General features: G+C 41.5%; 2 protein-coding genes across 2 annotated transcripts; one reads left to right on the forward strand and one right to left on the reverse strand.

Annotated features, from left to right (window-relative positions):
- Window positions 1-19441: 19441 nt before the first annotated feature.
- On the forward strand, window positions 19442-28419 carry ATP6AP2 (ATPase H+ transporting accessory protein 2). The gene is made up of 9 exons (XM_042868458.1): window positions 19442-19585; window positions 21466-21596; window positions 23600-23728; window positions 24254-24349; window positions 24641-24778; window positions 25067-25120; window positions 25958-26107; window positions 26910-27026; window positions 27367-28419. The coding sequence occupies exons 1-9, from the start codon at window positions 19531-19533 to the stop codon at window positions 27559-27561; spliced, it is 1065 nt and encodes a 354-aa protein (XP_042724392.1). The 5' UTR covers window positions 19442-19530; the 3' UTR covers window positions 27562-28419.
- An 11679-nt stretch (window positions 28420-40098) lies between these two features.
- Window positions 40099-74326, reverse strand: MED14 (mediator complex subunit 14). The gene is made up of 31 exons (XM_042867423.1): window positions 74145-74326; window positions 72104-72130; window positions 66283-66388; window positions 65470-65643; window positions 64719-64848; window positions 62851-62979; window positions 62383-62490; window positions 61414-61546; window positions 60723-60873; window positions 58558-58669; window positions 57762-57887; window positions 57084-57162; window positions 55380-55539; window positions 54838-55032; window positions 54101-54235; window positions 53574-53650; window positions 51531-51691; window positions 51113-51259; window positions 50935-51026; window positions 49652-49804; window positions 49142-49411; window positions 48672-48821; window positions 48017-48128; window positions 47278-47409; window positions 46406-46588; window positions 45505-45740; window positions 44677-44856; window positions 44376-44483; window positions 43817-43942; window positions 43067-43256; window positions 40099-40236 (listed from the first exon to the last, which is right to left on the reverse strand). The coding sequence occupies exons 1-31, from the start codon at window positions 74324-74326 to the stop codon at window positions 40163-40165; spliced, it is 4338 nt and encodes a 1445-aa protein (XP_042723357.1). The 3' UTR covers window positions 40099-40162.
- Window positions 74327-118295: the final 43969 nt, after the last annotated feature.

The raw sequence follows: 118295 nt of genomic DNA on the forward strand, positions 1-118295 counted from the left end.
GACATGCCTGTGTGATGTGTTGTATGCTAACACAGAGAACCAGTGCAGTTGTATATTTGTGGCACTGAGCCCAAGAAAATACTCACCTTTCAGCAAGCCAGTGAGGCTTCTGGACACAAGCTGACAGATACAGCTGGCTCGTGTATTTTTACCTGGTATTCCTCTGCTATAAAGGATATGAGCGGAAATAGATTAAAAATGTCTGCACTGCCACATAACCACAGCTTGCCTCTTCCTTGCTGGAAAGAGCAACTGCTTTAGCCCTCTTTTCTTTTACTGCCTTTCCCTACATTACTTTTATAGTCTTCTGAAGTTATTTCTGCCACCTTTTCCACTTTGGTGGAAAAGGCAAAGAGAAAAGAGGTTCTCAAGAAGAAAGGCATGGCTACCCTCAACAGTACTTTTCAGGACAGCTGTGTTGTGAACATAGCAGCCAGTGGCACAATGTGGAAAGAGCTTTGGTTGTAAATCAGTCTTCTTTTTAATGTCACTGCCACAGTTTCCAGAATTTCCATAGCAAATTTCTAGCTGAAGAAGTGATGTTCCTGCCACTGGGGGCTAACAGAGCTTTTCAGACAGGTTTGAAGGCTATTAGCCACCATCACATGCTTCTGGAACCAAGGGCCTTCGCTATTCTTCAGTTTGCAGATGTGGTCAGGATGAAGGCCAGTGCCTAGCTGAGGTGTGAGCGGTAAAATAAGCACCCCAGTCACAGAAAAGCAGTTCTCCCATGCATACGTTAGGCTGGCAGCGTTTAACTGGCACGTAGATAATAGGGACATCTATTTCACTGCACAACAGTCGAGACTCACAGCCACAAAATGGACTTGATAGCCTTTAAACGCTATTTTATGGCGCTGGCTTACAGAGATGGCTTGGAGCCGATGTGGCAGCTCATTAACACTCAGTTAACACTTCTCTATATAGCACAGCATTGACTTTTACATTTTCTTATTTTCAAGGGAGCAGTGTATGTGGAATTAAAGGGAAGCATAACAGTTTAAGACGCATACAATATTATGAAAAAAAAAATCAGTTTTAAAAATATTGAAATGAAAAAGATACAATGTCTTGAAACTACTACTCGTGAATGTAGAGTCCAGGAGAAGCATTACTTTTACCTTGCCAAGTTCCCCAATGCGAATAAAGCAGTAAAAGAGGAAATGAAAATGTCAAGCCGCATCCAATTGCCAGAAAACTGAATGTTTCCCATAATAAAGAAAGCAATCCCTGGGTGGAATGGGGATCTTTCTGTTTTCTGGCCATCTCGGAACTGAGACATCATGTGAGAGCATGCAGCAGGTGAAGGCCACCAAGAGCCCAACAAACAATCAGCCAACAACAGTGCAAAGCCAAGGAGGAAGAGGCCATGTTGAAGGTGGCCTGACCCTGCTGAACCCATGCTGGAGGCCTCTGTGGGGTATTGCATTGTGCTGAGTAAACAAACACACCAGTACCTCTGCAAAGGCAGCCTATATACCAGGAGCACTGCGTGCACAGATTGAGTCACTAAGCAGATTTCAGCTAGATGTCTATGGCTGAGTTCTGGCTTCCAGCATACAAAAGAAGGGCAGGCAGTAAGCAAAGAAGTGGCTTCTGGCCTTCTTCTCCTGAAGAAGATTCAGCCCTAGAAGTGGAACTACAAGGCACAGAGCTTTCTGAAATGGGATTGTCACAGAAAGGCAGCAGCAGAAGCGGTGGGAGATAACGTATTCAGGCAGAATCCTTTTTTGCCTAAAATGCCCAGGAGGATTGTCTCCATGCAGTGCACCAAATTCTCCAGTGAGTGGACAGTGGGATAAAGGGAAGCCTGATACCATCTAGGTTTTTGCTCATTTTTGCAAATGAGGCAATTATTGCGTAAGAAGGCTTGTAAGGACCTCTGCTATTCCTTTTCCCTTTCTCCCCAAACAGCCCTAAACACACTCAACTGCAGTCATCTTTTTTTTTTTTATCTATTCTTTATCTTTTTTTTTATTCTTTATCTTTTTTCTTTATCTGGGTACCTGTACAACATCTTCCTTGGTATTAGCTTAACTCTAATTCACCGCAATACTGCTGCTGGTTTTACTTTTTCAGATGAACTACTAATCCACTACGGTGCATCCCATCCTTGAAAAACAGTAAAATCTTTCATTTTTAAATCAATAAACATCCAATGACAACCTATTTTCAAGTATTAAATTACCTGCATATTAGAACATGGATATCAACTACTGGTCCTATTGTAAGTTAAAAATTTCACAAAAAAATTATAATCAACATAGGGTACGCAGACTGCAAAACTGTGACCCTAGCAGTTGCAGTTTAGCAAAGGGACTGAAAAAACAGTAATAGAGGGAAGTGTCAGGTGAATTCAAGCGAAAGTTACTACCTGCTTCACCCATAATGTCTTTGTTATCGGTACCTTGGATACTGTGGTGATGGCTGCTGCTTAACACTTCAGACTAATATCCTTATATTAATCTCTTTTGGTGATACTAGGAAAATGCCTGCAAGCAATTAAGTGCTCAGTTCATGGGAGGATCAGATTTCATATAAGTGAACTAATTTTTCTGGCACTTTGGCACTTAGCTATAAACATCAGCAGTAGAAAATAGGACAAAACCAGCAAAGTAATACGACAACACGTGACGGTGGTTTATTAAAAGACTTACAGCTGAAGAATATGAATGCCACCTTTTTGTCCCCACACGTGATGCAGCAGCCTCTCCTACAGCTCTTTGAAGGCAGAGAATCCAGAAGTAACAGCTGAATTCTCAAATCAAAAAGCCAATGAACTGGATTATTCCCCTCAAAAGAGATGACGGTGGCTTTATTGAAATGGCTCTCCAAGACATGGCTGGCTCCCAGGATGCGGTAGGGGAGCCAGCCATCTCTTGGAACAGAGCTGGCATAAATGATTAGCAATGAGTAGCAATGTCTATGCCAGGCCTCTTGTCATTGGCTGACCGTGTTGCTGGGATGCTCAATCTCAGGACCCTTGAATTGAGGAATCCAGTTGTCCCTGAGCCAGTGGCTTCATTCTGTCTCGTTCAGAATAAGGAATCAGCAGGAGCATAACCAGGATTTTCAAAAAAGTACTTGGAGGGACACAATGAAAGGGAGGCAGCACTGCCAACCACTGTTGCTTGAAACAAAGCTCTTGTGATAGCATCTCCTCTGCTGGGAATGAGCATGAGCACCAGCCAAGCTTGCATTCCAATAGACTGTAGGGGTATTAGAGCAAAAAAGACATCAGATATGCTGAGCAGAAGATCATCGTGCTCTTGCCAGTCTGCCTGATGTAGGTGAGCTGCTGTGTTTACAGATTCCTTGGTCTATGGAAAAATGAAATGAATAACTGCGAAGGCACCACCACACTTGTCTAGTAAAATAAACTTCTAACTAGCACACTGTGTACACAGACTGTTGGGTTTCTCTAGCAAGTAGTCCTGTGATCATAAACCTTGCAGAACAAAACAGAGCACTAGAAGAAACTGATGCTTGTTTCACTATACAAACTTTGAATCCAAATCTAGCAATAAATCTTTATTGCAAATTACCAAGTTGCACATCATCAATAGCTTTAGTTTCGAAGAAAATTGCATATGCAAGATGGAATTAGTTTCAAAGTCAGATGAAGTGTCAGTGACCGTATCCTTATCATATGATAAAAGGGTATTTCACTGAGCCTCGGGACACAGAGTAACAGCATGGTCCCTCCTGTGCTCTCGCACAGGGAAATGTCAGCTAGCTAGAGACATATTTACTTTTGGAGCATTCAACTACATAATATGCCAGCTGGGAAAAAAACACTGAGTGACTCAAAGGGAAAAGCATTTACAGCTCCAACACGAACTGAATGGTCAATAATGAGAAATGGTGGAAGACAGTTCAACTAGCTGATCTGTGCCATGGAAAGCCTCAAAGTAACAGAATTTGTGTGAAGAGAGACAAGAATGTGATGCTTTCCAGCATTCAAAGATAGATTCCAAGCCATATTGCATAGGTTAGGTCTAACCCACAACCAAATTCATTTGGCAATGCTTTTTTTCCTAATTGAGATATATAGTCCAGCATGAATGAAATAATTCTGTAGTTAAAGAGGACGCTAAAAAGGTTTTATTTTTTTTTTCCAACAGATGTCTCAAATTCATTTTATAGTAGTAAAAATCTGATTAGAGGATGATGTCATTGTTTGGAGTAACTTCATTCCATCGTCAGATGAACAAAGCTAATAGAGAAGAGTAGCAGTGTTCTCAGCTGAAGTTAATACTTCTAGCACTGAGTGTTAAAACAGGTAATATTCTCCTAATATTTACTTTGATATGTGCTTTCTGTCCATACGCACATTAGTGCCAGGACATCAATCAATTAGTAAATTAAAAGAGAGACCTCTAAGGATATATTAATATTTTAACATTGAAAATAATTGTTTGTTACATTGTTTTCTTTAATCTTAAGTTTTGTTGTTGGAAACTGAGCCTAACGTCTCCAACAAACATTGCTCAAGACGTTGTGAAACTAATCAGACTGCTATTCTGGGGGGGTTTCACAAAAATGAGAAAGTATTAGTCCAATACAGAAAAGACACTAAAAAATGGTACCTCCTCGCTCTTTATGCATCAAAACAACAGTGTAAGTGAGCTTCAGAGCTGAAGCATTCACTGTGATTTCCCAAATGCTTCAAAAGCACGCCATGATGAGCAGGCCATGAACACGCCCTGCCCCACCAACCATGAAACCCAGGGCTCATGTAGGACTTGGGGAGGGAGGTGAGCTTCCATATATCCCCTGTGCACGTAGTCAGGACGTTGCCAGGGTGCTCATCCAGAGCCAGAATCTAGGACTCATTCTTGGATCCCATGGTTTAGATGCAGTCTGTCTTTCTCCGCTTCATAGACAAGAACAGCTGCTCACTCCTAGCCCATAGAGAAAACTCTGATCCGAGAAAATGAGCTAAATTCTATTCCGAGTATTGCTTTATCAATAAAATTTTCTGTTAATAACAGAACAGATCTCATGGGTCACTGAATGTGATTTCCTTTATCAGGGAAACAACATCACAAAATCTCTTTCATAGAATTATCGAGCATGGTCTTATAATAAGCTAAATTGTTTGTTGCCACCACTCTTCCTGGGACACTTTTCCAGAATCCGTTTCTATTTTCTAGCTTTAATTTATACAGCCCTGGAGATATTTATTACAAACAGTGATAAGCAAGCCAAAAAGAGCTTAGTTTAATTCTTGAAACCAGCATGAGTGAAGAAGGAAAGTCATTAGCAGAATATATCTCTTGGGAAGTATGCAAGTAAGAATTCAAAGGTACAAGAGAAAACAAGCATCAGCTGTTCTCATATTGATCACTGACAGGTGTTAATTGAATTTTCTGGACCTGTGTAAACTTTGATCTGGTTTGGTTTATTACCAGAGATACGGTCCTACTATTGAGGATGGGGGAACTTAAACTTCCAGTTCCCTTCTCTGTACCCAGTCAAGAAAGTGCACTTCAGATTTATAGGGAACAAATAACTTAGTAATGTTTATGAGGGCCATTATATACATTTTTAGATGAAATCCAGTCTAGAAAATGTTTTGAATACAAAAGTTGTTTTTTTATTTACAGTGGAAGGGAGCACACGTTTTCCCAGATGAGAACTGTTCTTTGGTTAGCACCAATTCTATCTGCACACCAGTAAGAATATAAAATCTCAAATTTAGCTTTAATTTCTGACTATACAAGCGACTCAATCTGTATTCTCACACCAGATCCTTATCCTCTTTCTGTCTCCACTTCCTCATCTTTAAAATATGGGTAATACTTCTGCATCCCTCGAGTGTTTCTTAAGCTTAATTAAGTCAACACTTACGAAGTGCTTTCGGATCCAGAGATGAAAGCACTACACGTATCCCAAAGACACAGTTTCAGAACATTTGCAAGTAAATAAAGCTCTTATTTTGAATACAGAATTGGAATGACTTGGCCTCAAGTGATCTTCTCTCATGGAAAAGGCACTGGGAGGCAGGTCCATGGCCAGCATTTTCTCCCAGGTCAGTAGTTTTCCCTTGCTTGGGAAATGTGAGAGCGTGGCAGCAGGCCAGCCCTCTGCTGCACAAGGGGAGGGAGTTGAAGCACCAGGCCTCTGGCCAGTGCTTGCCAACCAAAGCTGTGCTTTTCTCATGGAAAGTGAACGGGAAAATGCACCCATAAGCCAAGGGGTTTTGCTCAGCTGAGAGCTCTGCAGCTGTCCTGCTAGGAAATGAACACGACACAGGGCAGAAAGCTGTACAAGAGCTCAGGGGCCCCGTGTATCTTGAAGGAAGGGGAAACGGAGGTCAACAGCTCTGGCCAGTCTTGCACTTTCCCAGGACTACAGCTCTGCAAATCAGATTGCTGCAGGGGAACAGTTTTTGGAGATGACACTTCACTACAAGGCCAAAAATGGGAAGCCCAGTACCCAGACCAAGGTTTTTCAGCTAGGTTAGTGTCTGCTATTTTCAGCTGCATACACATGTGGAGTAGGAAATGAATAAGAACTATCACTTCTTAGTCAGGAAGGGTCTATTACCCACTAAGCTGAAAGTAACCAGGGTAACTAGGACTATCATCCTGCAATACATTTGTTAACGTTGGCTTCCTATACATTATGGTGAAAATTAACTGGAAGGCAGTTTTTGTCTAGCCACAAGTTTATGAAAAATGGAAGAAGGCTTTCTCATGGAAAAAGGGAGGTCAAGCAGTCTTGGGAAGCCCCAAGTCCATTCCTTACCTTACCAGCAGCATAGGTACTGTGTCTCCATAGAATGACTCACAGAAGCACAAAGCAGCTTGCATGGCATTGAGTCACTCCATCTCCGCATCTCAGTCCCTGATGTGCAAAATAGGAGACAATAGCAAAGTGTCAGAGCGACTGTGAGATAATCCCATGCTGGAGGAAAGGGATCCATATGTGTTACTAAAATAAGTGACAGCTTGGAGTAGGACTATTCTGGGACAACAGAGCTGTGCCAGCTTTGCATGCAACTGCCTCCATCACAGAAGAAATCTATAAATTTAAAAAATGTGTACGCACATGCATACTCATCTGTATGTTATGTTTCTCAGGCAGATTATTTTGGTTTATCTTAGATCGCTGGGGTGATAACATTCAGAAATTCTGGCAACTACTGAACTGTACTTTTTAACAGCGCACATAGCGCTGTGAGACAGCATTGGATAGATCAAAAGTTACGGCATTATGGGCTGGTAGTCTTTGGGGTGATATACAAAGAATGGGACATTGTTTTGGTGAGTGCCTGGGGTGCCTGGTGTACCCTTGCTGTTCATACAGCCAAGGGGAGTGAGTGGAGCCAGACACAGGATCAGAGTGGCGTGGTGAAGAGCTGGTGATGATGACAACACTGTGTCACTTCAGTCAGCTTCTAGTTGATGCTCTGAATGCTGGACTTCACTACCACATGTACCTTTTGTTGGCTTAAGCCCTTCTGCAGGTCTAACGTTTTATGCCTACCTATGAACGATAAGCTTTGAAATATATGGCTATGAAAGAAAGAGCATTTGGGGCATGTAAATACTGATGGCTGTGTGCCATAATTAAGGTCTGCACGATCTCATGTAATGTATATCTATGCCCCAGCCCATGCAATAATCCAAGTAGTATGGAGAAAGAAGCCACCAGATGGGATCACTTGAACTTGTAAACAGACTTTCATCAACTGGAGATGAGAGCGGGACACAAGGGTTGCTAAATGTACGTGTCTGGCACTCGGTATCTAGGAGTGATTGAGATGTTTATTGAGATACAAACCTGGCAATTGGGCTTGTGTTCTGACAATAGGGATCCAGGTCTGATTTGGTCAAGCAACCCAGAGTTTCACCTTATAAACTGGTCTTACTATCTACCAATATTCATGTACCCATACTCATACACCTATGCACCTTTCTTATTGCTGTTTGAATTAGAGAAATGTCACAGTGATGTTCACTGCCCCCTAAATCCATGAACAGATGCAGAAATTAGAGAATGCTGACAAATCAACATACTTTTCAAAATATCAAAAGCATGAACGTGTGTTAAACTGCTTTACATCTTCCAAATTATTTGCTCTTATTTATGGATAATTCCTATACTTCCACACCACTAAATACAATATATATGTACATGAAAGGTGATTTATTAGACTGAAATACTACAGTCACCATGATTTTCATCCAGGGCTTAACTCCAACAGGTGCTGAGCACCACAGTCTGGTGTAACAAGACACTGAAATAAACACTTGAAGAGAATGAATGTGCTCCCATATGCCAGTGCAATATAGATTCAAATCAGGGACGGCTCGGATGGATCACTGTACTGGGCATAAATTGCAGGGTTTTGATCGTGGGGGACTGCAGAGGTGACTTCTGCAAGAGTGGTGAGGTGTTGCAACGGGCTGCCCAGGGAGGTGGGAGTCACTGTTCCTGGCTGTATTCAAGAACTCTGTAGATGTGGCACTGAGGGATGTGGTCAGTTGGAATGGTGGAGATGGGTTGGATTAGGTGAACTTAGTGGTCTTTTCTAACCTGAATGATTCTATCATTCCATGATATGTGTGGGTGGAGATGCAGGGCTGCATTAGGCTAGTCATGGCCACATCTGCAATGGCTCTGAAACAGACAGCCCTGATCCACCATGTTTCAAAAGAGAGCCAACAAGAGGATTTCCTATCACCAAACAAGGAGGAATGCCAGAGAAGGAGGGATGTCAAAGCAGGAGCAGAGCAAGAAGAGATGTAGATGGCAAGAGTGACAACAGAGCAGGGAAGATGAGTAGAATGCAATCAAGGCCAATTGAGGAGATGCTCAAGCAGGGATGAGAGGAGGCTTTAGAACAGGTTTGACTCAGAGGCGACAGTGACCCATGGAGGATATTCATCAGAGCAGCTGAGTAACAAACAAGGAGCAGGAAAAGCAGTAACCATGCATTGACCCTGTCTCCTGCAGTGTCTATGTCCCACCAAAGGAATGGGATACAAAATGTGGTAAGGGGACTGGAGGCTGGGAGAAGGGAGGAGAGGGTTCACAGAGGCATGTGGTGCTTTTCCTGCTTGTTTGTGGTTTGTATTTATAAATACCGTAACAAAGAACCAAATGTTCACATTATTATGAAATAAATTCTGTGAAATTCTCTAGCCCAAGAGTTTGCAACACTAGGATAACTAAAGAATCAACTCAGACTTTCACTCTCAAACTGAAACTATCTCCAGCTCAGTGAAAAGAAGAAACTTTCCCTTCTGCTTCCACCATGCTTACTGCAGATCCAAGCAGACCTGCACTTTATGGATTGGACAATGCCCAACAACTATGAGAATTAAAAGATAATAACATGCTAAAACACAGATTGCCAGAGCTAGACACAGGGGACATGAAATGTTTTTTCCTGACTCTCCAGCTGCTTTGAATTCAGCTGAAACACAGTGTCTTTCAGAGAAACCCAGCAAAAATGGCTCGCAGCAAAAAAGGTTGGCCCACCTGCTGCTTGCTCAAGACTTGGCCAGATGAGGACAAGGATAAGGGATGATGGCACTTTCTGAAGAGGGGGCCATGTTGCTTCTCATGACAAGAAATGGAAGAAAGGGTGGGATGTGGGGGCCTGTGCTGATTCTCAGATGCTGCTGGCCCTCCCCCAGGCTCTCATTGCTGGGCGCTTGAGCTTGCAAGAGCTAGAGCCAGACAAGCATGGAAAGCATAGAGTTTCTCCTCTTCTTCAACTTCATTTCCCTTAGCACAACAGGAGCTCCCCACGACCAGACTGAGCAGCCCAAAAGCAATGAGAAGTCTGAGAACAGCTCTGTTTGTTGTCAAGCACTCAGAACAGTTGGATAGGCCTTGGAGCCTTCCATTTTTTCCATCCTAAGCACCAATGTATTGCAAGTACTAATGGCAGAAAACTCCTGTGGTTGGCTTACAGGCAAACTATTGCTAATTCACAAAGTGTGTCCAATGTTTAACTCTGATTGCCTTGCCAGTTGATCCACACAGCTCCATACAGAACAAATACTGGGACACACATTATGTGTGCATAATTAAAAATCAGCAAGGCTGAGATGTGCAGATCCTCTTTATCTCAGTAACTCCCCTTTCACATCACAGTGACCTGAATATATTTATATCAGCTGCATATACCAGCTGATGTGCAGTCTCCAGGTAGACTGCCTCGCAGAGCACTGATAATAGAGCATAATTAAGAAGACTTCAGATTTTAACTCATCTTCTCCAACGCATGGAAACACACAAGCTCATTTATATAATAAAATCTTCTCCTTTTTAATACGGTCTCCTTGTTAGGCGTGTTGAATCTAGTATACCCATATCCTCTTTAACTTTACTGGCTTATTTGTTCAGTGCAAATTAGCACAGCACAGCTGTTCTTTATGGACTGAAACTTCTACCTGGCACTGAAATGATCCTTGGATTTGTTTTATAAAGCTGTGGAAAAGCTCGACCTGTGATTATTTTTTTTAGCTTTAAAAATGACTTTTGTTTTTACATGCTTTTAGTGCTCTTTAATTGTGCTAGGGATTTAGCTGCATAATTTCCCTGTGTTGATCTGGAAACTACTCTTTCTGCCCTAAGATCCATGTGTGCACTTGCAGCATGGAAAGTTCCAGTTTGTGATTCAAAATCTGCCATTCAATTAGATATGGACATTTTGACTTCAGTCTGGCAAAAACACTGCAGTGATTTCCCAACATCACAGATGTTTTATCTGCACACAAACCCTCCAGATGCTCATGTTGTCACATACATACTTTTGAAGGCTGTCCAGCAATGCTCCAAGATCCTAAAAGCATTTACAAAATCAAGCTCAACTGCATTCATCAGCAGAGAAATCACACTGAAATACGATGAGAGTGAGGACACTGCAGTGAAAGCAATGACCACGATGGGCAGGCATCAGCAGAAGCTGAGAACCTCTGGACAGTTAGCTCACAGTGAAAAGGGACCTTCATTGGTCTCAACTCTTTTGTTCTTCACTCCAACAACCATCATTTGATTTTAAAGAAAGACAAGAGTAGGTTCAAAGCATTCAGGGCCTGACTCAAAGTTCTCCGCAATCATAAAGAAAATGCCACTGCTGTAAATGGTGCTGGTGTAGACCAGTGATGTTAGTGTCTTTGACAAGACATCACATAAAAGGACATAATAAAACTCAATATATTGTCAAATTTCAATTGGAAAACTGTGTTTTCTAATGCTTTATTTTTCACACCATTTAATACAATTTTTAATTTTGCTCGTAGCCCTTTCTGTTTGTTTCAAATCTTGCTGCTTAGGTCCATAACCAAGATCTTACAGAACAGAGCATTACTATGCTCAGCTGAGAGAAATATTCATCACACGCACTCCCACAGCCTTGCCCAAATTTCACTATGTTTCTTTGGACCCCCTGAGAAAGACCACAGCCTCATTTCTCTTAAGTAAGGAGGAAAAAAGTGTTTGCTTACCACAATGAGCATGACTCAAGAACAAAAACGTTGCCTGCTCTTCCACATGGGAAATAGGCAGTCTCTACTGGGCCTTCTCTGCAAGGAAAGACCAAACCAAGTGGATTTTCCCCTGCAGCAACAGAAATGACTGCCAAACTGTCCCCACTGAGACTGCCCCTCCATTTAAGTCATCTTCCAGTAGAGGAATGGAGCAGCCCATTGCCCTACTCAGTGCCAGCTAGACTGAGATGGATTTTCTTTTTCCACTCATCATTTTCTAAGTTCTGTTTCTGTCAGTGGAAAGGACTCAGGAGCATTCTCCAGGCTGTCAGTAAAGGAGGGTGGGGTTTCTGTGAAGAAGAAGTGATGAGCAATCAGAATCAGCCAAATCGCTTAAGAGCAGCATTTGGAGGAGTTCAGGGAATTATGAGAGGTTTGTTGCAAAATTTCTTTCAATGCAATATGTTGAGAGAAAAATAATATCTGGTGGAAATACCAATTCAGCAAAGCATTAAGTGGGTACTTAATGTAAAGTTAAATATAACATTAAAATTAATTGAAGACAAATATAATTCACAAAATTCCCAGGAGTCTTTCCCCCTATTTCTTTGCATAGATTTATTGCTTACCTGACACAAGAAACCACCACACTGAATCTAGTCTTATTTTTTCCCTTCCAGGAATCAGTCAGAATCTATTTTTTTCACTCCAGAAAAAAATGCTTTAGGAAAAAAAAAAAATCTTCCCCAGCCTCCTGCTTACGTACAAGATGTAGAAAGTAGTATGTACAAGGGGTTATACCATGGATTTAACAGATACTCATAATTACATAAGTGTTTCCCAAATCAGAATTTGGAAGAGAAATTGGAACAAGCAGTAGAATGCTAATTATAGCCTACTGAAGTCACTGAAGTTGGCCTGGCACTACCACAGCTGAATTTGATCTGGCATGAGCACACATTGAGTGTTTGTTTTAAAAGCAGACGGGTACAGAGCATCAAAAGGAGAAAACCAGTATACTTTGATATATTCTTGTCTCAGAACACTGCTCAGGTTCTGAAGTAATAAGTTTGATACAATCTCTCAAATTCATCTATGCCACCCTGTATTCTTTAGAGGCTCAGGGAGAAAAAATATGTTCCAAAGCAAGAATAATAAATTTTGGATCTGAAAAATTTTAGATCCCAGGAGAGTAGCTATGCATGCAGATATAAAGTAGAACTGAGATGAATGGTAACCTCATCAACCTCAAGTGAGTCCAAAGGTGGGAAATCTTTTCTTTGCTGAGTCTCGGAAACCCTTCTGGCCCAGTAGCACTCATCTAGAAGTAAAGCAAAAACAAATCCATAACATGAAATTATGACACGGGTCACAGCCAGCCAACAGCCATTCCCTGCCCTAAACTAAACTTGAACATGAATCTTATCACAGAATCATAGAACTGTTTGAGTTGGAAGGGATCCTTAAAGGTCACCTAGTCCAACCCCCCTGCAATGAACAGGGACACCCACAGCACTATCAGGTTGCTCAGAGCCCCTCCTGTCTGACTTTGAGTGTCTCCGTGGATGGGGCACCCACCGCCTCTCTGGGTAAACCTGTGGGCAACCTGTGCCAGTATCTCACCACCCTTATCATAAGAAACTTCTTCCCCTATGTCCAGTCTATATCTCCCCTCTTTAAGCCTGAAACCATTTCCCCATATCCTATCACAACTGGCCCTGCTGAAGAGTCTGTCCCCCTCTTTCTTATAGCCCCACTTTAAACACCAAACTGTAACTGTGCAAAGCTTAATGCACACATACTGCACACAGTGTGAAAACCAACTTCCATAGAGGAGCACTGCAGGCTACGAAATGGCCCACTCTTTTATAAGTACTGTTCACAGCCTTGTTTATGGAATGCATTGTGTAAAGACTTTTGGCAGAGTTTAAAAAAAAAGAAAGCATGATTTAACTAACATAAGGACTTCAGAATGATAGGCAGGATTTGTTCCATTCTTCTGATGTAATTCCTTTATTTGCCCTACTTACAAAGTTGGAAAAATAATGCTCATTCTTTCCTTCTACTTCAGTAGGCTGCTATGTACCATACATACAGTACACTGAATATGCAAAGCAGCATTCAACTGTGATATTTGGTATCATATTCAGTAATCGGAAGATTATGCTCCTTTAAATTCCAACTAGCTTTATTGGAAAATTATTTGCTTCAGAAAAATTGTGCCTGGCACTTTCAAAAACTGTATCATGTGATAACTTTGTTTTAGTCTTTTATTGGTTTGTTAAGCCATTTCATGTAGTGCTAATGATGCAAAACATCTTGTTTAATGCTTTGACGCTGCCTAACATGTTATTGCCCTGGTCTGCAAAATAAAGCACTTTCAATACCTCTCCTTCAAAAAACATTATCACTATTTAATTTTTATTACATAAGTTTCAAAAAAATGCTGTCTCAGAACAAGTAATTTATAGATTAACTAATACTGCAACAGCTTCTAAACATCTCCACATTGTTCCAGAGCATTGGCCCAAGACATCACAGCACGAATTTTACAAGCTCTCATGTTTGGGACAAGTACTGTGATTTATCCACACCACAATGTCTCTCTTCAACAGCCAAACAGAGTACAGTACAACACAGTGTCACCACAGCATCAGCACACTGGAATGCTGAATTTATTTACAGAAGAATGTTCTAGGCAGAAGTTTTCCAATGAAAGAGACAGCGTAGTTTTGGGGGGTAACCCTTACTGGAACAAAGCTCCTTGTTCAGTGTCGAGAGAAAGTGACATTTCTGATTCTGACAGGACTCTTGACTGTAAAAACAGGGGCTGGAGCAAGTGGCAGAGGCAAGCTGAGCTGCTTTGGGAGAAAATACTGCAATGCTTTCTTACAATGGCAAATGACCAGCTGGTGGGACACCATCGCACCAGTGGGACCACCCTGAGATCTCAGCAACATTTTTCCAACCAGAGCTGCCAATGAATGTAGCCCTGTATTTCTCACTTGAGGTCAGAGAAAGAATGGGAACAAATTAAACACTCAGAATTCCTGCATGGTGGCACAGAACCATACCATAGGTACTGCACTTGATGTATGTGGAGCTCCCAAACCACCTCTCAGGCACCTCACTAATACACTTACTTCAACTAGAAATTTCCTCTTCCTTGAGTTGTTCTTCAATTCCAGCAGGTAATTACAAAACGTCTTTGGCATCAGAACTGCTGTGATACATTGCAGATTCATCTATTCCTTTTGGGCAGATGTCTATGGCATCACAGTCCCAGCTCAGCTTTAACATTGCTGCTGATGCTTCTATATTGTTCCTAGTGAACGAAGCAGCATTTTGGGCTTCATTTAGATTTTGAATGCAGGGAGGTAAATATTTTTACATGCTCCAAGATCCATGAGAAAAACAAACAAACAAACAAACAAACCAACACTGAATTCTGCAAATGCACACTCAACATGGTTACATGATTAATATACATTAAAATAGTACATAGGACCTGTATAATACGGTCTTTAGAAGGTAACTGTCTATCAGAAAGACCTTTCTTCTCATAGGTTTCACTATGTTTATTTTTTCCAAGAAAAAAAGCAAAATTAAATTAATCAATCTAAAGTATTTTTTGCACATCTCCAAAATAGTAGGTTTTTTTTTTTTAATCAATTTTCTCCACTATTTCAGATTATTCAGATTATTTTCCAGATTGTGAGAACTGTTTCACCAGTTCTTAGCAGAATTGTTCACTTTAAGGCTGTTTCTTTCTGCGTGAACTATAGCTTGTGTTAGGATACTATATGAAAGACATTTTTATTTGACATTTCATAGCGGCTTATCTTTATATTTCATTTCAAGTCCCTTCATTCAAACCAGTTGAGATTATCCATCTCACCCCAAGTCCACAATGGCTAGGAATGCTTCTTCACAGAGCTGGTCAAGCAAAGCCCTCCATTTTCTATTTTTAAGACTGCTTCCTTGTTTACATCTGAGAGCCTCTTTGACCAGTTTGTTTCTTTCACCTTTTCATAAACTTTTTCTCTTCCCAGAGGAAGGAAAGCTCCCTTGGCTTGAGCTCCAGTGTAATGGAGACAGCACAAAGAAGGGCAGGAATGCAGAATGCTTCTGGCAACAGCAGCAGCTGTATTAAAATGAGTGTTTAATCATGGCCTCTGAGCTTAGATGTAAGGCAAAGAGATGCAGTACAGCCTGAGCTCACCAAATACTATCAGGTCACCGAAATGGGAAGACTTCTGTTGCCCTGTGCCCACCTATGCATTCTTGCCTCTTCCTGTGCCCTAGCTTTGGTGTTCATCTCACTTCTCAACAAGTCAGTTCAGCTTTCTGAAGTTCAGGAAAACAAGCTCTGCAAAAAATAGCTTTCTGCAGAGCTAAGAGATGGGTTAAAGTAACAACACAGTGACTGCCATCCACATCAATGATGCTTTTAGCCACTGTTCACCAGAAAGGCTTGCTAGTGGGGCAGAACTGGGCCCTGCAGGACGGACACCAAACAAAGCACCCTTGAGAGGCTGTGTTTTATTTAACTTTTGGTTTGAGAACAAATCCATAGAGAGTGCAGCAGTATTTTCGACCACAAGATGGTGCCAAAAGTGTTCACTACGAAGTGATGCTTATTGAAACCATTCACCGAAGTCTGCTGGCAAATCTGCTTTGCTTAAATCCTTTCTGCTAAAATTAAGAAAGTATGAATGAAAATTTAATGACCAAACCAACTATAATTCACATGCATCATGAACACATGCATCACATTCTTTCCACATTCTCAGGAAAATCCTGTTTGTTTTTTTTTTTTTTTTTCTCCCAGGCTTCCTTCCTCTTTAGTGCAATAGCCTCAATCTATAGAAGCTGTGTACATTTAATTAAAACATGTCTCTTTAAAACCATACTCTCTGCCTACCCTCAATGCCATTATAGCACATTCAAGAGTGTTTTGATTATGCCGACTTCATCAAAATATAGTGAGTAATGAGACCCTGAAACTACTGAAATGAGTATCTCTTTGGTGGGCATTACAGATGACCATTTTCCTCAGACCTGTCAAGTGAAAAAGATATGCTTGCCAGACTGCAGCGCTGTGTACAGGAACAACATGTTTGTAAAATACATCTCTTAAAATCGCCCACGGTCACTGAATGCAGACAGATCACTCACGGGCTGAGAAGGCTGCATAGGCCAAAGTACAGGGGGAGAAAGGCAAGGTCCTTATCCATGTCAGCTGCCTCACTGATACCTTATTCCAGTCGTTAACACTGTTCAGGCTGCAAACACCGCAGCATGAGGACTGCCCTCTATGGCATGCTGACCTCCAGTGAGCCCTAAGGTCCCGGCGAAGCAATAAACAAAGTTGTGGAGAGAACTGCTATGAAAACATGGCAGAGTATGTTGTTTTATGAAGAACATACAGGATCTAGCAAAAAAGACAATAAAACAGGCTTCTTGTGCATATTTTGTGTCTCAGTCCCACATGTGAGAAAGCCAGTAATCACTTTTAAAGCAACAAAGTCAGCTATCGACTGACAGAAGACAAAGGCACTTTTCTTTCATAAACAGGTTTGGAAAACACCTCCACTTTTTAGAGAGGGCAGCATTTACACTTTTCATATGATTTCAGTCTTCAGGAAATCAGCTCTGATGCAGCCTAGGTCTTAGCTCATTAACAAAGGGTGTTTTGTTTTTCCCGAGCCCTTTAGAAATGGAGATGCCATTGATTAATTTAGTCTTGGTGACCATTGTGGCAGGAATGCAGTTTCTGCTCACATAGATAGAATCGGCAAACAGGGACAGGAGAGCTGAAACCACAAAGTAGTTCAGTGGCAGGGGCTAACAGTTCTTCATTTGAGACTCATTGCTTGCAAGCAGTGTAAACAGACGGCCAAGATAGGCACATGTGCTTCTAATCAATCATCTCACCTCCTGGCCTACCAGCAGTCCCAAAACTGCCTGTCAGGCTCTTGGACCTGTTCTGTTCCCTAAACACACAGGCCAGGGGATGTCCAACCATCCTGTGTTAAGCACATGTTCTGTTGGCATGCCAAGATGAGAAAGTGCCACAGAAGACAGTGTTTTATGTTCTCAATTTTAGTTTAAAAGTTTATGCTTCATTTCTGTGCATAAATTTTCTGTGACAGTGTAATGCCTGGTACCAAAGGGAATGATTCTGGACCTGGTAGCTCTAAATCACAGAATCATAGAATGGCCTTGTAGCTCTAAATTACAGAATCACAGAATGGCCTGGGTTGAAAAGGACCACAGTGATCATCTAGTTTCAACCCCCCTGCTATGTGCAGGGTCACCAACCACCAGACCAGGCTGCCCAGAGCCACATCCAGCCTGGCCTTGAATGACTACAGGGAATGGTTACCTGGCGCCAGGAACTAATTCTCTCCTGCAGAGTATGACTGGCCTGGTGTCTGCAATAGTTATGCAAATATTCCTCAGTTACAGCAGGATTTGAGAAATGATGGTTGAGAGGATTACTTCTGCTAGCAACCACAGCAGCGATACAAAGAACCCAATTGATGAGGCAACAGTCCAGTACAGACAAATGACTGGCTCTTTGACTTAGTCCTTTTCTCATACTCCCTCTTCTACCATCATTTCATCTTCAATGCTGTTAGTATAGACAGAGCTGGAGGCAAAGGCAGCATCTAAACACCACATGAGCAATTGCCGCCGCAGACGTTTCTGCACAGCACAGTGCTAACCCAGGCAGTCAATTCTGCTATTTTGCCTACAGCTGGCACTTTGATTCTGTGACTGCTACTACCAGTATATGGCTTAATAAATATTATTTCTGACCTAATGTGCATGTTGTCTCATTTTATTACTTTTTTTGTTTTGTTTTGTTTTAACTTGCCGTGAGCTCAAAAAGAAATCAGTTCAATAGAGTAATGTTACTGCGCGTAGACCTGGTCACAAATACTGCTCGCATGGCTACAAAACCCACTCTGCATAGCACAGCTGGGATCTCAATGAAGCCTGGAGAAAAAACAGCGAGAGCTCTGGCAGCCTGTAAAGAGGCGGTGTGACATGCTGATACCAGCGGGCACCCGAGAGCAGTGAGCAGAGTTACAGGGACCTCATGGCTTCATAATGAAACACACTGCTCCTACTTCCTCACAGGAAAAAGAACAACCAAAGCACACAAAAAAACAGGAACTGGAAAACACGAGAAAAGAAAGATTTGGTCATAAGCTGCGTTTCTAGAGCGATTTCAGAAAGCAATTCAAAGTAGAAGAAAAGGAATGAAAGAAACACTCAAATGAAGCCCTTTAATTTAAATTATTTCACAGAATCACAGAATGGTTTGGGTTGGAAGGGACATCAAGGTTCATGAATCCCCAACCCCCCTGCCACATGCAGGGCCACCAACCTACCCATTTAATACTAGACTAGGCTGCCCAGGGCCCCGTCCAACCTGGCCTTGAACACATAACTTCATTAAAGCAGCCTTATTCGCCCTGCGCCCTGCTTTTACCCCTCACGCTTGCAACCAATGCTCTCTACTTGGCTGTCTCGACCTACCCCACACCAGCCTACGCCCACAGCCGCGCAGCTCTGACACGGAGCCCTCGCTCCTCGACTGGCTTGTTCAGCTGTCAATCAGAGCTTCTTCCCACCCCCCGCTCAGAGCCCGCCCGCGCGGTCCGCAGCTCCTCCCAACTCAGTGGGTGGGGAAAGGCTTCGATTGGACAACTCAGTTGTCCATTCGTTCCTGTGAGGTTCGGCCTCCGATTATACGGCGAGTGGGGGAAATGGTGCAGAGCTCTCCCGCGATCTGATTGGCAGAACGGAAACGCCATTCAAACCAAGGCTCCTCCCCCTTCGCGGCAGCACCCAGCTGACCGCTCGGTGCCGTGAGAAGGCGGGGGTGGTTTCGCTGCCGAATGGTCAGATCCGCCGTCACTCCCCTGGAGTCCCGCCCCGCCGCCCGAACCTCGCCTGCGGATTGGTCGCGGCGCCTGTCCTCTGCAGGCGGGTTCTAGGGGTTTTCGGTGCGGCGCTGCAGCGCGGCGTTTTTTCGGCGGGGTCTGGCGGCACAGCGGGCGGTATGGCTGTCTGCGGTCTGGGGGTGGCCCTACTGCTGGCTTCGGCCTGTCTCGCTGGTGAGCTGACGGGGCCGGGGCGTGAGGGAGCCGGGCCGCGGCTGTGGGGCCGGGGCGGGGGCTGCAGTCTTGTGAGCCTTGGGCCTCGGGCCCGTCAATCTGACCGGTGCGGCTATCACCGGGCCTCGGTGGTGTCGGGCGAGGGAAGCTCGATGTGAAATGCTGCAGGCTGAGCCGATGGTGAGGCCGCACCTCCGATGTTGGGCCTCTCGCTGCAGGAAAGACATTGAAGCGCTGGAGATTGTCTGGGGAAGGGCAGTGAAGCTGTGAGGGGTCTGGAGCACAAGTCTGATGGGGAGCGGCTGAGGGAGCTGGGGTTGTTCAGTCTGGAAAAGAGGAGGCTCAGGGAAGTCCTTATTGCTCTCTACAGCCACCTGAAAGGAGGTTGTGGCGAGTTGGGGGTTGGCTTCTTCTCCCATGTAACAGCGATAGGATGAGAGGGAATAGCCTCTCCCTCCAGGAGAGGTTCAAATTGGATATTAGAAACAATTTCTTCTTAGAAAGGGTGGTGAGGCAGTGGCACAGGCTGCACAGGGAGGTGGGGCAGTCACTGTCCCTGCAGGTGTTCAAGATCCATGTGGATGTGGCACTGAGGGTTGTGGGCAGTGGGCATAGTGTGATGGGCTGCTGGTTGGACTGGGGGATCTTAGGGGTCATTTCCAACATTAGTGATTCTATGAAAAACGCATATAGCAATTTTGTGAATTCCTTCTTAAGCAAATGGGCTTGGAAGTGTTGCTGCCACACAGAGCATGGGGGTATGAACTGCTATGCCAATAACATTGACAGCAGGCCATCCAGTGAACAGGTACCAACGTAAAACTAAGCCATATTTGGATCTACACTCTATGCATGTCAGTCCAGCCCATTTTCCTCCTGCTCTCCTTTTACTTATGCACAGTACTTTGGTCCTGTGGTGTTTGTTGTAACGTGGCTCAGTTTACTGTCAACACTGTATGCAGAGTCACAACAGGCTTTGAAGCAACATCCTCAAGGTCAGATTGGTTGTCATTTTTCTTAGCATTCGTTTAACCTCAGTGTACCACTTTTTTTTTTTTTTTTTCCCTTTTGCATTTGCCTGTTGATAGACGCATTTGCACCAAGTATGTTTTAAAATGAGTTCAGCTGGGTGCTTGCATGCACACAGCATTGCCATCATATGTGTTAAATTGAACTATCCCATCTCTCATTTTTATGGAGTCTGCTCTAACTTTATTACAGAATAAATATCAACCCACTGTACTGACTTCAGTACTGACTTTCAGTCTGCTTTGTTACTGAGGGTAATGTGGAATAGAGTGAAGGGGGATCCCAATGTGAGAGGTCCTTTGGGTTGTGGCTGTGCACTGCCAGCCTTGGTCCAGTACTGCTTGATGGAAAATAAATGTCTTGTGGCCTTCTGTGCCCGAGAGGGCAACTGGAGCTGTTCTGCAGGAGCTAGATCGCTACTGGCAGCTCTCTGCTTCAGCCAGCACAGGTGGACTTAGCTGGTCTTGTCTGCTCTGGGTTCAGTATCTCAGGCTGTTGTCTGCACAGAAAGAGTTTCTATGCCAAGCAGTTCAGGAAAAAATCAGCTGTGCTGATGTGTAGCAGGGTGTTTTGAGCCTTCCTGACTTTGCTGAGGGCTGGCTTCACTGGGTCTGTATTGTAGCACTTAAACCACTGGTGAGTGTGCATATATGTACTGTACTGTTGCTTTAATCCAAATGTGGATTTGTCCATTCTTAGTCTTAGCTATATAGAAACCTTATCCTGTGCTCCAGAGAACAAAAACAAACGTTACTCATTACTTAACTCTGCCTAGGTGGATAGCTGTGGGAAGGACAAGAATGAATGAAGAAGACTGTGAGAAATTGACAGCACTTTTTGCTTGGTTTTAGGTGTGTGCGGGGATGAGTTCAGTATCTTACGATCACCTCAGTCAGTTGTTTTTCGAGATGGAGGCTGGCCAATCCCTGGCGATCGGATCCCAGATGTAGCTTCATTATTCATGGGCTTCTCTATTGAAGAGGTAAGTTTGAGGTCTTGGCTGCAAAATGACTCTAGAATTACAGAGCTGCTCGGTTAACGTGCTTCCTGTCATGTGTTGGAATATATAAGATATTGTCCTGTTTGTTGTGAGGCGTGTATGACTTAATAGAGTGTGGTTTCCAAGCACAGAGTTGTATTGGTCATATGAGCAGAAAAAAGGGCTGTGCTTGCTGGCTAGTTTGAGTCATCAGCTACAGAAGGAAGCAAGCCTGCAGAGCCTTTAGCAGTGTTCTGCAGTTGTTCTGTGACCCATCTGCATGCATTCCTGCCCCTGTGCACTTAGCAGACAAACAGTTTCACTTAGGATGCTTAGGAAATAATCCAAAGACTTGAAAACCTAATTTGTTTGCCAAATTAGACCTTTGAGTGTAGCTTTAACGATATTTGATTTATGGCAGGTGAGTAGTTGCCCATGGCTTTATTCCACATTGCCCAGTGAATCTTCCCCTTGGCTTCAGAAGGGGTGAGTGGCTACTGAAGTAGCACATGAAAGTTTTTAGTGGCAAGGTGTCTCCAGCAGTGTCCATGAAAGCAGATACTCAAAGCAGCAAGTTGGGATATTCTTGCAGTGCTAGCAAGGGAAGCTGTTTCCTGTTTCTTCCATATTGCAGCTGGTCAAGAGGCCTGGTAACTCTGTTTTGAGTACAGGCCTGTTTAAAATGTATTTAGGAACTTGTCTGAAAGTACTGTGCTGTCAGTTATGCTTGTAATTGTGATATTAGTGACAAAGAATACTTAAGCTTAGTAATCACAGTACGTATACATGTAATATTTTATCAGGAAAAAGAGCACTACTGCATACGTTGCATGTGAAGAAGCTCACCAGAATAGTGGGTTTTGGCTCATTTAGAGAACTTGACTTTCAGCATACTGGTCATCCTCGTGTAGAACATGCTTATGAAGAGAAAGAGGTGATTTGGTACTCACTCTGTTCCATTAGCGAAACTAGGAATTGATTTGCTTTTATGGATCCACAGAACCACTTAGAAATAGTTCTCTTTTATTCTTATTCTTTCAATCCTAGAAGAAGGAAGGAAGCTCTTCAAATTGCTTTGGGTAGTTAAACCCTGAAATTGAAAGCTGCTATCAGCGTTGTCGCTAAGGCAGAGGTTACAATGTAGGCAGCTTCCCACATTGGTATTGAGAGTGCCAAGAGTCCATAAAGCTCATTTTGCAGTTTACATCAAGGCTGTAGTCTAGGAAAAGAACCTGATGGTGCAGCAGGTTGGGATTTTAGAATACTTTCTGCATCACACTGGAAATTCTCAATACAGTCACGAGGTGTTCTTTTCTTGTTATGGGAAGGTCAAACTGAACCTTGTTTTTGTCTCTATCGATGCTGTAAAAGGTTTCTCTTTTATTGGAGGTGATACAGTTCATAATATCAATGGTATTTCAAATCCAAACCCCAAATAATTTGGTTTCATGAAGCTTAGGCGTTTATATTTTTTAGACAAATGGAGAATCTTGTTTGAATTCAGTGCCTGAAAATTTGTAAGTGGTGAATTGTCTAACTAACATTCCTCCCTCTATTTCTTTCTCATATTGAAGTATCAAGATGTCAGTGTTTTAATGTGCCCAAATACGTTTTGGTGCTATTTTATGAGGGTGTTGGTTTTTTGTTTGTTTGTTTTAGAATCAAAGCTTCACTTTCTAAATAAAGCCTGTTCTTCTGCTTTAGTTATGGTATTTATCTCTTGAAATGTTTGTACAGTGCTCTCAGTGCATGCTTTCTTATGAACTTGCTGATAGCTTTTAAACTAACAGTTTCTTCATGATTAACTTGAGAAGTGTTTTGTAAGGTGGAAGTGTTATTGTGGTACATACTTCCCCATGAATTTCCAGCAGGCTGTCCTGTACAGAGATATCTACAAGACACCAATTAATTCTGCTGTAGTGATCAGGATGGGTTCTTTTGTCTTTCTTCCTCTCAAATACAAGTGATGGTGGTGGTTGTAGTTTGTTTTCACTGTTCTCTAATAGGACCTTCCCTGGCCTGGGCTTGCAGCAGGCGATCTGTTTCACAGGCCCCGAGCTGCTGTGTTAGTGACTGTGAAAGGAGTGGACAAGCTGACATTGCCTGCAAAAGGAATCTCTTACCCTATTGAGAATGTGAGTATGCACATCTGGAGCAGTCATGCAACTCTTACATTCTGGTTACAAGACTTCCTACCGTAGTGCTTGATGTTCTCATCATTTTGACTTTGCTTGAAGTTCACGTATCCCCCCTTTGAATGATGGTCAGGCTGTAGCCATGAATAACCCAGCCTGACTCTGAGCTAGGCTTTCCTTTTTGGGTTCAATAAAACTGGTTGAAGATTGCCAGAACCAGACCATGTAGCATACCTAACGTGCAGAGCCCTTAAATATGAAGAAATCTTCAGTCATATTCACACTTGTAACTTCATGAAAGTTCTGAAGTGTACTTTGTCCATATTTTCTGTATATCCCATTAATAAAAAAAGGTTTCTAGTCTTTATTTGTTTCAGAAATTGCTGCTGTGGCTTCAGATGAGCTGCCCCAAAGTTGCTCTGGCAAACTACTAGATCTCCAGTATTCATGAATAATTCCAAATGATCATCACTGAGTCACTAGTTTCTGTCTTACCCAAAAATCTAACTAGACTTTGTGTTTCAGGCTGTTCCTTTCAGTCTGGACAGTGTTGCGAATGCTATTCATAATTTGTTCTCTGAAGAAACTCCTGTAGTCTTGCAGCTGGCCCCCAGTGAGGAAGTAAGTATTGCTTCGCCTCTGATAGCAGATGCTCCAGTTGGTAAAACAAACTTGTATGAGTGGAGCAAAAACAGTTACTATATGAAAATATTTTGCTTTGGAGGGTGATTTGCAAGTATGGCTGATGATTATTGTGTGGTTGGAGGAGGTGAAGAGCTAGCGGGGGGTTGGTAGAGTTAGAGTAGTTTGGTTAGGTTGTGGTTGGACTTGATTATCTTGAAGGTCTTTTCCAACCTGAGCGATTCTATGATTCTAACTTCTGTTCTTGTTGTACAATGGCTGTTCCTGCAGCGAGTGTACATGGTGGGCAAGGCAAACTCTGTATTTGAAGATCTTTCTGTCACGCTGCGCCAGCTGCGGAACCGCTTGTTCCAGGACAACTCCATTCTCAGCTCCCTTCCTCTCAACTCACTCAGCAGGAATAATGAGGTAAAAAAGCCATAAGGAGTACTTATAGAGTTAGTGTTTTTTCCTAAGATGCTTTTCTATTTTCCCATTTTTTCCCTGTGCTGAGAACTCCCCCTTCTTTTCCTAATCGACTTGTAAGAACTAAGGTTTAAGTTCTTGTGTAAGCTTTATTCAAAGAATAATTTCCTTGTAGCAAGTTTTGATGCTGCAACAGATACAGTCTGTTCTAGAATATGTAGAGTTAAAACATAAGGATTCTCAAACTCTGGTGCCATCAAAGCAATTATCCATCTTTGACTTTGTCCCCAGGTTGACTTACTTTTTCTCTCAGAACTGCAAGTTCTACGTGATATCGTAACCCTGGTAAGACTTACTTTTTATTTTTATTTTTAAACACTTCCGTTACATTTGAGGTCTCAGACTTCACACACATTATTTAAAGGTAGTGAATCCATGGCCAGGGTACTTGCAACCAGTGTTATACACTCAGATGTGTCATTTTACTGGCTTGCATCAGTTTAAATAATGCATTCTCAAAGTATTTGTTACTGATGGAAGAAAGTGAGAACTTTGGTCACTTGTAGCTTCTTTTGTGTTCTGTTTACTGAGAGCAGAGGACATCCTAAATTACTGTTTCTCCATACCCACAAGAAGTATTCCATGAGAAACTTGCAGAGTTTCCCTTATTTTCTTACTTGAGAAGCATAATGGTAGTTAAAAACATGCTCTGTGCCCTGTCATCTACTTCAAAATGTCGCTAACGTTTGCTCGAAAAGGATGCAGTGACTTATGTGGCATGAACAGTGGTAGTGATAGAAATGTTACAACAGAGAGATGAGCTTTTAATTATGATCTTTTAAAGCAAGAAGCTTCTCTCTCTTGCACTATGGAGCTCCTGTCTTGTTGCTGGTTTTTTTTTTTTTTTTTTTGTTCTATAAATTCATGTTAGGTGAAGGACTGGTTGAAAGAAACGAGGTAAAATAACTTGTTTTGGTCTTGCTGATCAGAAATGCCACAGTTGAAGTCTATGGAAGATAGGAACAGATTTGCATTGCTTGTTCTTGGAGGCTGTTCCCATCTGCAGTCAAATGTCAGTGCTGCAGCTGGGCTGAGTCCCAGCAAACTGATGTTGTGACAGTGTGTTCCTAAAGTGACTTGTTTATGAATGGAATTCTTTCTGCCCTCCACGGTGTGCCAAAGCTGTCCCGACACAAGCACTTGGCCAAAGATCATTCTCCAGACCTGTATTCCCTGGAACTGTCCGGTTTGGAAGAAATTGGAAAACATTATGGGGAAGACTCTCAGCAATTCAAGGATGCTTCTCAGATTCTTGTGGACACTTTGCAAAAGGTATACTTCCTGTCTAACCAACAAAACTCACACCAATACCATGGAAGTCATTTTTTTGTGTTAACTACAAGGGAGTTAGCTTACTGACGCGTGCTCTGTTGTGAGCTATCACTTCATTAGTAATGGCTTGACTTGTGCTTGGGTTCTGGTTTTGCTTCTTTTTTTCCCCCTTGTTTTGTTTTTTTTTTTTTTTTTTTTTTTAATGCAGTTGTTACAAACTTCTCACCCCATAGAATCACATCAATGATTTTCACTGTGGTAGCTGTTTTGGATAAAGGAGTGGGAATCTATTAGAACTCGTACAAACATGAGCTCAATAGGTCTGTTTTCCCCAAACAAACATCTTTCACTTAAAAACACCGCTAAGTCTCACTGAGTCTGGCCTAGTGAAATGTGAAACTCTTTTTACCCCAGGGTGCAGTGTTTTGTTTCCCCTTGCCACAAAGTTGTATAAATCTAAACATCCAGGGCTCTAAGAAATTAACTCTTTAGCTATGGTCTTCCATAGTGATGAACTAAAACTCTTTATTAAGACCTGATGCCAGTATGTTTTGAGTGTCAAAAGTGTGATGGAGAAGTGTAAAAGCATGAATTTAACAAATTGAATAACTGTTTAATGTAGGAGATGTAAGCCAGTTGAAACTTAGTTGGTGGAACTGTAAGACAGTGGTGTATCAGGTTTGTTTTCTTTTTTAACCCAGTCTTGATAATCCTGAAGCTGACATGTTGTGGTTTATCTTGCTAACAAAGCCCTCTTTGGTTCCAGTTGAAGTTTTAAATTAAATCTCTTTGTCTCTTTCAGTTTGCAGATGAGATGTATAACTTGTATGGTGGGAATGCAGTAGTAGAAATGGTGGCTGTAAAGGCATTTAATTCTCCCCTCACAAGAAAAACTCGCTCCATTCTCCAGTCTTCACAGGTAGGATCTGTACTTGGTTCTCTGTCTTGCCTATTGAAAGCATGAATGCATCCAAACTGCATCACTTCCTTACTTGAGCAAAGCTTTGTTTTTTAAGGACTAGGATGCTGACTGATGTAGGCAAGTCTTCATTGACTTTCATGAGGCTCCTGTCAGCTCATTCCTTTGGATTCCATTAATGTCAGTCACGGAATCACTTCAGCATTTTGTGCCCTGGTGTCAGAATCACTGGACAAAAATGCATCTCTTTTCTTTAGACTGTTTGGATTTTTGATGTAATCAGCACCTGTTTTGTATACAGGCAGACTTTAAAATAATGCACTTATTTTCTTTGTTACAGGCTGATACAGATAATCCATATAACCTTGCCTATCCGTATAACTACAACTACTCTGTAATCTTCAACATTATTCTGTGGATGATGATAGGCCTTGCTTTAGCTGTGATAGTCATCTCCTACAACCTCTGGAACATGGATCCTGGGTATGACAGCATTATTTATAGGATGACGAATCAGAAGATAAGAATGGATTGAACTAAACTGTATTCCAGCACAGGGAAATGATGAGTAAGATCTCCTTTAAGTTGAGTGAAAACAAATATGTGGTTAATCGTGGAATTTTAAAAGGTGTATTTATTTCTAAATATCTTGTTTTTCCTCCTCTTAAGCCTATTTTAATAGTTAGTAAGTAGCACTAGATTGGATTTAGAAGTTCAAATCTACTTGTTTAAGAAAGTAAAAATCCCCCAAAGTAACTGTTATTAAGGTAACATCATTCCATTTTTTTTTTATCATGTTTTGGAAATGCCCTGCACTGCCTGTGACTGTGTGCAAAACAGATAAACTGAAATGATGACAGCAGAGTTGTTTGAAACTTCTCCACAGGGAGGTGATGAGTTATAGCTAAACTGTTGTGTTGTATATTATGAACCAGTTGTAAATGTTTGATGTAAATATTTATGATGTAACTTTGGAGAGGATAGTCATTATTCTTTAGTAATATATGAAATGCAGAAATATTTCTATGGGATTAGGAAACTAGTGGCAGAAATGGCATTTGGATCACATGATGATGGCTTAAATGTGAATTGCAGCCAGAATGGCTGGGCTTACCTTGAGCTTTAATAATTTGGAGATAGTGTGGCTGGGCTGTACAGTAGAGTCTAGAAATATCAAAATAGCACCAGTCTGGTCATGGTATAACATTGCATACAGCTAAAAGTTCCTGTTAGGATGCTTCATATTCCTTCCATTTGTGTTGATATTATTTAAAAAAAAAAAAAAAAAAAAGGCAGACTTTTTGATGATAAGACTGGACCAACACCTGATTTAAATATACCTGGATTGTAGTCCTGCTTCCATCGTTCAATAAAACAAAGAATAGTTCCTGAATGTGTGTGCTGTTTGTTGGTTTGTAGGAATGGCTGCTTCTCTTCAGTACTGCTGCCCAGCTGAGTGGAGCAGGTGCAGCCAGCTGTCTTTGCCTGACAGTGGGCCCAATTGAGACAGAGTAAGCTTTGAATTTTCCCACTACTGATTGCTGGTTCTTATGTCCTGTTGTATTATTTCCTGTGTTCCTTAAGCTCAAGCTCCATTTCTGAGATCTCTGCATGAACTTCCTGGTCAGTTACACCTTTGCCACAGCGTGCAGTTGTGCTGGGATGAGCTCATGTACCAAAAGAAATGAGGAGCTCATCTCTCCCACAAGAATAAGTGTATCTCGGGGGTAAAAGATATTATGTTGTGATTCTGGTAGGCCAAGTACTGTTGTGTCACACATTTTCTTAGATAAAACAAGCTCTACAGCTGCTGTCTGATACCAGGGCTAGCAATAGTTTTGCAAGCTGAGGTTAGCAGCCCTCATAGTGCCTTATTTTAAGCAAGGTGGATTATTGGTTGCCTGAAAATCAGCTGTGGTAAAGCCTTTTTGGTGAGAATTTACTTCAGCTTGAGTTTCGTGCTGTTCTCCATCCAGTTAATTGCTAGTTCACTTGATTCAGAGTTCGTCATCAGATTAGTAGTGCACTTCAGATACTGGCAAAGAGTTTTACAGGAGTCTACTGTTTAAGGTGACTGCATAACTAATTGTGTTTTAACGTCTGCATTCCAGATATACCTGCATAGCTACAATGCATTCAGTCGGAAGTTTGCAATACTGAATTTGTGTAAATGAAGGACTTGCCATTGCATTGATAATCCCTCAGAGCTCTTTTCCACCTTCTTGATGTTGCTGCAGGCTCTGATTTTACTTTTTACTGCTGCTTTCCACCATCTGTTTGAAGGGCACTTTCAAATTCCCACTTCCTGTGTTAGCAGTTGCATTTGTTCATATCATGGCTGTGGGCCCCCAGTGGGTCCTGAAGGTGTTTTTGAGCACTCCAATGTGCTTCTTAAATAACACTTGCATTGTACAGGACAGACTACTTGTAGAATCACTGTAAAGCCATTGTGCTTTAGTTGGAGCAAGATGTTATGTTATACAGTAATACTGATCCTTCACTAATCTAATCTGTGGTTACAACACAGGTTCCTGAGCCAGGAATAGCCTTTTTGCACTTAGAACTCAGTTAACTGGAATGAAAGCGCTGTCTCCACCACTAGACCTGCTATTGATCATTCCCTTTAGGTTTAATCTTCCTAAGAATGTAAACTGCCATATCACAAATCTTCTCACAGAAATTGCAGGCTTTGCAAACCCTTCCTCAGGGAAAGCAATGAAACTGGTACGTGAAGCTCTGAGGAGGACAGCAGTGAGAGCAAAAGCCCACAGTTGTGTTTCCTAAGGAGAAATTAGCACAGTTTCTTCAGAGCACTCTCACAAAGCCAAGAAGGGTGAGGAATCAAAGGATTCAGGGTGTTCCTGGTGGAGAGCTGGCTGCCAAAGAGCACTCCATCCCCAGGTGGCTGATCTAAGGGGAGCCTGGGTCAGATGTCTAGGTTCAGGCTTATTTTATACCTTATCCAGTTTTGCAATGGGAGAGGATGAGAGTTTGGGTATCTGTCCTCATAGTGTGCCAGCATTCATGAAAAAGGAGAGAAGTCTGAGGTGGTTGAAGCCTGAGTGTTGCTTTTGATAATTAGAAAAGAGAAAGTGAACCATAAAATAAAGGGTTCTTTAAGGAATCAACGTGCTGCTTTTTCTAGATGATCCTCCAAAGCCCAAACTCGGCAGAAAGGAATTAATTTTGGCTCTGTGTATGCCACAACACTCCAGGCTTCTTTGTGGCAACATGGCAACCCAACTCAGCCCATATACTGCTGTTGTGGCACACAGGCAGAGGAAGCCCAAATTGGATCTGAAATATGCAAATGTTACATTAATTAAAAAAAAAAAAAGAAAAGTACAAGTCAGGAAACCACATTGAAATGCAAATGTTGAGCAATTCTGCTGCTGCCTGCTGGGCTTTATAGGACAGTCTGAGTGGAGGCAACAAGGACACTGCTGGTGTGCAGGGAGATGAGCTTCTGTCTCAGAAAGCATCTCAAACCAAAATAACCACACACAGTAACAACGATCATTTGTATCCTATTGCTGATGCTGTTTTATGGCTGTGGTGAAGTGGATGGTTGGAGCTGAAACTCATGGTCGATCTCTTGGGGAAAAAAATGGAAACAAGATTTCTTGATTGAGCAAGAAGTGGTGATTGGCACTTTTGATTTTTGTGGAGGGAGAGGTGAGGGAGCAGCGTGTGTATGGCGAGACAGAGAAGGAGGCAGATAAGGGTGACTGAAGTGGAAGTGGAGGCTTTCGCATCTCACAGAAGAAAAGACTAAAATAAATCAGGAGCTCAGCATTTGTTGCCTGTCCTGTTCTGCCAGTAATGCGGGGTGGTTCCATGGAGGAACTACACTTGCTTGCAAGGCACTCAAAGCGCAGCACTTCTGCAATTCACGGCTGAAGGAGAGAGAAGCAACGAATGACAGCCAGCCAGTGTCTGCAGAAGCCAAATCCCTGCAAGAACAGCTACTGGTGCCACTGCTGCCAAAAGCCCACCCAGGTGACTACAATCCTCTTAAATAAGACCAAGTGATGGTGTTGCACATCCCAGTAACCTTTGGCAGATCCAATCCCTCCGTGTCAGAGTCTGTTGCCAGCTGTACCAACTGGCTTTCAGCAGTTCGGGTAGGAGAAAGCACTGAAGCAAGCCAAGGACAAACAGGCAGTGCTCTGGAAGCGCAGCAATTCAGGTAAGTGTCTGTAATAAAATTATTAGGAATTCTACTCTCAAACAGGTCCATGAGGAATGCAGCTCTACTCACAGTTCCTGGGGACAGCTTTTAGAATAGAAGTCTCATCGTTAAATAGGGGCTGCACCACCAGTGTGCTTTGAGACTTAAAAACTATTCTTACCTTTTGAAGATAAGTTTCACAGTAAAGGCCTCTGAAACTCAAATTTCATAATGCTATTGATGTCATCCAACATTGTCAAAAATACACAGCTAACTCCTTGGCATGAATATACATCATAAAATTCTTTAGAATGTTTCATAGGGGAAACAAAATTAATGGTTACACCAAACGTTTTTATAAAGGTAGTTAAACCCTGCTTTCATTATGCTCCAGTGCATGAATTTATGATGACAAATGTACATGCCTTTAATTTGGTGAGCATATGCTTTACATTAGGCTGTGGGGATAAAAGCAGTACGGCCAGCTGAATTCACAGTAATTTAACTGGTACCGTACAGCCACTGCTGTGAGCTCACTGGCTGCTGGAGGACCTCAGTGCTGCCTATCTGCTCGCCTGATCACCCCCTCTATTTAACACAGTTCCAAAAAATGCTATGGTCAGAGTGCCCAAGGAATTGATACAGTCTATAGCAATACCCATATACTCAATTACAGCATTTGAGCACAGCAGCACTAAAAGGGAGCTCTAACTACATCCTGCAGCAGGTCATCAATCAAACTCTTGACTAATGTGCAGTAGCAGCTTGGAAATAAAAATCCACTTAAGTGATCAGACAGCTCTCAACTCTTAAGAATCGGTTTCTGTCACCAAGTGCCTCAGCAGCAGGGGAAAAAAAAAAAAAAAGGAAAAAAATACATAAAAATGGAGACCGTTGTCTAAGAGAAGCACTTCTCTAAGTTTGCAGCTAATCCTGAGGAAAATCACTGGATGTTTTAAACTGATGTAGTGTTACAATCTAAGCTATGCGAGGCAGTGTGCAGCTCAGCCCCTGTGTGACCTTCTGGGAGGTGAGTGTGTCCTTGGGAGCAGGGAGGCTCTGCTCGATGGCTGGGGGGACTGATGTGGTCTCCCCTGAGCCTCCTCCAGACTGAACAATCCCAGTTCCCTCAGCTGCTCCCCATAAGACCTGTGCTACAGACCCCTCACCCTGTGCTGCAGGGGGAATGCCAGCCTCAGCTGCCACCGTTCCCAGCAGCGTAGGAGCCATTAGTCACTGTAGCCTTCATCTGCCATTGGGCAAAGAAAAAAGAATCTAAAAGCTCAAGTCTTTTAATCATACCTCCTGCCACGTTCCTTTATGATTTTTCCTGTAATGTACAGCCTAACCAGCTAGAAAAAAAAAAAATTCCCACCTTTGTTTTCTTTGCTGCTCAATCTTCTTTTCCAGACCCTGATAATTATTTTTTTCTTGTTGTTTCTCTTTTTCAAAGCCTTCCAACCTCTGCCTTTCTTTCCTTGAAGAAGATCCTTGTAATCTCTTATAAGAGCCAGAGCAATAGAAATAAATAGAGAAAAACATTCTGATAGAATGAAGGATTCCCACATCAAGCGCCTCGCTTTCTTGGCATCTGAAATTTGTCATTCTCCAGTCAGAAATAAACTCTTTTGTTCTGGGCTTCTGTGAACTGCAAAATATAGTGCTTAAATGATATTAAATGAGATGAAATCACACAGAATCGCACACAGAATGGCCTGGGTTAGAAGGGACCTCAAGGATCATGAAGCTCCAATCCCCTGCCACAGGCAGGGTCACATTTAATACTAGATGAAAGGCGAGGCAATGACAGGGTGGAGGAAGGCTGCAAAGAGCAGGCAAGATTCCTGAGCATGTACAAAGAAGAAATAGGTGGAAAATCCCTCCAAAACTAAGCCTTGGTTTGGAAATACAGTGCTGTTGGCATGTGCATTCAACTGAGTCCATCCATATCTACTGAATGTACAGCAGAGCCAGGGAAAAAGCAACTGCAATATGTTTCTCTCTACAATGATGATAAAGTGATGTGGGGGTTGGTCTCTTCTCCCAGGTAACAGTGATAGGACAAGAGGTACTGGCCTTAAGTTGTGCCAGGGGAAGTTCAGGTTGGATGTTAGGAACCATTTCTCAGGAAGAGCAGGGAGGCAGTGGCACCGGCTGCCCATTGAGGTGGTGGAGTTGCCATCCCTGGAGAAGTTCAGGAGCCGTGTGGATGTGGCACTGAGGGACATGGGCAGTGGGCATGGTGTGATGGGCTGCTGGTTGGACTTGGTGATCTTAGAGGTCTTTTCCAACCTCAATAATTTTATGATTACGTAGTTAAAGGAAGTGTTTACTTCATTTTCTTTCTGATATACTTAATGTCCTAAGTAAATATGAGGTTAAGAATACTCACATAAATTGAAGACCTACTCCAATTTTTAGGAAAACGTGGACTTCCAAGAAAGCCAGGCACAAAGATATTTTTCTCCAGAGAAATGAACACTTGATGTAAAGGAACATTTTCACTATCATTAGAAGAATTGCTGTTCAAAACAAACTCCAGCAAAGCTTGCTGAAGGTAAAATTAGATTTGTTCTATAAAATCAGCTGTGACAACAGCAGAGCGGAGGAGGAGGAAATGCCACTTCTGCTAAAAGCTTTTATAACTCCTGAGCTATGGAGGAAAGCGGCACAGAGCCATGCACGGAGGAGGGCTGGAAGAGACTGCAATCCAGACAATAGCAAAGAGTGTCAGAAACAGCCTTTCACTTGGAGCAGGAAAATGGGATTCTGACAGCTTCATTTTGTAAGCGCATGTCCAAAATGAAAGGTCAGAAATTACAACAGTGAACGCTGCATTGCTACAGAACCATGGCTATTTGCTTTTCATTCCTAAGGCTTCGACATCAGATTCTGCTCAATACTTCAAGGTGCCTCCAGTCAATGCATAGAGGAGTTCCTGGAGGCAAAAAATCATCACCTAATTTCGTTGTGCAAAAATATGATGGAAACAGCCAAACTTGGGTCCTAGAGACCAGTATGTGGGCTCACCTGAAATAAGAACAGTGTGTGCCTGTGTGTATTTTAGGCATCCTTCTATGGCTGGGAATTAAAGTGAAAGAAAATACCTTTTCCCTTCAATGTGGGTTCAGAGCTGCATTTTGTATTAAAGAATAAAAGAGAAAGGAAGTCTTTGCCATAGCAGAAGTGATGCTGGAGTTCAGGCAGGCTCTGTGCAGTGGTCTTGTGTCAGGCGAATCCTGAACAGTTCTGCAACCATTATGGGATGGGAAGGGGGGCTGTGTGTACTTACCTTTACTTCGGTGCCTATGTAACTCAAAGGGGGATTAAAAACTGGAAAAAAAATCAAAGACAACCAGAGTAACATTTCTGTGTCTTTCCTTCAGGACGAAGGTGTGAGAAGCTGAAATGAAGCAGTGATGCAGGTTACTCAGCCCCCCCTTCTGGTTGGTTGGTTGTGCTGGTTAGCAGAATGCAAAATTCAGATTTGCAAAACCATGGCAGTGATCATCTTACAAAAAAAGGCCTTAAGTAACAACAGCAGCAATCCAAAGCCCACTGCTCCCTGTCTCAGCCATCTCCATGGGAATTGGGCACTAGAATTTGCATGGAAGAATAATTATGTAATAACTCAATTGTAAATAAATATCTTCAGATGTCCTCTCAGCACTAAATCAAACCATGCAGACAACAGGCATTCCGGGCATTCAAATCATTACATTTCCTTCAAAATCTGAAAATGACAGGTTGGCTTTATTACTGTTTTAAACCATTTACCTTTTGATAACTCACGCTCTTCAGGGGTATGGTGTGATGCGTGGGGAATCTTAGCTGTGGGGGCAGAGGGGAACTAAAATAAAAAATAAATCTGGGCAAAATCAATTCTTTTCATGCTGACGGAGCAGCAGTGCAGCTGGCACCAGCAGGCAGGGCCCGAGGTGCTGCATAACTGCACCATGGAGCTGCTCATGAGAAGCACAACAGATTGTGTATTAGCAACAATTCCTCCTCAGAAGAGCAGTGGCACAGGTTGCCCAGGGAGGAGGTGGAATCACTGTCCCTGGAGGTGTTCAAAACCCATGTGGACGTGGCACCTTCTTCAAACTAGTCTCTCCAAGATGATAACTTGATCTCACTGGGGAGGGCTGAAGTACTTTCTCGCACAGCGTCTTCCACTTCCAGGCCCCTCTTCCAGCTCCCTCCACTGCTTTCTATCCATGAGTCAAGTCTTTAAAGAGCTGTTGCCAGGTGAATTTTTGGTAGGGTCTGGCAAGAGAAGGCATGAAGAGGCTCCTCAAACCAGTCTCAGAGCCAGCCTGTTGTCCTAGTGTTGCCTGGAGGGACCTGAGCTCCAAAGCAAGGCAGAAGAGGTGCAGGTCACTGACAAGCCAATACTCTCAATAAATGCAACACAAAGCCTGAGCATTTTATTTTTTTCATAGCTATACAAGCACTCAACCTCTAGACAACTTCTGCAACTCGCACAGCAAGCGCTGGACCTTCATTGCAGGCTCTGCAACAGAGAAGGAGCAGCTGTGCTACCTGAAGGAGGCACTACGCAGCCCCTGCAGCCTTTCGCCCCAAGGAGAACAGCAGTGTCACCACAGGGCCCACCAAATTGGACCAGCAGCCCTTGGTGTCCTGCCTGGGGTCAGTTGCTGCTGCTGCATCTGAAATCTGCCCACCAGCCGCAGGAGTCATCCTAGGAAAGTACACATTCCTCCTGGGTCACCTTGAGCCTCAGATGTGTGCGTTAACGTCACTACCAGGCCACCAATGCTACTAACATTTCAAGGCCATATCAGCTAAAGTAAATGAAACAAACCTAATAATCCTCTTTCGGGATGCCCAGAAGCCCACATGTTGTGTTTGCTCACCAACTCCATGTTTGGATAAAAGGTTGTTTCCTTCAGACTTAAATCTTTCTCTGTTTGAGCAGCTGATTTCTCCAGCAAGGCCACACTGTGACCAATCTATGGCCAGCAAGGAGGTGGCGATGGCAGTGCAGCTTTTGTTTTAGCACCCATCTACAGCAGGAGATAAATACAGAAGTAGAGGAAAAAAAAAAACAACTTCACAAATCTACTTTTAGGCCGAAGGAACGTGCTTTCAATTCTTAAATGTATTCACACTGATTATCACCAACTCAGTATAGACATTTGGAGCTTGGAAAGAAGTGATCTCTAAAGCTTGCCCTTCCAGTGTGAAAGATTTAACAAAAGGCAACACTGGTCCATAGATATCAAAAGGAGCTTGATGTTTCTGAGCACAAAGTGCTCCCCTGAGCTCAGCATGGAGCTGTATCCACACTGCTACATGAGAGGGGCAGGACCCTGCCTCTCCAGAGCATCCCCAACTGACCCACATCCCTGTAACCCCTCCAGGGCACACTCAGTTTACAGGAGACAGCTGGAGCAGTGCCATGCAGAGCCAGGACTGGGCTGTGCTAATAGAGAAAACATCTCTGCAGTATTTCAGGTTATGTTCCAGCTCTTGCATGATAATGTCACTGAAACACTTTTTTAACATAGCTAAATCTTTTGGAAATGGTCAACTTTGCAAGCTGGCCAAATAATTAATGCTTACATACATTTTACTTTAGGATTTATTTTTTTATAGCTTGCTGATGCTGTGCATATGCCAACACTTCTTTTTTCTTGCAGATTTTGGTGCAAGAAGAGCAGGGGATAGATGTAATTAAACAAAATCCAGCCAGTACTACTAGCTGATGCTTTAAAAGCTAGGCAAAGTATTAGCCCTTATTAATATTAATCCTTATTAATTCTGTGGTAATTCTAACCTTGCTCAATCCCATGGAATTGCTTCTGTGGAGGTACACAATAAAACGGCTTCTCAGCTCCGCGTGAAGATCAGGACATATTCCTATCACCTTAGTGCTGTGTGAGCACAGGACGCACAGCCTGAGAGCAGTAACCTTGACGAACAACACAGGAACCCCCACTGAGCTGCACCAGAGCAGCAGCAACTATAGTATGCCAGTTGCTTTGCAAGCTTGCCAGATTATTACCTGGACATATTTAACAATAAGGAAGCAACCTCAGGCAGGCCCTTCAACACACAATTTTTTTGTCAGGTGTCTGGCTGTTTCTGATAGAAGTCCTCTGCTCTCTCAGAGAAAGCCTCTGGTGAAGCTGCTACTCCCCCACTCAACAGGATATTCACGCTCTGCTATCCACAACCTTCAAACTGTCCTTTTCAAAGCAGCCACACTGCTCTGCACAGCCCCCATCACAACCCTTCTAGCTCAGCATCTCTTATCTCTCCCAGCAGCAGCTGGACATTTCCTCTAAAATCTATTACATAGGGGTCACTTACCGAAGACTAATTATTGCTCTGGAGGAACGTGCAGGGCTGGGAGTGCACACACTCTCGCACCGCAGCACTGCTTCCTCAGTTTGTGGTGCTGCTGGAGACGTGTTTGGAGCCTCAAAAAGCATTTCCCCTCCAATTGCCATACTGCTTGTGATTCACCCAGCTTAGGAATTATCAGCTGCTGGAGGAATTTCTACAGGAAAGACCCACAGACTGTAAGGCCGTGTGATATAACTTCAACATACATTTCTCAATTACAGCCAGCATGCCATTTAAACTTTATTTCTAACACAACTCTCACCTCACTTCAGCTCTGTCCGAGTGCTTGCAGGGCTCAGGAAAGCCTCCGTCTTCCTTTTTTTTTTTTTTAGTGGAAACCTTCAACACAACTTGAGATGGAACAACTTGTTCCATTTATGATATGGGAAACCACAAAGCTACTGCTGTCATCTGCATTATTGTTTGGATAGCCAGATCACTTAGTGTTCCCGTTCGGCACTGGCTGACATTGCCACTCCAAGCCTGGCTGGTACAGAACTGTTATTTTTCCCCATATTCTTTGGTTTTTCTCACCCCAAGGGCAGGTTTATGGAAAACAACCTACAGGTAATGCAGGATGTGGAGACACTGCAGATTTTTTTTTAGTGAAATAAATGCACAAACAAATCTCCTCTGGCAATGAAAAATCTCAGGTTGGGAAAATCGTTCCGTAACCACAAGTCATTGCTTCACCGTCTTTTCTCTTTTATCCTGACCTCACCCCACAATTCATTTTCAAGTGCCTGACGTTCAGTGGAGCCTTTTTTCCCCAGGAACACTCTTGTGCCAGCGTGGGCAAAGAAAAGCAGAATTTCCCTGGGTCAGAAAGCTGCTTTTTGGCACAGGAATGCTCAGACCTCCAATCCAGACTAGTAGGCAGCAGAATATCCACTCCTTTTTTCTGACATCATTCTACTGCCTCTCTATTTTATATCATTAGTTTAGTTGAGACAGACAGAAATACAACAACTCTTCAATTGAGTAACTGCAGCAGTTTAGTATTGCAGAAAAGCTGTGTAACCAGAGGATAGATACAAGTTAGAATACTGAGTACCAACACTCAAAACCCATTTCAAGGCTGAAATCTGAAGTCAACACTAATGAAAAGATGATTTATAATGATGCACTTTATAATATTTATACATTTATAATTTACAATATAAAGAGCTTTGACACAGACACATTCAAGACTAGAGAACAAAACCTTGTGATGGATGTGGGGGCAACAGGAGCCTCAAAGACAACAAGGTAAGCTGGAAGATACCCACAAAAACATTAGAATCACTCAGGTTGGAAAAGACCTTAAAGATCATCAAGTCCAACCACAACCTGACCATACTGCCCTAACAACCCTCCACTAAATCACTGCTAAAATTAGTTTTATGCACCCATCAGCTAAGTGGGGAGCTGTGCAAGTGCAGTAAGGCAGGGCTGAAGAATGCTACACTTTCAAGACAGGAAACCAAGCTGAACTCATTAAAAACTGGAGAATATGAATCCCTGTGGACAAATGATTAAATGACAGGCTAATTCTTAAAGACAGAATTTTTCTTTCATTATAAGAGCTCTCTGTCATTGCTGACAAACTTATCTAAATCCAATTCAAATATTAAATGTGAGCTAGCTTCTGTGTTCTTTTGGTTTTGTTTTGGTTTTTTTTTGGTCATCTTCAGCTTTTTTTGGATCATCCTCTCCAACTTCAGGGCATACGCTTCAAGCTTCTATCTTTCTTACCTGCTTTTACAATAAGATCACAGAATCACAGAATGGTTTGGGTCGGAAGGGACCTCAAGGATCATGAATCTCCAACCCCCCTGCCACATGCAGGGCCACCAACCTCCATATCTAATACTAGACCAGGCTGCCCAGGGCCCCACCCTGGCCTTGAGCACCTCCAAGGACCATCCACAACCTCTCTGGGCAGCCTGTGTGTGTTAGCAGCATGCAGGGGAAAGATGATAATAGATAGCCAAGTAAATGTGAATACAAGATATCTGTCCAGTGACTAGAGCAGCGAGGAATAACGTTTAGGATTATACAACATTCAGATTAAGATTTTTTTTTAATCCAGTTTATTAAATATTGCTTCTTGGGGACATGTTTACAACAAGCCCAAATAAATTGTTTAAGGATTCAAAGCAGTCATATTAAAATACAGCTTCAATATAAAGTTTGTCACAGTTTTACAGTATTCAAAAATGACAGACCTGCCTTAAAAAAAGACTATTACACCAAAACATAAGAAAAACAAAAAACAAACAAGTTTGGCATCTTCATACTCTGTATAGTATAAAACAGAATAGTAAATCTATTACCAGCAAGCTGATACTTCAATCTATTTCCTAGTCTGAAGTGTCTCCCATCAAAACACACTATACAACAGCACTATACAAAAGTCGTGGTGATACTCATTTGATGAAAGTGCATCCCTGAAAGTTTGCCATTTTTTATAGTTAGCTCTTAAAAAAAGTAAAATTAAACGTCCTCTTTTAATTGAAGGCTTAATTTCAGAGAGATTTTTTTTTTTTATTTTTGTATTTTTTTTTTATTTTTTTGCTGTTTTGTCTCATTTTCAGCCTTCTTTTAAAAGTGTCTATGGACGCCCACCAGGGGGCAGCGTAAGATTAAGCATCAAATCCCGAACGGCTGCAAATATTGTGCATTCACCTGGAACAGGGAAAAGAGACATGTTAGCATCACACGCAACGGCAGAGCAACAGGCAGGGCTTAACTCTATCGGGCAGGTGAGGAAGCACGCTACTCGTGCCCCCTCTGAGCTGGGCCAACGCTCTGCCTGCTGGCGTGCTTCAAGCGTGGCCACTACTGCCCTTGTAGCCCAGCACGAGGAGCATCCTGCTAAGAGAATACAATTAATAGCCTCTACTGTACCCTGTCACAATTTTTTCCTGCATATTGGGAGAAACGTCCATTAAAAGAGTCTGAATTTTGCTGCTGAAGAAGCAGCAGCGTGAACAAGGAGATAAGAGCAGAGCCTGCGAGGATGCATTAATCCTAACTGCCAAACTAAAGATTCCCAAGACTGTTTAGGGCAAGTCATTATCATAGCAAAGATACAAATCGGGGCTAAGTGCCATCCACTGCATCGCTATCAACCAGACTTCAGCAAACTTAGTGGTGAAGCATTTTAAGAGACACCACACAAGTCCCTGGAGCTCCTCTGCAGGGGTCATCTCCTGCAGCTGCAGGGACTTTCCTACCAGACGGAAGCCCGCTGCAGGACACAGGTTGGAGGCACACAGCTCAAGCTTAACTCTATTACTCCAGGACACAGATTCCATCTCAGTTCACGTGTAACTACAACCCAAAAATAAAATAGCTTTTTTCTTCCCCCGGGGAGGTACTGGCAGAGTACGTCAGAAGGACAGTGCACTGGCAATGAGTCAGCGTTCTGCTGTTAAACGCAGCATCATGTGCTTGCCCACAGATCTGAAAATAAAACTCTTCCAAAAGAACTTACTTTTCAGTTACTGCCATTTTATTAGGAGGAAAATTATGCTGAATACAAAATGCTTTCTCACAAAGAGAGAAAGGTAAAAAAGATACAGCCAAAATGAGGCAACACTGATTACGGGTTACAATGACAGTGTCAATAATATCATATGTGCTCGGTGGGAAGCCCTCACCTTTTCTGACTGAGTGAAAAATTCACTTAACCATGCAAATTGCAAATAGGGCAGCAGAAGACCTAACACAGGTAGGAAAATCCTGAGCACAGCACAGTAGTGTCCCAACAGAAAGGATATCTGGGATCTCTCATGTACTGCTGTAAAAGTCTCCCAACTATCTGCTATCATCTGTTGGCTCTCCCATTTCATTCAGTGTTAAAGAACAGAAGGCATCTTGTTCTCTTTTGTCAGATACAGTGATGTGAGTTTTGACAGCAAGAACATATGAAATTGCAATTTAAGTGTCCTCAGGAAACACCCTACTTTGGGTGAGAGAGATCAATAGAGACTCATCCTTTCTTTCAGAAATTAGAGGAAAGCCTATCAGGATTGTCCTCTGCTTAGCTTGCTACAATCTTTTTTCCCTGGATAAGGTCCTGCTTGAGGCCACAAGCTCTATCTGTAGTTTTTCCTATCTGTACTCTGCTGCCTGCACTCCCCATTTACTTCAGCTGGCGTGACAAACAAAAACTGTCTCTCCTCATCTACCTAACCATTGCCAGGAGACATGCACCTGGGATACTCAAGAGCTGCTTTGACTCCCTAAGCTGTAGGATTCTATGGAGGGTTTACCTTAAACACAATTGACTGCAATAATAAACAGCAAAACAAGCATCTGCTCCTTCCCTCCCTAGAGGAACTCAGTGGGGAAGCACCTTCCAAAAGGAACACCTGCTATTTAGACAAAGTATCTTGAAATAAAAGAGCTATTTAACCAACTGTTCTATCCTATCCTACACAGAACTCTTAACAAGCAAGCTTGAAGCTACCCTCCCTATTTACCTACACTATTACTACATGTCAAACAGGAAATGCTTGTTAATTAAATTTCATCACAGTTCTCCAAAACGTATGCATATCCACACCAATTTAAGATAAACATTACTCATGTTCTAGCAATCAAAACAAACCATCAGGCACAGTTAAAATCACCACGTAATGAGATGAATAATTACACAGAGTAGAAGTAGAATTCAACCTCTGGATTCACAACTTCAAACTATTCAGTGGGTTACTGAAAAAAATGCTTTGTTCTTCAGTGTGCAACTACAGCAGAACTGAAAGTTTTTGTTCTTGTAAGCCATTTGAGTATTAGCTTTTCAAACCATGCTCACAGACAACATACTGCCCAAAGAACCTGCTACTGCTCTTCAGTGTTGCCATATATTAAAAAAGATAAAAAGTGTAACAAGGGAAAGCAAAGTTGCTCCCAGTGCACTACCTACCTACGGGCCAATGAACACTCAGAGCAAGCTATTGAGCTCAAACACTTCACAGTATGTTTGGTGAGCAGAACTGTAGACACCTTTGCTAGTGGACCCACCGACAAAGATGTATACAGCCACACCAATTACTTCTTCACCATTCACAGCACATGGACGAGTTATGATAACTATTTTAACATTCCCTTATATTCTACTGTTAAGCTTAATAATTTTATAGTTAAGCATGAAAACTGACACTTGACCACAGAATATTTATCGTGATTCATTCTGGGCACATTTGTTAAGAACTCCTACTGTGCAGGAAGATTTGGGCCAACAAGAGGTGCATTCTATTACTTTGGAGTGATACTTTGACAGTGATATTCAGCCTGAATCACCAGTGTAACCTTCTGGCATAGAAGTCTGCTGCACTGCCAGTGCTTGCTAATAAGTTACGTATTGCCTGTCATATCAGGAGTTTGTGATCACTAAAGAAGTATGACAGGAACCAAGAAGAATTCAGACTTAGAGAGATTTAGTTTTACACTGGAGATTTGTCACAGATGTCTGGGTGGAGAGAATATATCTACTGGACATGTACAGTACCTGGTCGTGGTGAATTCAGTTCAGCAAACCTCTTTAGAATATTGCTAACCATCATTGGAGCAGCAACAGAAGAATTCTGTTGCCTGGGAATGTCAGCCTGTTGAGTTGTACCCGAAGCCATATCATAAATAATTGGGACAATAATACTAACAGCTTCCTGTGAGACTGTTGTTTTCTGTGTTAGCTGGAGCTGTAGGGAAAAAAAAAACAAAGCGTGTTCAATTAACAACATACTTCATCACAACTTCTCATTTTGTTAAACAATCTGGACCTACAGATAGTTTACACCTGAATAATAACTTCTCTGTTACAGAAGTGTCTGAAAACTGAGAGGGTGGAATGGTACACTCTCTCATTCTCAAAATCACCTTACACTGAGCACTGCTTCAGAGAAGACACCTACATATTTGTTCTAATAATCTCATTTGTGCTCTCCTTCCCCACAACCACTACTGTGTATCACTCTATCTAGGCAGTAAGTGTCTCAAAGAGCAAAATAATCAAAAGTTGAGCACACAAAGATATCTGCAGCCCAGCTTTAGGATAAATTGCCAGTGTTTCTTCAAAAGCACAAAACATGAGAAGGTGTTGTGCTTTTACAGGAGTGAGGCATTACTAAAGACAGATATGCAAGTCCATGCTTGACGTTTTTAGCTACTGTGATTATTAGACACAGTCTATGTTTCGTCCCTAACCAGTGGTGATTTCAAAGATATGCAGTCCTCAAAATTTTAAAACAGCCCTACTTACAAAAAACAACATTTTGGATTTCAGCACAACAGCGGGTGTTCCTGGAGGTGCAATTGGTGGTGCACTGGGAGGAATTGTTAAACAAAACTGCACGTTCCATTTCAGCTGACTTGCCTGATCAGGGAACTGTTTAGAAAGAGCATCACAGAGAAAAAACAGCAAAGACTCACATTAGTGACATATATGTCTACAGACTAGGGAAGAGTTAGAAAATAGACTCTTCCTCTAAATAACAGATGTTTCCAAGTTCAGCACAAGTCAAAATAACTCTGAAAGAACTGAGAAGATAGCTGACAACAAGAACACAGTGATAAAGATTCCAGCCAGGCTACGTATGTGTCCAGTGTGCACTAACACACCTGCACTTTCTTGAAATCATTAGTTAAAGGGAGAAATTTGGGGAGTTTCCAGAAGAGCTAATAGTAAAACACAACCTTCTTCATTAACACTAGGTAACATATACAGAAAGTAATTTGTGTTCTCACAGATAAGGCTTTTTTTTTTTTCCTTCCCAAATATAGTAACCAAAGTTGATTGAACTAAATAGAGGCTAACTTACCAGCTCAAGTTTCATGATGTGAACACAGTCCCTGAGGATATGCGTTGGAGCCCCTAATAATTTTGTGAAGGCTATTAGGGTGTTTGCTTTAAAAGGAGGTCCTGCAACCTAAAGAAAGACACCCATTAGTACTGCCTATTTAGATAACAGCTGTATCATTTAATATGGTAACCAGCATACACAGCTGTTAAATTTTTGTATTTTGCAGCCCTTACGCAACCCAAAGAAACTCAGCAGAACCAATGCTGAGAAACTGAAAGGAATACACAAAAATGTCAACATTAGTGATCTGAGTACATACTCTTGTTTCAAAGAACTTCTCCAAAACTTGTAATTCCTCCGATTTCCACTGTCCTGTATTTTCAGGTGTTACTTTGAGTTGCAAGGTCTGGTTGGTTTTGGGATTGAGTGCAACCCTGCACTTCAGTGCCTCCGTCTTAAACATGATTACACCTGGTTCATTGGAGTTTATTAACTGTAGCTGTACAAAGAGAAGCATCACATTCAATGACTTGTTCATTAAATAGCATGAAAACACACATTCACTCCCAAGACTGTAGAGGTCAACTTATGCTGTTTCCAGAAAGAAATGTGATTCTTACATACAGGTAAATCTGCCTTGAGAATGAACCCTCTGCAGGGTTTGGCTTTTTCTTCATCACTTAAAGAATGCCAATGAAGCAAAGAGGTGACACTGTTTGTCTCCAACCCTAAAGCAACATTCAGGACTGAGTCGTCGTCGATTGCTAACTACTTCCTCAGACATTCCTGCCAAGGATAGACATCCACAGTAAACCTCCAGCTGTTCTACTTAACTCATAGTTGACATACTAAACTCACAGTAACCAAAGCATCAGTTATTATGTCAGTTATTGTATTTGACTTGACCAAATAGGTTTCCCAGTTCTTGCTTGCATGGAAAGGAAACTGAACTAAATACTTTCTCTAAATTTTGATACTTGAGATGGGAATATTCGGAAGTACAGCAGAACAAATCTAATAGCAAACACCTGTGATATCTGAAGTGCTTCAGTTTGTATCTAATTGGAGATGTGGAGTACAGAAGCACTAAGATGAACACCTCCAAACTGATATTTGCAAATCAATGTTAAAACATCCTAAAACATACCGTTTCCTGTTGTATGATCCTCTGAAGATGTCTCCTCATAATAACTGATCCAAGGAATCGTTCAAGAGGGGAGCAAAGATAGCTGCCAGCTAGTCCTGGCACGAGCCCAGGGGTAGGAGAGGGCAACAGCAGAACATTCAAGGCACTGTGGGTGAGGATTGTAGGTATGGATGCAGCCCAAGAACGCTGAGGTAGTTTACGAGGTGGAGGCATGCTTGTTGGCATTGCTTGGGAACCTATTAGTAAGAAAAAGTAGTTGCAGTACAGAAGAATTTAAGTTGAAACCTCAGATGTGCATTCACTTTATTTGCTATCAGTACTCAAGCAATGACCAGCCTGGGCCAAAGCTTAATCTTTCTTATTTGAGCATCTAGCTGCCTAGTAATAGGCAACAGAGCAAAGTCAAAGCATCAGAGCTTCAACCCTTGATTGGTGCAAAGACTCAGTAACATTCACTCATGTTCTCTTTTCCTCTTTCTTCAGTGTGCTACCAGATATCGCAGATACAACAAACTGAATGAGATCTAAAGACAGCTAGATCAAACTTGCAAGAGAAGCATTACAGCTCCATAATACGAGAAGTTATTTTGGTAGGCAAATATCACTGTTTTCATTCCAAAGATTTTTCTCTCAGTCACGTAGCCCAATAGTTTAAGACTAACTTTTGTATTTCAAGAGGCATCAATCCTGCTGACATTAATGCTGTATGATTCAACTCATTTTCTAGTTTGCTATAGAATACTTGAACTGGTCCAGAATAAAGGCTTCATTTCTTTACCTATTTTACTACACAAAGAAAGAAAGCACTGTTAGGTTGAGACACAAACCTACCAAAAATGCCCAGAACTAGAAATGCTAAACATGAATGTTTCACAATTGTAATGCTAATAATGCAACCTACTTGTTCCAGCTCGAGGAGAATGAGAGGCATCTGGGATAGGTGAATGAAGGGAAGGGTTGGCTGGTGACATTCCAGGCATCCGTGCTGCTGGTGATGGACCAGAAACCTGGGGAGATCCTGGCCAGTTCCCTGCACGCTGACTGGGTGACATCATGGTGTATGGTGAGCTTGGATCTATGGTACCTGCAGATATTACAAGACCATCATCTTAAAAAAAAATTCAAGGCTTACTAAACTAGAAAATACTTGCAAAATCTACACAATTTTAAGATGCCTTCAGTCTTTCAGAATTTATTTTACATCTGTACTAAGTGGGCAGATGAAAAAAAAATAAGATAGAAATTTAAGGGTTTTCTGCTTGTGTTTTTCAAAATAAAATAAAATAGAACATTAAGGCAAATCAATGCCCTTAACACAACTGGGATGAAACTAAAGAGAGCTCTTGCATATAGATGTTTCTATTGCTCCTCAGCAAATGAAAGCCTCAGCTGGGGATGAAGCCTCCAGCTGAAGATGTTCTTAATCTAAGCTCTATCTTGGAATTATCTCCGCAAAAGTACCTTTGGTGTAATACTCCGTTACAAAAGCTGATCAGAGCAAGCTTCTTACATTGTCTACTGTGTATCTATTTCACTTAGTTCATCCCCACTGTTTTATTGGGGTGCTAAAATAACCACCTGAACCTTCACTGATTGCAATCTGTGCCATGCAGCGAATTTTGACTGCTGTTAACAGTTACACACATGTATAAAAACAGCTACTTAAGTCAATTACGAAATTTTTTTCCCCCCCCCATTTAATTATGCCCAGGAAGAGTTAATTTTGAGCAGCAAATGCGTTCTCCCTGTCCCTGCATACAGTAAGGAACTCACCGTGTGGGCTGGCAAAGTTTGCTGTTTGACCCATTGTAATTCCAAGGGAAGAAGGTGAAGGAGTTGGACCAAAGGATGCTGGTGATGGTGCTCTTAAAGCTCCACTAGGTGAGCTCGCAGCATGCAAGTTTCCTGATCAAAGATATCACATCATGACATACACATTTCCCATTTTTTTTCTACCAATTGCTACAGCTCCCTCATTTTAGGGAGTCAGGAAACAAATTTCACGAGGATTTTCTAATTGCACTAAAAGGCTGTATTTTGTACATGCATGAAGATTATATTTTCCAGAGGAATTCAGCACACACACGAAGCTTTACAAGATACCTGACTTGAAGAATGGCATTTTCCCCTCCCTTAAATTCAAATAGATTCAACTGTTGCACTGTAACAGTTGGAAACAGAAAGCTAAGCTTTAGTGATTAAAAGCTTTTCTGAAGGAGGAGGCATTTAAAATGATCAGGTTTTAACTGAGCAAGCTATAAACCTTAAGAATAAAACAGTCTCAAAGATTATATAGCCACACTTCTGCCATTTTTTTTTTAATGCTTTGAAATACACCTTTCAAAACATGCACAGCAGGACTTTGCTTTGTTGTTCTTCCAAATTATAAAGTATATTAACTTGACTAACTTGGAGCTAAACACAGCTTGAATATCAGAAAGCAGGAGGCACGCACAAAAAGCTGCATGTGTATTTTCAGTATGATTAGCTCACAAATTCTCAGCCATCTCACCTGGTGACTGTGTGTGCATCATAGATGGAGAAGGTGTCACTGTGTTGTGATAGGAGGTGGGTGGCGAAGTAAGAGGATATGCTCCTGATGCTCCTGCCTGCTTTGCAAACGGCTGAAAGTGTTAACACAAAACAACAGAAGTCTTTCATCATTTCGAACAAAAACTGAGTGCAAGAGAATACTAGTGAGAGTTTGATCTTTATCTACGCTTTATTCAATTCCCTATACCACCTTGTTCACAGCACACTATTTTTTTAAAATTATTTTATAGTTTTTCAAGACAAAAATGTCTCTGTATCTCATCCTTCCTTATCCATCACTCTGTACAGAGAAGCCTCCTGACTCTTCCTCCCTCCCTTCCCTGCCCCTCATCTTTCATCCTCAACAGCCATTTTCCCACCCTCCATCAAAGCTTTGCTTCTAAAATGGCAAGTCTCATGTGACACTTCAAAGCTGCTGGTCATCTGCTACGGGCTGTTTACACTGGAATAAAAAATGACAAATTAATGTTTTGCCCCAAGGGAAATTCCATCACGTAACACTTTTATAGTCTCCCATTCAATTCTTCACTGCCAATTATTCCAGAAAGTAATCTTAAAAACCTGCATTTGTGGAAGACTAAGCTAAACGTTTTTAACTTTTGTCTGTAGGCTACCTGCTGTGGTTGCTGTGGTTGCTGAGGCTGCAGCTGAGATATCAAAGAATCCATCATGTCACCTCCGATAGGAGAGGGCGGGTTATCGTCTTCATTTACAGACCGTCTTCGTGCATCCTGGTTGCTGTCAACAAACATGTTCAGGAATGTCTGCAGATAAAAAGGTTTTGTTAGTAAACAGTCATTTTCCATTTGCAGTGTATTACATGAATGACCACAGGTCATTAGCAGAAGCAGAACTAACCACTAGTAAGCATTCATTACACATAGTATATAAAGTTTATAAAATATATGAATTCATAAACAGAATTTTTCTGTGGAAAGTGGATCTTCAAGTTCAATTCACAGCCATCCTCCTTTCTTTCAAAAAGGGGTCTTCTATCATCTCCAAACAATAAGCCTTGCTTAGTAATATGAAATATCTCTAGTTACCCGAAACACCAACTTAAAAACAACTTGGAAACAGTCACCTTTAATCCAGGTGCAGGGTAAAAACCTTCAACTATTTTGCTGTTGTCAAAAAGACTGTATGCTCCATCACGTATCGCTACAACGCCACGGCTCCGGCAGTAGATGTCAATGCAGTACATGTTCCTGAAAGCCAGCCTGATATGCGTAGGTGACTGTGGCAAAATTGAGAAACACTGATAGGCAGTGTTAGTGCGTTGAGTCAGACCCAGCATGGGCACAGTTGGAAGTTTGTTGATGGCATTTAATGGAGCCTGAGTGTCAAACAAAACCTGAAAAAGAACAGATATTGAGAGACCAGACAGCTTACCATTAAGTAAAAGTCTGCAAAAATCTGGGCTGGGTGGGGACAGATGTAACAGGGGCAGGAAAGGTACTATCTTTCCCAAGTCACCTTCTGCCAAGGAGATTCATAATCAATACACACATGTAATTTTGAAGATAACAGTTTAATCAGCAATCACCTCTTAGTCACCTTGGACTTTTCTTGAGGGAAGCGTTTAAAACATTACCTGTAACAGCAGCACCACATTTGGTGTTTTATTAAACATCTCCTGGAGCTGGTGCAGAATTGTGTTGTGGCAGTTACTGCAACCTGAGTTTGGGCCAACAGTTCCCAGTGAAATGTGGAACTTTTGGAGTATGGAGTTCCACTGAATGCTGATCTGCAACATTAAGAACAAAATGACCTTGGAAACTAGAACCAAGAGGTTATTACAAGAAAGCTGGTCTGATCTCACTTTTATCCTTTTTCACAAAACCTCAGATTCCTAACTCACGGTTCAGGTTCTGGAAAGACTTCTGTTAGCTTTTGTATAACTTATTTAGTTAGCTGGATTGTTGACAACCATCAAACCAGAGTTACTTCAGCAAGTCAATCAACTTGAACAAGTGCCTTTTCTGACAGAGTTGAGACTGAAGAAATTAAACATGAGAGACTCATACCACAAAGAACTGATCAAGAGTTGCTGGAAGTGGACTGATTATCTCCACCATGTCACAAAAAAAAAAGAACTGGACAAGATAATATGTAAGGAAGTGACACACAAAACCTACAATGCTACTCTCATTGCTTACTAAGTCTAACAGTCACAATAAAATGCACATAGAAATACTTGTAAAAAATGTTTACACAAAGACTTTCCAGGATGCAAATTTTGAGCGCATCAACTACTTTGCATCAGTGCACACTCAACTATATTATTAGTCTGTAATAAATGTGGTTATTTCATTCCTTGCCCTGCATGTAGTGCAAGGGAGTGAGCAAGCACAGTAGACAAAGTCATTAATATGCTGTAAATTCAAATACTACAGAGTAAGCTAGACTTCTGATCAAGAGAACAGTACTGCTACAAAATAATTAGGGATTGTCCCATTTAAAAGCACAATACTACATTTAAAAAATCTGAGTCATTTCTCTAAAGCAACATTAAGCTTAGAAGATCCATACATCCCAGTATAACAGCAGTAGCAACACATCATAAGTTTGAATACAGCTGCTACACCAGCCCTCACCAACCTTAAGCTATGCTGACAGATCAATGATGCCAGGAGAAGGATCAACTCTCCTTCCCACAGTTTGAAGTACATTGAACAGATTGTCAAAAATTCTAGACAAGAAAGAATCTAGCAAATTACTAATCCAGCGCCCTTTATTTCTGTCTTTTTTACATTGAATAATATTAATTCCACAATAACACAATACCAGGATATATTCTGTTGCAATTCTAAGAACTCCAGGCCCGCCCAATGTGTTCTCAAATATACATTTTAAGTGGACTTAGGAATTACTTACTGAGCTCCCCTTGGTAGTTCCATAACAAAGGATAAGCTTTCGGTAATTGTAGATACGAACTTCTGAAAAAATGTTTAAGTGGTTGGGTATGTCTTTGAAGAGAGCAGAGAAAAGAGCATGAGAAAACCATAGTAATCTGTAAATATAATTTTTAAAGAAAAGGAGGCTATTTCTGTACCTGGTAAGGACCGTGCAAACTCCAGGACACATTCGTACAGCCGAGCAATGCTGTTCCAGTCATTGAGGAACATCTCAACAACTTTGCGACCTCCAACTGGTTCAGATAACTGGTTTTCATATGTAAGGTAAACATGACGGGTTGGTCCTACAGGGTTAGAACAGTAAATACTAATTAAACAAGTGGTTCCTAAACTGAGGTTTACAGACTATGATTTAACTGTGGAGAGAGTCCAGGAAGCATACTTAAATAATAAAAAAGAATCAACTCAACAGTCAAGAGTGTTTGATAAAGGTGCACTGTGGCTCCTTAGAAATTTTAAGAGTAGATAGTTGTCCCTTAACGCAAAAAGATCATAATGATACTGGAGCAGACAACACGTAGGACAAAGACACAAGGTTTACCTGACCTCTCTTACCTTGCTCCCTGGATGAGGTGCTATTAAGTGGACAATTTGCAAACACCAGCTCAGCGACCCACGTGCGATTATTTCTACCTTGTAATCGGAAAGTGCAATCAAGAAGAGATCGGTCCAGAGCCTTCTGTGTTTCCTCGTTTACACCTTTACAGGGAGGAATTCTATTTGTGAAGAAAAGAGGACCTCAGTTGCACACAGTGTAGTCCCCAAACTGAAAAATAACACCTTTTAACATTTCCTGAAGGACTTATGTGTCTGGACATGAAAAAAATGAATAATCAACAGTAAGACAGACAGCTGGACCACACAGTTGGAGATCTTACTCCTCTTCAAGGATTATAAGTGTGTTATAAAAGCAGAGCAAGTTAAGACCAATTTTTATACGGATTCAACACTTGCAAATTACAGACTTTTGATGGAACCGCTGAACTGCCCTGATCTCCAGATAAAAGTAGGAGCACACTAATATAGAGCTTTTATACAGAGAAACAAGCTAAAAAAGATGAAAATAAAATTCTGTGGCAACCTGAATTTGTGTATCAGGTCTCCTTCTGAACAAGTTCACTTTAAATGCAATGAGTAACCTAGCAATTATCTTAATGCCCACTAATTTACTCATATACCAATGCGAGAATTGAATTTAGAGGACACAGTAAACAAAGCTAAAGTAAAAATATGCCTAACTTCTCTACAAATTGAGTTTATTTCAGAAATGTCATATACCATCCCTAAATCCAGCTTCCTTGTCTGCAGTTAAAAAGATAGAGACTGATGCATTTAAAGACTGATGCCTTTATACCACAACATATCTCAGCAGAGTAGAAAAAGTTAAGCAGTTTATTTTACACTTTAGAAAACTGTGGGTTTGGTGGCATTTGTTGTTGTTTCTTTGCTGTAAAATTGATATAATTTATTTTACTTCATAACACAACCTGAAGTTGAACCGGTGAGGCTTGAGGTAAGCCCCAAGGAATGTCAAAAACTGGCTGGACTGATGATAGAAAGCACTGTGGCCAAAAGTTCCAGGTCAAATTGGTGGCTGCATACGGTTGGCACTCCTTGGGGTTAATACAGAGGCCAATAATATTTAACTTCAGCAACCTACATGATGCCAAGGAATACACAGGTGATGTCAAACAGAAGGGAGCAGCACTCAGCATGTTGGAGGACAGGGCTGTCATTTAGACAGACCTCAGCTGGCTGAAGGCATGAGTTAACAGAAACCTCATGAAGTTCAGCAAAAAGAAATGCAGTCCTGCACTGGGCAAAAGATAACCTTGTGCAGCAGCACAGGGTGAGAGCTGACTGGCTGCATAGTAGCTCTGCAGAATTAGAACTTGGGGGCCCGAGCGAGAAGCTGAACAGGAGTCAGCAGCATGGCATTGCAGCAGTGCCAGACCACTGCATCCCGGGCTGTATTAGCATTAGCTGAGACAGTCAAACCAAATGACTACTCCCCTCTGGTCAGCATTGGAGGTCTCTGTGCCATAAATCCTTGGCGACTGGAAAATTCAGCTTTGAGCAGACAGCTAGACCAGGTGACCTCCAGAGGTCCATGTCACTCTTTATCGTAAGGGCCCCAGATGTTTCCTTCACAAGTTCTTAAGCATGCAATTGCCATTTCTGGGCTCCCTTGCATTTTCCTCTGCAGTCTCACATACTGGTCATTGTTAATAACATATGGAATAAGCAGGTCTCTGACCTGATCTAAAATTGCAATTACAAGTTCATCAGTCACCACAATGCTGTAGATTCCTTAGCAGTGCCTGGATGTTAGAACTGAGGACTGCCAGAGACTGTTGTCAGAGCACCCCGCTTTAGGCTAACGAGAAAAACAAACAATAGCTGGCTTTGAGCGTATTCTTACTTTCTTCTTTGTACAGCACTGCTTCAAACAAGAATGCAAAACACACAACAGTGAAACAAATCAACTCCCTCCAAATCCCAGCCCCCACACCATTTTTAGTGTCAATCTCTGAACAATCCTTTTTTCTCACAAGCATATGTACAGTAATTAAATCAAACAGGAGTATATCCCCTTACTTTAATAAACGTATGGCATGGCTAAAGCCATCTCCTTCTACTTGTACTCCTTGGTGAGGAATGTCCATATTGGATAACTACGAATGAACAAGAAAAAGGTTATCTCATGCAAAAAAAGTCAAGCAAAGTAAGTGCAGCTTTCTCAAGGGTTTTTATTATTATTATTATTATTATTTTCTTTTGCTAAGGATGACAGATATTTCATATCCTCTAGCACTGGAAAGCCAAAAACCAGGTTGTGTAAATGTGGTAAAAAGTTCTTTCTCATGCTCTCCCACAAGCCTCTCTTTCATCCTCTCATTTTTCCTTTTCCCTCAGCTTCTGAAGTCTTCTGCAGTTAGTGCTTGATATTAGAGAACCAGCTACAAGACTAGAGCAACCCAAAGTAGAACATCAGCTACCCAGACTCATCTAGAAAGGGACTACAAAGTGAACATGTCTAGATGTAACTGTTTAGAGAACGTGTGGACAAGAGAGTCAGGAGCAGCAGAAGAGAAGAAGCAAACAAAATATTTCTTAATACATACCTCCAAACGAAGCCCTATAAATGGCATGTTTGTATCACACATGGCTACAATATGAGCTAGGACTTTATTGAAGGCACACATTTCTCCCGTCCGTTTTGGTTTCTTAGGTTCTATGGAACATGGATCACCAGACAACTAGAATTAAAATAAAGACAAATAAATATTCTTGCACATTTTGGAGTAAACATTTTGTGCAGATGTCAGACAACAACCGAATTCATCCAAATTTTAAATGAAACACACGCTGAGAAAAATTCCTAAAGGGTCAACTTCAGGACTACAGCAATTAATTTGAAGTAATTTTATAATCACCTCCTTCCTCCAAACAGTATTTACACACCAGTAAGCCAGGTCAACCTGGCCCCAAGAAGCAACTCCTATCGGTCCCCATAGTCTCCCCGGAGTCTTTCAAAGACTACACTTCTATGGCACAAAGCATATCATGCTGACAGCAGTGCTTTGCTAATACAAGCTATGCTAACTACCTCTGTACAGTGCTCTCCCTTGGCTTTCTTTTAGACCAACTAAGAAGGCTTGGCATGAATTCAAAGACGATAACTGTTGGAAAATAGTTTCCCCGTAACTCCCTGGGGAAGCAGCCCTGAGTACTAAGCCTCAGTGTAAGCTGTCAGCCACACAAACTTTGAAACAGCTGCACTAAAGCTGGTAATGATGCTAAGAACGTGTGTTTGGCTTCCACTCTTTAGAACGAGCCTGAAGGCTTTTGAAATGCATACCTTGCGCTTGACACCACTTTTCATTTGTTTCCCACTTTTTGTGTCTAGTACCAACTCTTCAATGTTTGGCTTGAACTGCTGTAACAGAAGTGCAGTAGCAGGGTTGTCATCTCCTTCAGCATAGCTCACTGAGAGGAAGTAGTACTTGTACTCTAGTTCTGTGGGGTTGCCAGGAACATCGAACATCTCTACAACCTGCATTAAAACAAAATAACAAAATCAACAAGACCATCAATTGAGGTTATGCCTACATCAGTTTCTATTCTTCCCCCAGTTTCTGCAGGAAAACACAGCCCTCTTTTTTAAGATACTAATATGGTGGCTACGAAAGGGATCCAAGAAGAGAAAGACTAGAATTTCAGGAATATAAAGAGAACATGAGGGCTGCTGAGTAGCAAATGTTTATGTCCCCCTCCTCTTTATGAGCCTGACTGCCTAACAAACCCACAAGGATTACAGCAATTAACTTTCTTCCTAATCTTAGAGTTCCCATTACAAATTGCCTGAGGAGAGAAGATAAGAAGTATTTTTCAGATACTTACAATGTAGTACTGTGGAAGACGAGTGAGTTTGATAAACAATTTGTGTTTGGAAAGGTTTCCCACTGGATGGCTAGCATGATTAGCTAGCTGAAGTGTTTCACTGCTCACTGTAGGCAGATGCTTTATTGACTGTTTGCAACGTTGCTGTCCAAGCCAGAACCTTGCATTGAAATAAAGGCATTAGTACTTTGAGACTGTTTTAAATTATTTTAGTGTCACACTAGGAGCCATCCATAATCTAAAACAACATCTAATACTGCTGCACAAGCTACACACAGTTAAACAGATTTTTTTTTTTCCTGCTGAGTTTGTATTTCCTTATTGCTATATTTACGTACTTCTTTCAGCTTGGGACACAGATAGCTGCTAGTTTACGAAGAAAAGCCTTGAAATTACTTATTGAATGAATATAAATATATATTTATATTCCAATATAAAATTGCAATATAAAAAGAATAAACAAGATATAAAACAAGCACATTATATGATTTAGAATCTCCAGTTATTTTGGATATAGAAAAAAGAAATCTTTGCTCCCGCGTGCTGATGAACAAGACAGTAAGAAGGTCACCTAAAATGGATTTATATCACTCTTGATCACATTATAAACAACCTAATTCCACGGAATAAGTTTGGAAGTAAAGAACCCCAGCAAGACAAACAAACTTATTCTGATGCATGGAATTAAACTTGAGTCTACTCAGATTGATTTCAGCTATGGTGGCAAGACCAGAAAGCCAACCTAGGCTTGAAGGAGGGAAGCAATGCATGGCGTGGTTTCTCAGTCAAACTTCAACTGAGAGCAGCAGTGAAAAGCGTGGCTGTTCAATGTCTGTCCAACAGGATGCACCATCTTTATTCTCACAGAAACATCTGAGATTAATTGTCCAAAAAGACACTTTAAAGGACTGTCTAGCTTACTCTGAAACAACAGCACTACCCAAACCATTATCTTGAGCACATTATTTATGACAAAGGGAGGTTGATTAGTTTCTCCAGGGTGCCAGTGCTTCATGCGTCATCATGCCTCTTTTAGAAACAAAATCCCCCAAATGGAGGCTTCACTCTGCAATTAGCTCAGAGTACTGGGAATTTCCAAAAAGAAAGAGCAGGTGGAATTTGGTTTTTCTGTGGGTGTAAGTTGTATTTGTATTATTTGCTACAACCTCTTATGGGAGAGCAAAACGTATCTTGCGCCTAAATCTCAGGGCTCTAAAGAGCAAAGATATGAAGTTCAATACTTCTGCCAGGGCAGAAATATTAGAAGATAAACATATTATTTAAATCATTCTAGGTCACTTCCTGGCTTTCCCTTTGTGTTGTGAAAAGGGAAATTGCTCTTCCTGAGAAACAAGAAGAATTCAGCCGTAGAAACAAAATGGAATAAAGGAGAAGGAAAATGAGCATGGACACAAAATGAGATCCTCAGGAAGCAAGTGGTTTGCTCCTGATGAAGTGAGAAGACTTTACGCAGAGTGTGCAAGCAAGCAACACCTGAGGCTATGTGCAAGAAGGCAAACTAAAGGCAGACTGTGCAATCATCACCCTGCAAAAATTTTCTCCACTCATTTAAAGGAGGCAACAAATACTCAAAGTTGCTTAGGACACAGAAAAAGTACACAAAGCCAAGCAAGTACAAACATCCAAAATGCAAACATGGTAACTCCTTCTATAGTAACTAAATGAATTACTCAAGTCTCTCACTTAAGCTGCTGGAGCCAAGGAATGATCCGCTTCATATCATCATTAACACACTTCTCTATGTCATCCAGTGTCACTTGATCTGTAAGAATATCAAGTGAATAAATACTCTTAACAACTGCTCTTAAAACAGTAAGCTTTTGATCTTCTAATGAAAGTGTTTTGTTTAATTTAACAACTACAATTAAGACACAAAACAAATGATCCATAATGCTTGTGGAACCAAAGTAGTATGTTCTTAGGCAAAAAAGCCAAAAGAATTAACTTTACCTAAAAACAAAAACAAAACAAGCACAGAAAGAGAGAAATCTGAAACGCTAAGTTAGACTTGAAAAATATCTCAAAATATTTAAGGTCAATCACATCCACATGAAATGACTTGAATCATTACCAGCTCTGCCTAGGGAACATAAGCCCTAAAGAAAATGAATTGCAAATGATATCTAACAATATATAGTCATTTCTTCTCATAAGATATGCTGAACTGTGTATCATAAACACGAAGATCCGCTTATCTAATCACATTCAAGTAAAATATCTAGATCACTCAACACACAGCTTCATCAACTTAACCCACACTTCCAGAATTTCAAAGACTTGACAGAACTGTTCACACAGAATAACCTCATAATACAGGCTGTATTTGATATCTTGTAACCCTACTTTGTTTTACCTACTTACCAACGCCATAGAGCATCAATTGAAACATTCCAGAATGGAGATCAACAAAAACATGCAGACACTCTGATCGACCACATGGCTCCAAAATTGGAATTACAAGAGTTGGAAGAGCTGTCTCAATGAATGCTACGTTAAAAAAAAAAAAAAAAAAAGTTAATAATTAGCCACAGAATTCAAGTTCATCATGTTAAAGTTCAGCCCATTATGATCTCCAAACATGTTTGTTTTTAACAGGAAAATTTTTTAACTTGCAGTAGTTCTGAATTCAGTATAAGCATTTGCACATTATTAAGCTCGAGATGAAAAGGAAACTGAATACAGTAATTTCTTCATGAAAACTGCTTATAATAAGCCAAGCAGAAAAGCCAAACTAAATAAAAAAACCAACATGAATACTTTTTATCTCACTGCTTCAAGACTGTAAGCTCGATTTGAATCTCAGTTTCACCAGCAGCTGAAGCCTCACCCAAAGTCAGTTTAATACACTGGAAGATTTGCTTTCAGCTCCAAGCTAGTTTTATAGTAGACAACTTCTAACCCTTCCACAGCATAATACTCTAGCAACTTCAGCTATTACATCACATTTACAGATAGATATCACTGAGTATTTTAATTAGCCATGCAGAATAATTTAAAGCTAGACCTTTTTAATATTGAACATACTGCCCTACATTTTTTTAATTCATATTTTTTTTGTTCAAATTAATGAGAGACAAGAAACAACGAGAAAAACAGAAAGCATTCCTAGGGATAAAAGGAGAAAGATTTCAAGCACGTTTTGGTAGAAAACACGTACAATTGTCATTAACATTGTAACTCTTCAGAATGGCTTTCAGCTCCTGGAGTTTTTGATGAGATCTCGCATGGACACTGTCTATTAGGAGTTTTTCTATTGATAGATGGTCAATCTGGAAAGAAGTTCCAAGCAATGTCAAATCTGACACATGGGCTTTATGCCCTAGCACACAAAATCAAAGCTTAATAAAATAATGATCACTTTGGAATTCATCTGCTGAGAACTTTGGTGAACCAAAAGCGTTATTAACCTGAGTATTTGTTTCACTACAAAATACAACAAACACAGAGTCATCAGTCCCTATGCAGATCTACTTGTTCTAGATCAAGGCTGGAGTATTTTCCAGCTCAGCGTGCACCTGTTCATAACAAGCTTAAGCTACGGAAAAATAAACAAAACAATTAGCATATGAATACTTCTACACAAATCATAGAATGGTTTGGGCTTAAAGGACCTTAAAGACCATCTCCTTACAACCACTCTGCCATGGGCAGGGACAATTTTCTCTAGATCAGGCTGCCCAGGGCCCCACCTGGCCTCGAATGCCTCCAGGGACGGGTCATCCATAGCTTCTCCAGGTAACCTGGTCCAGGTCACCACCCTCACTGTGAGGAATTTCTTCCCAATACTTAATCTAAATCTACCCTCTTTACATTTAATATCATTAGCCCTTGTCCTGTTACTATACTTCCTGGTAAAAAGCCCCTCTCCATCTTCCCTTCAGGTTCTCTTTAGGTACTGGAAGGCTGCTCTAAGGTCTCCCTGAAGCCTTCTCTTCTGCAGGCTGAACAATCCCAGACCTCTTAGCCTCTCTTTGTGGGAGAGGTGCTCCAGCGCTTGGACCACATTTCATGGCCCAAATGCACACGCAGCTGTAGAATGAAACATAACATACTCATTTTAGTCTTGCTAGAAGGAGTGACAATATAGTGAGGTGAAGAGGCAGATTGTGAACATGAGCAACCCTACTGAACCCAAGAGTACCTGTCTATTGGCAGCGCTGAAGTTTACATCTCCAACTCATATTTGCTTTAAATGACTTGTGCAACCTAAATTGAAGCATTTACACTTACATCTATTCACTTTACAGTTATTTTACCTACATATTTTGCCTAAGCAAAGCCACAGTTTACCACAAAACCTTCTTCTTAATATTACGTTGCTCTGAAAACTGCTCAAGGTAAATTGAACCCAAATTCTACTCTTGCATAAGAGATAAATGCAGAATAGATTTATTCCAGCACAGAAGCATATAAAATATCAGTACCTACCTTCATGTATACCAGAACAACTTTGTCCTGTAAGATTAGCTTTCCAAGACAAGGCCTTAAAATCAAGCATTTAAACATTCACAGGAGTATCTCAGTTCAGCAGCTGCTATCAGTTACACAGACTTCACAAACAATTTACTGTGACTTCCACAACTACATCAAATTTTCAGTACACTAATGTATAACAATCCTCTCAGACAAATCTACCTGTTTGTGCCAGTATTGTATAGTATCTTAAACACAAAAAGACAGCCAGAACAACGTTAGCTGTAATTATAAAACAGCAGAACAGCAAAGCCAGTAAAATCTCTAAGCACAGAGAATGAAAGGGGGCGAGCATTAACTTCGATAGATCTCAAATTTACAATGGCCTCATTGGTCATCATGTAAAATCAAGTTTTGCATAACCCTTGTAACAAGCAAACTACATTGACTCTTTTGTACAGCATTTTCCAATCATAATGCAATATTTTCCAAACTGAATAATGCTGCTGGGTGGTCAGCTCAAGTCACGTGTGGAAGCTGATTTTTATAGGGAGGTTGCACAGCATCTTCAAGATGGAAAAGGGAAGCTCCTTGTAACAGCTCTTTGTAAAATATTTCAAGCCAAGCACTAAATAAAACTGAAGCTTCACTGGTGCCCTCCATAGCCCCGACATTCTGTCATCATAAGTGGTATATAAAGCACTGAAAAGTAGGTGTAATGCTAAAGACAAAAGTCAAGACCACTAATTTGTAACAACAATTTATGGTCTCAACATTAACACCCTGTGATCTACAGTGACAGGTTAGCATAAGTCATAGTACTGCTCTTTGAACAGAATCAAAGCAAAACAAATATTTTTAAGTTGCTGATTTACAGAAGTAGATGCTTCTTACAAAGCAAACTTTTACCTTCATGGCTCTTTCCATCAATTTGGAATCACAGGCTGGCAGTGGAGGTTCATGGGATATTTGCAAGGGTTTTGAGACATCAGTCTCGTCAATCTTAATAGTGACTTTATGAACAGAAGCAGTCCCTGTTTTCCTGCCAAGCACCTGTTGGCTTAAAACAAAGGGAAAAATTAAAACACTATTCTGCTATTAATTGAAATAGCAGAAAAAAATGCTTTTCAGCAGCTAATTCTTAATTCTGAGAGCTCTGTATAAAAGTTATATTGTGTAAGCTGAACTGAATAAAACATTTAGTTTAATCTTTAAATGAAGAAACATTAGTAAACTATGTCCACACAAGGAGTTTTAGATGGCTGCAAACTCAACATGGGAGTCAGAAGAGCATTTGGATCAGTTTTTTTTTTTTTTAATTCTATCTAGTTTAAGTCAAGCAATAGGCATGGTGAAAGACTGACAAATTGTCTGTTTATTTAGATATTCAGGAAAATGAGCTGATTTTATGATTACATCCACTGCTTTTATGTACATGAATGTACATCACTCACTTCTTCACAAGAGATGCGTTCAGGAATCTTGGAATTCCAGCTCAAAAAGAAAATACAGTTCTGAAAATTCCGGCTCAAATTTAGGAAATGAAAAAGCTCCTACTGTTTCATTTATGAAGTTTAACAGCTTTTTAAAATCAACTTACTTCCACACAGAGAGCGAAAGGCACTTCCCTGCATGATATCGCTCCACTTGCACTAGGTCACCCCAGCGCTCCCGAATCAGCATTAGTGTTTGTGAATGCAGGACTTCCAACTGAAGTGCTAGGCAGAAGGAGTCTGAGGAAGAGAGTTAAGGAAAGAGAAGACATCCAAAGACTGCGTTCACTATGCAAGTCCACTGCCATGAAAGTCAGGCACGATGCTGTCTGAGAACAAGCTCATGTACTAATCTAGAGATAAATGTATGTAATCAGCATCAACTATTTCCACAAGTTTGTTGGTTTTTTTTTTTATAACCTAGGACAGGTTGTTAGGCAAGAGCATCACAGTAGCTGTAGTTCAGAGATTTCAACTCCAATCATGTTTTTTTTTTCAAAAAGAAGATTATTAAAAGAAATTCAGTTCACCCTACGATTACAATTAAGCCCATCTTTCACGATCACCCATTAGTAACATAAATGTGTTTGGTCCTGCAGAAACTATTTCATTGAAAATTATTTCATAGTGTCAAGTAATTTGTCCCTTGCACATACAAAGTCACTGCACTGGTTTTCTGTACAAGCTATATCCCATTTCATTATTGATACAGGTGCAACACAGTTAACATACTGTACAGTTAACACCATCATTTTACTATGGTTCTACAGTAATAATTGTAAGCTCCTGTATCTTTCAAGTCAGCATCCTATTCTATTTCCACAATCAGTATGCTGCTTCACTGCCTTACCATACAGCCTGCTGTCTCAAGTACTTCATCTTTACGTTTGTTGATCAAGTATGTAAAATGAAATTTTACAGCTAGCAAATGAGCTTAACCGTCTCCATCGTTTTTACTCTTCTTCCAGGCATTTTCCCTTAGCTTAATAGGGAAGTCACATTTTTTGGTCTCCACCTACTAAAAAGAGCAAGATTAAATTACACGGCTTATTCAGAAGGAACTTTCAGAAGGATACGCAGACAGTTGTACATGTCCTGAAGTGGCTTCTCATCAGCAAACAGCCGTGACTGGACTAACTGATGGATGAAGTTGATCTGCATACTGTGAACCAAGGCTCGACCATCTTTCATAAATTAAAAACCATTCACATTAGATACCATGAAAATGGGCATTTGAATAAATAATGAAATAAATAAATATTAAAAGATAACCGTACCAAGAAACTTCAACACTTGAATTTCTAACAACATAACACAATTCTTCATTTACCATGGAAATTTCAGTAAGTCTATTATACTGCCATAGACTACCACAGATAAGGTATCTGAAGTATACAGAGTAAGGTAAAAATTGGATGTGTATATGTAGCTTTGTTATCTCAGGTTGTGATATGCAAAAGACTCTGCATAAACAAGACTTACGCAACACCACAGAAAAATAATGTTAAAATGAATGTGTAAACTTTGTTTTCTGTATTTATTACCTCCAGTTTCCTTGTCTTCAACCAAAATTTCCAGTTTGAGAAGGCGCCAGGGGATGTCAGGGTCATCACCCATCACTGTCAAGGTGGCCTCAAACTCCCCCTCAACTCGGAACTTCACACGACCATTGGCTAAGGAAGAAAAAATATTTTATTTCACTCAGTCTCATATGATGCCTGATATTACCAGTGCAGTAGTTCCTGGCGGTCTCAATGAATTACTTCCCTACAGACTCTGTTCTGCTGCATGTGTTTATGTTCAATTCTGAAGTTTCAAGAGCTGCTTATGCATCAACACTAGTGCCAATAAGCAGCATGGACAGAAGTCCCCAACTGACTTGCATAGCAGTAATTTTGTCACAATAATTTGTCAGCATTTGTATTGCTTTAACACAAAGTTGCACTGAGCTGACTTCTAATATCTGAGATTACACAAACAATATGTCTGGCTTAAATTTTCCAATCTGTTGCTATATTCAAGGAAGAATCCAGAAGAGGTTTGCAGACAGGAAGCCTAGGCTAAAATCTAGCACTGGAAACATATTTCACAGCAAACCATTTGTTTAACATTAAAATATTTTAACTCCATTTTCATGCGGAAGTAACGCGCTTTCGCATCCTTCACATTTATTCTCATAAGCAAAGATTCTGTACATTGTTTATGTAATTGACATATACATCCTTACATTTTTGTGAGTATAGCTATCATGGGAACAGAGGCAGCCAAAACTATATAAGAAAGGTCCTAAACGAAGCGAAAAACAAAGCAGACAATAAAGTACAAGTTCTTACTAAGAAGTGTGGGTCAATCTTCTCAATCAACTACCAACTACGCCATATAGACATCTTTACAATTCTTGATATTTAGAAATATTCCTATAGAAATTCTAATGATTTTAACTTAAACTTGCATATTAAAAAGCATCCCAGATACGCTCTTAAAAGAAATCAAATTCAAACCAGAAATTAATATTGAAATGTTTAGTTAACTGAAAAACCTCGTGACTCAGATAAAAATTCATTTACACATCATTAAGATAAAAAATGGCTCTAGTAGTGACATTGAAGTGTTTGGAAAGGGATCAGTGAAAACTACTTCTACCAATTTTCAGAAGTATCTTCACTATAGATCTAGGGGATATAATTTATACAAGGCTAACTTTGTCTCAGTCAGAAGCACAGACTAGGCCCATTTCAGGTCCATTTTTTGCAATTCTGCCATAATCTAGTTTATAACCACCCTTTCTGTAGAAACAACAAAAAAAACATCACAGCATCAACCTGTACTTGGACTAAATGAAAAGAGATCTCTATAATTTAGAGATCTGGTATTGCAATCAGCCACAGAATACAATGTGTGCACAAACATCAACAGATTTAATTCACGAAGATGAACATTAATACAGACAAAAAAAAAAAGCAACATTAATGTGCTTAAGTTAAAATTCAAAGAGTTTCTAGGAGAAATACCAAATAGTTTAATTAAATTGAATTTTTAAATTAATGTAAGAAAAAGCAGTTGAATTGCATGGCCTAACATGGACCAGGCATTGAGCACTTCCATCTCGAAAGAAGGGCAGAACTTTTCATAGTACACTTGCTGAAAGATCAAGACAGTCTCTACACCATTTTACCACTACCTGCACAGGATTTCTATCTGAAAGTTATTCCAGCAAGATTATTACTATCTTCATTTTTCAAAAGAGAAAAAGATAATTCGATGTCTAAGAGAAACAGAACTCCAATCTTACCAGATTAAGCCTATCTAATGATCTCGCTTAAGTTATCTTTTGGCTTTGTTTTTAAGCACTAAGGTAACGACTAAGTCAGTCTCAATAAACTGTTCTTCAAAAAGTGACTCAAGTTCTTACCAACTGTAAGATTTGCCAGCTGGGGAGGGAGATCTGTAGTCACTAAACGATGTCGAAGAATCTGGTTCAGCTGATGAAGGGTGGTTTGCTTTTCACTTTTTGTAATCGGGTCAGGAGGGATTATTTTATCCTGTTAAAATAAATATTAAAAAAAAAATAATCTATACATCTCAAACACATCTCATACATTGCCAGTAGCAATGACAAAAACGAACCAGACCAGAAGTCTGCAAATACAATTACACAGACCACCGCAATATTTGATTGTTTTAATCTGGCATTCAATTTTTCTTTTCTAGTTACTTACAACTTGCCTGAGCCTGATCAGTAAATAAAACTGCTCAACTTGGACAAATTAAAACAGCCATACATAGCCATACGTAGCTCACTACATCTCAAAATACAGTATGCTGTAGTCAAAATCTCTGAGAAAACAGGTGTTTGATTCTTATTTTTGTACTCTATTTTTCTAGTATGACGGCTTACCATGTAGAAACAAAAAGTATCAAACAAAGATTCACTATTATATTCATTCCAGAGATGAGCTAGTTGAAACTGAGAGAATGCTTCACTAGGAAAGGATAACTTGCTCAAATAGGAAGTGCCTCCTGTCAGAAATTGACACTTCACAGCCTTGGCACTATGTCTGTAGCAAACTACACTTCCATTTGCATGCATCAGGCAATTAGTTTCTTTATCGTGCATTTGATGGGGATCCCCCCACAACAAGTAATACTGTAATATTATTTACCCTAATGCAGGTAGGCAGGCGTGGGTACGATCCAGTTGTCAGAACATCAATTGCATACGGGATAGCAAAACTAGGTAGACGAGCATGAACCAAAGCATCTCTGGCTAGAGATGCCAGACGATCAGCAGTATCCACAAACAGAATGGCTTGCTGATCTAAAAAACTTGATATCATCTGTAGAGAACAATGGGGGATGGGGAGAGGAAAAAAGAAAAAACGTGTCAAAAATGCACAAACCACTGGTTCTTTATATCCAGCTCATCTAATATGTGACAGAGATGATTCTGTCACTTCCCTCCAGTTCTAGGACTCACATCTATAAAACAAAGAATGAGTGCTCTGCCATAACGTTCACATGCAAGGATACTTTCAATCTATGCACTTCTGGTGCTGTGGAGGATGTGTATCCTCACAGCTCTGTATCTGGTGACTGCTACTGGAATCCAACCTAACTTGTTTACAGTCACTCAAATCTTGGTGTTTGCAACACTGTGCTTTGTTCTTACTTAACTAAGAACAGAACTAAAATTACAGCAAGAACTAACACACTGAGATCACCATCTTCTCTGTCCTGTTCAAGAACTCTTGAAAGGATGCATAATTTTTTATTTTTTAAATAACTGAGGAGTTTTAGGGAACTGTTAAGAACTGTTTAACTTCTCAATAGGAAGAAACTGGTTATCATTTAACATCCATTTGCTGTGAAATACAGGTCTGGTTTTTTAAAACTTCTATATTAATGAAAAATTAGATGGTACCAAAATCCCATGCTAATAAAAGATTGTTTTATACTTGACTCTGTTGCCAACTTACCGCACATTTTTCCACCTTTCCAGCATTGTTGGCCCATTTGACTAAGGCTAATAAACGAACAAACAGCTGACGAGTACGGCTTGCAAACTGCACTATTTCTATTTTTCTGTAAAAACAAAAAAACAATAGAATACACATAAAGCTGGTGCTCAGACACATAATAAACCTGCAATTCAACTGTGTGCCATTAAAGAAAATAAGTAGTTATCAGAACTTTTAATTGTGCTAACGTAGGCAATCACTAATGGATTGCTTGTTTAAACAGAGCACAGGAAAAAAAAAAGACCGTGCTCACTATTTTAAGCACCTGAATGCCAACAACGCACAGGGATTTTTAACCAAGAATGTCTGGAGAAACAGAAAAGCACACTCACATGAATTAACTACTAATTTTAAGAGAAACAACTCACTAGTGAACTCAATTGAACTACCAAGATTTCCCCAGGGTTTATGTTTAAGTTGAAAGCAACAAGCGTAGCTGAACAAAACACATATTCATCACCACAACAGATACTAGCTACCAGCAAGTAGAATTTGCACCTCCTTCTGAGCCTAATCTGTAACATACACACTCATAACACAGATAGAGCCTATTTCTGCTGAAAGTCTTGGTGTAATGAGGTAAACCCTGCCATGCAATCCATAAAGCATAATCTGATTGTACCAGGTGAGTATTTGGGCCAGAAGCACCACTAACACCATCTGGCTCAGTCTCCTGCCTTACATACTACAAATCTCATCCAAGAGCTTGGGCATCAAGCCAATAATTTCCCCCCATTACACAGCATATATTCCAGAATAATCTACAGTCTGATGTTAGAACTTCAAGTGGCAGACAAGCTGTTATAGGTACTATACAGCCTATAGACAGCTCTACTAGGATAGTTACTACACTGTCAAAGTAAGATGTGGAAAATCTTTTAAAGGTTTACAAAAACACAACGGAGTTTGGAAGACATTTATAGTGAGACTTGAGAATGTCAGTAATGTTTCAAACAAATTCCCTATAGAAGTAGCTAAAATATAGAAGTAGTTATAGCAACCAAAATTTCGTGGAGACAAAAAACATGATAGCAAGAAAATTTCAGAGTGCTTTTCCATAGCTGGAAATCAAAGATAGACAAAAAATAGGAAAAAAAACCCCACAGCAATTTAATAATGAAAATTACTGAAAGGAGTATTCCAGGAATTACTTCATTAATACTACTTTATGCAGTTACAGGCAGTCTGTTAGTTCTAATTGACAAAATCCTGCTTCAATAACCATGACTGTCACCTTCAATCACAACTGCACTGGGAATTCACATCCATCTACTCTTCTCTGAAGAACCCAAGAGTCTTTCAGTGTTGCTGTGTTCCTCTGCTCTTTGTTATAGACACTGAACTTAACATTGGGCTGCACAAAAAAAGTCTTCAGTGAAGATGAAACTTACTGAAACAGTACATTTACAAGGCCTATAAAAGCAAAGCACAGCACATTAAAAAGCTTTTGAATTACCACACTTAAGAAACAACCCTTCAAAATAATTCAGCTTTATTATAAATAAGAATCATTCAAGCTTTGCTTCTAACAAAGACTGTTCCGATGAGCAGAAAGCTTGACTGAACAGGAAACCCATGAACAAACTGAATACAAAAAGGAAATACAAAGACGGTTGGAGAGGGCAATACATAGAAATTGCTCAAGCATGCAGAGACTAGCATAGAAAATTAGAACTCAGAAGAAAAACTAGCAAAGGATGAAGTTCAACAAGAAGAACTTCTGTACTACAGGTCTATAAACAGCAAAAGACCAAGGAAACATGAGTCCAGTGCTCAGCAGTGCAAGAGAAAACTGGCATAGACAAAGCTGTGGGACTGAGTAGATACTCTATTGTTAAGTTCTGGTCTCAGGTATTTCAGATCCTTCAGCCTAGTGGTAGAGCTTAGGGGAGTGAACCCTCAGCTACAGTTGGAGAACATCAAATTAGGGACTATTTCAGTAAACCTGACATACAAAAAGCCATCAGAGCAGATGGGATGCATCCAAGGGTGCTGAGGAAGTTGATCTCTGAAAACACAAAGTAACTCAAACCATTTCCAAAAGGCCAAAGCAATAAGAGGTCTTAATGACTGGAAACAAGGCAAACAACATGCCCATCTTCAAGACAAACCTACATGCCAGAGAGCCAAAGCTCAGTTAACAAGAAGTAAGCAGAAAATCTTTCCAGAAGCTACATCCAGGAAAACAAAAAAACATGAAAGTGGCCTGGGAAAAGCCTGCACAGATCTGCCAAGAACAAATCATCCCTGATCAACACAACTGCCTTCTATATGCTGTCCAGCTCCATAACCAAGGGGAGAACAGAAGATGCCTTTTGAGCATCTTTTGACAAGACATCCCACTGTATCTTTGCAGTCAGGTTGGTAACATATAGAAGGGACCAGTGGACTACAAACTAGATGAAAAACAGGCTGCAGTGCCAAACATGAAAGGCTGACTGGCTACCAGTTGAACTTCCTTAAAAGAGATTACTGCTCACATTCCCTACTGGTCAGTACTGGGGCAACTCATACAATTAAACACCTCTATATACAACTGACATGAGGTGAAGGACTGCAGTCTTTGGAAGCTTGCAGGTGATGTCAAACTGGACAAAACAAAGGAACCTCAGCTGGCTGGAGAGACTAGTTGACAGAAACCCAATGAAGCAAAACGACATGCAAAGTCCTGCACCTGGACCCAAACAGCCTTACATAAAAGCACAGCCTGAGGATTAAGTAGCAGTAGTATGCATAACTGGATTTGAGGGTCCTGGTGGACAAATGAAGAGACATCAGCAATGTGTCATTACAGCAAATCGTATTAGCATGACCACTGCCTAAGTCAAGGAAAACACTTCTTCACGTGGAGTCAGCATCTGTCTGAATGCATATGAAGCACTATGTCCAGTTTTTAAACTCTCTAGCCAAGAAAGATATTTGCCACACAGAAGTAAGTTAGCGGTTGGAACATATGAGATACAAAGAACAACTGAAGCAGTTGTTTGCCTACCCCTAAGAGGAGGCGGCCATGGGTGATACTACTGCTGTCTTGAAATATCAAAAGGAGAAATACAAAGACAGGAAGAGACTCCTATTGGAAGTGCAAAAGGATGAAGGACAACAGCCACAAACTGAACCAGTGAAACACACCAGTTTGACAATAGAAAAGCAAACAGAAGAAATACACAAGTTGTTTGAAGACTGAAGTAGGTAGCCCACAAAGACTGCAAGAGATGTATCATGAAGGTATGCTTAAAACTCAACAGAGTATGACCTTGCACAACCAACAACTTTTATTTTAGTCTATGTCTTTCATTTGAGGCAGAGGTTTGGACCAGGTATCTGCAAAGTGCCCTGCAAACCAAAATTATGTGTATCAATGAAATTAATGAACTAGCAGCCATTTTGTCATAAACAAGAAATGGAAATGAATATTTCACAAGAAAGATGTGTAATAATTGCTGTTCAAATAACTGCTGTTGAAGTTATGAATAACCTATTTTTACATCACTTCTGAATTTCTGTTTAGATGGTAGTCCTTGCTGCAGATTTAAGAAGTAACAGACTGCTTCACAAACAAAAACAGGAGAAACTGCTTTCCTTTAGGAAAACAATGCATTCACATAGTTGTTGGAAGAGTAAGAACAAGGACTGTTTTTTAAGGAAGACATGTATAAAGTTTTACCATTCATTTCCCCACAGCAGAAGATATAACCTTGCAAAGTCATTGTAATCCATTGTGGAGGATAACAGAAAAGATACCAAACATTATCAGTGAGAAAGCCCCTGGAATTCCCCCAACATTCAGCTTTACTTTTACATCAGAACTAACACTACATTTTTTAATCCAACTGCTTATCTTTCTCGTTGCAAAAGTACATTGGAAGTGGTTTATTCCTATCAGTGACAATGATGTGAATAAATAAGACTTCTCTTTGCAAAGCAACATCATATTAAGATTCATCATTTCCTATCAGTTTTTTCCCTACAGCATCCTTTAGCTTGTCGCCATTAAAAAAAAAGTAGATGCTATATGATTTTTATTTATTTTATTTAGAAGATAACACCATCACATCCTCATCCCAAATACATATACCATGTCGCTAGGCTAATTTCAGGAAACAGTGCTTCAAGCACAACTACTGTTGCCGCAGCAGCTCTTGAACTTGGTAAAACAACAAACCAAAACATAAAAACCCAACACAACAGAATAATCTGGATAAGCTACACTTCTTAACAGGAGTCCTCGGGAGCTATAAAGCCACTTCATTAAGAAGAACTAAATAAGTCAAATTCAACATGGATGTGAACATTTAACATCAAGATGCTTTCAGTTACAGGACACAGTGACACACTGCAACAGGTTGCCTGAAGTGGCTGTGAATGCCCCTGTCTGTGGACACATTCAAGGCCAGGCTGGATGTGGCTCTGGGCAGCCTGGTCTAGTGACTGGTGACCCTGCACGTAGCAGGGGGGTTGAAACTACATGATCATTGTGGTCCTTTTCAACCCAGGCCCTCCTATGATTCTAGGTAAGCACTGAAGACTGTGTTATTTTCCTTTACCTGTATTCCATTAGAATTTAACACGTTGCTTCAAACAGGTGTGCCCTGCAAAGCAGTTTTCAGCTTGACACAAAATGCTCAATGTGTAGATGGGAGAAGCCCTCACACCAGTAAGAGGGAGCTCAGGACCCAAGCTGAATGTCATTGTTTCAGCAAATATAGTGATAATAAATTGGTCTGGTGGTTGGCAACCCTGCATACAGCAGGGGATTGAAACTAGATCATTGCAGTCCTTCTCAACCCAGGCCATTCCACAATTCTATGGTGATTCCATGACAATTTAACAAGCAAATAGACTGCTCTTCTATATAAAATATTATATGCAAGGAAAAAGATGTGCAAGGAACCATTCCAGGTTATGAATTCCTGAAATTCTGATTATTTCAGAGCAGGTTATGAGAATTTTAGAAGATGTGAGATGACTGAACTAACGACCATCCTGTTACACGGAATTCTTTATTAACATTCTTCACATCCTTAGGAATAACAGAGCTGTTACATGTCTTCAGAGAAAATTAGGTCAATAAGGGTGTTAACACAAATAGCAAAAGAAATGAAGCTTATTCAAAATAACAAAGAACAACATCTCAGAGTTCACTCAAAGAAACAAAAAAAAACAAATCAAATTCTTTCATCCAGGGGAGAAGGAAAGGGGATTGAACAAATGAACCAAAAAGCCTGTTCTGGTTACTTGTTTTCAATTAACCTTCATACTTCAAAACCACACCAAACAGGTAAAAAATACAGGTATCAAATGGTGCTGTACGATTAGAAAGATGGGTAATACAAAAAGGTAGATAAAAAGTCTTTACCTTGTTGAACCACTACTTTTGAACAAGATTCAACAAGCTAACTAGAATCTAGGTCCTCTAGCTCCCTTTCCTATTAGACGTACTGTCACTTCATTGCTTCAAGTTCCATTGTAATTAAGAGAAAAATGCCCTTAACAGATTTCACCTGATATAACAGCAACATCATGTTACTGAACTGTACAAAAAAAAAAAAAAGCCCAAACAACAACTATATAAAACAACAAAAAAACATATTGTTGTCTATGCTGAAGAAAATCTTGAAACTACGTAGTGACAGTAAGACAAATAAGGCTTATTTTCTTGCAGAAAATCTAAAATTAGGAGAAAAATATTCCTTTCAAACAGTTTTATATTAATCTTAACACCCTAAACAAGGTTTTGTATTTAGCATGTATTACAGACTGTCTTATTTTAACTCACCTTTCCATATCAGTCTTTCTTGGCAATCTATAATAAAAAGGAAAAAGACAGCATGTTATCCATTGTTCCATTATGCTGCGTACCACTATAAAGAAAAGTCTTATTAGTAATCTTCAGGCCACTACAAGAATTTCCACATACTTATAAAAAGCATTTCAAAAATCCTGATTGTAAATGTCTCCTAAATATAATGAAGTTGCATGTTTGATAAAGGAAGTAGTTTGACAGCTCTACAGAGCAGCCCAGTTAAAGCTGCAGGGGTGGCAGAGTACTGTATGGGAAGTAGGAAGAATCAGGTGTATAACAGGACCACAGGACAACAGCCAGAACCTGACAGTTAAGCTGGAACTGGTCAAGTTAATTGAAAAGCTTGGAGGACGAAAGACTGGGCACGAGCCAGCACTGTGCACTTGCAGCCCTGAATGCCTTCAGTATCCTGACAGGTTGGATGAGGTCCTGGGCAGCCTGATCCAGTGGGAAACATCCACAGCAGGGAGTGGAACTGGTTGTTCTTTAAGGGCCCTTCAAATATAAGGCATTTTATCATTATTCTATGAAGAATGTTCAAATCTCAAGATTTCTGCTAAGTCAGCCATGGTATATAATATCACCACCTGTTCCCATCAAATATTTATGAAAAGGGTTAGTTAATACATAATAGCAATCATGGAACACCTACTGCAAGATTAACTTTGGTGTTTCTGATTTGCTTGAAACGAGTTTATCTTTCAATAATCTAGAAGTGAAGAACTGTCATACTCCAGAGCTTTATTAACTACCTGCACAACAGATACTACTGCAGAAAAAAAGGGGGCTGTCAACCCTAATGTCCTAGAGTTATTAATGGCACTTCATTTCCAAGTTATTTTTCATTCATGATGCTGGTAAAGGAGCGAGAGCTCTCTGTTGAAGGGAAGGAGAAGAATACTTTCCAGTTGGGCTTTTTAATAGCCAAATCCATCCTTTATGGAGAAATACAGTGGAAAAATCTAGTCACTCCACTTTTAGACGAGACACCACAGAGCTTAAAATCTTACTTGATGAATCAGAGTACCTAAAGCATCCTCCATTTCTTCTTCACACCACTTATCTTAGTTTATACTCAACTATACACTCAAATCTAAAGAACCAGTTCTACACCATAAAACAAACATCGAAGACATCACCGGCAAATGCTCCTAGAAGAACATCTACAAAATCAGTTACTGCCTATAGATATCATAAACATACAGCAAAGACTTTTCACTGGCATTTTGGAAGTTTTCTCAAGACAAAGTAAAATTTCTTATCCTTTCTAGAGTTTGAGTGCTTTTAACCTCAAGTCAAGCAAAACTCTGCTTGCATATTTTCCAGATGCGGTGCTTTACAGGAAAATATGTTTGCCTTTCCCCTGCCATTTTCTCCATATGTGACTTCATAAAAAATACACGATCCCTCCAAGAACCTTTGTTTAAACAAATAAAAAGGTGTACATTTATTCAGAGACAGAATGCTTTCTGGAAAGCTTTTCTTGGCCTTCTTTTTTCCCTTGCAATTTCAAGCAAAAACTTAGCACAACAGATTGTGAAATAATGGTCTTTTATTTTTCCCTCGGAAGCACTCAAGTGGTAATTTAAGGACCAGGTAGGTAACTTCAGGAGTTGCAACCCTTGAAAACACCAGAGTTTTCCACTTTTCATTGTCATGTATTTTGACACCACTACAAGCACTACAGGTGGGCTTTCTACCAGGCATTGAACTTGAGCACTGACTACAACAACTTTCACCCATCTGCTTTCCATTCCCCAGCCTTTTCCTCTTTTTATGACAGGGGACTCACTAGCTTTCACCGAGCCCCGGAACACAACCCGAGGAGAGGCAAAGCCACACGAACGAGGCTTTTTGTTGGGACAGGAGCTAAGGAAAGTGCAACCACCTCCCCACGCTCCAACTCGGCCCTGGGTCAGGCCCCAGCGAAGCCTCCTCAACGCCGGGCTGCGGCACAGGCGGGGAGAAGACACTCGGGAACAGCCAGGGCGGGTAGGGGGCCGGGGGCACTCACAGATCTGCCAGCACGGTCAGCTCGGCGTAAGTCCGGTGCAGTAGAAAGTCGATCAGAGTGCTGAGCCGGTAGCCGGGGCTGGCGGCGGCTGTCACCGCGCCGGGCGCCGGCGGGGCTGGGACTGACGCCGGGCCCCCGCCGGCCGGCACCAGCTGGTTGCTCTCCAGCTGCACTGGCGCCATGGCGGCGGCGGCTCCTCAACCCCAGGCGGGAGCGGTTCAGCGGCCCGGGGCTGCCGGCACTCCGCCGGCGGCGCCGGGACACGGCCCGGCTCGGCCCGCAAGGAGAACGCCGGGCAGCGGCGGGCGGCGGCAGGGAACGGGCCGAGCGGCGCTCAGAACTCACTGGGCGCAGGGGCTGCCGCCATGTTGGGGGCACGGGACCGGAAGCGAACAGCTGCGGCGGACCGGAAAGAGAACCTTTCCGGCAGAGCCGAAGGTAGCGCGGAGCAGGGGGGTAGAGTCGAGCGCGGGGGGAGGGGATGCGTGGTGGCCGTGGCCGTCGCGGGCGCTGCGGTTGCAAGGCGGTTGCGAGGACTGAGCTGCATGGGAGGGGAGGTGGCACTGCGCGGGGAAGGGGCGAGGGGAAAGACCTGAAGCCGGCTGCCCACCCCCGAGGAGCGGGGATGGCTCAATCCGTCGTGTCTAGGTCGTGCTGGTGAGGCTTGGCGCCTGACAGAACCGTGCTGTGGGCTGTCAGGGCAGTGAGAAGCAGCAGCCTGCCTTAGGGTCGGGGCTGGTTCATCCCTCGCTGATAACCTGGGATATGCGAGGCGTTCCTAAAGAGCAAAGGGAAAGGGAAGTTGGAGGCGAATTTTTGCATATTTCTCTCATCCGAAATAACTGACGTTCCTAGACGGGGGCGGGGAAAGTCTGGAAACAATCGAGGTGGGGTTTTTGTGTACTGGTTACCAAAGGACACGGCATAAGGAAAGGAAGTGTAAATCCCCTGCGTTCTGTGCTACAGCTCACGCCACTATTAAATCATACATTCCTTCCTACAAGCAAATCCCTGAAACAGATACAGTACAAGTTCACAAAGTTTAAAAAAATAAGTGACGCTAGTTTTGTAAAACTTAAAAATCTCTTATCTCATTCCAGGAGGAAAGAAAGCAACAAAAGGAAACGCTTTTTCAGTGTGAGAAATGTGTACTCAACCATCAAAAAATGAATAGGTATGCTGGTGGCAGGAAGAGTCCATTCTGTTCCTACAGGGAGCGTTTATTGCACCGGGTTGTGAGCCAGCTGAAGGGAGCAGCTTCACTCCTTGTAATCTCTCTGTCGAGCTCGGAGCAATGTACGGACTCCTGCTGCTAGAGCTTGCACCGGCTGTGTCACCGCTGCAGCAGAGGGCTGGTTGCGAGGCGACTGCATTGCTCCAGTGGGGAGTTGTGCCAGCCCCACTAGCTCGGCGCTCTGCTCTGCCAAAGAGAAGTTTGCCGGCTGTTTGAGTGGCAGTGAGATGAAACCTGCAGGTAGACGCTGCTGGTTGGATGGGAATTTTTTACTCACAAAAATCTGAAAAATGTGTTCAGAACTAAGTTTTACTCTTTCCTTCCTCCCCCTGTAATGCGAGAGAAACATCTAGTATGTGCTGTTAAAAAAAGTGAATTTTTCAAATTAAATTATGAAGGATGGAATAATTAATACTATCTGGACCGTATTGTGAACCTACTGTAGGGAACCTGCTTTATTAGAGGGTTGGACTAGATGGTCTCCAGAGATCCCTTGCAACTCCTACAGTTCTGTGATGCAGATAATTGTTGCTCGCTCAGTGTAAGGTCTTGCATATATGCATTTTTCTAAAAGTGTGAAAGCCTTTTTTTCCCCTCCTATATGCATGGGTAAATGCGTACCCATTTTATGGCCATCTAGTTGCACTGCTGAAGATAATCCCAGTATAGATGAACTGGAATGCAATTCAGCTACATATTATGAGAACTGTATCTTAGAAATACAGGCTTTTTGTTGTTGTTGTTGTTGTTTTTCCCCTTTCCATCTTTTCTCTTGCAGTTTAGTCCAGAATAAAATTCCTGTTGATTTTGAGACTTTGCTTTTGAAAAGGCAGGTGGAAATTGCTGGGATGCAATTTTGTTGTGATACAATTTGACTTTGCCCCTTCGAGGGCGGTTCCTGCAGTACTTTGCTCTAGTCTTGGTGAATTCTTCAGCGTGGAGAGGGGCTGAAGGAAGCTGCCTTTGCCTATTTTGCTTGGAGAAATTAATCAGATCTGCTGCAAGGATCACGCTGAGCTGTCCTCACAAGGCTGCTTAAGAAACAAGGAAGCTCTTGATACTGCTTTCAAGGAAAGGAAGAGCAGCCACACAGAATGTTGAGAAGGTCAAGGCTTATGCATTGTGTGCAGATAATTCTGATGTTGGGAGACTGCAAGATTTGTTGTTTCAACAGTAAGCTGGAGATGAGTATAAGGAGTTTGATAATCAAGAGACTGGCCTAAGTATTACTTACGAAAAAAGAAGTACGTGTATATGTGGTTTTGCTTCTTGTTGCCTTTCTGAGGCTGGCAGCGCTGTCTCTTTTTGTAAAAGCACTTCTAAGATGGATAAGCATTATATCTAAATTCAAAAGCCTGGCTTAAAGAAATTGGAAACAGGTTTCAGCTTATTGTATTGGCAAAGGCACACCACCTGGGAGGAAAAAAGAAAAGCCTGTGAAGATTACTGGGAAGACTAGCAGGACATTTGAGGGAGAGAACACAGCACAGTGCTCTGATGTAGACCTGGTGAATTATATAGCTGCTATGGAGACAATAGATAAACTGTATAATTTACAGTTCTCCATCAGCTTGACAGACTGAGGTTGGATTTATCAAGTTGAAAAAAAGAACAATAAAGCTTCAGTTCAGACTGGGGCTATTGGCTGCTGCAATCTTACAGGTACTCAGCTTCTTAACATTTAAGAGTGTGAGTGAAAAATGGTATACTGAGTTGGGGGCTGTGGCTGTGGACTCTGAGTTGGACCTGCAGTCATTATATAGGTGAGTTTGTTGCATGTAGATAAGAAAATGTTTTAAATTAATGTTTCAAGATAAGCAGCATTCTAGATACAATTCTCCAAATAACAAAATGGACTCCTGATACAAGATAATGGTGCGTTTAAGCAGAACAGTAAAGCAAAAGCAATGAAAATGGCTAAAAATTAATCCAAATTGTATTCTTTGGTACAGTTGTATGTATTTTGGGAGACATTGATTGGGAATTACAGAATTTTCACTTTGCTACAGTAAGAGGATAATTCAGCGTAAAATATAACCTGATTTTATCTGTCAGGTGTGGCTTATTTTTTTGTTTGCAGTTGATCAAGAATAGTTGATCTCTTTCTATGGTGCCTTGTTACTGTGATTGCGGTCGTTTACTGAAGCTTCTGAATCTGCTGTTGAACACTTTTTAACATCAGTGAAATTTTAACAATCCCAGATTGTGATTGCTCTTTCCTATTGAAGAAAGTGCCCATGCCCATTTATGGGGAGGAAAAGATTGGCTGCGTTCATGTGGGTTTTTCAATTAAAGACAGATTTCTGTATTGTTGTTCGTATTCATTCACGTAATTGAGCAGTTTTCAATCTTTCTCCATGTAAAGCCAACAACACATTTTCTAGTAGTAATGGTACAAAATCAGACCTTGAAGTTCTTATGTACGCAGCTGTCTCCCACCTTTCTTGCAGACCAGACAAACCTCACACACTCAGCTATGTACCTTTGGAACCTGTGTCCAGCACAGCCACCTGGCATGCAGGGCACAGCCTGCCGCTGCGCTGAGCTTGTTGCTCAGCCTTGCTTGGCTCTCCTGGCCATGGAGCACAGGAAAGGTCTTAGAGGTGCAGGGGAGCCAAGGGGAGTACCTGGCAGGAAAGCTTGCTGGGGCACACAGGGAAAGTGAAGCTATGCTCTGCAGAGCATTGCAGCCTGTTCCCTCGTGGAGCAGAACAGGCCAGAAACAACCACTGTGATCTCATACCCCACAGAGAAAGTGCCTGAAAGACGTGAGGAAGCATTTTCCAGTGGAGGGAAAGTCCTGCTTGGCTAGGCACATTTGTCCTCCTACTACCCCCAACATAGCTGCTGTAAGTCACTGATTAGTCTGACTTAAAGGAGGTTTCTGCTTCTGGGACAGAAATACCCAATCCTCTCTTAAGTACTGACTTTTTTTTTTCCAGTGCAGACAACAACAAGGAATCAGAATGTCACATTCTCCTTCCAACATTATTATTAATATTCTTTGTGACTCCAGGCAAATGATTTTCTGTTTCTCAGCTTCCTCATTTATGACACAATGGCAATAATGATTGCAAATAATATTTACTCAAGCATACAGGTAAACATTCTCCATTGGCTCCTTACTATTGCCATCATGGTGAGCCTAGAAGCCCAGTTTCAGATGGGGATTTGTTGGTCACACAAAGCTTGTTGTTATTTAGTCATGGAGCTAACTGTGATAGAGCCAGAGGGAAGGACTGCTGGTGAGTTTGGATTTCTAGGGAAGTTAGATATTTACTGTTCTTTGTAGCTGTATAATAAATACTGAATGGGAGATAGGCAGACCATCTTGCACTCTACCAGACAGTCTCCCAGCCATTCTGTTTGTATGTTTTGGAGTTGGATGTTCTGTTTCTCTGTCAATCTTTTTAATCAGAGAATTATCACACAGGCATCTCCTGGACTTCATAGAATCACAGAATCCTTATATATGGAAGGGACTTCTGAAGGCCATCTAGCCCAGCTCCCCTACAACAAACAGGGACACCACAGCTAAATCAGGTTGCCCAGGGCCTGATCCAGCCTTGCCTTGAAAGTCTCCAGGGACTTGACATTTAAGCATTCTTTTAATAGTAAAAAAATAATTGCACACAAATATCATGTAGTGCAAAAACTTCTTGTTAATTTCTAAAATACTGCCTGACATTTAGCAATATTGTATCAAAATGCCTATATAAATTATGAAGGCTGGATAAGGCTTTGTGCAACCCGGTCTAGTGGGAGGTGTCCCTGCCTATCACAGAGAGTTGGAACTATATGATCTTACAAGTGCCTTCCATAAGCCGTTCTATGAATAATAAAATTTTCATCACTTCTATCCTTTTCAGAAGACTTTTCAGAAAGCATTCTTTTCAGAAGACATCAATGAATCAGATATGGTGTAGATGAGTTTCCAAATATAACATTGGTTGTTGTAGTGCTGCATATTGTGAACTTACAGTGCCTCTGCTTTGTGTTCAATACAAGTTGAGGTATGTATTTAAATTCAAATAAGAAAACATGCATCACTGTACATTAAGCACATTCCAGTAGCCGAAAAAGTTTAGTCTTTTCAGTTACAGCATTTGCATGAACATATGGTTTCTTTTATTATGATAAAAATCTAGTTGAAAAATACTGATGACCTTGTAATCACAAAATAGGGAAGAACAAATGAATGTTTTTATGGCTTATATTTGTATCAGTGATTATGTTATTTTTTGATAATTCAGTACTCCATGACGCAAATCACTGGTTTGTGACTGCGCAGGGCTGTTGGACTTACAGTAAAACATTCTTTGCAAAAGTATATTTGTGTGTGTGAGAGGAAGAGGCTCATGGCTGGTTACTGCACAAGTACTTTTTTCACTTAATTAAAACAGGTACAGAGGGAACAAATATTTGAAAAAAAAAGTTTTTAGATAAGTTATTTCTCTTTTCTGATGTATTTTGCTCATATAATTTAGGTTGTCAACTGTTTTTGGAACAGTAGAAAATATATAGTAGCAGACTGAAAGTTTTCTGGCAGTCGCTTAGGCTTTGTGAAACAGTGTGCCACTGTGAGATAGAGCATCTCTTGTACAGGGTGTAGTGAAGTACCCTACAGTTCTAATTATATGTTGTGAACAACCCAAGAAAAGAAACATTCTCCAAGTCAAAAAATAGAAGCATTGATTTGATTTGAATTTACAAAAGTCCCTTTTCTTATCATAACCCAAACATGGGTTGTTTTTTAAATGCTGAACATAGCCGTATTAGTTTGAGATTTCTGGGCTTCTTTATTAACAATATTGATATTCACTGTAAATTTTAAATTGGTTTGTCTCTGTCAGGCTGGAACTAAATGTAGCTAAAGGACTCATTCTCTCTAAAAGAGTGTATTTTCATTATTATTGTTACTCAATTACAACACAGTTTACTACTTCAGCTACACAAACTGCATTTTTCTGTGGGTAAAAAATGCTTTGTTCACAAGTAACTCTGAAACAGGAGCAAAACTGTAACATCCATTCTAGACCCCACGTCTCTGAAAAGCTAACAAAGGAGAAAGAACCCCTGATCTAGCTCGTGACAGAGAGGTGATAAATTGCACTGCTCAGTCATTGCCTTGAAAAAGTTGACGATGTCACCCATAACCTGTGATTTCTCCCTCTTTAACACTTCCTGAGTGTTATTCACAGATTTTGAAAAAAGTACACATACGCAGAAAAAATGCAAAAGCAAAAAAAAAAGCGCTTATTTCAATGTGAAACTTTGGGCAAAAAGGATTTGTTTGCACAGACACCTAAGGAGATGGAGACACGAGCAGGGAAGTTGATCTGATTAGTCATACCCAGTGGGAGAAGGACTGCAGCTGTGAGGTATTCTGTCCTAAACTTAGAAATCTCTCGATTGTATTTAACTGCTGCTGGCTTCTGCATTCAGACAGTGCAAACACTCATGCTTTTCTGAGACAAGGATGAGTATCAGAACATGCTTAATTGCTATGTAGATCTGCAGCTGTGGTCGAATAGTGTTTAAATGCTGGCCCTTACACTCACTCAGAAGTAAAGACATACATAGAGAATATGTCCGAGCCATTCTCCACTCAGAGTTTGGAATGTGAAGGGATGGGCTGTCCAGAGAGGTTGTGGATTCTCCTTCTCTTGAGACGTTGAAGACCTGCCTGGACGCCTACCTGTGCAGCCTGCTGTAGAGAGCCTGCTTTGGCAGAGGGGTTGGACTCAATGGTCTCTAGAGGTCCTTTCCAAACCCCTACAGTTCTATGATTCTGTGGTTTCTAGGGTAAGATGGTGCACAAGAAAAATAGAATCATACAATGGCCTGGGTTGAAAAGGACCACAAAGATCATCTAGTTTCAACCCCCCTGCTATGTGCAGGGTCACCAACCGCCAGACCAGGCTGCCCAGAGCCACATCCAGCCTGGCCTTGAATGCCTCCAGGGATGGGGCATCCACAGCCTCCTGGGCAACCTGTTCCAGGGTGTCACCACCCTCTGGGTGAAAAACTTCCTCCTAAAATCTAACCTAAACCTCCCCTGTCTCAGTTTAAAGCCATTCCCTTCCATCACTTAGACTCCAGCTCAGTGCTTTATGGGGGATGTTAAAGACAACCCTGGACCCTCTCTGCAGGGAGGATGCTGTAGCACAGGGTCCAGACTTCAAGGCAGGACAGCTTCTAGAATTGTCTCTTTCTATTTTTTTCTTCTTCCTGAAAGCATAAATTAACACTTTTACAGAAGTTAGCAGAAAGTTATCTGAACTTCTGAACTCTTATCTCTGTCCAAGATGTCAGCTTTGACAAAAGGAATGCGAGAATGCATTTGACTCCAGAACAGAAGAGCTGATTACATGTTTAGTTGCAAACTTGGTGGACTGCCAGTGAATTCTGGATACTCTTCAATGAGAGATCTGTTAAAATTGAAAAATTGAAAGAAAAGTGAAAATGCACAATATTACATTTGGAGCACTGCAGAAATACTGATCTCGTGGAAGACTATAGTATATTTTACCTATGGGTGAAAGGAGCAGGTTGCTCTCTGCAGCTGTAAGAGCACACAGACAGCAATTCCAAACAGTGTCAGTTTGGGAAGGTAATATAGGTTGAGGGTACAGTTACCTCAGAGTAAGAATCCCAGTCCTCCAGGAAACACAGACTTGTTATATCAAACTAACGATTGCTTGTTCTGCCAGAGGTATATGAATAATATTATGTGACATCAGGCAGCACCTAGCTTGGTAGTTGTTCAGAGTTCTCAAAAGAAAATAGAAGCAGTTGTACTATGACTGTACTACGCACTGAATAAATAATTCGGGGAAATGACTGAGCTCTGTATGTCACATATTGGAATTGTTTCCTTCAGGCTTGAGAATATGACTGGAAAGACAAGCAACAGCAAAGCTCTCTCTCTAATACCTCCAGAGTCAGACTTCTCAGTGTGATAGCTCAAAGTAAGACTAAAAGAGGTGAAAAAATGGTGTCTTTGTGCAATGTATTTAGGACAAGCAAAGGAACATTCACAGCTAATTTTAAGCAGCCTTCAGAATGCAGCATAGCACCTTATTAACTCTCTTGTACTTAATCCATTGCATTCTGGTATTTTTAGAAGTCATCACGCAATTCAGCAGTACTTTCAACCCATATCTTCCTTGCAGTGGAAGGCAACACTCTTTCCCATTTTAATTTAGAATTGGCTTTGACAATTGATTTAACTAAATTAATTTGGAAATGGCATTGAAAATGCCTACTTTTCCTTCCTCTCCCCTTGATGTGGCATTTTTAAGTTGGCTGAATGTCTTTGTTGCAATCTAGGCTGAAGAGATCATGGCTTACCTTCCCCACTTGCCTATGTCTGATCCTCTGCAGAGTGATGAGTTTTGTCTGCTTGAACCTCTTGCAATCTGAAACTATGGGAGGCTGAAGTCACCTTCACAGATCCAGGGCTCATTGCCAAAGGGTTGCCTCCCTTCATCAGATTGGCAGTGCAAGTACCCGATCACAGTAATTTGAGAAGATCGGCTTTGAGTCTTTTGAAGATACTGCTTCTTCCTTTGATGCAGAGTAGCTTATCGTTTTTGACCACATGAAAACTCGAGGCATACTCATATCGAGTATAAACAGTCCTATTTTGTCTGCACATAGTTTTATCTAGATCTACTATCTCCCAGTCAGTAGGCTTGTTTAGCTTTGGGCTGCCTCTAATGAGCAGCAAAGGAAAACTAAGTCCTCTAAGCCATGGTTTCTCCTTGTTGTTACATATTATCTAATCAGGGTTCTCTAGAACAGGCCTTTGGAAACTTACTCTCTGCACGAGTGTATTAACTAAACTTATCGGACAGTTTATTTAAAGTCTGCTCAGGAGCAGAAAGAAACCTACAGGGATCCTTTTTGATGACTTTTCTTTCTGAATCTACGCTTAAAAACATGTAGTAAAAAACGTCCCTCTAATACTACTAACAGAGATGCAGTATGAAAAAAAAACCACTGTACATGAGGTAGGTATTTTAGAACAAGGTACAACAATGTCCCACTGAATGGTTTCTGTGGGAAAATGATGATGATGATTATTATTTTCAGTTGTAAATATTTGACATGACTGCTTGTGTATGGGAGAGTTTAGATTCTTTGCATGTTCTGAATTCTGTCTGATTTTGATGCGCAGATGAGCTGATGTGTACACCTGCACAGAAGGTGGTGGAGGTGTGTGTGTATACAGTATGTAGCAGCAGGAACTGCTGAACATGACCAGGGCCATTATACTCTCTTATGATAAGAGTTATAAATTGATAAAATATGCAGGATGTTCGGATGTAGCAAAGAGCAATGTAGAGGGGAGTTATCATATCCCTTCTTCCCAAGAAAAGGAGGAAGACCTGTCTTCTAGTCCAGAACACTCATTTGATGGTCTGCTTAGTCCCTCTTTTCAGGGTGCAGTTTCTTTTTCAAATACAGAGCTCACAAACTGTGTCAAAGCAACTGATTTTCCAAAGCAGAGCAGCTGCCACTTGAACTATCTGACACCTGACTCCAAAGTCTCAGTGCGTTAGAAAACTCTCCCTGCACTCTTCATTTTTTGAGGAGTCATCTGAGCCCTTTCTGTTGAAGACTAATAATCTGCTATGCACAAAAAAAAAGCAAATTAACATAATGCTGCATGCACGATGCTGCAACAGGAAACCAACTTGCTACAGAACTGGGCTCTATTTATGATTGCAGTGAACCATGGGCAGAAAATCCTGACAAAGAAATTTTGGCTCAGGAAAAAAAAAAAGTGGTTTGTCATAGAAAAAAGGGAGAAAGTCAGAGAAACTAAGAAACAGTAGGAAGCCAGATGAAGGTGGACTGATTTTAAATTGAGGTGGCAGAAATGTGTTCTGTAACTCATCATGATTGATGGGAATGAGAACTAACTAGGGTACTAATGAGGCCACTGGAGAACTATGGTTTAAGGACTCTCACAAAAAGGTGCTTTGTATTGAATCTATTGTTAGGACAAATGCACTTTACAGTTCAGATTGTATCTCTGCATGCATTCTGAATGTAAAAAGCTATAGTGAAAATGGGAAATAAGTGTACTTCTACTTAACCCATGAAGAGATGTACATCCTCTGGATGTGCGTACGCCATGTGTGCTTCCATCACAGCCTGATCATGAGAGGCTGGGGCAGAACACGTAATATCTGCACATAATATAAGTGGCAGAAATGACAAAAGCATTTCCAGTATGTTGTTAGGAGAATGCATGTACATTCAGAAATTATTCTGATCAAAGGGAGAGCCTGTAGTTTCTGTGATCACTGGTTCTATATCTATATTCATTGATCAATAAAAAGGGAGGTGTCCTCGTGTTAGGTAAGGGAGGATGGTACATTCAGTAGGGACAAACTACTTATCTGAGATGGAGTAGGGAGAAGTCCTCTTTTGTTTTGAAAGAACATTGGGAATTGTGCTCATTACTAAAAAAGGTCTTGTTTTATTTTCTTTTTATCTCTTTGTGTAGTCTGTTCTTTACATATCTAGAGAATATGTCTGTTCTGACTTCCTGTGTATCACAGCCCCTGTAGTTTCACTGAACCAAACCTGTTACTGAGCATAACACATTCAATGAAGTATACCTCATCTTTGACATGATGTGTCTTGAAGAAAGTGTCCTGCCTTGGTCTGAAGATATCAAAAGGTGGAGCAGCCAAGATTTTACCTACGGTTTTGTTTCACAAGGGAATTATGTTCACATTTTAAATACTGTGCTGCTGCTAGCTCTGCTTTTGCACTCTTCCACTAGACGCCACAACAAGGCAGATCATATTTGATAATTACTGCTTTTCAGTGCTTCACATAATTGCCCTAGCACTCCTAAAGACAGATGATCTTAGAGGTCTAGTGGTGTTTTGCTTTGAAGGGGATCCCTATAACACTTTCTTGCCCTGATCTGTGGTAGAACATGCCAGCTGAGTATAGAAGGGAAATAAAATGAAATCTAAATGCATTACTGCGTAGCTAAAACAGTGAGGATAAATTTCCTCCATTCGTAGGTGTCTAGATTTTATCTCAACTAAGGACACCATTAGTGGTGACAAACTGAGCTATTAGGACCACTTTCTGTTGTGAAAAGGGTCCATCTTCCTTGCTCTTCACACTGATTACTATGTGATCCTGACACCCTTGTGCTGATGTTCATATTCACTGGGCTGATTATTAACCCGGCTGAAAACTGTGCCTTTTCCACTTCTCGATATTTATTTTCTGCCAATTAGCTCAGTGATGGGATAGGTGGGTGTCAAATGTGCTACAAGGAAGCATGCACAAGGAACAAAGGAGCGGAATTAAGGGAACGATGGAGGAACAGAACAGGAAAAAGGAAAGAAGATGAAAGAACAGGATTGCTTCTTTCTATGACAGAAAGCCTTAAGATATACTCACCTTGTTTAATTGCATCTTTAGGAAGCTGATTTCTTAGATTTCCTGTGGTGTCAGTACAGAAAAGGGATCTTCTTTAGGGAGTGATAAAAATGTAAGCGAAGGGGAGTAGCCTAATTTATACACATCCGTTAGGCAATGTAAATGTGCCTGTTCTTTACTGCAAAGATCACTGTGGATGAAAGATTTAAAATGCAATTAATGACTAAATGACTCCATGCCCAGAAAACCAAAATAATGGTCTGTAGATGAAGAGGCAGCCTTCTGAGATCTCTAAAAGGCAGTCCCTAGTGCCCTTACAACTACAATTAGAAAAACCATGTAAATCCAGACAGTGCATAAGCAACTACAGGAACACCAAGTAAATCAGCCAGCCTTCTTGTCTCAAGCAAGAAAGTTTGTCCAGCTGATGCTACTTGGAATTTGATTAGTTTCTGACAGAGGAGAAAACTGAGAACAATCTCCTGGTATACAGCTTGCTTTCAGCAGCAGAGCTTCCCCTGCCATTCCCTTCATGCCACCAACTCTCCCTCCAACTCTGTTTCTCTCTTGCTCTTTCCACTTCCACCATTATTTGTAAAAATCACTATTGAAAGTGACCTACATAAATAAATAAATCGAATGAATAAGTTATGAGGGAGAGAATGAATGTGTGAGTGTGTGTAGGTGGATGACACAGAGAACCAGGCTGGTGGGAGCAGCAGGAGCTATCAGTTCATTTGCTGTCAGCAGCAGAGCCTGGGAAGAGTAAGGTCATTAAGTTCCTGATTGTGCAAGGTGCTGAGTGCCTTCATCTTCTGTCATTTCTGGTAGTAATTGAAAGCTTTTCCATACCTTGTCAGTAGAGGCTTCAAGGAAGGAAGAAGAGGGCAGCAGCCTAAACCTCTGGTTTTCAGCTTTTTTTTCAGTTTGCAGATCCCTAAGGATTTTCTTCCTATAATGAATCTCAACTGACTGACACAGGCTCACCTCTTGTAATTACTTTTCATGGAGCCTCTTAAAATAATCAGTGGACCCTGAGAGGCTTGGACAACCAAATTGCAGCCTTTCAGATAAACCAGCTAAACAACTCAGGAAAAACTTTCTTGCAAGAGCAAGGCAGAAGTGTCACTTCAGAGATGGTATCATTCAATACCAGAGATGGTATCATACAATATCCTCTCAGATACAGTCTCTTCTCTATGTGAGACACTGGCCATTACGTTCATCAGATGGCTAAACCACTGGCCACTTGCCACACCACCCACCACTAGGACATGCTCAATCACAAAGTGAACTCTGCAGTGCAGAAGGGTGTATTTCTCCCTTGGTAAGTGCCACTTCTTTCCCCACAGATGAAATGTGCCCATTTTGCTGTGCTGTGGAGCAACACATGCCGACCTCTTGGGAAGGAGCTGTTGTGGGGGAACCCAATGGCAGAGTGTGCAGCCAACCTTTGAGTAGATTACCCACTCCCCTGGGAAGCACTGGAAAAGAAAACAGGCTTTTTCAATTTCTCAAAGGAGTCAGAGTAGCAGCAGAGAAGAGAATAGGATGTAAAGGATGAGGAGTTATTTGCTGCAGGCTGTGCTTTTGAAAAGATGTGATGTTCTGAATCCACCTTCACTTGAAACTTCACAATTCCATGTACAGGAGCAGAGAATTAGAATAATAAAGCCTGGAATTCATAAATATGCTTACAACTCTGGTCAAATCAAAATCCATCCACTGGTAAGAAAGGGGCACGGTCTGCCTTTATTCCTAGGTAGCACAGTCTCTACAGATTGCTCTACAGTGATTGTTCTTAATCAACCCTTTATTCAGCCAGGAGACACCGTTAACATATCAAGTAGGCCTGGCTCTCATCTGTCTGCTGTTGACAGCAGTCGTGTAGTGACTGAGTCTCTGAGACTTCATTGCAGACCTGTTTGTAAGCCCAAGGTTATCTGTATTACTGCAGGAAAGAGAGAATTAAAATTTTGGCAGTGGCACCAGAAATCTCATTAATGTGAATCTGGGAGTCCTCAGAATAATGAAGGAACAGCACTGCCAGGTGAGAGGCCATCGCCCTGCAGAAAATATTGCCTTATGCTGTCAGTTGACCGGTTGTGCAACACCACTTGCAGACTGCAATATATCCTTCCTTGTCTTGGGCATTTTCTGTTTGTCTTCTCAGCATAGTGTCTGGTAACAATAGAAGAGGAAGTGAGCCTTGGCCATAGGCTGAAATGGACAGCAGTAAAAATGCTGCCTTCTTAGGGACTGTGTGTGTTATCTTCTATTTGAACTCTCTTTCAGGTGGCTAACAGTAGAGATAATAGAATATCTGTGTGACACAGAATCTCACATCACATTTCGGAAAGAAGTGGGCCATGCAAGTACTTAAGGCCTCATTGACAGTCAGTGGGTCAGATCTTACAGAGTGTTTAGATGGAAGACCAAGCACCACGTGTATGAGAATTTCTAGAAGGATGTACTCATAATTATTTAAGGTTCACAGTGTTTTAAGAGTGGGTGCCTAAGCACACACGCACTTTTTACAAACCTATCAAGTATGTATTTGTATGGATAGATGTCTCTCACTGTTTCTGCCTAGTGTGGTACTTTGTCTGAAAACAAGGCTTGCCATCCAGCTCTGGTCTAGAAGCCTGTACAATTGTGCTAGCATGGCATGACCTGTCAGCAGCGGGTGGCACAACTCAGATACACAGTTCCTCAACCAGGGCTGCAGTTAGGTGTCTGCACTTAAAAACACTACCTTTTCCAGCTAGGAAAAAAAAATTATCAACCCACTCCGTCAGTATTCTCTTCTCCTTTGGGTAAGGATTATCTTTATTTCATTGTGCTGAATACAGCATCAGTGGGAAATAAGAGCCACTACTCAGCATTCTTTCCCAGATATATCATTTTTAGCTTTCTTGCATGTTTCTCAATTCATGAATCTCAAAACATAAAGCAAAAACAAAACAAACAAATATTAAAAAGCAGGAATAACATTTACTTGCACGCTTATTTTATTTAAATAGTTCATACTGCCTCAGCCACCTTGTCTGATAATCAGAACAGCAATGCTGAATAGTATGTGCTTCCCCTTTCACTCCACTCTTTCCATCAACACTGCAATCCACTATCCAGAATAACATCCTGCATACATTTTCTTTTTCCTGCTATGTTTATTTTCTTTACAGCAATTATTTCTCCTTTTGTGAACTAAAAGACTTACAAACACCAGCTAAGATTCAGTTAATATGCACAATGTAGGCCAAACAGTATCCTTTACTGCTGCCCTACTCCATAGTCTTTTCTCTGAAAGAGCTGTTTTCAGCTGCAATTATATGCATTATCCGTGTAAATGTTTAGAAAATGCAATAGCTTGGTAGTTGGGCATTGTTGGATTTTAACTTGATAAATTACTTCTTCAGCCTCCTGTTTGGATTTTTGGTTTGTTCCTCTCTCTGCCTATCCAGACGTAATATCTCCAGGAAGAAACAGCATGGCAGCACCTGGGGCTGGATGCTGCACTCCCTCTGCGTGCAGGTTGTGTGAAGGAGTCAAGGGCAGTCTGCACCTACCAGGCCTGCAGAGCTAATCCCAAGTGCCAAGCACTGAGATCAGTACCATACAGCAAGTCTTCGAAGTTTCATTTTTCATTCACTGAAGGCCAATTGGAATGAAAGAAACTCAATTCTCAAGCTCTTGATGTCTGTCACACTTTCCTGTATACTCACACACGCAGCTGCCTTTATAATGAATACCCTGGGATGTAGCAGCAGAATAAGTAGAAAGCCATACCAAATTTACCTGGATTATGGGTATATTTTCACGGATCCTGCTACAGAGGGTCTTTTGTATTTTCTTTAGGTTTTAGTAACGCAAAAATATTTCTTCTTCTTCCTCTGTCCATTTTGAAATCTCCTGTGGCATTAAGCACAATGTTTTCTGTATTAATACCTGTGGGTATAGTTTGCAGCAGGTTTGCTGCCAGCTGTCCCAGCTTTTCCCTAGATCATCACAAACACTTATTCAGACTGCGCCTATCTACCTGCAGGAGAATGGCCCTAAGCTACCATAACCTTCCCTTGGGCAAGATGGCAGCAGCTAGCTGTCATCTGTCTAATCTGAGGCTACAAGTCACTCTCAGGTGCTAGTGGACAGAGTGCAGGCAAGATTGTCAAAGTTGCGAAGCAGTCACATGGATATCACTTCTTGGATGCAAAAACTAATAATAGCGAAGGAAAAAATGCCTTTACTCAGTGTAGAGACTGTGGCATGGTATGCCCAGTCCTGAAATCAAGTGAAGAAGAGGAAGTACTTGCATTTCTTTCTCTGCTCTTCTTAAACGCTCTTTAACACACTACAGTGCTCCATACTGCATGTCTGATAAATATGCACAAACCTGGAAAGCCTAGCTTTGTCCAGCTCCCATGATAATGCAAGAGCTCATCCAGGACATCCTGTGTTAGTAGGTCCATGATTTTGGCATATCAGAGCGTGTGACTCTGGAGAACATCCCATCTGTACCAAGTTCCTAAAAAAATTTCAACTCTCTCAGTATTTCTGTCATTCAACAAGTGTTTGATTTTTAAATTGTGTTGTGTTCAGTGTTGGGCCCCTCACTGCAAGAAAGATATTGAAGCCCTGGACTGTGTCCAGAGAAGGGCGGTGAAGCTGATGAGGGATCTGTAATACAAGTCCTATGGAGAGCAACTGAGAGAGCTGAGATTGCTCAGCCTGCAGAAGAGGAGGCTCAGGGGAGGCCTTTTCTCTCTCTACAGCCACCTGAAAGGAGGATGTGACAAGGTGGGGGTCAGCCTCTTCTCTCACGTAACAGCGATAGGATGAGAGGGAATGGCCTCAAGTTACACCAGGGGAAGTTTGAGTTGGACGTTAACAAACATTCCTCCTCAGAAGAAGTGGTGAGTTATTGGAACAGGCTGCCAGGGAGGTGGTGGAGTAACCATTTCTGGAGATGTCTAATGACAGGGTAGATGTTCTGCTTAGGGATGTGGTGGGCAATACTGCTGGTAGGTGGATAACTGGACTAAATTATAATAGAGGTCTTTTCCAACTGTAATGATTCTATGATTTTAGATTTTTTTTTTTCCATGTCTTTGGTTTCCCAATTTGTGAACAAACTATGTTTTGTTCTGCTAGGTTATGCCCAAACGTAATGAATTGTGAACTGCTAGAGACAGGGAAATGTTGGGAACATGCTTGTCTATTTTTCATAAACTTTTGTAGGCACCCAGTTTTGACCATTATTGGCAAAAGAGGTGCTGGGCTGGATGGAGTAGAGGTCTAACTCTGGGAGATATCTGTCATTAGATATGCAGTGGTTAATGCCTGAAGGAACCAGGTGATCAGGACACCATTTTAAATAATGTATTTTCATATCTCCATTGGCTTCATCTGAGATGGTCCGTCTCGGATCCAAATCAAACTGACAGCTGAGAAATATTTCGTCAGCACAAACACAAGTTTCTGTTCTTTTTCTGAGATGTTGACGCCACTGATTACCTGCCATAATCTATTTCACAGTTAAGAAGTGAGTTTGAGCCACACGCTGTAGATTACGTTCTCTGTTGTGGCTAAAGGACAGCAGATGGAACGGAAGTTGTTTTAGCTACCAATTATGAGAAGGTAGTTGTCATACAGCAAACAGAGGTGACTAATGCAATGTACTCTTCCCTCTCCTGTCACTGTATGAATCACCCTCCTTTCAAATGGAGCATTCTGTCCAAGGAAAGCTCACTTCAGTTTCTTAGTTCTCTGATGAGCTTTCAGTTAAAAAGTGTGGCAGGATCAGAACATTACCAAGTGTGAAGAGTTGTATGAGCTGCTGCTGTTTTAGCGTGTGGCTACAGTACAGTTCTGCTAGAACTGTATTTCAAATGTGCTCAGTATGATGAACATACTCACTGCACACACAGATTTTCATCTTTTACAGGCTCACATGGTTCTCTCTCTTGCACTGCCTTGTCACTTTTGATTGTTTGCATTAGAAATGAGGAATGATGAGATAGAGGAAACAACTTTTATTTTTTGCCAAAGGAGAAAGTTCAGAATCATTTCAATTGGGCCAAGAAACTGGAATTAATAAAAGATTACTCTTCATGATATCACCTGCAAACTCATCCCAATTAGGCCAAGGAGGGCAATTGCTTTTTTCCTTTTTTTTTTGCCCCTTGTTGACATTTGGGCTGTACTGACCTCTTCCTGTATCCTCTTCCTGTATTTGGAAGTTAAGGGAAAATTTCAACTTGTCAAATGCAATGCTGCGTTGGTGCCGGGATGGGACTCTGTTACCAGAGTCTGGAATAGCCCAGGAAGAAAATTCATCTTAGTATACATTTATTTCAAGGCATATTTCTCAAATGCTGATTTTGTCTTTGTCTTCAGTTAACTATCATAAGATTTTATCATAAGATAAAGATTATGATAAGATTTTATCATTTTATCAGGCAGCTTGATATTTTTATCGTTTTTTCCCTATAAGAGGTTGGGTCAACCTATGTGGGATCTCCATATGTGATTTAAAAAAAAAATACCAAATCCATTGTCCTCTCCTGGATTGTAGTTTGAATCAGCTACCTCAAGTGTGAAAGCAAACCTTGCTTCAGCACACTTTTTTCCTTCATCTGAAATAGTTTGTCTTTCTGCACAGGTGTATTGAAAGGGAACATAAATATTTTTCTGTTGTGCCATTTTCCTCTTTTCAGTTCAGCACTCAAAACCCAAGAAGAGAATGTAAATGAGATGTCCTGATAAAGTCCGATTACTGCTGATAACATATCTGCCACAAGAATATGGAAAGAGGCAGTGAGCCTTTCTGAACAAGGTATTTAGCTCCAAAAAACTGGATCACATTTGATGCTTTAAAAAAAAATCCACCAATTTTTGTCTGCATGGTGCAAGAGTGCATACATCATGGAGAAATCAGTCAGAGGGTTTTTGTGTTACAAAACAGACACTCTTAAAAGCGATTGTACTTAGCTTAAGGCTATTCTTCTCCGTGGCTAGTTAACCTGAATCTGTTAAAATTCCTTTACCACTCAGAATTCAGGAGCATTAGCAGTTCTGATTGCACTGCATTGCAATTGGAAATGCTTGGGCTGAGTCTGACTTCACACAAAGCTAAAGCCACTAGCATGCAGCTCTTCCTAGTGATTGTTTAGCCAGAATACAAATTAATAAGGATGTCATCCTCCATCTTCATACTTAAAAAAAAAAATAAATCGGTTGTTTGAAGGGGCAGAGAGTAAGTCATGTGATGGGGTGTAAAAAGCATTTCTGCCCACTGTGCTATTGGTTTGCTGTTGGACAAAATCATTGGCAATTATTTAGGGGGGCTGAACAAGCCCATCAAAATGTCTGTGCGCAGGCTGGCCCTGCAGCACACTGCCACAGGGGAGATGTGTCGAGGTATTTATACCATGCTCATTGCTATGGTAACAGAAAACCTTATGAAATGTAGATATTCCATACAGAAAGCTTGTGCTTTTCTGCCTCTCGTGCTCACTCGCTCCTTCCTCCCCACCACAGGGGCTTCTATGGATGCTTGTGCAGCAGGGAGGCGTAGGGCCAGAGCATTACTTGCCATGATTCCAAGACTTCTGATTTCCAGCTGTATCTTCCATGCCCTCAGCCAGGGATTTCCCTGTCCCTCAGCAGTATCTGGAGGGCAGAGCTGAGAGGAAAGACAACTGAAGCCAAACTCACAGCAGGTCTCTGGCCTCCCTGGGGCCACAGCAGCCATGGGCAGGTAGCAATCAGATGGCTGTGATGGATGGCCTGGCAGATATACTGTACAGTTATGAGTAAGGAACCATGTCCTCACTCCTGCTCTGTGAGGAAACACTGCTGCAACACTACTCGGTGTCTTACGAGGGTGCAAAGTGAGGCATGCATGTGCCTGCACTGTCATGAATTTCCTACTTCTTTATAGAAAACATTTTCTCACTAAGTAGATGCAGCCCAGAATCATTCACTTTTATGTCTTCATGTCTGACACTGGCGATGTGCGTTTTAGAAAGGGAATAATCATGCTTTTTTACTTCCAGTTCTCACAGGCACATCGTGAGACCCCATCCATTGAAACCTCTGTAAAGTATCTGCGAAGTTGTAGAATGAATCCAATATCAGTAAATGTATCCCAGTTACTTTACAAGGAAACTAGTCTACATATGTTTGGACAACATGGAGCTGGTGAAAAGTCTACAGAGAACAGCTGAGGAAGATGGGATTGTTCAGTATGGGGAAGAGGATGCTCAGGGGAGACCTTATCACTCTCTAAAACCACCTGAAAGGAGGATGTGGTGAGGGAGGGTTGGCCTCTTCTCCCAGGTAACAGAGATAGGATGAGAGGGAATGGCCTCAAGTTATGTCAGTGGAGTTTGGGTACAGTGAAACATTTATTCTCCAAAAGAGTGGTGAAGCAGTGGCACAGGCTGCCCAGGTAGGCAGGTGGAGTCACTGTCCATGGAGGTGTTCAAGAATCGTGTGGATGTGGCACGGAGGGATGTGGTTAGTGGGCATGGGGAGAAAGAGCTGGTGTTTGGACTGGGTGATCTTAGAGGTCTTTTCCAACATTAAGGATTCTGTGATTCTGCCTATTAAAAAAAAGGCCTACCTTAAGAGCTGGATAACTTAAGCTTTGGCTTTCTTAAACCCTGTCTACATAACTTACAAAGCTGGGTTTAACTCAGTGCTCCAAATTAATATGTTGATACTAATTAATTTCTGAAGAGAAAGGCTGTCTACCAGTCTGCAGAATGAAATATGTAGAAACACTGTGCTTAGCTTTATGGTAGTCTGCTGCACTAGCCAAGAAAAATCCAGGACTAGGTTTTGGGCATTTTGAAACAGCTAGAGTCTCTGCACAAGCAAAGCAAAGAGGATGTTACCTCTTGCTTCCTGGGGACTTCTCCACGTGTATTGCTGTGATGGATTTCAAAGAAATACACCCCACTGTCCTTGACCTTGGAAAGTTTATGAATAATGAAGAAATTAAGGCAGAACATTCTGAATAGGGAAACTGAGATGATTAAAGCCAATGGAGAGGTGCACTGTAGTTACAATATGTTGTTTTTACAAATATATTAGTCTATTGGTTTAAAAACAGTTGTATTGTTAGTTTAGTACTTCTTTTGCTGTAGCTACACGCTCAAGTAGGCATAATATGGCACCAGAAATGGCTACCTAGAGACCTGGTATTTGGTACACAGTGTGATTTCTAATTGCTTGAATAATACTGCACAATGGAATATCTTCTTGCTCAGTCAGAGTTGTTTCTCAGTGCCTGAGATAGAATAATCACCTGGGAAGTGAAGGAGCTGCAAACTATAATGGTCTATACAGAACATTTTTGCTCAGTCTGTGTTCTTAAAATGCTTTGCATTTAGGGAAAAAAAATGAATCAGGAGATACTGGTAAAGTTGCAGCAGCTGAATGAGATGGCTCTTCAAGAATTATATATAGAACCCTTTTTAGACGCCCACAGTCCCTATATTAACAACAGTGATTCAGAAAAACAGCAGATTCTTGAGCTGAACTATCGTGCGTAATTTTTGCTGTCTACATTTAAAGCAGTGAATTGTTTATGAGAATGAACTGAGAATTATAGGACACATTTTCAATAAAACCATTTTGTAGTGTAGACTCTTTATGTGCATAAGAGCTCTCCTAATGTTTCTATTTTTAATATACCACTTTAATTTACTGTATGCATCTGTGCGTATAACAAATTTCTCAGAAAAACATGGAAAAATTCACCCATAATTGTACATGATAACACTAAAAAAAGACATAACAGAGTGAGCCTGAAAGCAAAGGCAAATCCAATGCCTACAGGAAAACCTGGAGGCTATTGTGCTTAAGCCTACCAATAATTAGGCAAGTCAAGTATTTGTTATCCGAACCCATATATATGATACATTTGAAAAGAGACCTCACTGAGTAGGTCTTAAGGGGCTGAATGTAGCCTAAAATCTCCCAACCCTCCCTACAGGTAGAGGTCCACCGGAAACGTTTTGGTTTGTCAGTCAAACCACAATAGGCAAATGTTAGCTGAACTCCCTGGAGGTACAAGGCTATTGGCATTTTTCATGTTTGCTGAGTAGCTCCCAATTCATGGAGCTACTGGAGATGGGGAAGTGACTGAAGACCTCCATGCTACGGCATCAAAACCTGATATGGGACAGAGGTAATGTTTAGAATGCAGTCCAAAATAGGAACTGTGACATAATTTAGAAAGCTGCAACATTTCCATGTTAAAACATTCTTGCCTAAAGCAGTAAGACAGGTCAACAGAGTAAGGAATCTCCTTGTTGTAATATGCAGAAAATCCTAATGGATAGGAGTCCAATCAGGGCAGACCCATAGCCCCAGTCCTTAGTACCAAGAGAAAGATGCAACTGCTCTTTGCACGTGGAAGCTATGAGATTGTTTCTTTCTTCCTCATTCATGGCAGGATGAGAGGTTGCTGCTTAGGAAAGGTGACTCTGAAGGTGGCTATACACCTTATGCAGGCACTTGAGCACACTGGAAGCTAAGGCAGTCCCAACACAAGAAAGTACATGTTAAATTGTGCCCTGCAACAGTTTTATGTTGGTGAACCTAGGACTATTTCTTGATAAAATTCTTGGTGCTATTGACTTACCTGTGCAGGAGAGTGAGCCCACGTCATAAAGATCCCAGCAGGGCAATTGCTCAACCACTGCTTGCCCAGGTCACCCTGCTGTTGTGCAAGAGCTGCCAGCCCCATCCGCAGCAGCCCAGAGTAGGGTGTAAATTCCCCATAGCCATGGTCTCTAGTATCATGGTGTGTCATTTAGTCATGTAAACAGAATGCAAACTGAGTAACAAATAAAAATAATATGCATTCTAAGGACTTTTTAGGCAATTAGGGCTATCTGGTTGGACTGAAGAACTGTGTCTAATTATTCCTTTCCTCTGCTCTTACAGCAGCAGAGGAATTTTCCAAAATGTCAGTCAATGTTTCATCCACTGCTACCATGATCTTTCTCTGGATTGAGTAAATGGTAGGAAGGGTTTTACTGGATGGAAACTAGCAATAACTATGGTATTTCACAGTAACAGCAAGTCTTTGTTTTTCTTCTAATGCTATCAAGTAAGAGAGGTCTGTCATATGGAATGAAATTAACTAGTCAAGAGTAATGTATATATTTACAATATCTACTTGCTCTTTCAGATCAGAAATCAGTGCTGTACTATCTCATGGGTTAATGTGGAGATAGGCTTTGCTAGACACTAATATAAAAGGAGAGACTGTAGTGCATGGGCAGTTTCTGAGTTCCTGTGTATGATAAGGAGGGCCAGAATTCATGCACCTTACTCTTGACTAGTTACTAAATCCTCACTGGTGACAAAGGTGGGAGGTGGACCATTTTATCCTGTCACCATCACTTGGGAAATTAAAGCCCTTGGAGGTGGCACCAGGGAAAAACGAAGCCACGGCCTTCAGAGAAAGCTGTGTTTGGAAAGAAGGGGATTCCCATAATAAATCATTCACTTTCTGTCTCTAAGGTTGTGTTAGCCTGCCACAAGTCTGCTTATGACAGAGGCTTTGACATGACTGGAAAGTGCTTTTCTCTGAAACTCCACATAACCAGAAGTCAGGCAAATAAACAGTACTTCTACAACAGGCAGGAAGTCCTAGCAAGCAAGGCTAGCTAGAGCCTTTAGAGCACATAATGGAGTTGTCCTGCACATGTGCTGTGTGCTGATTTGCAGGATGGGTTACAGAATCACAGAATGAATCACAGAATGGCCAGGGTTGGAAGGGACCTCAAGGATCATGAATCTCCAACCCCCTGCCACATGCAGGGCCACCAACCTCCCCATTCAATACTAGACCAGGCTGCCCAGGGCCCCATCCAACCTGGCCTTGAACACCTCCAGGGACGGGGCATCCACTACCTCTCTGGGCAGCCTGTTCCAGCACCTCACCACTCTCATAGTAAAGAACTTCTCCCTGACATCCAACCCCAACATCTTCCCTAGCTCAACTTAAAACCACTTCCCCTTGTCCTGCTGTTATCTACCCTTGTAAAGAGTTGACTCCTCTCCTGTTTGTAGGCTTCCTTTAGGTACTGGAAGGCTACAATGAGGTCACCCCACAGCCTTCTCTTCTCCAGGCTGAACAAGCCCAGCTCCCTCAGTCTGTCTTCATAGAGGAGGTGCTCCAGCCCCCTGATCATCTTTGTGGCTCTCCTCTGGACCCTCTCCAACAGCTCTCTGTCTTTCTTGTACTGGGGACTCCAGACCTGGACACAGTACTGCAGATGGAGCCTCATAAGAGCAGAGTAGAGAGGGACAATCACCTCCCTGTCCCTGCTGGCCACCCCTCTTCTGATGGAGCCCAGGATACCATTTGCTTTCTGAGCTGCAAGAGCACACTGCTGGCTCATGTTAAGCTTTTCATCCACCAGGACCCCCAGGTCCTTCTCTGCAGGGCTGCTCTCAAGGACCGCTCCTTCCAGTCTGTACGGATGCCTGGGATTCCTCTGGCCCAAGTGCAAAACCTTGCACTTTGCTGTGTTGAACCTCATTAGGTCACCCAGGCCCACCTTTCAAGCCTGTCGAGGTCCCTCTGAATGGCATTCCTTCCTTCCACTGTGTCAACTGCACCACTCAGCTTGGTGTCATTTGGGTTGCATTTAAAATAATGCTCGAGCAAAAGTAGCAGACGACTGTGGGGCATTGTGTGGTGTTGTATAACCGCAATGAAAGGCCGTATTGTAATGTGCGCCTCTTATGGCATAGAAAATTATTGTGAGATTTGCAGGCTGAAGCCTCGTGTTAGCACTATCCCAGCACTGTGCTGTTCATGCATAGACTGTGCTAAGTTCCATTAAGGAGCTGTTGGAAGACAACCCAAATGAAAGACGAGTATTTTGGAGAGGAAAAAAGAAAAGAAAAGCTGTGCATGAATTGCAAAAGTGGAGGTATAGCAGAGATCTCACACCACCTTTTAGCCTTTTTCACAATACAGCGTTACATCCCCTGAGCACAGTGTTTTCATTTCTTCTGTCATACATTCTTAGCCAACAATACTGTATTTATTGGTATGTGCTTGAAAATACTGGGGCATAAACAAATCGGGACAAAAACCCAAAGTTGATGAAGACTAATGTAGACAGTCTGGAGAACTACAAAAGAAACCAGAGGATAAACATAAAAGATCAACACCTGATTTGGACTAAAAGTGGTTTAAACCTATGTTTGGACTACCAAAATACATAGTTACATCAGATCACACTTCAGATATTTGGAAGCAATACAGAGTTTCCCCTGTTGGTAAATTATTCCCTTAACTGTTCACTACAGAGTTTCTTTCATTTCCCCCTGAAACATCTGGCAGTAGATGCTGCAGAAACCCACAGTCAGCAAGATATGCAAGCGGGAACCTAACTTTAGTTCATGAGTCATTGCAGTGGATCCTGTGGGACAGTTCAGGTGGTTAACGTTAAGCATGTGCTTAAGTACTCGGCTGAAATGAAGCCAGAAGAGAGGTTACTGGCTAGGTGGAGAACTGCCGTCTAACAGCATGTCCTGAACTGTTTCTAAAAGGGATTCATTTAAATCCTCATTAGAGGATGCACGTCTGCTGTGAGAGCAGAGATTCGTCGACTCTCTAAATGAGTGTACCGCTGTCAGCCCTCACAGCTGCCCCATTATGATCACTCCATTCACTGAAAACACTTTAACAGGATTCTGAGCAAAAGGGAGTGATGGCTTGTGACCCCATTCCAGCCATGGGGTACCTGTTTTGTACAAAATTTCTGTCTTTCTGTTAATAGCAATTCAGTGACTGATCTACAACTGTGTTTCCAAGGCAAAAAATCCAATCTATATGTCATCGTTCCAGAATAGCCATTGCCACTGCAGAAGCATAGAAGCAGAGCATTTCCACTCCCGTCCAAACATTCACTGATCTTAAAAATCCTTGGTTTTTAAACTTCCAACTTATTCTGGCCGTTGTAAGCGTGCTCTTTGAAGCCTGGGTTAACACAGCTCCTGTGATTTATTCTGCTCACATCCCACCCTTGTGTCTGCAACCCCACGAGTGTTTACTTTTACTCCAGCTTTAGTGCTACAAATGCAAACACAGGTAACAAGTAACAGTAGAGATGGGCTTTGTGCTTCACAGTAAGCACATCCAAACAGTGCTCACATAGAATAGATTTGTATTATCATACCTACATAGGATCTGTATGATGTTTCCAAATAACCCCTTTTAATAAAATCAGGTAATTGTTTGTTAATGAAGGAGTAATTTCAAAAGTCTATATAAATAGAGTATCTGTGTTGTCAGTAATTCCTCTTTTTTCTTTTTCTTTCTTTCTTTCTTTCTTTATTTTTTTTTTTCTGAATAAACAACCCGAAATGAAATTTTTGTTAAATACAAGGCAATTTTCTTCAGTCCTATTATCTATATAGTATTTCTCCTTCCGTATTTTCCCCAGCTTGCTAAAATCATAAGACTGGAAATTATAGTGCCAGCAGCTTTGCTAGAAAATGTCAGGCAGGCACACATTTTTTTGGAATAACAGCAGAGTCTATTTTGTGCTGGGCAGCATTGTTTAAAATGGAGTCTCTGAAGTCCCCAGTTTCTCACTTCCAAGTCAAGGCCAACAGAGAAATGTCACTGCCAAAGGTAAGATATAGATTTAGAAGAGAACTGCCATCTCAGCAATCATTTTGAATGTTAGTATCTTTTGACATCTGAGTACTGGTGGCAGTGATCCACGTAGAAGAGAGACTTAACTTGAATTTATTTGTATGTCTTTCAAGCACTGAGTGTCAATCATCACTCCTTCATGCTTCTATTTCCCTTTGAATCACCATGCAGTACAGATGTTATAGTTTACTCCCCATTCACCACTAGACAACCTTTCATTTCCTTTGGCAGCTTGGTTCTGTGCCTGCTGAGCAATGCCTGAGCTGGAGAAATGCTTTGGGAACCATGGTTGGAATCTAGGGATGGGGCTCCATGTCCACCTGCACCACTCAGAGGCTGAGGTCATACATGTGAAGACACATGGCAGCATAAATGGTTGGGGAAACATCTGTGAGTAAGGGGGTAAACAATAGCATCAGTCATTGGAAGGAAGCTACAGGAGAAAGCTTTGAGTCGTCATCTTTAAGGGAAGTTAACTTGAGGCATCTTCTTCTTACAGTATATAGAAATGTTACTTTAGCCAGATATTAGGGATGGATGCAAGAAGTCATTGGCACATGTTAGTGCTCTCCTGCTAAGCAAATATCATGGCCTATATTTCCTTTGGGAACTTTTCACTGCAATCCCTCTGTTCTAGCCAAGGAGCCTTCTGCAGTCCTTCTGCACAGTGCATTGCCAACCTTCCTCTGAAATTACTGCTTGCCAAACCCAGTAGGCAGCCTGCACTCCTGGTCTGGGAAGGTGCTTGCCTTCATTGCAGGGCTGACAGGAGGAAGACAACTTACATTGAGCAGCATTGAAGTAACAACATGGAAATGCTCTACTGCAGCACAGACACAGAGCAGTGGAGTCACAAAGTGAGGCTGTTCTCTCCACTAGCTCATCACCTGCCATATAAATACATATAGACAGACACATAGACCTTCCAGACATGTTTCCTGTTTGTTTCAGCTTGAGGAAATTAGGTAGCAGAGAATACAAAGGGGTCAGGGAAAGGACCTGCCTCAAATTATGGCTTGTGCAGCTGTCCTCAGAGCAAAGCAAAGCTTCACATGGAGGAAAGGGAGAGTAGGCAAATAGAAATTCTTCTTTCTGCTCTCTTTCCCCAGTGCTTGTTTTCCCTTCCGTGTTTTCTCCTATTTCCCCCCTGACTTCTGTGTCCTGCTTCCACTCCTGTGACTTGAAAATAGCTTTTGTAGCTCATCACCAACCTTGTCACTATTTCCTGTGCAACCACTTGGACCATTTACTCCAACCACCAGCCCACCACCACCATGCCCACTGACCATGTCCCTCAGTGCCACATCTCCACATTGATTACAAGAGCTGTCAGTGAGTTTTTCTCCCAGCAATTGTCCAACAGGCATACGTGCTTTGTAAAACTTCTTCTACAAAAGCATTTGCCTTTACATTATCCAAACTGATTATTAAACAGTAGCCTAAATTTTCTCCATGAAGTGTATACCCCAACTTAAGCATCTATCTCATTTGTCCCAATAAGACTCAGAGAAATCTGCTGAATCGCTGGTTTCCAGGGACATGGAATATCACTCCAAACACTTGAAAATGCTTCTAGAGGACAGAGGCTTGTATCCAGACCGATTACTTCTCTAATGCAAAATTTTCAGAGGATCGCTTCCATTCGAAAACCCACAACCCTCTCAAAAAATTAATTTTCAATTGCTCTTTACTAAAGGAATGTGAGAGTGCTTGACACAGCCATGTTAATGTGCTCTGTAAGTCCATGTGGAATGGGAAAGGAATATAAACAGATTATTTCATACAGTGTAGTTCTGTCTCTGACAGAGAGGAAATGAATCTGTTCAGTGACACCATTTAACCCTCGGAGGATCACATATTAGCAGCCCAATTAAATGACAGCATTGTTTTGCATGCTTTATCTTCCCAAGTGGGAAGGCAAGGGAATACACACTCTTCTCAAGGAGAAACAAGCTCTCTGAGTGTATTTTTCAAAAGTATTCCAGAACGAGTGCATTTTTTTGCCTAGCTAAGCATCATTATGCTATGGCCAATTGTGCCCCTCATCTAAACTCCAGCTTAATCCCAAAGCTAAGGAAGAATGTTTAAGAATAATAATATATTCTCAAGCACGTTTTACACATTTGTGAGAATCTTGGATGTATTAAGTTCTATTTAATAAGATAACAAAAGGGAAGTTTAGCAGGCTGTGATGACACGTGGCTCTTTAAATCAGCAGTCAAAAGTTTTGCTAGAAGAAATAAAATGTGCAGACATCAAGGTCAGTACAGTAGGTGCCATTTCTTGTACCAGATGTGCAAGAGGTGCGGAACTGGTGCTCTCTGTTGACAAAACATCCCTCCTGTGGTATGGCTAAACTGATAAACCTTCCTGTACTACTGTTGTAGCAGAGCTACCACCTCTTGAAGGAAGTAAGTGCTGTTGATGGAAGGGCTATATTGCAAGTATCACTGTGTTTGTACAAGGAGTTTCTTCTGGCAGCAGTGAGGATTTTGCTTCTTCATACCCCCAGGAGACATAGGTGTGTTGGCAGTTTCCCATTGATGGCAAAACATTGTGACACAGACCTAGGAGGTCTCTGTCAGAGGCCTGAACAGAGCAGGGCTATTGCTGAGCAATTACTGCCTTGGGTGTTTACACAGACATAAGAGTAGATTAGTCTTCAGAATGAAAATTGAGTAACTTCTGTCTGTAGCACTGAAGTGAGCCAAATAACACTTTTCTAAAAAATAACTACAAAAAAAAAAAAAAAAAAAAAAAAAAAAGATTGTAAGACTCTAATGTCAAAACAAACCAAAACAGACTGCAGTACAGGTGTTAAAGCTAAGCTCTAAAGAAGCAGCTGTGCGGTCAGCATCATGCTGCATAGAAAAATCTGCATCAGTCCAGAACAAAGCTGAATTTGTGGCAGTTCTTTTTCTTTCAAAAGCTTTTTGTTCTTTGTCCTTCAGAGAATGGAATGCAGTTCCTTCTTTCATCACTACCTTTCCCTCCAAGTCTGATGCAATTTTTAGCTACTGCTTTATGATGAGAATGTGTTTATGATTCTGCAAACATTCAGAAATATTTCCTCGCATTTCCTCAACCCTCATGTCCCAGGAGAGAAATGATGGCATTCATTTGGCCAAGTGTGTGCTCCCATTAGCCATCAGAGGCTCTCTAGAGCGTCAGCTGGAAAGAAACAGGCACCATTCTCTCATTTAAAAATAGACACCTATGGGGATAAAGGCCCTTCAAAATTTTAGGGTGTTTATAACCTTTACTTGTATCTATATACGTCAGGGTGGGGTGAATTGTATCCTGAAAAAGCCTGTTTCCCTCCAGTTGACTTCAAAGGGAGCCTTTCCAGCTTCATCGGGTGTGGCTCTTTACACCTGTCTGTAGCAGCAATGTGGGGATTGGCCTCTGTGATAGAATGAGAGGGAAAGGCCTCAAGTTGTACCAGGAAAGTTTCAGTTCAGATATTAGAAAAAATTTCTTCTTTGAAGGAGTGATGAACCACTGGCACAGGCTGCCCAGGGAGGTGGTGGAGTCACTGTCCCTGGAGGTGTTCAAGAACCGTGTGGATGTGGCACTGAGGGACATGGGCAGTGGGCATGGTGTGATGGGCTGCTGGTTGGACTAGATGGTCTTAGAGGTCTTTTCCAAGCTTAATTATTTTGTTATTCTATGATTCTATCTAAGGAGAGACCAGTCTCACTCCAAAATGCCTACTAGCTCAGCTCCTTCTGTAACATTGCTGCACAGGTATGCACATTTAGCTGATGGTTTATGCTTCTATCATTCCAGTTGAGCATCCCTAACTGCATCTGACAGGAACTCCCCTGCAGGTTGGCCCACATGTAGAAGTTCAAGCCCTTCAGACCCACCTCTGAAACTGATGGGAATCTATAGTAAACGCCTCCTGTAAGGCTGCAGGTAATGCTGCCCTTGGACAAGAAGACAACTGCATGAGAAAGCCATGTTGCCGCCCACATGTCAGATAACTGCTAGTAACCACCCTCCCTGCACAGCCAGCTGCAGTGGTGGCATGGTGTAACTCAAGGTGTGTCTGACATGACAGTGGATCCTGTCGAACAGCTTGGTGCTGCTGCAGACACAGCCCCGTTCCCCTCCACCAGGCCCCACTCCCAGTCCTATCTCTCTACCTTGTATTCCCTGTCACTGGGGCTCCTCCAACACTGCTGGCAGCTATCTGAAGCTCACCCAGCATGAGGAGGGATGCATTTTTTGGCACATTGGCTTCCTGGTCTGGCTCACCTCAGTGCCACAGGTGCACAGATGGAAGGAGTTGAAGGCATTGCTGAGACCAGAGGGAAAGGAAGGGGCTGAAACTCCAGAAACAGCATTGGCACAAAGCCAGCAACTAAGATCTATTTTTTAATTACTCAGATAGCCCAGTTTATCTTGTAACTATGTAATAAAATCAGTCTGAAACTTCTAACCAAAGTTGTCACAGAAGTCATTTGCCAACACTTGGTTCTCTGGCAGCCCCGGGGAAAAGAGCACATGGCCCCATGCCACTTCCTGGGGGCTTTCTCTGTGCTCAGAGCAGAGAATGGTGGTCCCACAGCAGAGCCTCACAAGGCTACCTTCTCCCTGGAAGGAAAAGGAATGAGATGGATCCTGCCCCTCATCCCAGAAGCAGCCACCATCCCCAGATCCTCCAGGCTGCTCTGATTTTCCTGTGCTACTTATTAATGTTTACAATTACAAATGAAGTTGACCTGCTGAGTTTTTAATGAAGGCACAATTTTAAACACTGTAATCAAAGAACTTTCAATTGGATGAAGACTTTCATTGTGCTACCAGTTTAGTTACAGGAACTTGTAATCATAAATAAACTTTTGCTTTACTCCTGCCTTTCAGACGGGCGACAGCAAGGTCTTCTCATTCGTTATCACTGAGTATTTGATCCTAACTGTGGGTCAAACTCCAGTGGCCAGGACTTTTACGTGGCATCCCAGGCAGTGTGAGTCAGCCTTGGACACGCACAGCTCCAGGGTGAGATGTCACAAGCCACACTGAGTCCACGTGACACGTATCAGCAATGCAAAGAATTCTTGAGGAGGAGGTGTTACTTGGAATAAGCGATTGAGCTGAAGGAGGTACTGTTTGACAAAAACTCCAAGTCAGCACAGACACTGCACGAGGTTGTCCTACTCCCCCTTGTCCATCATACCCAGCCTTGCTGTCTTTGCCAGCAGCATCACTTCTGGGTTAACATGGCAAAACAGAATCAAGAAACCGATGTGGTTAAAAGCAACCTTTCCCTTCCTGTTCCCCTTCTCTTCCCCTTCTGCTTCCCATTCCCTTCCCCTTCCCCTTCCCCTTCCCCTTCCCCTTCCCCTTCCCCTTCCCCTTCCCTCCCCTCTATGTGATAGCAGTGACACATTTGTCTGCTTAAATGCTGAGCAAGGTGAATCCTAAGGAGAAAGGTGTGAATGACTGCCAGCAGAAGTTTAGAGGTTGTTATTAAGCGTGTGTCCTACAAAGAAAAAAAAATGGTAAATGTTAATTATTTCTGCACTGTAGCTCCAGAAAAGGGCAATGCATTTAAACAACATTTGAGAACGTGGTCTATCTGCCAGCTTCAAACCACCCCAGTTGGCAAAGCCTCCTAATTTGGGGGAGGCTGAGATGTCATACAGCAAAGGAGGTCTGAGCAATAAGCAAAACACACTGAGACCTTAGTTTCAGTTCTGCTTTGTCTTGCAGCCCAATCATTTTCTAGACTTTGAACTTGCCACAAGCACACATAGTGCTCAATTTAAGGACTGGTTGGTAGGCAGGATGTGCTGCAACTGCCAGAAGAGATTAATTGAAAGAGAAGTATAAATGAACACCTTGAAAGAGAAGTATAAATGAACACCAGTAGCTGTGAGCACACACACACATACACGCATAGTGTTATCAATTTAGCTACTTCAATTTAGAAAAGATTGAAATAAATTGGCACAATCTTTTTGGACAGATTAGAATCCACACGCCTTGGGCTTGTCAGGTACAAAGAGAGTGTTTGATCTGCACTACCACCAAGAAAAGGAAACTGCAGCTGTGACTCTACGAGTTATAAGACATAGTTACAAGAAAATAGGCATAAAATTAGCCATGAGCTGCCCATATTTTTTGCAGAAATTACCTCTCCATGCATTGTACTAAATTTAGTTGTAGCTGATGGCAATTTTATGGTAGCAAAGTAATTATTTTGTTTTACTATCAATAGCGTCAAGAGTTCACATCAGATGATTTACCACAATGCAAAAAGAATTTAACAAGTGCAACTCTGTAGTCATTGAATTCTGACTGTTACGTAATTCCTAAGATTTCATGGACATCAGTATTATGTGTACTCAGCATACAGGTAAGAGACAGAAGCAGAAATTTGTTACTGTTTCAAAGAGAAGAACAAAGAAATAACTTGATGTAGATTGAAGCACAGAATCATGGAGTTATGGTTTGGGTTGGAGGGAACCTCACAGCCCATGCTGCCCCAACCCCTGCCATGGGCAGGGCTGCCCCCACCAGCTCAGGCTGCCCAGGGCCCCATCCAACCTGGCCTTAAGTGCCTCCAGGGATGGGGCACCACAGCTTCTCTGGGCAGCTGTGCCAGCGCCTCGCTGCCCTCTGGGGAAAGAATTTCTGCCTAACATCCAATAGTGTATGATAATACTAAAACTATTAATGTGATATATAATATATAATATGTAATATATACTAATCATACCTTTTTCTGTCTTTGAAGGAGCTGGAGTGAGAAACATGTGTCCATATGCTGGTGGAAGCGTCCATCCTACTGCAGAGCCAGGCCCTTTGGCTGAAGCAGTGTAGAGATGGGTGTCATGGGAGTCATTCCTCTCAGCCTACAGCAGACCAGATGAACTTACTTCTCCACATTTTTCACTCCCAGGTATCCAAAAGGACATCACCCGGTGTTTTATTTGCTCAGTCAATTTGAGCAGAGATCAAACACTGATCTTTCCAAGAAGATAGAAAACCACGGCTTTGTCAAGTGTGACTAAATAGGAAGTTACGATGGCAACAGCTGCTCAGTCTGACCTCTCGTGTAAGTGCTGCCACAGGCATTCATGAACACATTTAGTAAAAGAGGGAAAAACGGTGCTTCTTAAATTGATCTATCTGTGTTAGCTATTCCGTATGAAAGTGCTGGCAGTCAGAGATTACCGCTCTTAATGCACGGTGAGAGCCACCATCCCCTGCAGAGCTGAACCCAAATCACAGACTTAATCTGGGAGTCCCTGAGGAAAAGTGGGGAAGTTCCAAGAACACAGACAGCTGGTGGAGGGCAAGTGTCCATGGGCTGTGTGTTTCTCCAGTATTCAGTTCCAGCACTTGGGAAATGCTTGAAGGCAAACAGAAAAGTGGATATTTCATGGAGTTAGTTTATGTAACTTGGAGGATTCATGTGAATGTCACTGCTGACTTTCGCTTTCATTTTCAGGATTGCTGAATTTTATGCCTTCAAACCCTTCATTTTAAAGTCAATTTCAAATCTTGCAACAGAAGATGGTTTCTGTCACTGTGTTTATAGTCAGTAAGAAACAAGGTTACCCCTGAGCTGCATAACAAACTGATACAACATCCCACACACCCTGGTTTCCTTCTCACGAGACTTAGTTCCTCAGACAGCAAGCAAATACATCACTTGCTTGGAGAGGACTTTCACTTCCTTCTGATGTACGCTACTTCAAGAATGATTAAACTGTGGGCTTATTTTGCAAAATGTATTTCTGCTTCTCCTGGCAGCTCCCAGTGGCTGCTGATGGGGCTGTGCACTGTGGCACCAGCGCTGGCTGAGCTGCAAGGCTGCAAGGATGCCCATGCATGTCCCAGAGCTGCAAGTGAGACACTTTTGCCTCCTCTCTGCTCAGAAGGATGTGGCATGGGGCTCGGCACTACACTTTTGGAGAAGCTAGCACAACCTCAGTCTCTCCCTGCCATCTCCCCAGGAACACACAGTGCATTACAACTTTGGGCATCAGTGCTCCTCTTCTTGCCTAAAAATAGAGCTGGAATGGAACTGTTCGAGACCCAGCCTTATGGTAAACAAGGAAATTGAGCACACAGCCACACAAAGCTTTGTTTATTTTTCTGTCAGGATATGTAAACTGTTAAAATATATTGACTGTAGTTCATTATTTTGGAGCCAATTCCCAACAAGTTTAAGAAAACCTTCTGTTGCTGGGCTGCTCCAGCACACTGCAAATCCCAAAGGCTACTTGCACGGTTACAGGCTTTACTGCAGCAGGCATTTTGATTCATTTAGCACACAAGGTAAAAGTTGTGTAGCTCTATGCCAACTAGTATAAGCATTTATATTATGATTGCCTAAGATTGTCCATTACAACCTAATTTTCAATTGTTTATGGGGTAGGCAAACATTTGCCTGTTTTTATGTCAGATTGAAAGTAGAAATCCATTTTCAAGGACAAAAAAACCACCCAAATATCCCAGCCTTTAAAAAATACAGAAGCAGTGCCAGAATAGGTAATGTTAAGCACATTCTTCTTTAAATTTATGTTGCTCAAATGTTTTTATTTACAAATGGACATCACCAACGGTGAGCTTATTTTATCTTCTGTTTTCTCTAAGGAAGCCCTTTCATGGATTGGACAGACTTGTAAGTCTTCAATAACTTCTTTCCAGGCACATGGTGACCCAGAGCCACACCGAATATAGCATGCTGGACATGTCACAAAGAGCCTCTCAGGTTGGATGGATGCTCAGCTTCACCTGGAGCACTGGTTGCAGGTTTGATCACCACAACATAACAAGGACATAAAGCTATTCGAGAGTGTCCAAAGGAGGGTAACAAAGATGGGGAGAGATCTAGAAGAGAAGATGTATGAGGAGCAGCTGAGGCCCCTCGATGCGCTCAGCGCAGAGCAGAGGAGCTGAGGGGAGGCCAGATGGCGGCTGCAGCTCCTCACAGGGAGCGGAGGGGCAGCGCTGAGCTCTGCTCTGTGTGACAGCGACAGGGCCCGAGGGAACGGCATGGAGCTGCGTCAGGGGAGGGCAGCTGGGGGTCAGGGAAAGGGGCTGCACCACAGGGCGGTGGGCATGGCTCCAAGTGCCAGAGTTCAGGGAGCATCTGGACTATGCTCTCAGACATATGATTTGAGTTTTAGGTGGTCCTGTGTGGAACCTGGAGTTAGAACTGATCCTTGTGGGTTCCATCCAACTTGGGATATGATATTTATGACACTTTTCCAGGCTTGTGTGAGCAAGTGCAGCCATTCTGACATTTCCAAACCCTTGAGTATCTGAATTTGCAACCCAAACATTGCTGAAGCTTGGCTTGCAGTGTAGACACGCCTCCCCTAAGCCTATAACTCTTGGGAGCTGAGATACTTTATTTTACCATCTGTGGTCTGTTGGTGGCTCTTCTGCTGTTCCCCATAGCTCACCTGTGCTCTGTCAAGCCAAGGAAGTCTCCTGATATGGGAATAGATGGTCAGAAGAGCATGCAAGGTTGTCAAGAGTGTATGGAAGAAAGACTCCAGGAATCTCTTTTTTGTCACAAAATCATAATCTTCACCACTATTGTGCCATTTCTCGCATCCCTGGCTATCAACAGGACTGTCAGTGCTGGGAGCAGACCAAGCACATCAAGCAGCAAATCTGTAAGGTGGAAACCATTAACTGGGCTGCCTTCCTTCTCTAACACCAAAGTATCACAGACAACCCAGAAAAGGCATAAAAAGAACAAAACCAACAGCGTGGAGATGCGATCAGTGAGGATTCAATAGTGTTTACGTGGAAAGTTTGTAAAAGGCCACGTGACCTTTTAGACAAAGGCATCGTCTCTCCCACACAAGTATTTTTTATGGACCCTGCATCTTATTTCTTGCTGCTCTGTCTTTTCTCAGTAAGACTGACATCGTGGCATGTCTTCCTCACCTCATACAAAATCCGTGACATCCTTGCCACCACTTCCCTAACAGATGCCTCCCGGTAGCCCAGACTCTTTCATTAAGGAGGGATTTATCTCCTGTGCCCCTCCATTGTCCTCTTGACTTCATCTTATTTCTCCAGCACTCCTGCTCTTTCCCCTCCCAGTCTGGGAGGATGACACACACGTTTGTCATGCAGCAGGAATATCAGTCAGTCTGTGAAGGTAGCCAGGAGAGCAAACTCGGCATTTTCTCCCCTGCAACTGACTGACCCTTCCCCTCACTGATTTGTCATGCTTTCTTCTGGCTCTGGAAAATCCCACTGGGGTATCAGAGTGGGACTGCACACCAGTCCGTGATGCTTCTTCCTGTTCTTGCAGAGCCTTCTCAGAATTTTTTCTTTAGATCCAGGAAATGATCCATTGCTTAAAATTAAAGCCTTCCTGAGTACCATCCAAACTGTGATATGGGCAGCTAACTTCACTGTATACTTTGAAAGAAATCATGGTATAGAGTGCATCATGTTTACAGATGTCTTTTTACTAAATTTACACCCACAGTTTTTGCATAGCTGATCTCAGAAATAAGAATGGGTATACTGAAAGCTGGAAACTGCACAAGGATGGAGTGAGTTTTGTTGTTGTGTTAAGAACTGCATGAAAGAGAGGAAGCAATTAATGCATTGCCTTGGTAGGACAAGAGCTTTGAAGGGACATATACATGCTCAGTGCAACAGAAGAGAAAGTGAGAGTGCTGCAGATGACATGCTCCTTGGCATGCAAAAGAGACTTTGAGGAGATGCAACAAGGCAGGGAGAAGGAATCAAAGAGACAGCCAGACAGTCTCTGGAGCAGAGAAACAGAGAGGAATGAGGCTGGGAACTCAGCAAATCTCCCAAACTGTCACCCTGGTCACAGCTTTGGGCTTCTTCTCCCTAGGATGGACAGCAGGAAGCTGGGTTATGCTTCCACAACTTCTTGCTGCACATGTGTATGCCCAGGGGAGACTGCAGCTAGAACACACAGAGGACACACGGGACCACAAAGCATGGATAAATAGGGATTTCGCTCAGTTCAAAGTCTTGGGACAGAAAACAAGATACGGGCAGATTATGTGGTTAGATGCACTCCTGACTGTATACCATAAGTGTGTTTTAAATGCTTCATTCCTAACAATGTAGCATTCCTAAAGCATGCTCTAATGCGGGAGTCAGAGCAGCCATTATTCTTTGTCCATTCAAACAGGCAGATCTTTTCAGCAGAGTCCCTCTCTCAGCGACAGGGGCCAAGAGGACAAGAAAAACTAAAGGTGCAGAGCAGCTGGAGTGAAGAAAGGGAAACTGGAGAGAAAAGAGATCCTCCTGCCCAGTGAACCACATGTGGTGGACACACAAGGCATGGGGCAGGGGAGAGAATGGGAGATAAAGTTATGATGAATGGCATAGGAGATGCAATTGTGTCATTAAAGGTCAGAGAATAAAAGCACAAGAGCAAAAGGAAGCCAGCAGAAGTGGAGAAATGGTGGGGGAGAACATGCAAGGAGAACTGTGTTATGGAAAACTTTACAGTGGAAAGTGATGCTGGGGTTCACAGCACTACATGCAGGCAAGGCTGATTTCCAGCTCTATGGCTTGAACCTGAATCCAGTGGTTGAAATCTGCTTAGAAGTACAAACCTCATCTTCCAAGTTCTCCCAGGTAGTGATTACCTCTTCCAGGTAATAAAAAAGTTCAGAAGTTCTTACTGCTCACACTGAAGAATTTGGCACTGGCAGTAATTGTTATCGTATGCTTTTACAATGGTCCCCACCACCAGCGGTATCTGAGCACACAAGGAAGTTGACAGAGTCAGGGCAGTGAGGTGCACAGCTGCCTGCAGCATGTCATAGGCATGACTAGCAGTCCGTAGCTCACTTCGGACAGCCTCTGCCCATACTGTGTTACAGATTGAAAAGAAAGCTTCCAGTGCACTCATTTAATTCCCGTTCACAAGAGATTATAATTTTAAGATATTTGTGAAGCGTTATCCAGAGGTACAGCAGAATTTTTTTGTAAGTCAAAAACCTTCATAAAGTGCAGGGGCTGCCTGGAAAATCTAGGTTTTAGATTGCAAACACCGTGGTATCAGAGCAGCTTTCCACTGAGAGCTGTAGCATGCGTTCACATTTCTGTTACAAATCCTCATTCAGCTGCTGAAGGAGCTAAGCCAATTCTGAGGTTCTTTTTATTTCTTCACCCTCCCCATGGGAGACCAGAGGGCAGATATTCTTCCCACTTGAAGAGCAGTTACCTAGAATTTTTGACAAGTCCTTTGTAAACAGACAAAAGAAGATTAAAAACAAATACACTTGTTGGAGTTTACTTCACTAAATACAGGAATTAAGAATAGTTAATTAATTTGTCACCCCATTTCTCACAAAGGCTGTTATTCTTGAAGAAAAGAGCCCCTTCATCAGCAAAAAACATCACATTTGTACTACTTATTATAGAGAACATAAAATATCACTGATAAAACTATTGCAACAAAACCAAATAGTGTATTTAAGTGCTCATCTACCAACATTTAAAATACTCGTTCATTTTATGTATCAGTGGATGAAAAGTAATTCCTCTAAAACTAGATCTACAGAGATCTTCTCCTGCTTTTGTGCAGTGTTCTCAGCTGGGCTCTGGTTTTGGATAGTAAATGTAATGGGCAGTGTGATTTTAACTTAGAATCCAAACCTTCCTCCCCAAGATTTTAGCCAAAGAGAAGTCATAGCCACAGGCAATGACAGAACAGAAGAATTGGAAGGGCTGCCTGAGAAGCCTGTGGCTTAACTCAGTCAGTGCTTCAGTGCTTCACTTCCTAACGACTTCCAAACATCCAACCTACTTGCAAAATTACAAAATATATGTATTAGTAAAGCACTAGGAAACAATCGTTCTTAACCATTCATATAAGCTCTATTAAGCTTTTAGATTTCTCTTTTAAAAACATCTGATGTTGTTTTTTAGCCAGAGTGTGTTTCCTAATTTTATCTTAGGACACAGTCACATAAATCACTATTTACTGCACCGATTCAGTACAACTCTAAATAAGACACATCTCTAGATCTATATGTTAATATTTTATTTTAATAGATGTAAATTCTAAGAATTGGGATGCAAGAAATACAACCCTGAAGTTGCCCACCCTCATTTACACACACTGGACAAAGGTCATTACTATAAATGAGCTCCTGTAAAGCAGCACCATCACCTTATTTTGATCACTCCCTTAAATCACATTAGATTAAAACGGTGTAGAAATCATTTAACACTTGTCATGTAATAATAAAAAAGCAGGAAAAAGCCACCAACAGTATCCACAAGATACACTCCTTACAGCATCGGCTATCCGATATATAGGACAAGCTGGGCCTGAAATACACAGTGGATTGGGAACCCAGTAGCAGTGCTGTTGCAGACCAAAGAGTCACTCTGGCATCTCTGTACTGCATTCCAGTTTCTGCAAGAGCTTGTAAGGCAAGCCAGCTCCTCACAGATAAGATAGAGAAATATGACCATACCAGTGACACAATGTGTTCACAGCCCGAGTAATCTTCCCACAGGCTATACGGCACAGATAGCTTAGTCGTGAGACTCTCAGAAACTTATATCTGAATTCTTAGATCATGAGAAAGTATCTTCCTTGTCAACATGTGAACCCCTTATTACCCCTTTTCCTTTTCCTTTCCCTTTTCCTTTTTCGTTTTCCTTTTCCTTTCTTCCTTTTCCTTTCCTTTCCTTCCCAGTGTTACATTTTAAGTTAAGGATGAGAAACAGCAGCACACACAGCAGCCAATCGGGGGGGAAATTAATGAATCCAGTGTGTGATTTTCCTTATTTTAACTATTGTTTGATTTTCATTTTCAGTCTGTTCTAGGTACATTCATTCTTTTAGGATAGTTTAGATTACTGTTTATATTGAAAGGCATTCCTAATGTGGCATCAAACATCATCAGTGTTCATATTTTCCTAAATACTATGAATCTCCTTTCCAAACCAGACCCCATCTGGTAAGACAGCTCCTTAGATCTTTCCAATGCAAATCCAGTTCCCAGTCACAAACATCAAGGTTTGTTTGTCCTACCTCAGTACATAGAGGCAATGAACATCATCTTCATGCTTTAGGGAGCAGTTTGTTCCACAAGCAAGGGACTTCATGGAATTTGATTTCCTGTTGGTCTGTGTCCTTGAGATCCTTGTTCCTGCTAAGATGACCTTGGACACTTAGTTCTTTTGGCTACTTGTTCCCTTCTATGAGCACTCCCAGGGCAGAATGCCTGGAGGTGGCACGTGCCACTGGCCTGCCCTAAGGGAAGATCCTCTCCAGCATGGCCACCTCCTTATCACGCCTCAGTCAGCCATCACGTCTGTAGGCTCCCTCATGTGTGCCCATGTTTCAGTTCAAAATGCACATGATTGGAAGACCTTGCCTTGCAAATCCAGAGCAATGTTTTTGTAAAGCTGCATGGTGAATATATGCTAGGTGAGTCTGGCTTGGATGGAACTGGAGGGCTATGCAGGGCTACAGGATGCAGATGTAAGAACCTGCTCCTGAAACACGCTGTGCCTGAGCCATTCACAGATTTTGGCTTGGAAGGAGCTCATTGGTTCAATCCAAAAAGAGAATCCATCATAGAATCACCAAATGTCCTGAGTTGGAAGGTACCCATTAAGATCATCGAGTCCAACTTCAGACAAAACTAGCCATGAAAAATAGAGAGCCCAGCCGTTTGCAAGTGCCCGTTCTCACACAATAAAACATCTGAACGATAATTTTAATGACTCAGGATTTCCTTAATTTTAACATTTCCTATGTTAATGAGAGTTGAGGACAATTTTCCGAAGTTTCGGACAAGTTATTCCTTTTCTGTGTGATTGTTTATTGTTCAGTTCCTTTCTAATACCTTTTATTTTGGGATTTTTAATTTTAATGTAGTTTTGTCATCTGTAAGTTCATCACATTATGCTTCCATTAATAAAAAGGCAAACCATGATGCATTTCCTTTTATGTTTCTGGAGCGAATCCTCAAGGATAGAAAGCCTTCTTGCTGGCTGCATTAGCAGTATTTACTCTTTGCATTTGTCGTTTATTAAAAACTTTTTCCTCTGTCATCTCATTTCTTACTAGAAATGCATGCATTAAATGTTAGATACTGGCAAAATTACCTCAGGAGTGCAGCTGGTGGAATTCTACTATCTTGGAGCCACATTCAGGATTTTTAAATCACTTTTTCCTTTCACCCTTATACAGAAAAAGCACTTAAAAATAATGGGTGCTATTTTGAAAAGACTCTCAAGCACTACGTGAGGATTTCCTTTTGATTATACGTCTGACTGTCGTGTACCATTCTGCCTTGGATTCTATGGAGAAAAAAAAATCAATAAGGATTCCTGTACAGAAGATTTTACTCTGAAAGAAGTCTTCACAGAGATGTCCATCCAAGTCTTCAAACCAGTCCCACCAAGTATGGGATGGAAGCAAGCTCCTTATAGCCTACATTATACCAATCTAGGCAGCATCTAATCAAAGAATGTAAAACCCCACAGCTCTAATCCATCACAACTGCAGAGGAAATACTATCTCCAAAGGAATCACTGGTGAGCCTGTATCCCATCCACACACGTCCAGGAATGTAATATACTTCACTCAGTGCATGATAGCAATTAAAGAAAACAAAATAACCCTTGGGTCCCAGAAAGAATTCACAGAAAATAACACAGAGAAACACCTATGTGCCAGTCCTTCCATTTTAATCCTTCTGTCCTGATCCTCAGAAGAAATCTGAAGATGAGCCTGGGAAGCATGGGCTCCCCATATTGCAATACAGAGACTTAGCAGGGAGATATTTCTAACGTTTTATAATCTCTCTTCATCACAGTTAACCTCCCTCCTTTTTACGCCAGATAAAATACAAGAGTGAATATTAGCAATCAGAAATTTAGATGGCCTTTCATGAATGCATGCTAAAAAGGATGAAAAAATCAACAACGTATTTTCTCTGCTACGGTTGATTAATATAATGTGCATAATATATAGTCTCCGTATGTATGTATGTATGTATTATATAGTATGGTATACTATATAATATATAGACTCCAAATGTGTTCCAATCTGTCTTCAAGAGAGTTACAGCAGAAATCCTCAATTTCTGAGCTACAATTTTTGTCATTAAGTCAGAGATTACATGCTTACAATACAATATTCCTTCCAGAAATAGAGTTTAAGAGAACTTCCCCCCCTAGTTTGCAATGAATTTGAGTTAATTAGGTACTTCTCCCAGATAATAAGATTTAATGTGACTTAAAATACTTGATTCTGAGTTTTACCAATCAGAACAAACAGTTTTGAAGGATGGTCTTTGACCCACCATTAAAAGTAAGTTAATAAAAAGTATCAACCACATGTTGGGGATGGGAAGTAAAACCTTGATGATTTTTTCACATATATGAGTTTGAGTTGTGTCTTACATTATAATTCTTGTAAGCTCTATCAGCATCCAGATTTAGCAACCTTAAGGCAACTCCAAGACATTACATCTGAAAATGTTTGTATCACAACAAGCCCCATGTTCCCTGGGTCTAGTCTACATTTCACACATTTATTTAAAAAAAAAATACTAAAGAATAAATTTATATGTAGCTTCAATAACAACTTGGACCCCAAATGTTCAAAGTACACATAAACAAGAGTCATTCTTTAATTTCTACTCTCTGATGGAACGAATTAAGCTTTTGAAGCAGTAAAACAAGGAATAATGCTCGACTGAAGTCAAAGAGTAGCCATCTTCAGGTGCAGGACTGGTACTCGATGGGAAGACCAGCCATTTCCAGAACAGCAGACCAATCTTCAAATCATATGAATGTCCATGAGCACTAAACGAAGGGCATAAACCTGTCTGTATCAAACAGCTGTTTGCTATTAGGATGAGCATTCTCAAGTACTGAGTAGGTAATATTCAGACAGTGTGCCCCATTGTTTAGGATAAGCTAAAGAGACCGTACTCTGGAAATAATTGTTTCTGCTCAGACTCCCAGTATCACATCTAATTTCTCACCCTATCTTTCTCTCCCAGTAGCTACAGTGGCACCTCATTTATGTCTGGTACAACAGATAAGTGGTTGTCATCAAACCCACAATATGAATTACTCATTATATCTGCTCTCAGAATACTTCAGAAGCTCAGGACAGTGTTTTTCTCTTTCTCTGGACTGAGCAGTTTGTAATACACTTGCTGTCTGCTTGCTGACTAAGGGAAATGTGAATTCCAGGCTTCCTCCAGCCCTGACCACAGGCGCTGGCTTGCTAGCATGCTCCTTGTTCATCTTGCTTACTACTACAAAACTCAATTCTGTCTACACGTCCTACTTTCTGAGGACCCAAATTACGTACCACCAAATGATTGCATTCTGAAAGCTATGTTTATACTCTTGGAGGGTAGTGGAGGGTAATGGAGTGAGGTGGGTCATGCTCAGGGGATGTCCACTTTCCCTCATGTGTAAACTATTGGTCAACATGTTAAGAGCCTAATTTTTGCTTTGAAGTAGAGAGAGCCTTATGAATGGTTTGGACTATTACGTACGGTTTAGATCTGTACTAAACAGCAATCAGCTGCAGTCTTTCGGCCACGTGTTTTTGATACTACTAACATTCCTTGAAGTAAGGAAAACTGAAGAAAAACTTTGAAGTCTGCCATCGCTCAATGAGATTAATACTACTGATGGCATTAACCTATGCACATCAGTCAGGATATTCACTTGAGAATAGCAAGGAATTGGTCTTTTGCAATGCTTTATAGTCACAGACTTAAATCTCTAAGAGCTGAGGGCTTTTTATAGTTCATCTACTATAAATGTTTGT

The sequence above is a fragment of the Lagopus leucura genome, unplaced genomic scaffold (assembly GCF_019238085.1).
Source record: "Lagopus leucura isolate 7727_CA_CO unplaced genomic scaffold, USGS_WTPT01 Super-Scaffold_100001, whole genome shotgun sequence".
Taxonomy (NCBI): Eukaryota; Metazoa; Chordata; class Aves; order Galliformes; family Phasianidae; genus Lagopus; species Lagopus leucura.

Bases quoted from the DNA above. Each gene is read 5' to 3' on its own strand.
- ATP6AP2 (XM_042868458.1), top strand. From the start codon at position 19,531: ATGGCTGTCTGCGGTCTGGGGGTGGCCCTACTGCTGGCTTCGGCCTGT. The intron at 23,729-24,253 runs GTGAGTATGCAC...TTTGTGTTTCAG, and splicing joins TCTCTTACCCTATTGAGAAT to GCTGTTCCTTTCAGTCTGGA. The intron at 26,108-26,909 runs GTATACTTCCTG...TGTCTCTTTCAG, and splicing joins TTGTGGACACTTTGCAAAAG to TTTGCAGATGAGATGTATAA.
- MED14 (XM_042867423.1), bottom strand. From the start codon at position 74,326: ATGGCGCCAGTGCAGCTGGAGAGCAACCAGCTGGTGCCGGCCGGCGGG. The intron at 64,849-65,469 runs GTAAATAATATT...TTATTTTAACAG, and splicing joins GCCTGCCTACCTGCATTAGG to GATAAAATAATCCCTCCTGA. The intron at 49,412-49,651 runs GTAATGTTTTAA...GTTCTTTTTCAG, and splicing joins ATGTGGTGCTGCTGTTACAG to GTTTTGTTTGACACTCAGGC.